This window comes from Elephas maximus, chromosome 1 (assembly GCF_024166365.1).
Source record: "Elephas maximus indicus isolate mEleMax1 chromosome 1, mEleMax1 primary haplotype, whole genome shotgun sequence".
NCBI classification, from domain to species: domain Eukaryota; kingdom Metazoa; phylum Chordata; class Mammalia; order Proboscidea; family Elephantidae; genus Elephas; species Elephas maximus.
The window spans coordinates 101,343,873-101,465,768 of NC_064819.1; the positions used below are offsets into that span (position 1 = coordinate 101,343,873).

A 121,896-nucleotide genomic window follows, 5' to 3' on the forward strand; every position below is an offset into this window, starting at 1 on the left:
ACCTGTGTTTTATTGACTATGCAAAGGCAATTGACTGTGTGAATCATAACAAATTATGGATAACATTGCAAAGAATGGGAATTCCAGAGCACTTAATTGTGCTCTTGAGGAACCTGTACATAGACCAAAGGGACAGTCATTCACACAGAACAGGGGGATAACACGTGGTTCAAAACCAGGAAAGATGTGCATCAGGGTTGTATCCTTTTGCCATACTTATTCAATCTGTATCCTGAGCAAATAATCTGAGAAAGTGGACTATATGAAGAAGAACTGGGAATCAGGATTAGAGGAAGACTCATTAACAACCTGCATTATGCAGATGACAAAACCTTCCTTGCTGAAAGTGAAGAGGACTTGAGGCACTTATTGATGAAGATCTACAGCCTTCAGTATGGATTATGCCTCAACATAAAAAAACAAAAATCCTCACAACTGGATCAATAAGCAAAAATCATGATAAATAGAGAATATATTGAAGTTGTCAAGGACGTCATTTTACTTGGATTCACGAACAACACCCACAGAAGCAGCAGTCAAGTAATCCAAAGATGCATTGCATTGGGCAAATCTACTGCAAAATGCCTCTTCGAAGTGTAAAAAAAAAAAAAAAAGATGTCACTCTAAGGACTAAGGTGCGCCTGACCCAAGCCATGGTATTTTCAATCACCTCATATGCATGCGAAAGCTAGACAAAGAATGAGGAAGACCAAAGAAGAATTGATGCCTTTGAATTATGGTGTTGGTGAACAATATAGAATATATCATGCGCTGCCAGAAGAACAAACAACCTGCCTCGGAAAAAGTACAGCCAGAATGTTCCTTAGAAGCAAGGTTGGTGAAACTTCATTTCACATATTTTAGACATGTTCTCAGGAGGGACCAGTCTCTGCAGAAGGGCATCATCCTTTGTAAAGTAGAGGGTCATTGAAAAAGAGGAAGACCCTCAATGAGATGGGTTTATTCAATGGCTGCAACAACAGGCTCAAACATAGCAACGACTGTGAGGATGGGGCAGGACCAGGGCAGTGTTTCGTTCTGTTGCGCATGGGGTCGGAAATGATTTGGTGGCACCTAACAACAAAACAACAGCAACATCTTTTCAAATATTCCCTCTTCTCCATCCTCTCTTCTTCTGAGATTCCAATTAGTCTCCTACATCTCTTCAACCCCTCTTTCATATTGCGTTTCTTTGATTTGTGTGGGCTCTTCAGCTCTAGTTCTGATGCACTAATTCTTCCTTCAGACATGTCTAATCTCTTTGACCCATCCACTGAATTTGTTTTTATTATAAGGGCTATTCAGTCCCTTAAAAAAATCTGCCTTGTCATTCTTGGGAGTCTTTTGTTGCTTGATCGTCATTGCCATGCCATCTTTTGTTTCTTTAAATATGGTGTGCATAATTATTTTATAATCAGTGTCCTATAATCTTAGCACCTGAATTCCTAGAGAATCCATATCTGTTTTTTATGGTTTCTGGTGGCTGTTACTCATGGTGGCTCATTTTCTTAAGTGTTGGGTGAACTTTGAGAGTAAATTTGTTTTTGCTCAACCCTAATCTGTAAAAAAAAAAAAAAATTTTTTTTTTTTCTTTAATCTGTGGGAATCCTGGGAAACTAAGTCAAAATGTTTTCTTTGGAAAGGATTCACAATAGCTCTTTTTGGAAGCCAGGGGACATTAGCCACTTGGGTCTCTGGCTTAAGGCAGGAGTTTCAGGTAGGTTTCCCTACCTTCCCTAGAGATATTCCTATTGTATAGCTGATAATTAGCATTTTCCTCCCGGGCAGGCTTGAAGATTTTCCTGACTTCTCTCAAGCCCCACAAAGCACTGTTGTTTTGGGCTGTCACAGTCTTACGACTCGTAGCAATCCTATAGAACAGAGTAGAACTGCTCCCTAGAGTTTCCTAGGCTATAATCTTTCTGGGAGCAGAACTCCAGGTCTTTTCTCCTGCGGAGTCACTGGTAGATTCGAACCACCAACCTTTTGGTTAGCAGCCAAGTGCTTAATCATTGTGCTACCAGGGCTCCTTCACAAGACATTAAATATGGTTTATTAAGGATCTGAGTATTTTATAGAGAGAAGGCCCTTCAGGTGCCCAGTCCATCCCATGCCCCCCAGCATGTAAGGAGTCCAGAGCAGAGGTCAGGTCCAAGTGCTACTGAGCTTCAGAGTAGGACAGTTAGTTACCAAGGACTGGGGCAGTGGCACAGGGGAGCATGATGGGGTGTTGGTGGTAGTGTTAAATAAGCACGTTTCTAGACCTACTTTCCCAGAGTCTGATCCAGTAGGTCTGGGGTGGGGGCCTTGAATCAGCATTTTAATCTTCCCACCCCCATACTTTTCACGTGATTTTGATGCCAATGGTGCAAATCTACTCTGAGAAACACTGGGCACCAGCAATCACAGAAGGCTTCATGGAGGAAGTTGGATTTGTTCAGAGTCTTAAAGGAGCTCCGTTGAAGGAGACAGAGACAGGACAGGGAATGGACTCTCTCCAGAGGGCAGAGCCCAGTCAGGGAGGTGAGGCAGGGTATAGGAGGACCCAAACGGCGGAGGTCCTGAAATCTCTGGCCTAGGATTTGGGACTTCATCCTCTGCCCTCTCGGGAACCATAGAGAACCCTTGGGGGAGGGAGGCAGTGACGAGTGCAAATCAGGATTTAGGAAACTCAATCAGGCAGCAGGGAGCTGGATGAACTGTATTCCTACAGTTACCCACTTACAAAGGAGAATAATTAACTAAATCACGCTGTTATTTTAAGAGAGTTGTATTTTTTTTAGAAAGAGAAAACAGTGACTAGCTAATGCTAAGTGTTCCTGGCCGTCAGCTCCTGGGGTCTCAGGGAGGGGGCTGAACAGGTGGATTGACATGGCATCCACAGGCCCTGAGATCCACCTGGTGAGGCTGCCAGGATTTTATGGGTTTGGGGCCCAGCAGGTCCTAACTGGCTTCCCAAAGATGAGCCTGGGTTATTAAGAGGAACCCATGCATTAAGGGCAGTGTTCCTGCCTTAGACTCTGCGAATCCAGGGGGCAGGCAGCTGTCCTTCATCCTGATCGAGGACCCAGGATGCTCCCGCCACAGTAAAGTGCATGATACAATTAAACTGTGGTAACAGCCTATCATACTTATGGAATGATTTATTGCCTACAAGCTGCTTTCACCCACAGTATTGCATTTTAACCCCACAACAATCCCAGGTGGTTCCCCCTCCCTCCTGTGACAGATGAGGTTCTTGAGACTCAGAGAGGTTCATTGGCTTGCCAGGAGTCAGACAGCAAACCAGAAGCTGCGCTAGGGCTTGAACCCAGGTCTCCTGTTGGCAGCCCAGAGCTCAGCCATTGTGTTGCTAGTGGTGGAGGAAACCGGGGGGAGGCTTCTCAATTAGGGTGCTGTTGATAAGAGCAGCAGTGTTCAAGGAGTGTGGAAAATTCCATTTTTCCTCAACACCTGGGCAGTGCTTGCTGGGTCCTGTCTGTCCATTTTCAAGGATAGAGCTTCTTTGGATTAAAGAAGCTTCTGAAAGTTGGCCTGGCCCACACCTGCCTACATGCTGGACAGCATCTGAGCCTCAAAGAATAAGCATCCAACTAGGGGAAGAAATGCCACCATGTGGCAGATCCTCCCTGCACCAGACCTCATCTGTCCTGGTGCCATAATTTTACATGGTTAGGAAGTCCTTCCTGCTGTCTGCCTCCAGTTCTCCTGCTATTTCAGTCCACTCCCAGCAAAAAAAAAAAAAAATTTTTTTTTTAATGGTTTCACACATCTCATAGTAATCTTTATAAACTCAGAGATCCTTGACATTCTAGCATCTTCATTTTCCACCTTGTGCAGAGTTGACAACCAGCCAAAGTGGGAGCTTCCCTCAGCCTAGAAGAGGCCTGCGGGCAGAGCTATGTCTCCCTTCAGACTGGGGTACCTGAGAGCATCTCTGTGTAACCCCCTCAGACTGGTGTCCCTAAGAGCAGGGCTATATCTCCCCCTCAGACTGGAGCTCCCTGAGAGCAGGTCTGTGTCTCCCCCTCAGACTGGGGTCCCTGAGAGCATCTCTGTGTAACCCCCTCAGACTGGGGTCCCTAAGAGCAGGGCTATATCTCCCCCTCAGACTGGAGCTCCCTGAGGGCAGGACTGTGTCTCCCCTCAGACTGGGGTCCCTGAGAGCAGATCTGTGTCTCCCCCTCAGACTGGGGTCCCTGAGAGCATCTCTGTGTAACCCCCTCAGACTGGGGTCCCTAAGAGCAGGGCCGTACTCCCCCTCAGACTGGGGCTCCCTGAGGGCAGGGCTGTGTCTCCCCTCAGACTGGGGCCCCTGAGAGCAGGTCTGTGTCTTCCCCTCAGACTGGGGTCTGTGAGAGCAGGTCTGTGTCTCCCCCTCAGACGGGGGCTCCTGAGGGCAGGGCTATGTCTCCTCCCCCACAACACTGGGGACTCCCTGCATTCTGTGTTCCATCCAAGCCACAAGAGCTGGGTAGATCCTGAATGCACTTGGAGCAGAAAACTGTCTCAGTGCTGTCCCCTGGCCCTCGGGCCTGGGCTTCTTGGTTTTCTTCCAGTCTAAAAATTTAGGTTGTCATGGGCCAACTGGGCTAAGAGTGAAAGGTTAGAGACTGCCTCACAACAACAATAGGCTGCAAAGTGGTAAGCGGTTTTAACTATGGAGGGGTGTGTGTGTGTGCATTTGAAGACCCTACCTCCTATCTGTAGCAGGTGGGCTGAGACAGGGATGGGGCAGGGGCTGGGGGGCTGAGGGGCCAGCATCACCTGGCTCGTTAGAAGTGCAGAATGTCAGGTCCCTCCCAGACCCATTGAACCAGAGCCTGCATTTTAACAAGACCCCCGGTAATTTATGTAAGCATTCAAGTAATCAAAGCCCCAGATTTCATAGTCTCCAGGTCCCTCCCAACTCTGCTGTTAGAAGGTTCCAGAAGCTGGCTTCAGGAATTATAATGAAGAAAGCTCTGGGATTTTCCCATCTTTGGTTTGGCCTCAGATGGCTCTGGTTCTTTGTGGTGAGGGTGCTCTGAACTGGGAAGGAGCAGGAGTCTGAGCCCAGGGGGAGAGCCTATTTCTGGAGGGGCAGGGAGATCTCCTTAATCTACAGAATTCCAGAGGCAGGTGGTCTTAGAGAGTGGCTGCAGTTTTAGGATCCTGCAGCTCTGTCCCTTTCAGCTGCTAATTTTCTGCCCCTCTCTGGTGCCAGCTTCCCACCCCCACCTCCACCCCACCAAGTCCTAGCCCAGCTCCTACTTCAGCGCCAGGCAGACAGCAGAGCAAGACCCCTGGCCTGGCCACGAGGAGACCCAGATGGCTGGAGACATTGCCCACCCCCTGAGGCCAGAGTGCCCCAGTCTCCAGCGGCAGCCTCCTGAAGTGTATGGGGGGATCCCCACCATCTAGGGGAGAGGCCGTGATCCCCACCCCCCAGCAGGGCTGTGGGCATCAGTGCCAGCAGCTGCAGCATCTCCCCAATGAATGAGATTGTTCTATGGCACCCGCCCCCAGCTCGCTCCAGGAGACCAGGCTCTAAGGGAAGTCTGTGGACTCACAGATTTGTCTCTGCTTTCCTAGGGGAAGTACACAGACCCGGGACATCTTCACCCATGCTCTCCATTGCCCCCTGAGGCCACCTATGTCTCCCCAGTTCTGTTTGCCTGCCCTTCCCATGCACCCAGGCCTGCCGTAACAGGAGGGAGACAGAAGCTATGTTCACAGGAGCACAGAGGTGGGAAGACAAGACCCCTCCCAGGTCCCTATGAGACTCTCCACCCGCCTCACTACCTCCTCCAATAAGCACGTACTGAGTTTCTACTGTGTGCATCCAACGCATACATGTAAGACAGGGCTTTGGCCGTCCAGGAGTCAGGACAGACTCAAGGAGAAAGCTAAATACCAATGCTAGAGTACTGGAAACCTTGTAAACACATGATTATATAGTTGTTAATAAATAGTGTGGTGGTTACATGAAGTATGCTATACCCATGTTCTAGTTATCTATTTCTGTGTAACAAACCACGCCAAAACTTCCTGGTTTAACACAACACCAGTCATTTACTTTGCCACATAGCTGCAATTTGGGCAGGGTTCGGCAAGGCAGCTTGTCTCTCCTCCGAGTGGCTTGATGCAGGCTGGGTGAGTCATTTGAGACGGCTCCCTCACATGGCTCACCAGTTGGTGCTGGCTGTCAGCTGGGAGCTCAGCTGGGGCTGTGGACTATGAACCTCTTCATGACTGTGTAAGCTTCCTCACAGCGTGCTGGATGGACTCCAAGAGTGGGCATTCCAAGAAGACAAGGTGGAATTTTTATGACCGGGCCTCAGAATCACACAGCATTTAGTAGTCAAGGCAATCACAAAATTTGGCCCAGGTTTAAGGAGAGGGGACACAGACTTCACTTACTGATGGGGGAGTGGCAAAGTTCTAGAAGAGCTTTGAGGTGGGAGCTATCATTGTAGCCATTTTTGGAGACTACAATCTGCCACAATCCATAATAATGGAATACCATGCAATTGTTAAGAGGTTTTAAATATATATTGTTAAATAAAAAAACAAGCTATGAAACATTTGTGAAAAAGAGAAATCTGTGTGCCTATTTATGAAAAAAAAACACTGAAAGGATATACACCCATATGCTAGCAGGAGTTTTCTGTGATTTGTACTTTTTTTTTTTTTTTTGGTACTCATGATTTTATCCAGCCTTTTCTTTTCTTTTTGCAATGGACATGCATTATATTCCTAATTAGAAAAACAATGCAAATTATTTCTATGTTGAAAAAATAAATAACACAAAGGGCGCAGTTAGGAACTAATGGTAAGAAACAAGCAAAGAGTCCTCACCTGAAGAAAATGGGTTTCTTTAATGCTGAATGTCTTGAAGTCTTTGATATTTTGATGTGCACTGGGAATGTAAGGTGGAGGATTAGGGCATAAAACATCTCTCAATCTTACTTGACCAAGAAGGAGTGTGAGCAGTGTGTATGTGTGTACACAAGGGGTATGTGTATGTACTGCATAGGTATCACTGTGTGTGTGTTTATGTGTGTGTGCGGTATGTGTATTGTTGTGTACGTATGTTTTTATGAATGTGTATATGTTTGTGGGTGTGGTGTGTGTATGTGTATTGGTGTGTGTATGTTTATATATGTGTGTCTGCATGTGTGTGTTGTCTCAGGGGACTGTGATGCTCACATATACTTTTTTTGAAACAAAAATCAAATTATTTTTATTATATTACATTTGTATTACATTAGCTTTGTGATATAAAGTATGCCTGTTATCATAACAAACAACTGGAATATATCCTGTAATCTATAATGACAGTGTTATCTTCCACTTTGGGTTTAAGGAGCTCTGAGGGAATATATTATTAGTATTAGTTTTTTTTTTTTATAACCATTTTTCACGTAATGGTATGTAATTTTTATTTTATTTTGCTTTAGATGAAAGTTAACAGCTCAAGTTAGTTTCTCATTCAAAAAATTTATACACATACTGCTTTGTGACATTGGTTGCAATCCCACAATGTGACAGCACTCTGACCCTTTCCACCCCGGGTTCCCTGTGTCCATTCGTCCTGTTCCTTCCTGGCTTCTCGTCTTGTTTTTGGGCAGGAGTTGCCATTTGGTCTCGTATGTTTGATTTAACTAGGGAGCACTTTGCTCACATGTGTTATTCTTTGTGTTATAGGCCTGTCTAATCTTCCCATATACTTTGGATAATGCCTATTCAGACAGAAGTGTTCTGAGCCCTGTGGAGGAAGAGGGCAATTCCCCCCACCTGAGCACCTCTTTCTCTTGCTTTCAGCCTCTTCTTTTCTCTCCCAGTGGCCTTATACCCTTTCTTCAGCTTGGCTCTTTTGCAACCCCCAGTCCCTCATTCATGGCAGGGAGTTGAGGGAGTTTCCTACCTCCTTTCCCCTCCTGCTCTCTAATGCGTTCCCTTGAGCCCTTGACCAAATTTGTAGGAATTGAGTCAGGAAAGTAAGAGAGAAGAAGGTATATGAGCAAGGCAGGAGTTAAAAGAGAGAGAGATTCCCAGGGTGGGTGGGAAGTTGGACAAACAGCTACTAAATCCCTTTTCAAAGGAGATGTTCTATGATAAGTACTTAAAGTGCTTAGTTCAGGTCACAGATTCAGTGACTTGTAGTCATCGTTGCTCGTTGTTATGTAGTGACTCTTCCTCCCCAACCCTCGTGAACACACATGCGCACATATATCGCACACAACTTCATGATGGACTCTGGGAGAAAATAAACCTTAACATCCAAAGGATTTGATGGAGCTTTTCTCCTCTCTAGAGCGATCCCCACACATTTAAACACAGAGACAATGTACTAGAAGCTTCCCAGCAACACTGTTTGTAAAGCAAAAAAAAAAAAATTGGAAACGAACAAAATATCCATCAATAAATGAAAGGATAAATAAACTGTAGCAGAATCCTATAGTGGAATATTACACAGCAATATAAACAAGAGCTACACACTTAACATGGGTCAATCTCACAAAATAATACAGTGAAACCTGCAAAACCAGAACCTGTATAAGGTAGAAACCTGTCAGAGACGGAAAACTTAAGTATTTTCCATTGATAGAGAATGAAAAAGTGGTAAGATCACACCCCATCAAAGGCAGAAAACTTGCAAGACCCAGAAAAACAAGGTGGTCCTGTTAGGTTCCAGCCCTCACAGTAATATGGATTGAATCGTGTCCCTCCAAAATATGTGTCAACTTGGCTAAGCTGTGATTTCCAGTATTGTTGGTTGTCCTTCATTTTGTGATTTGATGTAATTACCCTCCATTTTGTGATGTGTTGTAAATCCTAATCTCTGCCTGTGATTATAATCCTATTTGTGAATGGGTTATGCTTGTTATATTAATGAGGCAGAATTAGGTTATGTTAATAAGGATTAGGTCATGTTTGTTATGTTAATGAGGCAGGATTAGGGTGCATCTCGAGTCAATCTCTTTTGAGGTATAAAAAAGATTAAACAAGCAAGCCTAAGTAGTAGAAATGGGGGAAGAGAGGTGCTAAGTCACATGAAGATAACCCAGAAGCAGAAGCTCAGAAGAGACAAGGACTTTCCTCCAGAGCCGACAGAGAAAGCCTTCCCCTAGAGTTAGCACCGTAAATTCAGACTTCTAGCCTCCTAAACTGTGAGAGAATAAATTCCTGTTTGTTAAAGTCACCCATTTGTGGTATTTCTGTTATAGCAGCACTAGAAAGCTAAAACACACATTTCACTGTATTAAGAGAAAAACAAGTAGCAGAAGAACTTCATACAATGTGATAGCAGTTATATAAGCTTTTGAAACATGTAAACTAGATCATGTATGGTTTAGGGGTATTTGCACGTGAAGTAACAGGAAGAAGAAATGCATGGGAAAGATAAACAACACATTCAGGTTAGTGATACCTTGAGGATGTGAGGTGGGCGTGAGGGAAGGAATAGGGGAGGAATAAACCAGTTGCCCAGGAGTCGATTCAGGCTCATGGTGACCCCATGTGTACAGGGAAGAACTGAGCTCTATAGGATTTTTGATGGCTGATTTTTCAGAAGCAGATAGTCAGCCAACGCTTTCTTCTGAGGTGTCTCTGGGTAGACTCAAACCTCCAACCTTTCAGTTAGCAGCTGAGCACACTGACCGTTTGCACCACCCATAGATTCCGGGGGAGGCATAGAAAATCAGTCCAAATCCAATCCATCGAGTTAATTCCAACACATAGCGATCCTATAGGACAGAGTAGAACTGCCCCATAGGGTTTCAAAGGGTGTAAATCTTTAAGGAAGCAGACCGCCACATCTTTCTCCCATGGAGTGGCTGGTAGGTTTGAATTGCCAACCTTTCAGTTAGCAGCTGAGCACTTAACCACTGCGCCACCAGGGCTCCTTGGGAAGGCATAGAAAGGGCATTAACTGTGTTGTTGACAGTACTACTTATCTATTGCTGAGTATCAAATTATCCCAAAACTTAGCAGCTTAAAACAACACACATTTATTATCTCAGTTTGATATGATCATGTGGTTTTTTTTTTTTTTCTGTGACCTGTTAATATGATGGATTGCATTGGTTGACTTGAATATTGAACCAGCCTAGCATTTCTGGGATAAACTCCATTTAGTCATGGTGTAGTATTCTTTTTATATACTGCTGTTTTTGACTTCTGGTATTTTGTTTAAGATTTTTGCTTCCATGTTCATGAGCAATATTTGTCTGTAGCTTTCTTCTACTGTCTTCATCTGGTTTTTGTATTAGGATAAAGCTAGTCTCATAAAACAAATCAGGAAGTGTTCTTTTCTATGTTCTGGAGGAGTTTGACATTATTTCTTCTTTAAATATTTGGTAGTATTCACCAGTGAAACCATCTAGGTCAGGAGATTTCTTTTTTGAAGACTTTTAACTACAAGTTCAATTTCTTTGATAGATATAGGATGATTCTGGTTATCTGTTTCTTCTTGAGTGTATTTTTGGCAGTTTGTGGCTTTTAAGGACTCAATCTACGTCATTTAAATCAAAGGTCATGAAACTTTTTCTGTAAATGGACAGATAAAAAATATTGTAGGCTTTTAGGGTCATACAATCTCTGCTACAATTATTCAATGCCGCCATTGTAGTACAAAAGCAGCCATAGACAATACATAAATGAACAAATTACCACAAAGGGAGTAGCTTAAAACAACATAAATATATTCTCTCACAGTTCAAAAGGCTAGAAGTTTGAAATCAAGGTGTTGGCAGGACCATCTTCTTTCTCTGAATGCTCTAGGGAGGAATCCCTCCTTGCCTCTTCCAGCTTCTGGTGGCCCCAGGCATTCCTTGGTTTGCGGCTGCATAACTCCAATTTCTACCCCAGTCTTCACAAGGCCTCCTTCTCCCTCTGTCTCTCTGTGTTTCTGTCTCCAAGTCTCGGTCTCCTCTTCTTGTAAGGACACTAGTCGTATTAGATTTAGAACCTTCTTCAAAGGGGCCAGGGCCTTGTTTGCTGTGTGCCTCCAGAGTCCATCACTGTGCCTGGCATGTTAATAAAGGGATGATGAGTGAATGAATGAAGGAATGAATGAATGAATGACACTAGGATCTAATTCTTTCCTCTTGGTCCCTCTTTTCCTACTCCTTTCTTGACTCTAAGAGATTAAAAAGTTACTGAAGCCTCCGTGGAAACTTACCCCCATTCCACCGTGGTTCCCCCCTCCCCCTCGCAGCCTGCCATGCCACAGCCTCTAACTGCCATTTGGCCCAACCACACGGTGGCCATAACCACAGTTTGAATTTGGTGCCAGAATCCCTCGCATGAGCGAACCAAGATTTTGGCGCGTACACAGGACCTGAAGAGCCATGTCCTCAATCCGTCCTAGGACTTGAACATCACCAACATGATTCAACATCCAGACCTGAAATGTGGACATGGGAGGGCTGAGGGTGGAGAGTTTTGGGCACCAAACCCAACCCCAAGATACCATTGGAAATAAAGACTCCCCAACCCTCTCAGACAGAAAGCAAGTGACCTTATGGTTGCTAGACCCTGCATTGCTCCTTGTCTGCACAGACAATAAATTTCCAGTTTCTGTTTTCCTTGCAACTGGTGGTGTGGCATCTGTCTTATTTCGATTGGCTAATAGGACAGGACAAGAACCCTCGTTCAGTTACATTACCATTTATTAGGACTCTTCTATATGCCAGACACTTAACATGTGCCTGTCTCGTGTAATCCTCACAGTGACCTTATGAGGAAGGTAGTATTATTCTTCTTCAACTAATGAAAAAAAAAAAAAAACCTGAGGTTAAGGAATTGACCAGATCATATAGCTAGTAAATAGGGAAGTCAGGATTTGAATCCAGGACTGTCCCAGTTTTTCATTATTCTTGGATCTCTCTCTGCCTCTCCAATTTCAGTGCCTCCACTGAAGTCCAGGTCTCACCACCTCCACGGCAGAGGCTACTAATAACCTCCCGAAAATCCACTCTCCCATATTCCCAATTCTAGCAGTTGGGCATCTGAGGTCATCTGGAATAAAGACTAAAATTTCCAGCTTCCCTTGCGGCTACATGTGAGTAAGATGTAAAAAGAAGTGGTACCTGCAACTTCTGTGGGTTGTCTTCCAAGGAACAGGTTCTTCCTTGCTCCTTTCTTCTTCCTCCTGTCTGGAAAGCGGATATGACTCACTCACTGCAGGAGTTCAAGCAGCCATCTCGGACCATGACACAGAAGCCGTCTACTGAGGATGGCAGAGCAACAAGATGAAAGGAATCTGGGTATTAGCTCTGGACAGATAACCTCAGACTTCGTTTACATGAAAGAATTAAATGTTCATCTAGGTTAAGCCAGTTATTTTGGGTCAGTTGCATCTGAATTTAATCCTATTTAATATCACATACTGGATGATCACAAGAGTCGCTGAATGACCTCCCTGCTTCCAGTTTCATCGCCACCTAAGCTCTTCTAGAAAGGGCCTCCACTTTAAAAACAATACTTTTCATGTTCTCCCCAACTCATAAACCTTCAATGGCTTCCTATTTCTTACTGGAAATAATTTCAAATTCATTAGCCTCATATTCAAGACCCCACCATAAGGTGGATTTATCTTGTCTCATATTACCCCTTTCCACACAACTCTGTGCTGACCAGGCTGGTTTCCTTGATGTCTCCATTACTTACTCTATTAGTCAGAGTATGCTAGCCGCTGTAACAAATAACCCCAACATGTCAGGGTCTTATCACAATCAAGATAATTGCTCATTCACGTCACAGTCTGCTGTGGTTGGCAGTGGGGAAGGGCAGAGCTCTGACCCACACAGTCATTCAGGACCCACACTCTCTCCATATGGTGACACCACCTCTTAAACATGAGATCTCCAAGAGCGTGTAGAGGATCATGGAGGAGGATTTCTGGAAAGCCTAGATGCAGCATTTTTTACTTTCATCCGTATTATTTTGTCCATACCTCAATCATATGGTCCCAACTGAACTATAAGGGAGGCTGGGAAATGTAGTCTTTCTGTTGAATCACAATATTGTCTTGGTCACACAGGCCTTACTCTTCTCAGATGAGCCTCTGCATATACTCTTCCTCCAATCCTCTAATGCCTTCCCTTTACCTCTTGCCAAATCCTCCTCATTCTTGGAGGCCGCACACAATCTCGGTCTCTTCCTTGAAGCCCTCCATGATTGCCAGAGCCTACATGGCTCTCCCTCCTGAACAAATGAATAATGGAATTGCCCAAAACATGCAGTTTAGCCCAGAGCTGCCAGTGCCTTAGTTTGTTTTGTGCATGCCGGTCTAGACAGCAGCTGTGAGACACTCTAAAAGTCAAAGGCCATGTCTTATATCCACGTGCCTAAAAAATATTTATTATAAGTAAACATAATCAGAAATGGGCCAAATTGAAACCTAGTAGGGCGCAATAAAGGAGCCCTTGTAAAGCAATGGAAACCCTGGTGGCGTAGTGGTTAAGTGCTACAGCTGTTAACTAAAAAGTTGGCAGTTTGAATCCACCAGGTGCTCGCTGGAAACTCTGTGGGGCAGATTTACTCTGTTTATAGGGTGGCTATGAGTTGGAATCAAGTTGATGGCAATGGATTTGGCTTGGGTTTGGTAAAACAATGGTTAAGCACTCAGGTGCTAACCCAAAGGTTGGCAGTTTGAACCCACCCAGTGACTTCACAGGAGAAAGACTTTGCAATCTGCTCCTGTAAAGATTACAGCCTAGAAAACCCTATGGTGAAGTTCTAGTCTGTCACTTGGGGTCACTATGAGTTGAAAATCAACTTGAAGGCATCTAAAAACTACAGGATTCAGTAAGAAAACAGCAACACTTCTGTGATATTCTTGCTAAAGATACACAACTCAAATCAATCATGAGGAAACATTAGCCAAACTCAAATTGAGGGACATTCTACAAAATAACTGGCCTGAAATCTTCAGCCATGTCAATGTTATGAAAGCCAAGGAAAGATGACCAAACTGCTTCAGATTGAAGGATGATAAAGAGACATGACAGCTAAATGCAATGCATGGCTCTAGACTGAATCTTTTTGCTATAAAAGATGTTAGACGGACAATGGCCAAACCGTGAATGAGGTCTGAGGATCAGATAGTAGTAATATGTCAATTTTAACTTCTTGATTTTGATGGCTGTATTGTAAAATATTCAGAGGTGATAAGACATCAGGCCTGCAACTTATTCTCAAATAGTTCAGGGAAAAAAAAATTCTTTTATAATACTTCCAATGCTTCTGTGAGTTTGTGATCACCTCAAAATAAAAAAAATAAAACGCTTGTTGGAGAAAAATGTCAATAGATTTTAAAGTACAGGCAAAACGATGCGTGTTCCAGTGATTTGGGCAAAAATTAGTACTACTGAGGTGGTGGTGTTGATTGCCTGCCTTACAGTCGCTTCCCCTCCTCCTTCTGTCAGGGAACCCCGATTTTGTTGGGGGTCAGCAGTGTGCACAGCCTCGGGGGCTGAATCACTGCTGTAAACCAGCGTTGACATCCCACGCTTTGTCGCCAGATACTGGAGTTCTGGTTTGGAATAATGACGCACCGGGGCTTCCAGATCAGCCATCCTTCTGAAAACAACAAAAAGTATTGGATAAAAAAAAAAAAAAAAAAAAATTTAAATAGTTAAATTTAAAAGCTTCAAGAAGATGAAAAGACAGCAGGGAATACTATGCCAGAGGTAAGCACCAAAGCTGCTTATCCTGGGTTATCTCCTTTGGTTCAGAAGAGGCCTGAGATGAGAAGGACAGAAGTTCAGCTCCTCCAAGGCAGAGGTAGGAGTCTTCCAGGAGACCCTTCCACATTAAGCTGGGGCCCCAAGGGGTGCACCCTCTAGGCAACGGTGCCGGAGACTGATTTTCCCAAAATCTCTTGTAGCTGGAGGGTGACTGTATAACTTAGTTCTGGCCATAAGACATAGGGGAAGTCTGCTGGGAAGTTTCTGGAAAAGCCTTTTCCCTGATGAAAGCAGAGCGGGCATTGGAGAGAGTTCCCTTCTTCTGTTTCCTTCCTCGCAGCTTTGGATGCTCTCTTGTGAGGCTGTGATGTAGTGCTCTGGCAGCTATCTTGTGACCATGAGGTGGACATTGTGAACACACGGAAGGTGGCAGAGCAGAAGGGTCTGTGAAGAGCCTGGGTCATTGACCAACTTGGAACCACCCATCTCCAGATTTTTTGCTATGTGAGAGAAATCATTTAAAGCCACATTTGGTCTAATATTCTATTACTTCTTGTGGAAGGCCTCTATCTTGACTGAGAAAACCACACACACTCCACAACTGCATGGCAGAGGAGCCTGCCCACTCTTATCTCTATCACTCACCCATCCAGAGTCACAGGGGCAGCACCTCTGACTCCACTGGGCTCCCAACAGAGCAGGGTGGTAGGGGACGAGTGAACCCAGCCCCTCACCCCAGGGCCTCAGTGCACAGCTATCTGTACTTCTGCCCCCACCCCCCATCACAGGGTTGATGGTGTTCAGGGTTAAGAGGTAGATCCCAGTCCCATCTCTGCTCCCACCTCCCTGCAAAATTACAGCATATCTCTGGGGCTCAGTTGTTTGATCTGTGGAGAGATTGATCCCTGCCTGTGTCTCAGGTTCGATATCAGGGTTGGCTGGAAAAAAATAAAACTCTTACCCTGCTTAAAGCCCTCATTCCTTTCTTCATCTCTTTTAGTTTAATCCTCACAATGCTGAGCCCCAGCTATTAACACCCAGTTTACAGACAAGTCAAAGAAAGCTCACTGAGTTTAAGTGACTTGTCCAAATTCCAAAGCTTGCAGGTGACACAGAAATTTCGTTCAGATCTAATCAGCTTCCAAAACAAGTAACCAGTTGCCACTGAGTCCTCTCTGACTCGTGGCAATCCCATGTGTGTCAGAGTAGAACTGCGCCGATTTGGGAGTAGATCTCCAAGCCTTTCCTCCGAGGCTCCTCTGGGTAGACTCAAATCTCCAACCGTTTGGTTAACATCTGAGCACATTAACCATTTCCACCACCCAGAGACTCTAATCAACTCCAAAGCATTGCCTTTTCTGATCCCCTACCCTTTCCCTGGTTTCTAAACCCTGATTTCTTCCCTCCCCTCCTCCCCTCTGCCCACTCCCGGCCCAAAGGGAGCTAGTAACACGGGTGGTTAGATAGGCAGTTCAGGGCTGTGGAAGTACATGAAGGCAGGGGCAACCAGGAAAGACTTCCTGGAAGAGGTAGGGTAGGGCCAGGCCTTGAAGGCTGAGGAGAAATTGGAGATAGATGGAAAGTTGAACACCCTGGAGGGAACTGAGTCAGAGTTGGTGAGGGATGGAGTGTCAGGGAGATGGAGACTAGGACTTGGAGGGGGTCAGTGGGTATAATTGTTTGTGATGGAGAGAGAATGTTCCCTGGGGTTAAGCACCGAGACTCTGGAGCCAAAGAGCTGGATTGCCTCCCAGCTCTACTACCTATCAGCTGTAAGACTCAGGGCAAGTTCCTTAACTTCTCTGTGCCTCAGTTTTCCATCTGTAAAATGAGGATGGTACTGGTATGTACCTCAGAGGGTGGTGCTGAGGATTATGGGGGAGATGGCTACAACACCACCAGGTACTTGGGAAGTGTCATTGTCACAGCTGTCCTTTGTAGCTCTCTGTTTCCCTCTGCAGGTTTATTTGGCCTCTCTGGAGTGCCCCAGAGAGCTCCTGGATGGGCTCACATCCTCCAGGCCTCGCTCTTTCTGCTGAAAGTGCCCACTGCCCCTACAGCTCCACCAGCCAGCACTCCCTCTAACCCCAGCCCTCCTTCTCCCTCCCCCCTTCTATGTTGGAGAATGAGAAAGATAAGAACCAGCAGCTTCAATTAAAACCGAGTCGCTTGAACAATAATGGAAAAGTAATTGAGCTAAATTGAAATGTAATTGGAAAAAAAACCCAATCATGGCTTAACATGGATTTGGAAACCAGGCTGGGGGCAGGGGCCTCTCTCTCTCCAGTCTCAGATCTCCTTATCTCTTCTCTACCCTTCAGGTGGCCCGCTGACCTCTCAGCCCAGAGTTGCCACAAGCTGCCTCATCTTCCTGAGGCTCCTCCCTTCCTACCACCCTTCTCTCACCCCTCTGTTTCCCAAGACAGTATTTCTCAATTGGGGAAAATTTTGTCCCCCAGAGGACTCCTGGCAATGTTTGAGGACACTTGGTTGTCATGCCTGGGGCAGGGGTTGCTACTGGCATCTGTTAGGCAGAGGTCAGGGATGCTGCTAAGAATCCTACAATGCATAGGACCAAACCAAAACCAACCCCGGTGCTGTGGCGTCGATTCCAACTCATAGTGAGTCTATAGGACAGAGTAGAGCCGCCCCATAGGGTTTCCAATAGTGCCTGGTGGATTTGAACTGCTGACCTTTCTGTTAGCAGCCGTAGCTCTTAATCACCACGCCACCAGGGTTTCTATGCATAGCACAGCCCATAACAAAGAATTATGCCTGCCCAAAATGTCAGTAGTGTTGAGGTTGAGAAACATTCCCTACTCCAAGAACCTCACAAGAGGGGACAGCCAACTCTCAGATCCCCTTCTTTGGAGATACTTTCTTCCTCTTCTTGGAAGCATCTTGCTACAAGGAGGACTAAGATAGGGGGAGGGGATGAAGGAGAGCAGCCAGAGCCCTGCAAAGAGGAGGCCCCAGGCTGGTTCTTAGGGAACGAGCTTAACTTGGGGCCTGGAGAAGGGGTGTGGAGGAGAGGAGGTTAGGCCTGTAGGAAGGAGCAGCCTAGGGGTCTGAGGTGCTTGGGCCTCTCCCTTCCCCCACACTCTGCCCAGGCCCCCAGCCCTTAACAGAGGTGCCTCTAGTTGCCTCCCCCCCTCCAGGTTCAGGGAGACACTCCCCAGTATATGTGTCCTCTGTAAACCCCAAGACCTGGACCTCAGCAGAGAGAAGGGCCTCTGTCCTTTCTTGCTGGGGGTCACCCTGTTATCCCCAGGGGAACTCACCGTCCTCCCTCCCTCTTTTCTATTTCCCCCTTCTCCCCTCCTCCCCTTTTCCCTTCCTCTTCTCCTCTCCTGCCCCCCTACTCCCTTACAAAGGTAAGGCCAGAGATTAGAAATGAACGGATGACCTTTCAAAGCTCTCTGCCCACCCACAAAGGCCTCTGAGGCTGGGTCCTTAGAGAGATCTTACTGGGTCCAGAATTACCACACCTGAGGCTGTGGAGGCTGGAAGTGTCCTTAGAGATCATCTTGACAGGTGGAAACAGGCCCAGGGAGGCGAAGGCTTGCTCAGGGCTGGGTACCTGCCTGTGCTCTGGCCACAGCCCCCAGTGAGGATCAGACCCTCCTCCTTGCGTCCCCACTTGAGCTGGGCCCAGCCACCCACAGAAGTCAGGCCTGGGCCCCTCAAGCCAGGAGTTCCCAGCCTGGCCCTGCTAAGCTGCCCCATCTTGCTCCATCTCTTCCCGCCCCCTCACCCAGGCTCGGGTGTGTGGCTCTGATACGGGGGTGGGGATCTGGGGGGCTGGGAGGTGAGCAGGAGGTGCCTGTCCCAGCTCCCGATAATCTCAGGAGTCAGCCGGCGTGAAATGAAGAAATATGGCTCCTGGTAAATATTTATTTTCTATCAGAAATTAGCAAACCAAATGTAATTAAAAACAACCCTGTGTGTGCTTTCTCCTCTCCCACCCCCAACCCCAAGTCTAGAAAATGACATCTCGAGATAGTGAGTCATAAAGACTGTGTCCTAATTAGCAGGCCGCCCGCTGCCACCGAGGCTGCCTCCCTCAGACTCCGCGGGAAATGGTCGGTGCCGGGCGTGGGCCCAGGCCATCAAGGCAGCCTCTGCAGGAGCCACCTCTGTGAGGCGCTGATCCAGGACTGAAGGACTCACCCCCTGAGCAGGGCCGGACAAGGGTGGAGGAAGAATAAACACAGACTCCTCATCGGTGAGTCTGATGGAGAAGGCAGAATCCTCCCCACCCTCCAAAGAAAATGGCTTTGGGAAGAAATCAGTGGAACTTGATTCCCTCACTTTCTAGCCTTGGACAAGTTCCTTTAATTCTCTGAACCACAGTTTCCTCATCTTTAAAATGGGGATTATGAGGCCTACCTTGAAGATTTACCGCATTTGTAGAAAGCCCCTACTGCAGGCAAGGCACTGGCCTAGGCTGTGAGGACACAGTGCCAAAACAAACACAACCTCCTCTCACAAGCCACCTCCTGGAGGATGATGTGCTAGGGTGCTTGATGCACAGTAGGTGCTCAGTAGTAGAGCATGTCCTCTCCCACAGCCTCCACTGAACATCCCAGCCTACCCTCAGCAGTGTTACCATCCAACTAGACTAGCTTGGCTGCTAATGCAAAGCGTGGAGGTTCAAGTCCAAAGGTGCCTCAGAAGAAAGGCCTGGCAATTTACTGCCAAAAAATCAGCCATTGAGTTAGAAGCTGGCGAAATGGACAGGAAAAGAGAGAGTAGAGGGAGAGAGAGGACTGTCTCATTAGGGAGGAGAGTAATTGGAAGTATGTAGCAAGGTGTATATAAGTTTTTATGTGAGAGACTGACTTGATTTGTAAACTTTCACTTAAAGCACAATAAAAATTACAAAAAAAAAAAAAATCAGCCATTGAAAACCCCATGAGGCACAGTTCTACTCTGACACACAGAAGTTGGAATCAACTCCATGGCAACTGGTTAGTTTAGGCTGGGTAATAGTTACTACTCCTTATTAAGCACCTACTACGTGGCTGGTGCTGTGCTAGGTCTGCTCTTCCAAGGTGACTCCGTATTAGAGGGCTTGCTTCCAACTCTATAAGCCCTGCACTGCCTCGGGGTGGGGGTAGAGTGGACAAAAATCCTCTCCCTGCTTTGTCCCCTTCTCTTGGCCCAGGCTGTGGGCTACTGTGCCCAATAATTGGAGCTATTTCCCTCCTGTCAGTGGCTCTGTTTAAGAATTCACAATGCCTTAGTGCCTTCAGGGTGAAGTCCAGTCCTACCCACAAGGTCTCCGCAGCCTGCCTTTCTGATGTGGCCCACAATCCCGCTGACATGGCCACTGAAGCAGATGTTGCTGAGCCCACCCACGTCACCTCACCCTTACTCCCGCAGTGCACACAGGCCTAACTTCCAACTGTCACCACTTGCGTCTCTTTGACTGAGCTCTCTCTGGGGCAGCCCTAACGATCCCCACTATGCTCTCAAATGCTACCTCCTCCAGGAAGCCTACTCTGATTGCTGGAGTCGGCTTGACTTTGCATTCTAGATCGGGCTTCTGTCAACCCCGTGTGAGCTCTGCTTTGACACTCAGCATAGATTGTCTGGCATTAGGAGTCCGTTTTCATATGTCCAATCTTTATCTCATCATATGGATTATATCTCCTTCCCTCCCCTGTCCTGCCACAAAAAGTTTTGGATTCAAGTCCTGGCTGTCCCACTTAACAGCTGTGTAACCTGAGAAAAGTGACTGAACTTCTCTGAGCCTCAGTTTCCTCAACTGTAATCTGGGGATGATAATAATAGAACCTCCCTCATGGTTGTTAGGGAAATAAAGAAGATGAGATTGACAAAATATTTGACAGTGTAACAGGCACACAGAGAGGGAGGGAGGCAGCTTTGCCTCCATGTTTGATAACTATCATACAGTCTCCCCAGCCCTGCCCCCTTTAGGGATTGATAGTCGCCTTCTTTTGGGGGAACTGTCCCCACCAGTCCAGCTCTGTGATTCTAGTAGGCAGTGTTTATCATGGGTCCTGACCTATTGGCCATAGATGATTAGTTGAGTAGCGAGCACATGATCAAAGCTGGGCCAATCAGAATTCTTCCCTGGGATTTTTAAAACTGGAGATGAGAGAAAGGGTAGCTCATTTCTGACGGAGATGCTATGAGATATGAGGATGGAGGGGTTGCTTCCAGCAGCCATATTGCCTATCAGGTGGAGGAAGGAGGCCTGAAAGACTCTGGCCAATAGGCAGAGAGAGAAGCAGAGATCAGATGGGGAGAGGGAGAGACATGGCAGTGCTTGAGTCCTGGGGTCCAGTTGTCTCCACAGCTTTTCTGCCTGCTTGTCCCTCTCTTCCTTTGATTATGAGGGATATTCTGGAATCCTTACCATAAACTCCCTTTTGGCCTTAGTTCAGTCGTGGAAGCTGGGTTTCTTTCATTTGGATTCCTGGTCAATGCAGAACTCCCAGCAAACCGTTTTTCCTCCGCCTGCCTATGATAGAAGCCCAGGACTTTCTGGTTGGAGAAGACAAGGTGAAGAGGCCCTTGAGCCTTTCTTGAGGGTGTTTCCTGTTTCCTTTTCTCGAAAAGGACAAAATAAGAAGAAACTATAGCCCCAAAGAGGGTAATTAGGGATAAAAAAGAACATCCCAACAGCATGAGGCTCTTAGAAGCTGGGAGTGTTTGTATGGAGAGCTAAGTTAGTGCAGTGCTGCGTGGGAGCAGGGGGCTGGTCGCCAAGACCTCTGGGGCCCTGAGGCCTCAAGTGGGGCTCAGTTGCCCTCTCTACTTACTGGCCCACTTCCAGGTGGCTGGAGGGATTCCCAGGAGGGAAAGGGGAGGGCAGGGGCCTCCGTGGGGCCAGCTGAGATGGGGGCGGCTGCTGGCCTCCTGTCTAACTGGGTACCATTTTGCTCCATTCTTCAGACTGCTCAAGGAAAATTGCTTCCCTAATTGGATCTTCTCACAAACAAGCTGTAATGAGGCTAAGCTTCATTCCAAGGGTGCTTAGCCACCCTCTAGCATCAATGAATGCCATCTGCAGCCCTGCCACAGTCACTGACCATGTCACAGGGGACCCCTGGCTGGGGAACAAGAGAGGGAGACCCAAGAGTCTTGGCCTGCATTGGCCTCAACTGTAGAAAGATGCTACTCTAGACCTGAGAAAGTAGTGGGAGGAAGAAACACAGCTCTGCCCTCAGGGAGCCCCAGTCTGAGGGGAGATACAGTCTTGCCCTCAGGGAGCCCCAATCTGAGGGGGAGACACAGGCCTGCCCTCAGGGAGCCCCAGTCTGAGGGGAGATACAGTCTTGCCCTCAAGGAGCCCCAGTCTGAGGGGAGACACAGCCCTGCCCTCAGGGAGCCCCAGTCTGAGGGGAGACACAGCCCTGCCCTCAGGGAGCCCCAGTCTGAGGGGAGATACAGTCTTGCCCTCAGGGAGCCCAGACAAGGCCTTGACATTAGAAAACCTCCAGAATTATGACGAAATGCTGCTTCTGCCCTGGTTCACTCACCATTCAACAAATATTTACTGAGCATCTACTATCAGCCATGTTCTATCTCCAGCGTTGAATTGAAGACATAGCTATGAACAAAAAGGATGAAAGTCCCTGCTCTCGTGGAGGAACCTCCCTCCCCACATACACACTCCTCCTCCATCCCCCATCTCCCCATCCCCAAGCTTCTAGTCTGGGGACTAGAATGGGCTACTGCAGGCTGCCTTGCAGGAAAGGTGGGCTTTTTGTTGTCGTTGTTTATTTTGTTGTTTTTGAGAATATACACAGCAAAACATACAATTCAACAGTTTCTGCATGTACCATTTAGTGACATAGATTACATTCTTTGAGTTGTGCAACCATTCTCACCCGCCTTTTCTGAGTTGTTCTTCCCCCATTAACATAAACTCACTGGCCGGCTGTATTATTAAATAGGGTAAAGCTAAACTCCTATAACAGGGAGAATCCAAAATGCAAACAAGAGGTGTATAGCTTCCTCAGCAGCAGCGAGACTTCCAGGGTGGCAGCAGCTCTCCTCCAAAGTGGTGGTGATGCAGATGTCCCTCCCATCTGGTTTCTCCACCCCAGATGTGGTTCAGTGATGCTGGCAGGAAGGGGAAACACAGCCCCTCCTCCTACAGGCTCAAGAGTGGCTTGCATCTCTTCCTCCCTCTTTCCACTAGAGAGAGCTTAGTCACCCCTCGAGGTGAGGAGGCTGGAGAACAAGGTATGGCTGTGCAGCCAAGTGCTGGGCTACCATTCCATCACCATGAAGAATGGAGAAAGGATTGGGGTTGTCAGCTAGCAGCCTCTGCTCCAGTTTGAGGCTCAATTTTTCCCTATGATTTAACTAGGCAAGGTAATCAGCTCCTGGAGGGTCAGAGTCTCATCTTTTCCTATACCCATCCTGGCACCTGACACTGCACCGGGCACTCAATAATACCTCTGGGTTCATATGTTGATTCGGAAATAGGAAGTTGATATTATCAATTAGCTTTTGATGTGTAGGTGTCCCTGGGTTGTGGAAACAGTTTAGCACTCGGCTGCTAGCCTACAAGGTTGACAATTCATGTCTACTCAGAGGCATCTCAGAAGAAAAGTCCTAGCAATCTACTTCCAAAAAATTAGCCACTGAAACCCTTTCCAGCACAGTTCTACTCTGACACATGTGAGTTTGCCATGAGTTGGAATCAACTCCACAGCAATTAGTTTTGTTTTTGTTTTTTTTAAATCAATGTATAACAAACTTAGTGGCTTAAACAAATACTTTATTGCAATTCTATGGGTCAGCTCTTTGGGCTGGGTTCTCGCCTAGCATCATTCATACAGCTGCAATCAGCTGGTGGTTTGACTGGGGCAGGATTGTTTATGATGAACTCACTCGTATGTCTGGAGGTTGGTGCTGGCTGTCCGCTGGACTTTATGTCTCCAGCACCCAGCAGGATAGTTGGGGTTTCTTCACATGGCAGTCTCAGGGCGGCAAGGCAGTGAGGACAGAAGCTGCAAGACCCTGAGGCCTAGTCTTGGAAGCTGTACGATATTACTTACGCTGTTGTCTACTGGACAACGCCAGCTCAGATTCAAGGGGTGGAAAAAATAGACTCCATCTCTTGATGAGAGGAGCCTCAAAGAATTTGTGGCCATTTAAAATCTATCCCAATGTCTGGTTATCGATGTATAACAAACCACTCCAAAACTTAGTGGCTTAATAAAACACTGACAACATTTATTTTGCTCACAAATGTGCCATTTGGGCAGGGTTCAACAGGGACAGCTCATCTTTACTCCATATGGCATCAGCTAGAGTAGCTTGAAGGCTGGGGGCTGGAATTATCTCAAGTTCACTCACGCACATGCCTGGTGGCTGATGCTGGTTGTTGGCTGGGACCTCATCTGAGGCTGTGACCTGGAACACTTACAGGTGGTCTCTCCATGTGGCCTGTGCTTTCTCCTGGTGTGGTGACTGGGTTTCAAGGGTGAGAATTCCAGGACAGAGAGACCAAGACACAGAGGTAGACCTAGCCTCTGAAGTCAGGCAGCGTCATTTCTGCAACATTCTTCTACTGGTGGAGGCAGTCACGAAATCCCACCCAGTTTTTAAGGGAAGAGGAAATAGATCCATCTCTCCCTAAGAAGCAGTAAGGTCCTGGAAGTGCTAATAATGTAGAACCAGAAATATTACGGAGGCCAAATCTGGAAAATGCCAAATAATGTAGAACCAGAAATATTACGGAGGCCAAATCTGGAAAATGCCATCTGTCACATGGTCCTTGATTCATCATTCAACTGTTTGTCAGGCTTCTATGGCACACTCGCTATGTGCACAAAGCTTCTCTGCTTCTCAAAGGAACCGAGCCACCTCACTACTCCAAACGTGGGTGTCATGGATTGAATCATGTCTCCCAAAAATACGTGTATCAATTTGAGAAGGCCATGATTCCTAGTATTGTGTGATTGATTGTCCACCATTTTGTCATCTGATGTGATTCTCCTACGCATTGTAGACCCTATCTCTGTGACGTTGATGAGATGAGATTAGTGGCAGTTATGTTAACGAGGCAAGACTCAATCTACAAGATTAGATTATGTCTTAAACCATGTCTTTTTTGAGATCTAAAATAGAGAAGCAAGCAGAAAGACAAGGGGACCTCATACTATCAAGAAAGTAGTGCCTGGAGAAGAGTGTGTCCTTTGGACCCTGGGTCCCTGCACTGAGAAGCTCCTAGTCCAGGGGAAGATTGATGACAAGGACCTTCCTACAGAGCTGACAGAGAGAGAAAGCCTTTCCCTGGAGCTGGTGCCCTGAATTTGGACTTCTAGCCTACTGGACTGTAAGAGAATAAACTTCTGTTTGTTAAAACCACCCACTGGTGATATTTCTGTTAGGGCAGCGCGCTAGATGACTAAGACAGTGAGGGACTGACAGCGACTCTCCAGAGGGGGGGATCACACCTAGCAGGTCTGTGTCTTCTGCCCTGCTCCCTCACTGCTGGCATCTGAAAGGGGCCAGCAGTAGTGCCTGCCACATCTGAGATCAGAAAGAGAGTTCATATTTCAGCAGACCTAAGAAGATTCTTTCTAAGCAAAGATTTGTTCTGAAGGGCACACTCTCACTTGCTGTTGCCAAAGTCTGGGCTCAGTTGGGAGAGCATGAGAGGACAGGTGAGTGAAGGGGACAATGGCTGACCCAAAATGTAATGCCACTGGCGCTCTTTGCTTTTTGGTTTGGACATATGGCTGGGCACAGCACGTACTCACAAAGGTTTGTTGAATGTGAATGTCTAGTGGGAGGATAAGACTTGCTTTATCCTCCCACCAGACCATGAGCAGCCTGAAATCTGAGCCCTGGCACCTAGCACAGTGGTTTCCACAATATGTATTTAGCACGTGTTTTTGAATGAATGAATAGATGAGTGAATGAAAAAAAAGTAAGACTGCCAATTGCTCCCGTCATATCCGTTTTCCCCTCCTTTTACAGTAAAACAAAAATTATAATTTATAGTTGAACAGTTGGCAGCCTAGAAGAAGGCATGCATTTCCCAGCCTCCTTTGCAGCTGGCCAATAACTAAGTTCTGGCCAATGAGATGTGAACAATAGCATGGGTGTGCAGCTTCCAGCTTACATCTTTAAGAGAGAGAGCCAGGCCCTCCCTTTGCCTTTCCCCCATCCGTCCAGCTGAAACACGAATGTGGTGGTGAAACATCTTGGACCATGTGGACAAGGAAACTCCCCAAGGATGGTGGAGCAACAAGCTAGAAGGAGCCTGGGTGTCTAACATCTTGGAGCTGCCATCCTTGCCCTTAACTGCTTACACCCAGATTGCTGTATGAGAGAGAAATACATTTCTATTTTATTTAAGGCACTGTTGTTTGGGTCCCTGTTAGGGCAGTTGAACCTATATCCTAACGGATAGAGCAGGAAAGTGAATACAGCGTAAGTCAATTCATGAGTAAGTGAATGACTGAATGACTGAATTTCTAAATTGTAGCTGTTAAGCTGACAGAAAAAAAAAAAAAAAAAAAAAACCGGTAATGCCTCATTCCCGCCGCACCCTATTCTATCTTTTTCTCTGGACCAGGAGTAAGGTAAAGGTGGTGAAAAGACATCTCTGAGACCCAGTATAGATAGGCCCCACCTCCCTCCAACCTTCCCTCTCACTCTGAGAAAGGGTATCCAGGGCAAGGGATGACCCTAATGACCTCCAGAGAAACTTCTGGATTTACTGGGCCACACCCACGTCAGGGTGGAGGCTGGACTGAGTTTTTCTGATGCCTCTGGGGCGCATGGAGGGCTCGACTTTGGCTCACCTCTCCCAGAGCCACTCCCAGTAGGAGACCCTTCCCCAGGTCCACCTGCAGCCTCCCCCCACACTGCCGCCCGGTCCCATCTGTGAACTGTCAGTCTTTTCTCCTCTGTCTTTGGCTCAGCCCTCCAGTGTTCCCGACACTCTCCCCGCTGCCCCCCCACCCCACCCCCCCCCCACACACAAAGAGCCCCTGCCTCCGGACTCAGCCAGAACCCTGCTGGCGACACTGGCGCTCACTTCCCGTCCGGTCGCCGCTGGAGCGGAGCAGGCTGCCCGCCCCTGGGCACGTAGCCCAGAGCTTGCAGCCGCCGCCCCGCTCCGCCGGCCCCGGGTCCCCGCTCTGCGCCCACGCCTCGCCGTGCGCCCGCCAAGCCGTCCTTGTCGCCGCTCCCGCCACCTGCTCACCTCTTGGCGGAGGTGGCGCCGGGTTCAGGGATGGGGCGGGTGGGGAGCACGCATGTTGACTAGCTCCCACCTACGCCTGGGTAGTGTGAGTGCTAGTGGGAGGGCGGGCAGAGACAGACCCGTGCTCAGTCTCACAAACAGAAACGGAGCTGTGTTTTTGGGGTTTCCATTTACCCTTTTGTGGGGGCCTCTTTCTCTGAATTGCTCAGGAATACCTCACCCCAGAGCTGGGAGTCCCTTCCAGTTCAAGTCTCCCCACCTCCTCTCCCAGTTTACTGAGGCTCAGAGAGGAGGGCTGGCTTATTCAACAGAATTGGGCCAGGCACCTGGACGTGCTGTCCTGTGCTCTTTCCTCTCTGGGCTCAGTCTCTGTTTCTCTCCATCTGTTCTCTGCCCCTCTCTCTCCCTCTCTTCATGGAAGCAGGAGCCCTTGTTCTCTGAGCCTAGTCTTGAGGCAGAGAGTAGGGAGCTCTGGGTAGGGGGAGGAGGAGGCAATGCCCATGACAAGCATTAAATCCATACCTGCTATGTGCATGGCCCAAAGCTGGTCCCTGCAGGGGCCACAGAGGACTCACACACTGGCCAAGAAGCCAGCAACCCTCTCCTTCAGCAGGGTGGGGGCTATTGTCAGTTGTGGGGGATGCCTGGAGGGGTGAAGGAGCTCATTGTAATATCTCATCAGGCTTCAGCAGGAAAAGTGTAGGTTAGATCAAAATCAACTTCCTAGCTGGAGTGAAGCGGTAAGACAAAGGAGTGTGGGACCTCTGAAGGTTCTGGAAATATCTCCATTTCTTCTTGAGAACTTTTAACATCAAGAGTTCTGGTGGGAATGCAAAATGGTACAACCACTTTGGAAATCAATTTGGTGCTTCCTTAAAAAGCTAGAAATAGAACTACCATATGATCCAGCAATCCCACTCCTTGGAATATATCCTAGAGAAATAAGAGCCTTTACACCAACAGATATATGCACACCCATGTTCATTGCAGCACTGTTTACAATAGCAAAAAGATGGAAGTAACCAAGACGCCCATCAATGGATGAATGGGTAAATAAATTATAGCATATTCACACAATGGAATACTATGCATTGATAAAGAACAACGATAAATCTGTGAAATATTTCATAACATGGGGGAATCTGGAAGGCATTATGCTGAGTGAAATTAGTTGCAAAAGGACAAACTTTGTATGAGACCACTATTTTAAGAACTCAAGAAATAGTTTAAACAGAGAAGAAAATATTCTTTGATGGTAATGAGAATGCGGAGGGCGGGAGGGAGGGAGGGGGATTCACTAATTAGGTAGTAGAAAAGAACAAATTTAGGTGAAAGGAAAGACAACACACAATATAGGAGAGGTCAGCACAACTGGACTAAACCAAAAGCAAAGAGGTTTCCTGGATAAACCTAACCCTTTGAAGGTCAGTGTCACAGAGGCGGGGGTTTGGGGACCATGGTTTCAGGGGACATCTAGGTCAACTGGCATAATATTAAGAAAACATTCTGCATCCCACTTTGGAGAGTGGCGTCTGGGATCTTAAATGCTAGCAAGTGGCTGATGCATCAATTGCTCTCAGCCCACCTGGAGCAAAGGAGAATGAGGAACACCAAAGACACAAGGTAATTGTGAGCCCAAGAGACAGAAGGGGCCACATAAATCAGAGACTACATCAGCCTGAGACCAGAAGAACTAGATGGTGCCTGGCTACAACCGATGACTACCATGACAGGGAACACAACAGAGAATCCCTGATGGACCAGGAGAACAGTGGGATGCAGACCTCAAATTCTCCTAAAAAGACCAGACTTAATGATCTGACTGAGACTAGAAAGACCCCAGAGGTCATGATCCCCAGACCCTCTGTTAGTCCGAGTCAGGAACCGTTCCCAAAGCCAACTCTTCAGACAGGGATTGGACTGGACTATAAGATAGAAAACGATACTGGTGAGGAGAGAGCCTCTTCGATCAAGTAGACACGTGAGACTATGTAGGCAGCTCCTGTCTGAGGGGAGATGTGAAGGCTGAGGGGGACAGAAGCTGGCTAAATGGATGTAGAAATACAGGGTGGAGAGAAGGAGTGTGTTGTCTTGTTAGGGGGAGAGCAACTAGGAGTATATGGCAAGGTGTGTTTAAGTTTTTGTATGAGAGACTGACTTGATTTGTAAACTTTCACTTAGCACAATAAAAATTTAAAAAAAAAAAAAGAGTTCTGGTGGCTTGTAGTCAAAGGGTCTGAGAGTTTCCATGGAAGCTTTCTGCCTGCTGGGTGGAAGAGGAGTCTGGGGGACCAAAGTTCTTGCCCCATCTTCTCCCTCCCTCCAGGCCTCCTCAGGCCGTATAGGCCAGCCCTCCCCGCTGTCTTTGCTGTGGGGTGTGTTTGTCCTTATTAAATGGCCTGTATTTTTTTTTATGCATAAGAAGGAAGGAGACGCCAGCAGTGAACAGGATCAGCCAGTGCTGTAGAGTCCCAAAGAGAAAGGGGGAGAGGAATCCTTATCTGTTACCTCCAAGACCTCTGGTCCCCCTCAAAAATGAGCAGCTGCCTCCCTGCGTCTGTACTCCTGGTCTCTTTACTGGCTCCTGCCCCTTCCCTGTAGCTAAACCTTGAAAGGTTCTTTCTTTGGGAAGACTTCAGGGACTGGCCCAGTAGGCTGGGGAGATGAGTATCCTCCTGCTCTCAGCCCATACATATCCTGCTTTTCACATCTACAAACATGCTGCAGTGGGTTCTTAGGTGCTTTACATGTTGTCCCTCTAACATACTGATGATGGTGGTGATGTTACATTTGCTGACCACCTACTCTGCACAAGCTCTTGTGCCAAATCTTTTACATAGGTTATGGTGTTTCGCTATCACTTACTCTTATCCTCCTCATATTACAGATGGAAAAAACAAACAAACACCCAGCCTCAGAGAGGCTAAGTAACTTGCCATGTCCATGGTCACACAATAAGCAACAGTAAAGGAGGGAAGGGCCTTGATTCAAATCTATATCTGTCTGGCTCTGAGACCTGTACTCTTAACCAGGTTCCCCCCGCCAACCCTTCATACTTTCATGGCCCCTTCAGAATCCACCTGCTATCCTCCCCAAGGGCACCCTGAGTGATTTTAATTTTTCTTCCATCAGGGTGTTTTCCCAATGAATGTGTGGTGCTTGGGTAATGTTATTTTGAAAACATGCTTTTTAAGGCATAAAGGTAGCTGTGGAAGGCTCCCTGGCCCGGAGGACAAGAGCCCGGCCTCCTAGTCTCAGCTCCAACCCTGAAGCTGTGACCCTTCTTCTCTCTAAGCCTGTCACCCACCTATAAAATGAACATATATAGTATCCTCCTAGGGTTAACTTGATGATGAAAGGAGAAACCAACGTAAACAAGAGCTATGTACACGGAGGGATTATTCTTTTATTTTTAAATGGATATTTGAATTTATTAACTGTTGTTGTGCTTTAGGTGCCATCAAGTCAATTCTGACTCATAGTGACCCCATGTACAATAGAACGAAACACAGCCTGTCCTGTGCCATCCTCACAATCGTTGCTATGTTTGAGCCCATTGTCATAGCCACTGTATCAGTCCACCTCACTGAGGGTCTTCCTCTTTTTCGATGACCTTCTACTTTACCAAGCATGATGTCCTTCTCTGGGGACTGGTTCCTCCTGATAATATGTCCAAAGCATGTGAAAAGAAGTCTTGTAAGCTTCTAAGGAGCATTCTGGCTGTGCTTTTTCCAAGACAGATTGTTTGTTCTTCTGGCTGACCATGGTATATTCAATATTCTTCGCCAGCACTATAATTCAAATGAATCAACTCTTCTTCAGCCTTCCTTATTCACTGTCCACCTTTTACATGCATATGAGGCAATTGAAAATGCCATGACTTGATGCAGGTGCACCTTAGTCCTCAAAGTGACATCTTTGCTTTTTTAACACTTTAAAGAGGTCTTTTGCAGCAAATTTGCCCAATGAAATATGTCATTTGATTTCTTGGCTGCTACTTCCATAGGTGTTGATCATGAATCCAAGTAAAATGAAATCCTTGACAACTTCAATCTTTTCTCCGTTTATCATGATGTTCCTTACTGGTCCAGTTGTGAGGATTTTTGTTTTCCTTATGTTGAGGTGTAATCCATACGGAAGGCTGTGGTCCTTGATCTTCATCAGTTAGCGCTTCAAATCATCCTTGCTTTCAGCAAGCAAGTTTGTGTCATTTACATATTGTAGATTGTTAATGAGTCTTCTTCCAATCCTGATGCCTCGTTCTTCTTCATATAGTCCAGCTTCTCAGATTACTTTGCTCAGCATACAGATTGAATAAGTATGGTGAAAGGATACAAGCCCGACAAACACCTTTCCTGACTTTAAACCACACAGTATCCCCTTGTTCTGTTCAAACGACTACTTCCTGGTCTATGTACAGGTTCCTCATGAGCACACTTAAGTGTTCTGGAATTCCCATTGAAGGATTCTATGGGCAAATATTGAGTGAAGCAGGAAGTATCAAAAGAAGATGGAAGGATGGTTTCAGGGGACATCTAGCTCAACTGGCATAACTAAATGTATTAAGAAAACATTCCGCATCTCACTTTGGAGAGTGGCATCTGGGGTCTTAAATACGAGCAAGCGGCCATCTAAGATGCATCAGTTGGTCTCAACCCACCTGGAGCAAAAAAGAATGAAGAACACCAAAGACACAGTGTAATTATGAGCCCAAGAGACAGAAAAGACCACATAAACCAGAGATTACATCAGCCTGAGACCAGAAGAACTAGTTGGTGCCCAGCTACTTCCAGTGACTGCCCTAACAGGGAACACAGCAGAGAATCCCTGATGGAGCAGGAGAATAGTGGGATGCAGATCTCAAATTCTTGTAAAAAGACCAGGCTTAATGATCTGACTGAGACTAAAAGCACCCCAGCATTCACGGTTCCCAGACCTTCTGTTAGCCCAAGACAGGAACCATTCTGAAAGTATGAGAAGACAGAGCGGGACAGAGGCTGGCTGAATGGACATGGGGAATACAGGGTGGAGAGAGAGTGTGCTGTCTCATTAGGAGGAAAGCAACTAGGATTATATAGCAAGGTGTATATAAATTTTTGTGTTAAAGACTGACTTGATTTGTAAACTTTCACTTCAAGCGCAATAAAAAAAAAAATGGAAGGAATACACAGTCACTATATCAAAAGGAATTGGTTGACATTCAACCATTTCAGGAGGTAGCATATGATCAAGAACCGATGGTACTGAAGGAAGAAATCCAAGCTGCACCGAAGGTACTGGCGAAAAATAAGGCTCCAGGGATTGATGGAACACCAATTGAAATGTTTCAACAAATGGATGCAGTGGTGGCAGTGCTCACTCGTCTATGCCAAGAAATTTGGAAAAGAGCTACATGGCTAACTAACTGGAAGAGATCCGTATGTGTGCCCATTTCAAAGTAAGGCGATCCAACAGAATGTAGAAATTATCGAACGGTATCATTAATATTATACGCACGTAAAATTTTGCTAAAGATAATTGAAAAACCGTTGCAGCAGTACATCAGCAGGGAACTGCCAGAAATTCAAGCCGGATTCAGAAGAGGGTGTGGACCAAGGGATATCATTGCCGATGTCAGGTGGATCTTGGCTGAAAGCAGAGAGTATCACAAAGGTGTTTGCCTGTGTTTTATTGACTATGCAGAGGCAGTTGACTGTGTGGATCTATTAACTAGTGGCCCAGAATTTTGATCCTCAACAGATTGTATTTTCTCTCTCTCCTTCCAGCTTTCTGGGGCTATAGGGACCTGGTAGCTTCCTGGGTCGTGCAAGAGGTTACATGCTCAACTACTAACCTAAAGGTTGGTGGTTTGAACCCACCCAACAACTGCAGAAGAAAGCCCTGATGACCTGCTTCTGAAAAGATTACAGCCAAGAAAACTCTATGGAGCAGTTCTACTCTGTAACACCTGGGGTCACCATGAATTGGAATCAACTCGAAGCACTGAGTTTTTCAGGGTTTGGGGGACCTGGCATTCTTGAGCCAAAAGAGAGAGTGCACAGATGAGGGAGCCGAGGGATAGTGACAGAATGCAGGAGTCCTGAGCCACCAGGTCCTCTTCCTCTCTTCTTTCCCTCCCCCCATGCCTCAGTTTCCACTCATGGGTCCTGACTCTGGGTAGGATCATCAGGAGAAGCTGAGGAGGAGGTCATGGAGTGGAGGAGACAGAGGAGCTGCAGCTCCTGTACCTTCTGGAACCCTTTCCCTTCTGCCTGCCTAACCACCGACCCAGGACATGTCAATTAGCTGCTTGCCTTATAAAAAAAAGAAATACTACAGTAAAACCTGCGAAAGTTGGAAACTGTGTAAGGCAGAAACCTGTCAGAGAAGGAAAATTCACTGGGTATTTGTGAGGTACCCCCCAAAAAAACCCAAAAACCTGCTGCTGTTGAGTCAATTCTGACTCATAGCAACCCTATGGAACTGCCCCATAGAGTTTCCAAGGAGCACCTGGTGGATTTCAACTGCTGACCTTTTGGTTAGCAGCCATAGCACCAAACAGCGACAGAAAAGTAGTAAGCACCCTGTCCGAGGTGGAAAACTTGTGAGACCTGGAAACATAAGGCAGTCCCGATGAGTTCTAGCTCTCGCAGGTTTCGCTATAATTACATAGTCAGGGCTGCCACAGGTTTACACCTGTGGGGATGCATATACTCTCACACATGTGCAAGCATACATGCACACAGACACATGCATGTACATGCACACTCACAGATGCACACACACATGCAGAGGTGTTGGCACACCTCAATGTTAGTGTTTGTGGCTGGGAGTCGTGTGATTCTCCTTGGGATTTCTCTTATTCAAAACTTGGCTTGACATGCCTACCTCCTCACCCCATCCCTGCAGGGGAAGCTTCCCTGGTCAACTCAATCCAATTCTTTTCCTCCTCTTGCAATTTTATGAGCGTTTTTATTTGAATAAATCAGCAGGAAAAGATTTTAAAGCCCGAGTTCAAAGCCCTTGCCCAAACTCTGTGATGTATAGTAAAAGTAATGCTAAGAACAGAAAGTGACCTTTATTTCTAATCCATAGTCCTTGATGACTTCTGGCTTTTCTTTTCATAAGAAAAAAGATTTTTCCCCCCCCTGGGTTATTAAAAATAATACCTGTTCATGTAAAAATATCCAAACAATACAGAACAGTCTAGAGGGGTGAGTCAGAAGCATCTGAAATTTCCCCACTGAGATAACCACTGTTCAATATTCTTCTCGTCTTAAAAAAAAAAAAGCCTATGCTCACATAAACACACAGATATTTATATATTAGAAATGAGATCATAATGTGCACGCTCTTTTCTAGTCTGCCTTTTTCTCTCAGCAATATATTATACGAAAAAAAACAAACCCATTGCCATTGAGTTGATTCCAACTCACAGCGACCCTATAGGACAGAGTAGAACTGCCCCATGTGGTTTCCAAGGAATGGCTGGTGGATTCGAACTGCTGACCTTTTGGTTAGCAGCCATAGCTCTTAACCAGATGACAACCAGGGTTGAGCTTTTTTAAAGGGCAGCGGAGACTCTGATTCATGCTTTACTTCTCACAGCCTCCCAGATGAGAGTGGATTGGTGGATGGTTCTGGGGGAAAGCACTGGGTGGTGCAGACAGTTAAGTGCTCAACCACTAGCCGAAAGGTTGGCGGTTCAAACCCACCCAGAGGCTCCTCGGAAGACAGGCCTGGCAGTCTGTTTCTGAAAGATCACAGCCATGAAAATTCTATGTAGTAGGTCTACACAGCACACATGGGATTGCAACTAACAAGAACAGCATGGGTGGGGCTCTGCTTAGGACAGCACGTGTAGACAGAATGAGGCCTCACAAAGTGCTAAGTCCACTCAGGTGAGCTCTGGAAGGCCTCACAGGACCTGAGAGAAATAGGAAACTCAGAACGTTTTTAGAGAAGGCCAAAACAGCTGAAGAGACAGGGTGGTGGATGCAGGAGTAGGGCTTGCATTTGGAGTCTTGCCAAATTGGCCTCAGAGCAGGAGCCATGTTGAGGGCTGACCCAGGACTGCCTGCTCAGGAAAGATGAATTTGGGAGCAGAGGGTTCAGGAAGCAATGTGGAGAGATGCCTCTGCCCAGGTCGGAGTGACTTAAAGGAGAAGAGTTTCAACTTTTTTCCTTGGATTTATTTACACCCAATCTCTTTCTGAAAAGGTGTTATAGTAGCTTTCAACAAAGGACATACACAAAAAGGTCAGGCAGCTGGAAATAGAACTTCAGGTCCAGTGACGATTTTCATCTGAACTGAAGGGCTGGAGCTTGAGCCCCACAGCAAAGGGCCCTGCTTCTCCAGCCCCTGGGGATGAGCTGGTGAGAAAAGCAGAGTGATCCCAAAAGGGGAGGAAGAAGAGGTATGGGTCTGGCTGATATGAAGGAACACTGGATCATAAGTCTAAAATCTAGGTTTACCTCCAGGCTCTTTCCCTTCCTAATTTTATCAGCTTGTGTAACCATAGCACTTTTCTGAGCCTCAGTTTCCTCATGTGTAAATGTGAAAATAAAAATACCTGAGTCATCCTAAATGAGCAACACGAGACACTGTAAGTTAACTGACCTACCTGCATAGTTTGGACTGGGACCCATCCATGGATGGGGTCACTTGGAAGACTTCCATGGTGCATACAACACACAACTAACTGTGCCCCTGGGAGCAGATGGGGACTAGAGGACGCGTAAAAGAGGAGGCAAGAAGTCATGTTTATGGTGGCTGCCAGCCCTCAGCCTCTCCCAGGTGGGCCCACCCATGGCCTCTCTAGAATGAGCAGCCCCCAGGCAGCCATATTTTATATCCATGACTCCTTCCTCAAACCCAGCTGTTTGGATCAGAGGTGGCACTTTACCCAGGGCAACCAATCAACAGGTTGCCCAATAATGCATGACTGGGCACAAAATGGTGGGCCAGGCCAATCAGTTTTTTCTCTAGAAAGGCTGAGCCAATGAATGCTGGAAGCTGCTGGAAGGTCTTGAGGGAGACTCAGAGCTAAAAAAGTTCATGATATTTTGAAAACTAAAGTTGTGAGGGAGCAGACATCATGAGTCAGTAAAGGAGCCCTGTGGGCAAGAAGAAGCAGACTTTGAGGAGTGGCTGAATCATGCCAGGATGGTTATCTATTACTGTTGTAACATACTACCCCCACCTCAGGGTTGTAAAAAACAATAATTATTTCATCATAGTTCTTGACTTTGTGGGTTAGGAATTTGGGCAGGGTGGTTCTTCTGTCCCCTGTGCATGGCCAGAGGTCTTTAGCTGGTGGGTGGGCCGGTCTGGAGGATCCAAGGCAGCTTCGCTCACTTGTCTGGTGCTTTGATGGGAATGGCTGGAAGGCTGGGCTCAGCTGGGACTGTCAACTGGAGCCCCTCACGTGGCTTCTCCAGCAGGGGAGTCTCAGGGGAGGTGGACTTCTTACATGGTGGCTCAGGTCTCCCAGAGAGAACATTCCAAGAGGCCTGAGCTGAAGCTATAAGTCATCTTCAACTCAGAATATCACATCTATCACATACCAATGATCAAACAAGTCACTAAGACCAACCCAGATTCAAGGGGATGGCAATTATATTCCACCCCCCAATGGAGGGATAGCAAAGGATTTGCAGCCATCTTGACTCTGCCACGGGTGAAGGGCCGTAAACTTCTATAGCCAAGGATCCTAGTGCAGCCTTGAATCCAGGATGTCCACCTGGTTCAAGAAACTCACCCATGTTATAGCTCCAAGGTTGGGATTTCTCAGACTGTCTGTCCCCTCGCTATGTGTATCCTCACAATAACACCCCTGTACTTGAGTGAGCTTCAGTGGGTTTCTCTTCCTTGTACCCAATGAGCCAACCTAATGTGGCGGTGAGTCCCAAGGCCTTAGAAGATAAATCCCAGGTTGTAGCAGCAAGAAGTTACCCAAGTTGTGAGTTAATAAAGCTGGGTAGGAAGCACCTGGTCTTGTCACTTTTCTGAGCCTCAGTTTCCCCATCTGGAATACAAAAGTAAAAATATCTGCTCTACCTACCTGATTCATCGTAATGGAGTAACAGGAAAGGCTTTCTTCCTGTCTTTTGCCTGATCTCCTTGTAGTTCATCTCGTGACACCCATGCCCTTGATCTGGGGTCACTTTGTGAACGCTCACAGGAGACTGAATTTTCCTCATCACTGCTTCCCCCACCGTGATCTTGGTGAATCTGTTTCCTAAGGAGAACACAGGAGTAGATAGTTGAAACAAATGACCTTTAAGGACCTCCAAGATCTGAAGTCCTAGGCTTCTGTGGGGTCTGGAATAAAGGGAAATGTTGACGTAAAAAGGTTTTTGAGTGAGTGGGCAGCTAGCTAGTTATGAATAAAGGAGGCAGCCTGAGAAGGGTGCAGAGTGGGGACTATGGGGCCAGGACAGGAACACAGAGGTGATGAGGGGAGCAACTCTGAGCATGTAGGGGTTGCGTGCCGAGAAGGAGGAAGGGCCTGTTCCCTGAAACCCTGGGATTCCATGAGGGAGCTTAGGGTGCCATGTGGGAAGGACAGAGGAAAAGTTTGAAAACCATCCCCTGAAACAGAACATTCATCTATGTTGTTCCTTGGCTCTGAACAGGGATATATAAACCAATAAGCAAGGTACAAAAAAAAAAAAAAAAAACCCAAACCCACTGCCATCACATTGATTCTGACTCATAGCGACCCTATAGGACAGAGTAGAACTGCTCCATAGGGTTTTCAAGGAGCACCTGGTAGATTCAAACTGCCGACCTTTTGGTTAGCAGCTGTAGTTCTTAACCCCTATACCACCAGGGTTTCCAGCACATGGGGCTTAATTGTGTTCATTTACTAATCTGTGTTGCTGTTGTTGTTAGGTGCCGTCAAGTCTGTGCTGACTCATGGCGACCCTACGCACAACAGAACGAAACACTGCCCAGTCCTGCGCCATCCCCACAATCGTTGTTATGTTTGAGCCCATTGTTGCAGCCACTGTGTCAGTCCATCTCGTTGAGGGTCTTCCCCTTTTACTGATCACCCTCTACTTTACCAAGCATGGTGGGGACTGATCCCTCCTGATAACATGTCCAAAGTATGTGAAACGAAGTCTCACCATCCTTGCTTCTAAGGAGTGCTCTGGCTGTACTTCTTCCAAGACAGATTTGTTCATTCTTCTGGCAGTCCATGGTATGTTCAATATTCTTTGCCAATGCCTTAATTCAAAGGCATCAATTCTTCTTCAGTCTTCCTTACTCATTGTCCCGCTTTCACATGCATGTAACTGAAAACATCATGGCTTGGTCAGGAGCACTAAGCTGTAGTGCACAATTTCATCTTCGTTTTAGGTGAATTTCACATCTTTGATGTGGTGAAACCCAGGTGAATATGGGCACTACAGATTGGTAAGTAAGCACAATTAGTCCTGTGTGTACCTTGCATACCATGCTTACTAGTAAATCAGCCCTTGCTCATAACCATTTCATTTATTCAAAAAATATTTACAAAACTCTGACTGTGAGCCAGCACAGCACTAGGCACTAGGGACAGAGAGAGGATATGATCAGGTCGAGTGGGAGATGCTGACAAGGAAACGCTTTTAGAGCTGGGTGGGTTATGCAGGAGGGATAAATATAAAGCACAGAAGAGGGAGAGAGACACCTGGGCTGGGCCCTGGGAAGCCTGTTCCCAGGGGAGGCACTGAAGGAAGAGTGTTGGGGGAGAAGTAGTGGTGAGCCGGGCAGAGAAGGCAGGTGAGGATGCCGAGAAAGAGCAGAGCTTATCCTGTCTGTATATGGTCAGTACCCATTGAGCTCTGACCTCCTGCCTCTTCCTCAGGAAATAGAGACCCTACAGGACAGAGTAGAACCGCCCCATATAGTTTCCAAGGAGCGCCTGGGGGATTCGAACTGCCGACCTTTTGGTTAGCAGCTGTGGCACTTAACCACTATGCCAGCAGGGTTTCCATGGGATCTGGAGGGCGGCAGAAAGAAGCTAACAGGGCTCTCTGCTTCCACCTCCATCCCTCTCCATCCTGAATGGTGCAAAGGGTTAAGCGCTTAGGTGCTAACTGAAAGGTTGGCAGTTTAAGCCCACTCAGATATGCCTCGGAAGAAAGGCCTGGTGATCTACTTCCAAAAAATCAGCCATTGGAAAAACCCTGTGGAGCACAGTTATACTCTAACACACGTGCGGTTATCATGATTTGGGGTCAACTCAGTGGCAACTGAGTTTGGTTTTGTTTGTTTGTTTTTATTTTTAATTCCCTCTCTGCTGCAGCCAGAATATCTGTTTCAAAGGGATGTTGAAAGGCCTGGTGGCAAGCACCGAGCCCGTAAAGGATGGGAGGAACTCAAGGGAAAATGTGCTCACAAAGTATTAAAAAAAAAAAGGCAACTAGCCAAAGCCAGGCGTAGGGGAAAGGGAGGTGGGAGGAAGATATGAACTCTTAACCTCATCTTGAAGAGCAGAAAGTCAATTGTTACGGCCTAAAACTGAAATGCAGAATTAAAAATTATGACTTGAATGGGATCCTAGAACAGAAAAAGGATATTGGGTAAAAACTAAGGCAACCTGAATAAAGTATGGACTTTAGTTAATAATAATGTATCAACATTGGCTCATTAATTGTAACAAACGTACCATATTAATGTAAAACGTTAACAGTAGGGGCAACTGGGAGTGGGATATGCGAGAACACTCGGTACTATTTTTGTAATTTTTCTGTAAATCTATTCTAAAATAAAAAACCCGTTGCCGTCAAGTCCATTCCATCTCATAGCAACCCTAAGAAAAAAAAATTTTTTTAAGTTTATTTAAAAAAATAAATAATGACTCCAACATTTAAATGTTTTCCCTAGTGTCTTTGTCATAAGCTTTCTTAAAGAGCTAACATCTCTTGAGGGTGAGAAAACATTTCTCAGAAATAGCAATGCCACCCTTTTTATTGCTTTTCACCTTCTTCTGTTGCAGTTGAGTAAAATTAAATTTGAAAACAATTTGGGATCATGTCACTCTTGTGCTTAAAAACCTTCAATGGCTTCCCCCACACTTAATTTAAAATCCAGAATTTTTGATATTCATTCATTCACTCACTCAGCTAACATTTGTTGAGTCTCTACTGTGTGCCAAGCACTACTCTAGCTGTTTGGGATACATCAGTTGGACAAAACAGATAAGAATCTCTGCCTTCACCAAACTTTGATTTTTGTGAACATGGATGGCCTAGACCAGTGGTTCTCAATCCCGGGCAATTCAGCCCCCAGGGGACATTTGGCAATGTCTGGAGACAATTTTGGTTGTTCAAACTGGGGTGGGAGTGGAATCTGAGGTAGAGGCCAGGAATGTTGTTAAATATCTTACAATGCACAGGACAGCCCCACAGCAAAGTATTACCCAGCCTAGAATGTCAATAGTGTTAAGGTTGAAGAACCCTGGTCTAGAAGATATGTGCCATCTCCCCTGCCCATATCACCAGCCACATCTCCCCAGCTTGCACCAACTTTACTCCTCCTTCCTTGCCCTTCTTCCTTCTAAGTTATTTCACTCCTCTAGCTCTTTGCATATTCTGTTCCCTCTGCTTGGAAGACATCCCCTACCCCAACAGGCTAACTCCTATCATTCTTTAAACCAAAACCAAACCCATTGCCAGCAAGTTGATTTCAACTCATGGTGACCCCATTTGTTACAGAGTAGAGCTGTGCTCCATAGAATTTTCTTGGCTGTACTCTTTTACAGGAGCAGATTGCCAGACCTTTCTTCTGCGGTGATACTGAGTGGGTTCAAAGCACTGATTTTTTGTTTAATAGTTGAGCACAAATCATTTGCACCAACTAGGAACCTCTTATCATTCTTTACGCCTCTCCTACATGTCTCTTCTTCAGAGAAGTCTTTCCTCAAGCCCCAACTCAAATAGGACCCTCCTCTCACCTTCTTTCACAGCACTAATTTTCCTTCACAACCCTAATTGTGTTCATAATTGTATATTACTTCGTATAATTATCAGCTTAATGTCCATCTCCCCCACTAAATAGGAGGTCCACAAAGGCAGCATTTGGCTAGTATTTGTTGAATGAATGACTGAATGCAGAAGCCCAAGTTTATTGGGGAGGAGGCCAGGACACAGGTCTCTACTGTCTAGGCCCCAGAGCAGGCCCCATGATGATGGGTGCAAAGAGCAGAAGGGCTGCCCCAGGGTGCTGAGAGGAATCTACTAGTGTCTCCACCCCCTCCAGGTGCCCGCTCCTCCCACCCACCCAAGCCAACACACACACCCGGACCCCGAGTGCTGGAACACCTCAGCTTTATTGATTGAAACAACCGCGTCCGCAACTAGAGGTTACATCTGGGGGAGTTGGGGGTCAAAGAGAGACACGGGGGGACAGAGGCTTGGGTGGAGACAAAGAGCAAGGCAAAGGGGTGAGGATGGGGTCGTGTGACTAAAAAAACAACCCCAATACATTTCACCCATTAATAAGGGGTCTCCTGTTGTGCTTTTACCTTGGTGGCGGGATGGGCCAGGGTGGTCAGACATGTGGGCCTGGTCATGGGGGGTTGGCTTTTCTCCCAAGTCTTTACGGCCTCAGGGCTGCAGCAGTCCCCTCCTTCCCCTGCCCCGTCTCCTCTCGGGTTGGAGATAAAGGCCTTGGTGAGCTGGCCACCCTGAGGCAGGAAGATGCTTGGAGACCACTGGGGCAAAGGGACCAGCACAGTCAGGCTGAGATGGGGATTGTGTGGCTAGCTGGTAGGAAGGAGGAGTCCAGGCATCACACACACACATACACACAGAGAGACACACACATATATACAGAGATACACACACATAGATATACACACGTGTACACACACACACAGCACTCACTCAACAGAGAGGAGGGTGCTACCCTGCCTCTGGAAGCAAGGAAGTCTCCCCTGAACCCAGAACCAAACCTCAACCAATGGCTCTCCAGGGACTCCCCAGAGCAGGCTCGCTCATCCCATTCCTGGGGACAGACTGTGGAAATAGCTCCCTTCCCCTTGAGCTTTCTCGGGGAGAGGACAACACAGTGATTTGTCCTGCATCGCCCCCCACCCAGGCCCTTCTGGTCCCTACAGGGAAGACAACAGGTTGAGGACAGCTGACTTTCATTCCCAGCCCAGGCTCTTGTGAAAGCAGCCGGGAGGGGAGAAAACACGAGTCCCTTCTATCTGGGAGCCTGGAGGAAGGGTGAGAGCTACGGCCTGTGGGACAGAGGGTGGCAGCCTCTGTGTGACACCTGCCTGCCCTAGGATGGGAGGGGCTGTGGTCTGGGATGAGAGGCCAGAATTCGAGGCAGAGAAACACTATGTCCCTGGGCTAGAGCCCAGTAATATCCCCAGTAGCACCCTAAGGCAGGGCACTTTGAACAAGTTCCCCTTGCTGCCTGGCAGGAGAGCCCAAGGGCAGTGGGCCAGTTGTGTGACACCCCCCAGGGCTGTAGTGCCTGGCTTCCAAGGCTTGCTCCACCCCAACTGCTCTGTGACCTCAGGCCAGTCCCTTTCCCCCTCTGGGCTTTAGCCTCCTCCTTTGCACCATGAAGGGTCTGGTCCTGTGAGGCCCATCCTGGCTCAGGCAGCCTAAGCCATGGGCTCTGACAGAGCACAGGGAGAAAGGAGAATGAATGGGAAAGAGGTGCCGGGCCAATTCCAGAAAGGGCAAGTTTGGGAGGGCGTCCCACGTGGAGCCGGCCGGATCTGTGATCTTGGGGGGAGCATGGCCAACCTGAGAAACTCTCTTCTGCCTACACAGCACTTGGCTTCAGGAGTCCCTTTCTCCCCCAGAAACCAGCCTAAGGGGAAAGTGGCAGAGGGACCCCAACACCTTGAGGACTGACCCTGGACTCCCCGTTTAAGGCCACAGAATACCTCGGCCACGCTGATCCGAGGGCAAGGCTGCCCCTGGGGAGAGGAACTGGATCCAGCCAGCCAGGTCTCCCCTGGGCTGGGGGCGTGGATGGGCCACCCACCAACATACAGACACAAAGACACATAGCACAGGTGACATTGCTACATGGATGTAACTCACAAGTACAGGCACACAAACCCTTACCCAGTCACCCAGTGACACACAAAGACACTCCTAACTTGCAGACCCACTGATGCACCACACATGAGCTGACATGCCCCTAGGCACTCACATCACCCACAGCACGTGCTGACACTCAGGTCCCCTGCGGGCCCACAGACACACACCATCCATCACCCATTCACCTATGGGGACACACAGGCACAAAGAGGCCCAGTGACTAAAGCCCAGATCAAGCCACCCTCAAGGCAGGGCTGACCTTGGCCCACTCTGACCTCCTGTAGAGTTCCCTGTGCCCCCCCACCCTCCGCATCCACGTGACCCTCATGGCTCCCCACACAGACCAGGAATTCGGGATCACGTGTGCTCAGTCCAGCCCAGCCAGCGTGCCAGGCTCTATGGTTACAGAGGGGAACAAGGGAGATGCTGTCCCCAACGTGGGGCACCCAGGGCAGGGGACAGATGTATCAGAGGGTCGTCCTTGCCACGGAAGCCCTGAGGAGAAGGCGCTTGGGGCTATTCACCTCTGGGTCTCTACTCCAGCCCTGCCCCAGGCAGGGCCCGGAGGAAGCACTGGGCAGGTGAGAGGCCAGTGGCTCCCACCCTCAGGCTCTCCTGAGGAGCTTTTAACATCTCTATGCCATGCTGCACTCAAGGGCAATTAAGTCAGAATCTGGGGAGTGGGGTCCAGGCATCAGTGCTTTTTAAAGACCCTCTGGTGGTTCTAGTCGGCAGCCAGGGCTGGGAACCACTAATTTATATGATCATTTACTGGGCAAGGTCCGCTGAGTGATTACCACAGCAGGCCAGGCCTGTGCTGGGCTTAAGCGGGAGGTAAGGTAGAGGAGTGGGAAAGCTCAGAGAAGGAGCTCACAGTCTACTTGGGGCCTCAGACCCTGCACAGATGGGACAGTTAAGGAACAACTCATTCTGGACAGAGGCCTCAGCCATGCTAGGAAGGCAGCCATGCTGGTTGGGACATCAGGAGGCCCAGCTCCAGCCTGACCCAGCCACCCACCAGCTCTTGGCGATGATGATCACACAGGCCTGACCGACAGTGAGATTGGCAGCGTCTGCCTTGGTCCCCCGTCCGCCTCCTGGCTCAGCACCGCTGCCCTCGTTCCAGGCCTCATCTCTGCAGCAATGCCCACTCAAATGCTCCAGGAGGAGCCCCATGACCCTCCACCTCCCCTGCAAAGGGGCTTGCATTTCAATAGGATTTTCTGTAAGCTCTTGATCATTCATAGGGGATGAAAGGTGGGATTCCAGGCCCTAGTAGGGCAGCTTGAGAGTACAGATGGGGTGGAAAGGGGTCTATTTGGCCAGCACCCCACAAACACACGTCATTCATGGAGATGGATGTGCACACTGACATTCTCAGGCACACAGATATGGGGACAGACACAGCTTCACAGGCAGATATGTCTCAGTGCACACACAGACCCATATTTATATACTCCTGCCCAGAGATATAGCCACAGTGGTACAGAGACACAAATGCCCATGCACACATGCGCGCACACGCGCACACACACACACACACACACACACACGGCCACATGCACGCAGACATACAGACAGCCTGAAAGGGGCTGGGCCTCTCCTCTCTCCCATGGACAGCTGGTGGAGGGTTTAGGGCTGATGTTGAGAAGGGTCTAGATCTGGTCGTGCCCATCTCAGACCCTGATCCTAGGACCCGAGAGCATGAGGCTCAGCTCCCAGGGAATGAGGTGACCAGCAACTCCCCCATCCACCAACCCCAGCACTACAAACCCCTCCTCCTTCACTGGCCCTGGGTGGGGAGGGGGACAACCAACCAGGCAGTGCTTTGCAGTAGAGAGAGGGCAGGGGCAGGCCCCTACACACACACGCTCCTATCCAGGGTACCCTTTCATGCCAAGTATATAAGAAATGGAGTCTCCACTCCACTCTCAAATTCAGTGTCCCATACAGGAGCACAAAATTACAGAAGCAGAACTTCTCCTCGCCCCGCCTCAAGTCATGTCTAACCCTGAAAATCTGGCCACCATCCTCCCAGCTCCTCTGAGACCCAGCTGGGGCTAAGGTTAGGCCAGCGGACCCAGGTGAACAGTGTGCTCGCAGGAATCCAGCTGCTTGCAGAGATGGGGTGGTGGGGGGGTGTCATTCTTCAGATTGCCCAGGTCTGAGACCTTGTGCTGGGCCCCTTCCAAGGGGACACAGTGAGAAAGGGAAGCATAATGTCCCAGGAACAGGTTGGGGGGCCTGGGGTGACCTGGCATCTCCACCGTCCAGCCCACTCTCTGGAAACAGTTCTGTGCAGCAGGTGGCCCATCTTCTTTGTTATCCCCTGGATGGGGACACTCGCAGAGTTCACCAAGTCCCGCCTGGCCCTCCACGACCCCTGCCCCCCCCCCCACCCCAAGGAGTCTGGAAGTCTGGCCAAGGGAGGGGTTCAGCATCTGCCTCACTTCCGGCTTCCTTCTGGCAAAGCTCTGGGCTGGAGTTCAGCTTGAGTTAGGGGACGGGGGAAGGTCAGAAGCCACAAATGCAGCCCGGACGAGGCCTATGTCACGCCGAGGTCCCTGGGGTGGCGAACGCCTTTCAGGCAGGTCCCGGTCTCCACAATAAAGAAGGTGCTGGCAGGTTGGATAGAAACTTGTGCTTTGATATGTGTGTGTGTGTGTGTGTGAGTGTGAGTGTCTGAGCGTGTTTCTGTGTCAAACGACCGTCTCCAGGCCTCAGCGCCGGGCCTCTGTCCTTGTTCTCTGCTCATCCTCGCAGCCAATGCAGGCCCCCTCCCTGGAGGGCCGGCCCTGCCCCTGGGCACCCCAGCTGGTGGGGGTCAGTCTTTGGTACGATGTGGACACTTTGGTGTGCCGGGGGCGGGGTGGGGGGGCCAAGCAGCTCTCATCATCTCTGTAACGCCATGAGGAAGATGGCCACGGGCCCCCAGAGCTGTGGGCAGGGCTGGCGGGAGGCTCCACTGCCTGGCATCACCACCACTGCGACAGGAGAGAGAGAGGAAACAGCCAGGGTTCTGGTCAGCTCCCATAGGGGCAGGGGGCAGGTAGGCTGGCCATGGAAAGGGCCCCATTACTTGGCTCCCTCCCTTTGGGGGCCTGAATGTGGGCACTGCCCACTGCCCGCCCTCAATACATGCAGACACATTCATTAGCACAGAAGTAAGGTGGTGTGGGGGTTAAGTCAGCCTGCCAGGGTTCAAATCCTTGCCTTGCTGCTCATTAAGGCAATTTATTCAACTTCAGTGAGCCTCAGTTTCCTCATCTGTAAAATGGGTCTGATAGTGAGAGCTACCCCTAAGGGCTGGTGTGAAGATTAAATGAAATCATGCATACCCAGGTTTTTGTACTTTGCTTGGTACATAGTAATCACTCCATAAACGTGAACTATGATTATTAGAAAAACCTGCCCAAAGGAGGGCACATGTTCACACCTGGACCCACACACACCCAGAGGTGTACTCAGACACACATACAGGAGGCACTCTGGTACTGCAAATAATTTAGTAAACTCACACAAGGACAGGGCCTGGGTCTCCTAATAGTCCTGCAGCTGCCCCACAGCCTGAGTCAGGTGGGGCCCAAGGTGGGCACCAAATACACACGCCTTGTCACACAGTCACATGTACACACATCCAGTCACTCAGACACCCTGAACTCCATTCAGACACTAACACTCCCCCTGACACAATGCCCACCCATGCAGCCCACCCCCCCCCACCACCACCCACAGGCTCCGCTCCCCACCCCCTTCCCGTCTTGCACCTTTATTGGGATCCATCTGCTTCCTTGGACATTCTCCCTTCTTCAGTGTGACATCATCTATGGCGATATCCCCTAGGTAGCCTGACCCTCGAACCCCCTCAAAAATAATCTGGGGTGGGGTCAGAGAGCAGGGAGCAGGGGTTGGGAAGGCTCTGTCAGACATCAGAGACCCCCCCGTTCCACCCCTCCCTCCCAATCCATCTGGCAGCCCCCAACACAGACCCTGCCTGGCTCCCAGAACAAGCACTAAGCCTGGCCAAAGCTTTCTAGCCAGGCCAACTGTCCAAGGCCTCAGAGGGCCTGCGAGAAGCCCCTGAGCCCAGCACACTCACCTGGAAGGGCCCACTGGGGTTGATGGGCACATGGGCCTGCTGCCACACGTTGCCCTTATTGCCACTGAGGGACCAGGCATGCGTGTCCAGGGACCCTTTGTTCCGAGACCGCACCAGGAGGTTGAGGGAGCCTGTGGTGGGCGTGCAGAGAGTGATACCATGAGGCCTGGGCAAGGGCACCTTCCACATTCACCAAGCCCTCCACTCCCACTGCTGCTCACAGCACTGTCCCTGTTGGAGGGGGTGGAGTCCAGAGTGTGTGGGCACTGAAACAACTTCCCCCCAGACGGGATCGTCTCCCCACCCCTAGACTGGTCCAATGTCCCATTAGCCCAGGGGGAACCTCGACATGGGCAGGGAAAGGACAGCGACAGGACTTTAGTTCATCAGGACAACTTGCTGATTTTTCTTCATTTCTTCCCTTCTTTGCTAATCAGTTAATCTCTCCACCCCTAAACACACACACACACTCTTTCCTCGATAGACAGGGGTGTTGTCCCAGACCAGCGGGGTCTATGTGGAGCACAGCGCAGGATGACAGAAGAGCACAACGCATACCCCTGGTGGACCATGATATATGACTTGATTTCTGGAGGTACAGGAACAGACTTTACAATTTTTATACATGTGTTTTAAGAGGGAAATAAAGCTAGCCCTTCCATGATTTCTCTACTGTTGATGCTTAAGACAAAGCTAAAGAAAAGAGTGAGTTGATTTAAAGAATGATGTTAGTACATGTGCTACATAAAAAACAAAACCAAACCCAAGCCTGTTGTCCTCGAGTCGATGCTGACTTATAGCGACCCTAAAGGACAGAGTAGGACCGCCCCATAGGATTTCCAAAGCTGTAATTTGGTGGATTTGAATTGCTGAACTTTCAGTTAGCAGCCGGGTGCTTAACCGCTGTGCCACCAGAGCTCCTAAGCTGTGATAAAAATAGTGAAAGTAAAATGTTGGAAGCATCAGCCTGAGGGTGCTGCGCTCATGTGCCCACAGCCACAGGGGCCTGGAATTCTGTGGGTGCCAGGGAGCACTGGAAGAGAAGGAGGGAATTGTGGTTTGGCTAAGAGCACTCAGGCAATGTCAACAGCCTCTTCATGGCTCTGCCAGGCCACCTTGAGCCCCAGTAACATGAAAGACCTGGCTCAGAGGAAAGGGGAATCAATCTTAGTGCCTGGTGGCTGGCATTTCCATGGCACTGTCCACAGACAAAGCCGCACCATCTGTGATGCCCCATCAACAGACACCCCAGTGAGGAAAAGCCACCAAATGTTACCTGCTTGTGGTGAAAGGAATTGGCTTGCACCAAGGAAAGCCGGTAAGACACAAGGTCTGGGGACAGCTGGTGTCCAGAGCTGCCAGGTGGGCTGGGAGGGGAGGAAAGAGGATGCAAGAAACACCCTCCTCCCCAGCAGCAGACCCAGGCCTGGGGCAAGGAGTACACCAAAGATTCAAGGCATGGGGGCACCCTCACCAGCAGGAGATGGGTCCTCTGGAGGACTGCACAGCACCCAGTGGACCAGGAAGGGCCCAATGCCTTTCCGGGACCCTGCTAGCCCCAAAAAGACGTCTTTCTCTTCTTTCTTTCTTAAACTGAAGCTCCCCATGTCCAAACTACTCTCTGCTATGGTGTGGCGGTTAGTGGGCTTCACATCTTCTCTTCCCTAAAAGGTCTGTGTCAAATTTCTATTGGTTCTCAATCATTAAATGCTGATTGAGTGAAGAACCTTCCATAATTGTCATCAAGGATTTTTGTAGAATCTCAGGGTTAGAAGCTACCTCAGCGTTCATCAAGGCCAGACCTCCTTACCATTCTTCCTTCTTCCTTCTTTTTTCCTTCCTTCCTCCCTCCTCCTTCCTTCCCTCCTCCCTCCCTTCCTTCCTCCCTCCTTCGTTCCATTCTTCCTTGTTTCTTTCATTCAACTAATAGAGCACTGGTATGTGCTAGACAAGAAGCCCTGGATGTACAGTGAGTAAGCACTCAGCTGCTAACCAAAAGGTCGGCAGTTCGAACCCACCAGCCGCTCAGCAGGAAAAAGTCTGCTTTCCTAAAGATTTACAGCCTTGGAAACCCTATAGGGCAGTTCTACTCTCCCTTATAGAATCACTATGAGTTGGAATCAACTCAATGGCAATGGGATATATATACACAGACACACAAGTTCCAGTTGCTATTGATTCCAACTCATGGTGACCGCATGTGTGTCAGAGAAGAACTGTACTTCATAAGGTTTTCAATGGCTAATTTTTTTAGAAGTAGATCACCAGGCATTTCTTCCAAGGAGCCTCTGGGTGGACTCAGTCCTCCAACCTTTCAGGTAGTAGCCAAGTACTTAACTGTTGACACCACTCAGGGTCTCTCTATCTATGTGTGTGTGTGCAGGCATGCGTGCATGCGTGCATATATACCAGCTTGTATATGCGTGAAGTATCTCTGGAAAGTTACCCAAAAGTCAAGCACATTGATTGCCTCTGGAGAGGGGCTGTAGGTGGCAGGAGGACTGAGACAGAAGGATCATTATGGACTTCTGTATCTTTTGATCCATGCGAAATACACTATCTTTTCCATGAATGAATAAATGAATATTTTTTAAATTGTCACTTCCTCAGTGGAACCTTCCATGACCAGTCCCCAGACTCAGTAAGATCTCCCTGTTTTGAGCTGTCTTGGCCCCTGTCCTGCTGCAGACACTTGTCACGGTGATCACGTAAATTCTACCTGGTGCAATTAGTTGTTTAAGGTCTGTCTCTCCCACTTGACTGTAGGTTCCAAGAGGATGGAGAACTCATCCACCCTGTTCACTGCAGCGCCCGATGTCTGCATGGAGCAGGAGCTCCGGAAGTGATGGTGCACTGATCAGTTCTTTGATTAATCTGACATGCCTACCTGTACCACCTCTTCTGATCGGGCATTCCTTAGGTTCATGGCAACAGTTTGGAAGCAGGACTTCCTCTCACTGCTCACAAAGCAACACCCTTCAAATCCCATGTTTAGGGTTTGGGGGAGTCAGACAGACCTGGGTTGCTGTGTGATCTTGGGCAAATTCTTCACCTCTCTGAGTTGTACGGAAACACCTCCCTTACGTGGTGGTTATGAGGGCTGATGAGCCCACACATGCAGAGTACTCAGGATGTCACCCAGCACATGGCAACCACTCAGTACATGCCATCTCCTGTTTTTCTCATCCCCTTCACTACATCCATCTCATTCAAGTACAGAACCTTTTCTTTGAAGACTCAGGAAGCCTTGATAATCTCGAGACCTTAGACAAGCTGGCTGTGGACTTCTCCCCTGCCAGCATTCTGCCCACACCCCCACCAAGGACCTGCGCTTTAGCCAAGTTGGGAAGCCTAGGCCTCACATGTACCGGCCCCCAGCTGTGGACCCCTCCTGTCCTCCATTCCCCCAGCACACACCCAGGCAGACTACATGGTCCCCAGACTCACCGATGTGCTTCCCATACATGTGGTAGAAGAAGGAGACGCAGTAGAACTTGGCACTGGCATTGTAGAGGGGACTCACCAGTCGTGCACGATCCCCCAGCTCCCGGGGCCTTGAGGTCTCAATGAACATGTAGTAGCCTGTGGGAGAGGAGGAGATGCACCAACAACCTCCTCCTCACTCCTCCCTGGCCTCTTCCCACCCACTTCCTTCTCTGCCTAAACCTCAGTTGTCTGAATCTGAGGTGCCTCACCCCATACCACTTCATCCTCCCCTCTTCACATCACAGCACAGGAGTCTGGGTCTCTGCTCATGAGTTCTCAGCTCTACTGCAATTTTTCCGCTTCCTGATCCTCTAACTGGTCAGAGCTGTGTCTTCTCCTCAGACTGGGGCTCCCTCAGGTCAGGGCCATGTCTTTCAGACTGGGGCTTCCCTGAGCTCAGGGGCTATTTCCCATTATCTTCCTAGCCCCCCATATTGGGACTCCCTACAGCTAAACCCCTCCCTGCAGCAGCTCTCCATTCCTGGCAGCAGGCCATGCTCCTCACCCTCAGGGGTGCCACTGATGTCAGTGGGGGGACCGGTATTGGGTGAGCGCTTGGGATTCTGGGTAAGGGCATTCTGCCGTGTCCAGTCAAAGTTGTCTGTCAGGTCCTGGGTGTAGCCACAGATCTTCTCATCCTCAAAGTGGCAGGTGTTGTCTACATTGTAGGGATTGTTGAGATAAAGAGAGTCAGCCTCCTTAGCCCCTCCAGTCCAGCTTCACCATGCCCTGTCACCCCTGAGGGACTCCCGAGCATCCGAACAATGGACCCAGGATTCCAGGGCTTGAGGAACCAGGCAATAGTGCCCATGACGAATATGTTCCAGGAATAGGACTTCTTAACCTTTTCTGTGCCACACTCTTCTGGTCTCCAGTGAAGCCTAAAGACCCCATCCCAGAATAATGATTTGAGATACATAAAATGAAATATACAGAATTACAAAGGAAATCAATTATCTTGAAATACAGTTGTCAAAATGTTTTTTTTAAAAAAACACAGATTTGTGATATAGTAATAAATGGGCTTTATTAACTAAGGAGCCCTGGCGGTGCAGTGGTTAAAAGCTCGGCTGCTAACCAAAAGGTTGGTAGTTCGAATCTACCAGTCGCTCCTTGGAAACCCTATAGGACAGTTCTCTTGTCCTATAGGGTCACTACGAGTTGGAATCGACTTGACAACAATGGGTTATTAACTAAATCACAAGATCTAGTGCTGGATCTAATAACTACCGCCGTAATTTTGAAATATTAATGAAGGTAAGTGATACTGTGAGATATCTGCAGCAACTGTGAGGTGGTGTGAAAACACCTGATTCCTCCTGATGACAAAGTCACAGGGACTGCTTACACTACTGAGGTGTGTTTCCTGCATTCTTACCGAGAAGGGGCGCTAAATGTCTGCTAGAAGCTAGAGAAAATAAAGAAGGAACTGCATACCCTTCCAAGTTTCAGGTTCATGGACACGTGAATTGTATACACAGGCCCCTTGGTGGGTCCATGGACCACAGATTAAGGACCACAGCCCCAGTGAAAAGGGCATGTGGATTAGCCTGGCCTCTCCTTTTTTTCTTTTGGGGACAGTAGGGTATTTGCTGAGGGAGTCACAGAGGCCGAGAATGGTGCTGAGTATGGGCAAAAGGCCCTCAGTTAGAGATGCCCCCACTCCACTCCTGCCCCCTACCAACTTCAAGTCCCAGAATAAATCCCAGATAAGGTATCCCCAAGCCCAGACCTTCCTCTTCCAGCACCACCCCCCCCCCGCCCCACCACACGCCCGTAAAGACACAAGAGGAAAGTCATCTTCTCTCTGGGTGTCTCTGGGGGTCCCTTCCACCCACCAGGAGAGCCTTTGTGTCAGTAAATGGATGGGGAAGTGGGGAGCAGGGAGCTCTCACCTGACAGGTTCGGAGAGTTGATGGCTGAGAAAGCAAGTAGGGAAAACCAAGTCAGAACAGAGATGTGAGCTGTACAGAGAGCACCCAGATTTGGGACCTGGACACAGGATCCTCAGAGCCAAGAGTGGGGCCAGACAGGCTGTGCCTAGAATAAGGGGGGTGGGAGCTACGCAGTAGGGAGCCCCAAGTCCAGGAACCATATGAGGGGTACAAGGGTCTCTGGGATGAGAAGGGCCCAACTCTTCCCACCACCAGCACCACCTACGCTCCATGTAGTGGACGATGCGGGAGGCCATGTCACCAGCCCCGAAGGTAGTGTAGGGCGTGAGGCGGACCTCGTAGCTGTGAGGCATGCGGAGGTCAGTCAGGATGTACTCCAGCAGCTGCCCCTTCTCCACACGCCGCACCGGGATGGCCTTCACCAGGGCGTTGTGTTGGTTCAACTGTAGACACAGAGTTACCAGATGCCCGGCAGGCCATGCCCTCCACCAGAGCGCCAGTCCAGGCCCCTGGTGTGACTTGAGGGACAGTATGAGGGAGCAGAAAGAGCAAAGGACTAGGAGGTCAGGCCCTCGGTTTTCTCATCTGTGGAATGGGGCAATCACACCTTCCATGCCCACCTCTCAAGGCTGTCTTAATAACAATAGTGAGGTAGGATATTATAATAACCCCCATTTTACAGATAAGGAAACTGAGGCCAAAGAGACTTGTAGCTCACTTAAGCTCACATAGAGCTGGGATTCTACCCTAGGCAGTCTGCCCTAGAACCACATTCTTAGCCTTCATACCAACTGTCCTTTGCCCTTGGCAGATCCACATGGAATCAGACTGGGTACAAGACTAGCAGAGTGACTCTGGCCTTGGATTCTAGAAAGCCCATAGATGAAAGACTGACACATACCTCCCACCTCTAGCTCCTGACACCAGAATAGACTCCGATCTATGAACAGTGGTGACTCCAGCCCTACAGTCCCAGCAGACCTCTGACAATTCTCTGTGCTCGGAGCATGGCTCCAGGTGGGACAGGTTCCCAGAGCCTCCCAGCTCCTGCTGTTGCATCCAGAACACTTTCTCTCTTCCCATGAAGAGTTCAGTCTATAAGAGGGTCAGTGTGTCCAAGCCCCTCTCTCCAACCCCTGCTCCTGGCCTTTATGAGTACTTCTACTCCCTGCCTGCACCCAGGCCCCAGCTCCCACTTGGCCCACCTGTCGGACACTGAGTCTGTAGTTGAGCACAGGGTCCACAGCATCGGGCTCCCTCTGGGTCCACTGCAGCACATAGGAGTAGTTCTTGGACAGCTTGTGGCTGCGGGTGGGGTTGGGGGTGTCGAAGTAAAACTCCGGGCTGTAGGCTTTGGCTGAGAGGGCGGGGAGGGGGGCATGGGGCCGTGGAAGATGGGAGGATGGGGAGACACAGAGAGAGGAGGCAAGGGAGAGGAAGACAGAAAAGGGTGGGGTGGGGCAGATAGGGTATGGGGAGATGAAGAAAAAGGGAATATTGTGAGGAAAGCGATGTTGGAAGAAGAGGGGATTGGGGAGAATGAGGGAGCGGAAGGAGGCAAGATGGGAGATGTGAAGAAAGGAGATACGGAGTTCCCAGAGGCCACATTGGTGAGAAAGGAGAGGAAAGGTCAAGGAAGATATAGAGAAAAGAGAAATTTGGGGAGACACAGAGAGGGAATATTAGGGAAGACACAGGGAAAAAGGATTTGGGGAAAGACAAAGAGGGTTGGGGATATTGAGAGAGAAGGAAGAGAGGAGATAGAGAAGGAAAAAAGTGGGGAGACAAGGAAAGTGTGGGAGAACAGGGGAGAGGGGAAGGAGGTGGGAAATGTCACAGGGGCCTCTGGCTGGCAGGGCTGGGTGGGGAGGGGCTGGGGAGGTGATCAGTGACCTGCCATCCCATCCCCCTGTTGTTGAGTGGGGGGATCCTCACAAGGGCTGAAGGGACACCCAGGCAGTCTGGGGCTGTTGGGAAAGCTGGGGGTGCGGTGGAATGGGGACAAACATGCCTAAGGCTCTCCAGAGGCGCTGCCACCAGATCAGGCAGGGAGGAGGCACTCCCCAAATGGAGGAAGAGGGTGGCAACCCAGACAGTCCCTCTCCATTCCCCTAAGCCCTCACCACAATCCTCCATCTCTGTCTAAGTCACTTGCAGCCCCTACCCAGGAATGGCTTGGTGAGGAGTTGGGGATTTCTGGGAGCCAAGGGGCCTGTACCGTATGTGTTGGCTGGCCCAGAGTCAACAGTCAAGAAAAGTCGTTGAGGGGCGTCTTCCCTCATTTAAGCTACGATTCAGGCCCCTCAACTAGGGCCTGTGGTGGTGGTGTTGTGGAGGGGCGGGGGGGGGGCCGTGGGGGGGAGTAGAGTTTCCCAGATGATGCCTCTGGGGACCAGGGACGAGGGAGGGATAGAAACCTGAGATGGGGCAGTGACCAGGGCTTGAGTGGGCGGGCCTAAACCTGGTGTGGGCGTGGCTGAAGGGGCGAGGCTGAAGCCTGCTATGGAACTGCTGGAAGCAAAGAGCTGGATTAGACTGGAAGGGGTACAACCTGGGCCTGGTGTGAACGGGGGCCTAGACGCGGTGATCATGGGTCCTTAAAGGGCCTAGACCTGGTGCGGGCGCGGTTAAAAGGTTGAAGCCTAGGCCTGGTGAAGGCTGGGTTTGAAAGGCCGAAGAAAGGGGCTGAGCTGTAATGGACGGGGCCTAGGACAGGAACAGGTGAGCTTCGAAGAGAAGGCTTAAACTAGTCTGTCTGCAGAGGGGCGGGACCCACGTCAGGAGGGGCGGGGCTGGGGCTGCAAGAGGAAGTCAGGGATTGGATGGGGTGAACGGGGCGGGGTCTAGACCTGGCATGGGCGGGCCTTGGAAAGGCACGACTCGAGGGCAACCGGTTAGGCGGGCTTCAAAGGGCGGAGCCCGGGCCAGGCGTGGGCAGGGCTGGGCTTGGGGTGGAGGCTGACCCGAGGCGGGCGTGGTTGGGTAGACTGGACCGAAGGGACGCTCACCCGAGACCTGGAAGAGGCAGGCTGCTGAGCCCACGTCGTTGGAGACGCTGCACTCGTAGCTGCCGCTGCTGTCACGAGTGACGGCGTCGAGGCGCAGCTCGGCGTGGTCGGGGGCCTCGGCGGCGGCGGGGACGACGGGCGGCGGTGCCAGCAGCTGCCCTTTGAAGCGCCACACTGCCGAGGCGATGCGCTGGGGGCTGCCGTGCAGCAGCGAACAGCGCAGGAGCACCGGCCGACCCAGCGCTTGGCGCACATCCTGGGAGCTGGGCTCCACCTCCGGTGGGACTGGGGGCGGGAGCGGCGGTCAGGGGGGCTCTCCCCACAGTCGGGCGGCGACGCATTTCGCCCCTACTTCCGTGCCCCTCAGCCTGGAAGGGTCTCAGGGCGAATACGCTCTGGCAACACACTCATACAACAGCCACCCTAACAGCTCCCGACTTGCCTATACCACTCTTGTGGCCATTCCCTCTAGCCTTGCTTCCCCAGACTGATCCCGTAAAAGCTTAAATGGGTCCTTCAATCCCCATGTGATGATAAGAAGCATAACATCGTGGTTTACAGCACAGTCTCTGGAGCTAAATGACTTAGGTTCAAATCCCAGCCCTACCACTTACTAGCTGTGAGACCTTAGGCAAGTTGGTTAACCTCTCTGTGCCTCTGTTTCCCCATTTGTAAAAATGGGGGACTAATATAATCTATTACTAGAGGGCTAAATGAAGTAATACATTAAAATGCACTTAGAACAGTGTTTGGCAGGAGGTGATGTAACTCTCAACATAATGCTATTTGATACAGTGTGCTTTCCTTGGCTGTCCTTCCTCCTTACACCCTCCCACCCGGGTCTCCGCCTGTCAAAATTACGTTATTTGTTTGCTCATTGGGTCCCTGCGAAAGAAGATGGGGGGACACTCTACCGTGAAAGTGGGGCAAGGGCCGCAGACTTCTGTGTCCCTAGAGGATGGTGGTGTCAAGGAAGGTTGAAGGGCTTTCAGGATGGGTGGAGGGATTGAGTTGGACTGGGGTGAGGGGTGAAGAGGGATCAGACTGGGCTGGGAACCAAGAGGGACAGCTGGGAAGGTAATCTGGATGGGGCGGTGGAACTCACACTGCACGTTCAGCTGCACCTGGGCCTCGCGGGGGCGCACGTTGAAGCCATTATAGCGAGCTGTCTGACAGCGGTAGGTTCCGCTCATGTCGCGGCTCACGCGCTCCAGCCGCAGCTTCCCGTCTGGAGTCTCCTCCAGGGGCAGCCCTGAGGGCAGCAGCGCAGCCTCCTTGTCCACGCGCGACCAGAGCACAGGCGGCCGCGGCTTGCCCCGCACCTCGCACTGCAGTTCTGCGGGCGAGCCCTCGCGCACAGTCACCACGGCCCTGCCCTTGGGCACGCTGATCGTGGGTGGTACTGCGGAACGGGAGGGGGGAGGGGCAGAGTTAGAACCCCAGTGGGCTCTGCCTTGGGCTCCTGCTTCCCTCAACCCCTCACTAGTCTCCCTCCTCCGTTCCAGATGTCCCACATGCCCTTCAGTGTCTCCAAAGTAGAACTCACCTTTGCAAATCCTCTCTACCTCCCGGGTTCTCTATCTCAGGGCCTTCCAACTCAGAAAGAGACCTACAGTGAGCCTGACCTATTCCCTCTCCCCCCAGCCCCTTACTCCAACTTTATTAAGAAGCTATTAAACATTTTGACCTATTCCCCTCTCTCCTTCCCAGTAGGGCAGGGCCAGTTAAAGCCTCCATCTACTCTTGCCTGGAGTGTTATCAGAGATTGCTAGTCTGTCCTCCAACATCTTTCCCCTTCTTCCAAAGTAATAAGAGTATCAGGGCACAAAGCCACCCAGAATAAAGACTACATCTCCCAGCCTGCCTTGTGGCCTGCTGTGACCATGTGACTAAATTCTGCCAATAGGATATGAGGATGGGGAGGCGGTATCTTTAAAGGGAGAGGCTGTGCCCATGTTTCCTTCCTCTTTCCTGCAGGCTGGAAGGTAGATTGATCCCTGCCCCTGGAACTGCCGTCTTGGACTGAGGTGGCATGTGCTGATGGTAGAACAAGACATATGAGTCTGGAGTTCTCAGGACTTGGTGGAACAGAGTCACCATGCAAGCCTGGCTGGCTCACCTCCAGACTTTTATGTGAAGAGCAGTCTAGTTTACAGAACCAAACCAAACCCATTGCCATCCAGTCGATTCTGACTCTCAGGGACCCTATAGGACAGAGTGGAACTGCCCCACAGGGTTTCCCAAGGCTATAAATCTTTACGGAAGCAGACTGCCACATCTTTCTCCCGCAGAGAGGCTGGCAGGGTCTAACCACCCACTTTTCAGTTAGCATCTGAGCACTTAACAACTGCACCACCAGGGCTCCTTCTAGCTTGTGTAAACCCGGAAAAAAGAAGAAGAAGAAAAAAAACGTTGCGTCGAGTCGATGCCGACTCATAGCGACCCTATAGGACAGAGTAGAACTGCCCCCTAGAGCTTCCAGGAAGCACCTGGTGGATTCAAACTGCCAGCCTTTTGGTTAGCTGCTGTAGCAGTTAACCACTACGCCACCAGGATTTCCCTAGCTTGTTTAAGCCACTATTATTTAAAGTTTTTCTGTTAGTCACTGATGAACCTAATTCAGCCAAACCTAATCCAGTCGAACATATAGCCCAAATGGGAGGGCCTTCGAAAGACCTCCATGGGTCCCATTCTACAACACAAGAAACAAATTAAAATGCACCCATGTCCTATATTAAATGTAATTTGTAAATAACTCTACAAGGCAAGCTGAGATCCAGTTATCTAATTAGCATAATCTAGGCTCTGTATACATTTATACGTTTATGGCTTTAATTTTGCGGTTTAGTCTTTGTATCTTGGAGCCAATTAATTTGTTTTTTTCTGGTCTAAATTGTTTCCACAAGGCGTTAAAAAGCTTCCATGCCCCAGGCATCAGACCTGTGAGCCAAATGGAGGAATCAGCCCTGGGCCCGGTGAATTTCCCTGTCTCTAAAACATCCCAGCTCACAGGCTAAAGGGCTGTTTCTCCTTTTGAGGCCACACTGACCTCAGCTTAAAGCTCGAACTCCTTGGCTTTGCAAACAAGGCCCTCATGCTCCAGACTCAGCCACCTCCCAGCTTCATCTTCCCTCTCCCATCCTGGGTCCCAGGTGTAGGATCCATTTGTAAGGAACACATTCCCTGGACACACCAAGTCTCACATACCTTGGGAACTCCTCATTCTTTATGCCTGCTATCCACCCACCTGGGCTTGCCCACCCACTTGCAAAATGGCCAATACATCTTTCAAGGCTCACATGGAGTACACCTCCTCTGAGAAGCCTTCCATGACTTCCCCAGACAACCTCCTGCATACTCCTCCTTTACTTCCTGTGTCCTATATCCAGGGTTTGTCCTTCCATTTCCTGCCTGTCCCACCTCCCTCCCCCAACACACTCCTCTGGCTAGGCGATAAGCTCTGAGGTTGGGGCTCCTCACCAAGGACCTGACACACAGCAGTTTGCAAAATCCATTTGTGGAATATGGGGAAACTTGTTTCACTCCCAAAGCTCAGCTCAAGTCCGCCTCGTTCCAGAAGACTTCCTTGACTCCTCCAGCTTCACTGGACCTCTCCTTGTGCACACTGCCATATCACACACTACCTCACAGCTAATAGTCACAGATGTCAGGATGGAAAGGGCCTTTGAGGCCACCTGGTCTCTCACAGAGGAGAAACTGAGGCCCAGGGAGTTGAAGAGGCTCTTCGGTACAGGATGCTGGAAGCTGGACACCAGATTCTGGAGACCCTCTCGAAAGTCATCCTCTCTATTCTCCTGTCATTCTCAAAGTATGAACCCTTTAACAGTGGCTAAGACAGCAGGCTCAGAAGTCAGATTGCCTGGATTCGAATCCCAGCTCCACCACTTATTGTTGTATTACCTTAGAAAAATTTCCTTAATTAAACTCTATAAGTTTTTTTCATCTGTATAATGGGAAGACAAACTATGTACACCATAAGATAAATAATGAAGGCAAATGAGATAATACAAACTCATGAAAGCACATAGTAAATACTCAATAAATGTTAGCCATTATTATTTCATTATCATTATTTACTATTATTGGAATAAAGACCCAAATCCTTACCATGGCCTATAAGGACCTGCGTAATCTGGCCCCTGTCAACCTGCCTCAGTGCATTTGCACATGCTATGGCTTGGCCTGCCTCGCTCTTCCCCCAACCCTCCCTTCCTCCCCTTTGCCCAGTAAAATCCTGCCCCTTCCTCAGATTTCAGATTAAACATTCTAACTCAAAGAACTCTTTCTTGACTTTCATGTATCACAGTTTGAAACGATATATTTATTTGTGAAACTATCTGAAAAATGTTTCTCTCCCTACTAACTCCAATGAAGGCAGAGGCTTGTTTTGCCCATCACTGTACCCCAGCACCTAGTACAGTGCCTGGCATATAACAACAGCTGCTCAATAAATGTGTTGGGCATGAACAAATGGTATCCTTCTCAGTCTGGCCTCCCTTTCCCAAGCTGCTGCCTTCCCACCCCCTGTGGGCCTGTCCAGCTCGTTCGCACCTCCCCAAAATCCCTCCAGCTGCCCACCTGTCTCAGAGGAGATGTTGACCTCGATGCTGAGGTCAGGCACAGGTGCCCCGGGGAAGGACGCCACGCACAGGTAAGTGCCGTAGTCGCTGAAGTGCAAGTCAATGAGCTCCAGGCTGCTGGTGACTGCAGGCAACTCGGGGTCATTGCGGGTCACCAGCAGCCGCTTGGACATGCGTGCCGGCTTGCCATTCTTGAACCACTGGTAGGTCACCTTCTCCTGGGGCACTGCATCCACGTGGCACGACAGCTTCAGGTCTTGGCCCAGCTGTATGTTCTCGCTCTCTTTGATCACATCGGGGGTGATCTGGAACGTGGCATTCTTCATGGCTGTGGGTGGGTGGGAGGCTGGGGTGGCTGGGGCTGGCCCAAAGCCAGAGGTTCCTGTCCCACCCCAACTCAGACCCAGCTCCTCCCCTCAGACTGGCCCTCCTGGAGGTTGGGGGCTATAAGGCCCCGGGAGAAACCATCACTTTTCTCTGCTTGGAAATCGTTCTGCTTGCTCAGATGTGTCCTTAAAAGTTCCAAATAAGCTCACTGCAGAAAAGTCAGTTCAGTAATAATAATAGCTACTATTTACTGAGGAACACTAATAGCACAGTGGTTAAGCGCTCAGCTGTTAACCAGAATGTTGGCAGTTCAAATCCACCAGCCGCTCCTTGGAAACCCTATGGGACAGTTCTACTCTGTCCTGTAGGGTTGCTATGAGTTGGAACCAACTCGATGGCACCTAACGACAACTATTTACTGAACATAAAGAGCCTTGGCAGCACAATGATTAAGAGCTCGGCTGCTACCCAAAAGGTCAGTGGTTCAAACCCACCAGTATCTCCATGGGAGAAAAAACCTGGTGATCTCCTCTTGTAAAAGATTACAGCCTGGGAAACCCTATGGGTGCAGTTCTACTCTGTCCTGTAGGGTCGCTATGAGTCAGAATCGACTGGACTACACAAAACAACAACAATTTATTGAACATACACTATGTGAGAGGTACTGTCCTAAGCACTTTATATGGATTTATTCATTTAACCCATCCTGAAATCTTTACGGAGGGGTTCTATTATTGTCCCCATTTTACAAAGGAAGGAACGATAGCTCAGAGAGGGCAATTTGCTCAAGAAAGTAGCAACCCTTGAATTCAAACACAGAGCCTGCGATTTTAACCACTACACTGCTTTATTTTTTACTGTTGTTACCTTGAATACGCAAAATAAAAATTTTAGAAGGGTGTGCCAGAAGGTAATAATGGTTATATCTACAGAGTGAGACTGAGGGGAACTGAAAGGCAATTTTAATTTCCACATTTTATCCTTTTGTGCTGTGTGGCTCTTTGCAACAGGTTTGTGTGATTTTTAAATAAAAGACCAATATGGTCATTTTACATGCAGTTAAATTAAAAATGTAGAGTTTAGAAAGAAAAGGGAGTTGGCCTCTTTAAAAATCTGAATCTTGTTTGAAGTAAGCCAAGAGTTAGGTAGATCTCTTAGTAGGCTGGGCACTAATTGGACAGGGCATTGTACAACAGGCATAAGCCAAGACTGTCCTGGCAAAAGCAGTTTGTATCGTCACCCTAAGAGGTGACTATGTACATTTGATGTAAATTTAGATCTTTCACCGACCTAGGCTTTAAAGATCAAACGGAATCAGGTGAAGAAAAATAATCTTCTGGTAAGGCAAGCAGTGTCAAAGGAAAAGTAGTCATCAGATAGCCACAACCTTGCTACTTTCTTTCTTACTCTGATTAAGTAAAAAGACATAGGGAGCTAGCTTCTTTCTGTGAGGAGGGTCAAAGAGAGACTGACTGGCCAGTGAGAGATGAACAAAGAAGATAGTGTAAGTCATTACAGGACTCTCAAATGGATTTGGCAGATGTAGTTCATACTTTAAGTGCTAAGAGCTGGAAACAAGCCTGGATCATTAATAATAATAATAATAGTAATTAAAGCTACCCAAGCAGAAGAATTTAAAGTTTTCTCTTTAAAGCAGAGTAGCAAAATCAAGATCATATTAAGCAGCTAATGATAACTACTGAGGCTGAGGTTTAGTAAGAAAAGTGGATTTCTTTAGATCATGCTCCAAATTTTCAGTGAAATGCTTTGCTAGTAAATTTTTACAGATAAGGCGTGGAAATGTGTGTCATTTCCACTGTAATTCAGTTAATTTATTATAAGGATACCATGGTATATTAAAAAAAAAAAAAAAAGAAGAAGAAGAAGAAGGAGAGAAAGCCAGGAAATTTGGCTTGAAAACTGAAATGTCCACATTTAGCTTTTGACAGCCTCAGTTTCCCTAACTAAAAAAGAAAAAAAAAATGTGGGTAATCAAAACCAGCCCTTCTACTTCTTGGACTGTTGAGGTTGCATTTGGAGATGTAGATTATAAACTGTAAATAAAGTTTAAGCAGATTTTAGTCCTTGTGCCACCTGATGGCAGGCATCTGAATTATACGGAAATCAAAGTGTCTGGAACAAGCCTCCTCAGCATTCCTCACGTAAGCGGAAGCAGACAGGCCCCTTTCCCATTTTGTTGGGGTTCCTGGAGGACGCAGGACCCTGTCTGCCTTCCGAGCTCCCTCCCACCCCTCCAGAGGCCACGTACATCGCACCAGCAGGTTGACTGTCTTCTTAGCAGGGTTGCCCACATTGTTGGTGGCTGTGCAGTTGTAGTAGCCAGAGTCCCGGGCATGCACTGAAGGGATGCTGAGGGTGCCACCCTGGGCCAAAGCACCCAGAGGCAGTGGGCCAGGGCCATGGGACCACTGCAGCTGGGGTGGAGGGTCACCCCCTGTCAGCAGACACTGCACCGTTACGTTCTCTCCAGGGTTCACCACCAGAGTTTCATTCACAGACAGCTTCAGGGCTGGCGGTGCTAGGAGGAAAGAAGGTGGGGTCTTAGGCGACCCTGAGGCAAGGCTGGGTGTAGGAGGGATGAAGATGATAGGGAAACCATGGGGACTGGGGAAGCCCTGGGGGGAAGAAAGAGGGGAGAAGAAGGCGAGGAACAGACACTGGGGAGAAGGGAGAGACCAGAAGCACTAGCAGTGATGTGCCTAGAGTCCTGTGTGGGGTGGACTTGTCTCCTGATTGGGTAAGGTGGGCAAAGGGTCTGGGTTGGGAAGAGCCTGTACCCGTGGTATTGGTGAGCCGGAAGGTGATGGCCTTGTCCGGGATGCCGCACACATTGCGTACAGACACCTGGCAGGTGTAGCTGGCATAATCCTGGGGCCGCAGGTTCTTCAGCTTCAGGACCTTAGTCTCCCCCTGGATGGTAGTGGACCACTGGAGTGAGGGGTCTGCTTGGGTCTCCTGGGGCCCCACCCACCCATTCATCTAGCACTGGAAGCTAAAGCAGGTCTGTATTCTAATTCCTGCCTTCTCTACCTCCACTCACACCATTCACTCCAGGACACCTGAGCCTGGGGCAGATGCTGCACTCTCCATACCCTTAGTCCCTTGTCATGGGGCTCCCTGGGTGTGAGGCTGCCCTAGTGCATGCTGGCCAGGATCTGGCCTCAGTTTCCCCACTGTGGGTAGTGGAGGGGGTAGGGAGGGAATCCTGTTCTTACAACCCACACAAACACGAAGTTGCCCACAGGGCTCTGGCCACACGTGGGGCTCTGACAGCCACCTAGGAAAGTCATCTCCAAACCCATCCCCTGCAGGATGGTTTCGTCAGCATCTCCTAGGACAGTGGGGAACTCAGAGGAAGAGGAGTCATCTCCCTGCCCCCCAGCTCCTGCTGGGGCTGTCTATGGGTTGCCAACACTCTGTCAGCCTGCCATAGACAAAAACGACCTGCCTGAACTAGGGGGGCGCCTTTTCCTAACCAGCAACCTCCCTGGAGAGCAGATTGCCTTGGGGCCACTCCTCTCTTCACCACCACTCCTGACCTTTCTGCCCAGATTTTTCTGCCCCAGGTTTTCTGAACCCCAATCAGACTGCATGCTTCTGACATCAAAACAGAAGTGCTGAATCAGGGTGGTCCCATGAACTGCAGGTCACAAGGCCTCAGCCCCCAGGCCCCTCTCCCTCAGCGGGGCCAGGAGAAAGAGTGAGGAGTGAACCACGAGGAGACTAGGTCAGCTGCCCATCCTGACCTGGGTGTAGAGGGGCTCATAGATGTCAACTCCATTGTCCTGGCTGTGGGACAGAGTGTCGGAGCCGCGCTTCCAGATGAATCGGGCAGGCGGGTTGGAGTTGACAGTGCAGCGCAGGAACACTGTCTTCTCCTGGTAGAAGTTGCCTCGGACGTCACTCACCGTCTGGTGCACGGTCAGCACTGGCTCGTCCAGGTCTGCAAAGGCATGGCCCCCGGAGAGTCAGGGCTGGGTGACCCCAAGGTGGGGTGGGGGAGGGCTTAGGGAAACCTGAGCCACTCGTGAAGGACACTTCCGGAGAGCCAGATACTCTTCTAGTCCTGCAAGCTTGATCAACCTGTTAGAGCAGGGGGGACTGGACTTGACGGCTTCTCAGACTCCCTCCCAGCTGTCCCTCCCCAGGGACCAACATGGAAGTGTCTATCTTTATATCCTCCCATCATAGGATGTAGGAAGCAGCTGTGGACTGGAAATCAGGAGACCCTGGTTTGAATCCCAGCTTAGCTGTTAATTTGTCATGTGACCTCCCTAAGTCCCTTCTGTTTCTGAGCCTCGGTGTCCGCATTGGTAAACTGGACTAGATGGGTGGTCTTCACCTCTGATTGTACAATAGAATCACATGGGGATTTTCTTGTCAATATTTTTTGATACTGATGCCTGCAGAGCTCCTTGATGGTGACAGAAGTTAGCACAGTGGCTACCTCTAGGGGAATTACTGACTGAAGAGGGCATGAGGAACTTTCTAGGGTGCTGGAAATGTTCTATATCTTGAACTAAATGGTGTTTACACACACACATACACGTGTAAGAATTCGCTGAACTGTACACTTAAGATTAGTCCACTTTATTGGATGTTAAGTTAATCCTCAATTAAAAAAAAAAAGTTTAAGAAAAAAATTCCAATGTTGGGGCCCCATCCCAGGTCAATTACATCAGAACCTCTGAGAGTTGGGCCCAGACATCAGTATATTTTTTTAAAGATTACCTAGAGATTTGAATGTGCAGCCAGGATTGTGCAAACCACAGGCTCCAGCACTCCCCATTCCAACATTCTACCACAGACATTGTAACAGCCCGTCATCCTGTCCTCCTTCCACAGCCCATAGCCAAGGCTGGCGGGTGGGGAGTGCCTTGGTGAGGCCCTGGCCTTGCCTGCCAGCCCCTTCCAGTACCAACAAGGCAAGGAAGGACCCTCAAGCCCAGAGGTTTGGCAGGAAGCTAGATGGCTGATGGAGAGGGCAGAAGAGAAGAGTCTGGAGCTCCACTTCTCACCACCCTTGTAGGTCCCACTTGGGGAGGGCCATGGTTAATGGGAAGGTTCATTCTGGGCATTAAGATGGTGCCCTTGTGCCTGGCTTCATAGCTCTGGGTACCTGGGTGAGTGGCAAAAAGGGAGGGAGGCTCCCGGGGGGTAAGGGGATATCCATGGAGGCCAGGTAGGGACTGAACCAACAACCAGGACTGGGGTGGGGGTCGGGGACTTGATCTTGCAGGTGATTGGGGAGGGCAATCTCAGAGCAGCCCCTGGGACAAAAGCAGAGACATGAGGTATTGTGGGAACGGCACTGAGCCAGAGGAAAGAGACCTGTCCCCTCTCGGATGCAGTACTACCCTGTTCTATGCCCTGAGCAAGTCACACGGCTTCGTACTGCAGTTTCCTCGTGTGTGGAATGGGTATAATCCAACCTGTCCTGCCCACCTCACAGGGCCGTTGTAAGGTTCATAAGATTACAGACGGGCATATATAAACTGATAGTGCGGCACACATCGCAGGGGCAACAGAGTTGCCTCCGTAGCCCCAAAGAGAGAAAGTCTCTACTGCCCGCCTCCATGCAGCTGCCGCCTCTCCCTCCCCCTTCCCTCCCTCCTTCTACTTCCCACCCTGACCCCCAAGGCTCTGCGAAGGATGCTCCCTGGCCCAGGGCGGGGCTGCCAGGGCCGGGGTGGCGAAGGGTGCAGACTCACACTGCACATCCACGCGGATGGACTTGATGGCGGGCACGCCCACGCCGTTCTCCGCCTTGCAGTAGTAGCGGCCGCCCTGCGTGCGCGCGATGCGTTCGATGCGCAGCGTCTCGTTGAACACCGACGTCTCCTGAAACTTGTCCGACGCGCTACCCGCGGTCTTAGTCCACCGCACCTGAGCCGGCAGAGAGCGGGAGCGGGTGTGCGCCTGGGCTAGGGCAGAAGGCCCTACAGCGGCGCGCCCTGCCCGCATATGCTTTCCACAAGCGCACTGGGGTATATCCAGGCCTAGGAAACTAACCCAACAGACTCGGGGGACGCCGCAGCAAGGTAGAGTCTGGGGAATCTGGGATCAGAGAGAGGATGCTTTAAATCTAGGCAGTATAGTGTAGCACTTAAGAGCATGGGTTTGTGAGCAAGTTACCTAACCTTGCCTGCCTCCATTTCTTCATTTGTAAAAATGGAAACTCTTAACCCTCTCAGAAACCCTGGTGGCGTAGTGGTTAAGTGCTAAGGCTGCTAACCAAAAGGTAGGCAGTTCGAATCCACCAGGTTCTCCTTGGAAACTCTATGGGGCAGTTCTACTCTGTCCTATAGGGTCGCTGTGAGTCGGAATCGACTCGATGGCAACGGGTTTGGTTTTTTTTTTTTTTGGTTTATTAACCTCCTGTGAGTTGAAATCGACTTGATGGCAGAGGGTTTTTGTTTTGTTTTGGGGGAGGGGGTTGTTTGTCAGTTTTGTAGGGTTACTGGGGAGTCCTGGAGCCCTGGTGGCGCAGCGGTTAAGAGCTCGGCGCTAACCAAAGGTCGGCAGTTCCATTCCACCAGCCGTTCCTTCGAAACCCTATGGGGGCAGTTCTACTGTATCCTACAGGATCGCTATGAGTCGGAATCAACTAGACGGCAATGGGTTTGGGTTGGTTTTGGTTTGGGGAAGGAGTCCCTAAGTGGCAGTAGCTACTAATCTGAAAAGTTGGCAGTTCACATCCACTGAGGGGTGCCTCAGAAGAAAGTCATGCCTATCTGCTTCCAAAAGATCACAGCTATTGAAAATCCTATGGGACACAGTTTCCTGACACACATGAGTCAGAATCGACACCACGGCAACTGGTTAGGGTTACTGGGAGGATTAAATGAGTATGTACTTAGTGCCTGCAAGTCCCCGTGGATGGACTTGATGGCAGGCACACCCACACCATTCTCGGCCTTGCAGTCCACTGTCCTGGGTGAGTGCGATCCTGATGAATGGGTCAGTCCATAGCCCATAAACTGAGAGAAGGGGGTGAAAGGGCAACCTTTCTCATGCAGCAGAGGGGTCACTACAGGCCATAATATGTCTACCCTACTCCCCTCTCCACCCCCTGCTCTATCCCCATGGCTCTAGAGGCCACAAAAACTTGAGGAAGGTTAGAGGTAGTGTCAGGCAACTCACGCTTAGATCAGAAGATGTTTTAGAGAGAGAATGGGACTATGAAGATGTCTTTTTCTTTCTATACTTGATATTTTGTGGTTTTATGATTTGCCTGGATGGGGTTTGTTTACATATTGCTTGAGACTTGATTTGCTTTATTCATCTGAGGGCTCACACCTTTCTTCCATTCCGCGAAATTCTCAGCCTTTATCTCTTTAAATATTGCCTCTTTGTTTTCTCTCTAGTCTTTCCTTCTAGAATGCCTAAGCATGTGTTTGTAGCTCCTTATTCTATTCTCCATGTGTATCATCTCCCTTTTTCACATTTTCTACCTCTTAGTCTTCTCCATGCTGCAGTTATGGCTGATTTCCTCAGATCTGTCATCATATTCACTAATTTTCTGTTTTGCTATGTCTAGAATATTGTGGCCAATTTTTTTAAGACTTTTTTTTAATTTCTAGGATTTCTATTTCCTTTTTCTAATATCTGACTGATTAGGCTTTATAATCTCCTATTTTATAGGTTCTATTCCTTCTGTTATCTCTTCGAATGTTAGAAACAGTTCATTTCAATATCCTTTTAGATTGCTCAGTTATCTCTGGCTTCTGAGATGTGAATTGTTCAACTTATTGGGTTAGTGAACTGGTTCTCCTGTAACTGTGTTTTTAAATGTAGTTTAAAATTTTACTCTGCAGACTTATATTTAGTGGAGTTTTCTTCCACAGGCATCCTACTTGGGCCCTAGGAGGCCTGTCTGTGGTGTGATTTTATGGTTGCTCAGAAGCAAACAAAAAACCATTGCCATTGAGTCGATTCCAACTCATAGTGACCCTATAGGACAGAGTAGAACTGCCCCATAGGGTTTCCAAGGCTGTAAAGCTTCATGGAAGCAGACTGTCACATCTTTGTCCATTGGAACAGCCAACGGGTTCAAACTGCTAATCTTTCAGTTAGTACCTGAGCACTTAACCACTGTGCCACCAGGGCTCCTATGATTGCTTATAGCCAAGATAAAATGGGTTCATAGGTTTTTATGTTAGTTTCTTAGCTTAGGGTTTCCTCACCATTTTGATAGTGTAAGACACAGACAGGCTTAAGGTAGAGATCTCTCATAGGTGACTATTTATACCCACACCCTAAGCAGGGAGTCCACTCCCTGCTGTGACTCTGGGCTGTGGGACAGAGATCTTCTCGTCCCCACTGATAGCTGGTGCCACTCTTGTTGAGCTTCCAGCTTTAGGTAGAGGGTCCAATTCCAGTTCCTAGCCATGGATAGACCTGTGGCCTCAATTCATATCCGTATGTGTGTACTTGTACTATTATCCCTAAGGTTTGTCTGCAGGCCAAGTCCCCCCATGGACCAGGTTCTTCAACCCCTGCTCACTGCCATCACTATACAGTCCCTCTTCATTCTGTGGCCCTTAGAGATTCCTCACTCTTCCTTTTTGTTTGGAGTGGGGAATTCCATGCCAACTCAATTTCCCATCCTGTTCACAAAGTGGGCCATGAGATGATACTTCCCCTCTGCCATATTAGACTGGATGCTCCGTGAGAATAGAATCATAGCTGTATTCTCAGGACCCGTCACAGTGCTTGGCACATAGCATGTGCTCAGTAAATACTTGTTGTCATAAAGTGAGCAAAAAAGAAGCTAGAAGGCATCTGGTAAGCAGCAGTGGCCAAAGCATGAAAGCAGGAATGAACAGGGTGTATTTGGGGAATGGTGAGGAGACACGTTTGTCTGTAGTGAAGGGTGTTAGAACAGCAGAAGATCAGACAGGAAAGGTAGGTGGGGACCGTACCGTGGCAGGTCTTCAGTTCCACCTCTAGGAGCTTAAACTGGGTCTGGTAAGTAATGGGGAGCCATGGAAGGTTTATGAACAGGGGAGTGATATAATAAGCTTGGAGATGAGCATTCTGGTGCAGGTGCAGGATGGGTTGAGGAGGGAGAGGCAGACCAAGAGATCAATGTAGAGACTACTGCTGTGGTACATGGGACAGGACTGAAGGTATGACCTAGGGAGGTGATGGGGAATGGACAGGAGAAGACTCATGCAAGAAACACGAAAAGAAAGGCCTCAGAAGCTGGCTAAATGTGGAGAATGGGATGAGGGAGAATCAAATATAAGCCCAAGGTTTTGAGCCTAGATAGCAGGAAGAAAAACAAAACCACTTATGGAAGTAGAAAAGATGGTGCATGTACACACAGACATAGAAGTGGAATGACTCAGATGTGGAATGCACAGGGGACACACACAGATGGCCAGTGCAGCCTCAGGGAAAGATGGCCCAGCAGCCTCATTGGCTTTAGGGAGGATCATCCCCACTGTAACAGTCACACCTGACACAAACACAACCCTGAAGACCAGCAGCATTGTTTTCACATCTAAATAAACCTTGGAGAAGGAGCAAGCCGTGATAACAATTTCAGGTTGAAAGAGTCTTTAGGGGGTTCCTTGTCCATCTGCTTGTCTCAACGCCAAGTCTACTAAAGCCATCCCTATTCCCAAAATTACCCAGAAAAGAGGATTTTGTATTTCACTGTCCTTCCAAGGATCCAGTTGCAATCTTTTCTGTTGGTATTAAAGGTCACAGCATCTCACCAGCAAATCCCACCATGCCTCCAGCCTACCTCCTCCTTCCTGTCTCCTCCCACCAGCCCTTGGTGATAACCAGCCACACTTCCTGCCTGAACCAGACAGTTGGCCTGTGACAAAATTCGTCATGTTTGCAGATACTTATCTTCTGTTGCTTTCTAATTGCTTTGGGTCTTCTAACTTTTAGAATGTGGAGCTTGCCTGCCGAAAGCCTACTAAAGTAGAGGCTATTCTACATTTTGCTTGTAACTTCTGAGCCCCCAACCCAAAGAGGAATACAATGGGAAGAAGTGTGCTAAGCTACAGAGTACGCTGGTTTTGGATTCAAATTCCGCTTCCACTATCATAAAAGCTGTGTGACCTTGGGTGCTTACCCAACCTCTCTGAGCCTCAGGGTTCTCACCTGTAAAAGGAGGCACTATTGTGAGGATTCAAAGAGAAAACAATGGAGAAAGTACCTAGGATAGTGCGTGGCACATGGTCCTCCCTCCAACATTGGTTGAGAGTGCATCTAAGTAGATGTCTGCTCAGCAGAAACATAGAATGGAGTGGAATTGAGTAACTGACATTCAATTTTTCCCCTCAGCCATTCCATTTTTTTCAGGTGAATAAGCCCAGAGCCTCCAGCCTTTCTCCACAGAGTTAATTTTCCAGCTATTTCCCCAGCCCCAGTCTCCTGTCTCCTGTTCACTGGCCACCATGTGTCTTTACTGCGTAGCTCCTGCTTCCTCTTCTCAAACTCTGGTCCCAGAGAGGGGGTGAGGAGTGAGGAGGTGGGGGCAAGAGGGGCCTGAGCAATGTCAGGGTGGGGCTTACCTGGGGCCGAGGGTGCCCAGTGATGAGGCACTGCAGCACAAGGGTATCCCCCTCCCGGATGGTGTAGACACGCTCACTGATGTTGTCTTCTTTCACCACACACGCCTGGCCAGCATGCACGATCTGGGCCTGGGCTGGAGCTGGTGGGACAGAAGCAAGGAGGTTTAGACCAGAGGCACCAGGGCCAGAGGGGTTTGAGGTTCTCTCCTGAATGCATCAGGGGGAATGGTCAACGCAGACCTCCCAGACCATTCCTCAGAGATCTGACCCCACTGATCTCAGGAAAGACTCCTCCCAGGGCCCACACGCTAGAACCAGAAGGGCCAAGATCCTTGGCCCAAGGACTCAAGAAGGGGCAATTTCCCCTTGCAAGAGATCCATGCTCTTAAATGAGCTAACATGTGCGAGGGAACTTTGTCTCCTGTACAGACTGGTTATCGGTCAACTTAGTATCACTGTCTTAATCAGCAGCACCCTGGTAGTGGATACTGTTGGTGCTCCACCCAGATTCCCATATCTGGCAGATGCACCCATCTCCAGCTGCTATGGTAGCTGCTAACAACCCCCTTTAGCCAATAAGAGCTGCCTTGGCCAGAAATGGGATTCCCTGGATAGGGCAACAGTTAATGCACTCAGTTGCTAACTGAAAAGATTACCCAGAGGCACCTTGGAAGATAGGCCTGGCAATCTACCTCTGAAAAATCAGCCATGGAAAACGCTATGGAGCTCAGTTCTACTCTGACACATTTGGGGTCTCCATGATTCGGAATCAACTTGATGGGAACTGGTTTTTTGGCCAGAAATGCCTCAGAGGTTACCTTCACCTCCCCCCCCACCCCACACATACACACCAATGACTGACTGATACCGTACAAAAGGCCAGCCACCTGACCTCAAGGTGAGATGACTCTGTGGTGTTATTCACACTCCAGAGCTTCCCACGGGAACAGGCTGAGGTTAAACTTCAAATGAGCCACATCTTTGTTTGGCTGCTTCCCTCATTCCCTTACAGTTTCTCCTGAAAGCATTTTCTCAGCAAATCACTTGCCTAAACCATGTCTCTCCCCACCGCTGCCCCAACCATCTCAGGTTCTGCTTTCAGAGAATGTAATCTAAGATGCCCCCTTAAGCCCAGAGGCTCACATTCCTCCCACCAAAGGCCTATTCATTTTTCCTCGTGGCTCCCCAAGCCTGCAACCAGCTTCTTCCCCAAGGGACAGAAGTTCTCACAGGTGGCTTGGGGGCTCTCAGAAGACTATGCCCCCTCCCTGACCTCTCTCAAAGTACCCAGGACTGGGCTCTGGCAGAGCTGGGTGACCAAAGCTAAGAAATAATTGAACTTGCAGAGTTCCCAGCCCCACCTTCAGTGTCTAGGCTAGCCCCATTGTTCTAAAGGCAAACCAGCCCTCAGCGCACCAATCTTGGGGTCTGGGAAGGAGAGAAGGACTCCAACTTCAGACCTGTCTGCTTACAGCTGAGGGGAGCTGGGGTCTGAAGAGCTTGGAGATGGGAAGAGCTGGCACAGGGCATGAGGGGACAGGAGGAGGTAAAAACAAAGTCTCTGCCCTCAAGGGGCTTGCATAGGTGGGATAAAGCCTGTACATAAAATGTGTAACTTCCTCCAGGAAGCATTCCATGACTGACCACCCTCCCTCCTTCTGTATCCCATCAGAGTGTGCATCACATCCCCAGTGCGACAACTGAGCTTTGGACCTGTGTGTCTGTCAAATTCAGATTCCTGCCTTTCTGCCTACCAGACTGTGATCTCCGTCTTGGTGTCTCTAGCACAAGGCCTCAAACATAGGTAGCGCTCCCACCGCCACCCCCAAGCTGGCTTCAGTGACTGAATTCCCTGGGCCTGAGATAGGTACTATTGAGCACCTAGAGCCATCCTCCTGGCCTTGGAGAAGGGAAAAAATTGGCATTTGGGGGAAAAGATAATTTGCCAGCTCCACTAACCAGGGGAGCACAGGACAGAAGCAGCTCCTGTCCAGGCATAAACGGTCTGTGGACTTTGAGCACCTTTCCCATGTGCATGGACCTGTGTGGGCCTCTTACAGGAGAACAGGCCCTTGTTGGCAGACTCCAACCATTTCAGCTGTGCGGTGGAGAGGTGGGTGTTTGATGTTTGACATTCCTTTGCCTATTAAACAGAGTCCTCACCTACCCACATCAGGACCTAAGGACTGGTAGCTCCACTCAGGTCACCCAGCCACCTGTGACAGGCATCCAAAGATAACTGGCACCTCCCAGTCCTTACAACCAAAAACTTTGGGTGCCCATGGTCCATCTGCAAAACCCACCCACCTGCACACTCTAGGGAACAAGGACACGCTTTCCTCAGAGACACTCGGGGCTCGGTTCTCAGCCCCCTGCCTTGTTCAGAGCGTGACCCCCTGCAGCAGTCAGATACCGGTATATACTATGCCAATCACCCCTGCCCCATTAAGACTGTAGGACAGAGCCTGTACCACACACTTGATATCAGCTACCTGGAAACCTGAGCTGAATTCGTACAAGAAAAGTGAATGGACTCCTAGACTGATATACCTGATAACAGCTCTAGCCATCTGGGGACAGAACATCAGAACTCCAAAGGCGAAAATAATCAAGCTAGCTCACTCAAGCAACCCATAGGAGTATATCAAAACAAAACAAACCAAGAAGCTACGACACAGTAAACAAACATAAACTAATACAATAACTTATAGATGGCTCAGAGACAACAGTCAATATCAAGTCACATAAAGAAACAGACCATGATCACCTCAACAAGCTCTCAAAACAAAGAATCCAGGGATCTTCTAGATGAAAATGCCTTCCTGGAATTACCAGAGGCAGAATACAAAAGATTAATATATAGAACCCTTCAAGACATCAGGAAGGAAATCAGGCAATACTCAGAACAAGCCAAGGAACACACAGATAAAGCAATTGAAGAAATTAGAAAGATTATTCAGGAACATAATGGAAAGTTGAATAAGCTGGAAAAATCCATAGACAGCAATCAGAAATTCAGAAGATTAACAATAAAATTACAGAAGTAGACAACTCAACAGAAAGTCAGAGGAGCAGAATTGAGCAAGTAGAAGCCAGAATTTCTGAACTTGAAGATAAATCACTTGGCACTAATACATTTGAAGAAAAATCAGATAAAAGAATTTAAAAAAATGAAGAAAACTTCAGAATCATGTGGGACTCTATCAAGATAAATAATCTATGAGTGACTGGAGTACCAGAACAAGGAGGGATAACAGAAAATAAAGAGAGAATTGTTGAGGATTTGTTGGCAGAAAACTTTCTTGATATTGTGAAAGATGAGAAGATATCTATACAAGATGCTCATCAAACTCCACATAAGGTAGATCTTAAAAGAAAGTCACCAAGACATATTATAATCAAGCTTGCCAAAACCAAAGATAAAGAGAGAATTATAAAAGCAGCGAGGGATAAACGAAAAGTCACCTATAAAGGAGAGCCAATAAGAATAAGCTCGGACTACTTGGCAGAAACCATGCAGGCAAGAATGCAATGGAATGACATATTTAAAAAATTGAAGGAGAAAAATTGCCTGCCAAGAATCATATACCCAGCAAAACTGTCTCTTAAATATGAAGGTGAAATTAGGACATTTCCAGATAAATAGAAGTTTAGGGAATTCATAAAAACCAAACCAAAACTAGAAGAAATACTAAAGGGAGTTCTTTGGTTAGAAAATCAATAATATCAGGTATCAATCCAAGACTAGAACACCGGGCAGAGCAAATCAGAAGTCAACCCAGACAGGGAAGTCAAAACTAGAAAGCAAGATTAAAAAAAAAAAAAAAGCTCAAAACAGGGTAACAGTGATGTTACTATATAAAAGAAGACAACATTAAAACAATAAAGAGGGACTAAAAAATGTAATCATAGATCTTCCATATGGAAAGGAAGATACGACGATACAGAGAAATAAAAATTAATTTTAAATTTAGAAAAATAGGGGTAAATAATAAGGTAACCACAAAGGAGACAAACTATCCTACTCATCAAAATAAAATACAAGAAAAAAATAGAGACTCACCAGAAACAAAATCAACAAGGATGAATATGAGGAAAGGACAATATATAAAGATAACCTACTCAGCACATAAAATTAAGTAGGAAAAAGAAACTCTCAACAACGCACAAAAAAAGACATCAAAATGATAGCACTAAATTCACACCTATCCATAATTACACTGAATGTAAATGGACTAAATGCACCAATAAAGAGACAGAGAGTGGCAGAATGGATTAAAACACACGATCCGCCTATATGCTGCCTCCAAGAGACACACCTTAGACTTAGAGACACAAACGAAAACTCAAAGGATGGAAAAAAATATATCAAGCAAACGACAATCAAAAAAGAGCAGGAGTGGCAATATTCATTTCTGACAAAACATAGGGAGCGCTCAGTGAAGGCAGAATGAATGAAAGAAGTTACAAGAATACTCCAAGGTGAAGTGGCTAAGCCTATAAGAGAGGTACAGAAAGCTCCAAGAGGCTAGAGAAGGGAGATATCACCACCTGCTGGAGGAAGAATCATGGAAGGCTCCATGGAAGAGGCAGCTTTTAAGCCAGGTCTTAAAGAACAGGGAGGCTTCATGCTAGTTAATAGGCAGGGTCTCAACATTATATATGACCTTGGGGAAACCACTAGTGATCTCCAGGCCTTAGTTTTCTCATCTCTAAAATGGAGAGAATACTACAAACCCTAGGAATCCACAGGGTGGATGTGACGATAACATAGAATATAAATGAAAAGTCTTAGAATTGTAATGAGCTCTACAGATGCCACAGTCTCTTCAGCCAACACTGATGGGACAGACATGAACTAATTACAGAGGTGGGTCCACTGAGGCAGCCCAGCAGCAGGTCAAGAAGTTTGTGGGGCAGCAATTGGGAGTTACTCAGGCCATGTTTAACCCTGAGGGTCTGCAAACAGCAGCTGGTTCTACAAAAAGTGGCCACTGCCCCCCACCAAGTTTCAGTGTCCTGGTGACCACCCCACCTGTCTAGATGCTACAGAGGAATGAGCCTGGGCTGGTTGTCAGGAAACAAACTGTGTGGCCTTGGGCAAGTTAGTTCACCTCTCTGGGCCTGTCTCCCCCACCCATATGCAGGAAATAGATAACCTCTAAGGTTTTTTTTCAGCTCAACCATCTATGAATGTTACAATCAGCACATAAGCCCTATATAAGATGCACCTTAGAGTCTGGAGACAGGACCTGAAACTGTCACCCGTTGCAATGAAAATCACCATAACATGAAGAAGATAGCCATCTGTGGCCAAGGTCCCCAGGAAATCTCATCAGGAAACAACCTACCAAGAGATGGTATGTATGCCGGTTGCTGATAAGACCAGGAGGCTGCCTGGATGTCTACAAGAGGCCGGGGGTGCTCTCAACAAGGAAGACATGATTTAACAGGCTCTAAACCGTAATCTTGGACACTGTGGCCTGCCCGAAGCAAGGCAGTGTTGTAATGACAGAACTTTGGTGGCTGATAAGGAATATTGAAAAAGAGCTGGAAAACTAGAGTTTCTCAGGGCATGGCCAGCACAGGCCAGGGAAGATGGGCCATGCCGGCAGACACAAGGCCTCTCTCCACGGGACAGGTATAATTCCTCCCTGGAGATGGGGCTATGAGTGGACCTCATGGATGATGACATTGCTAAGATTATCCACTTCCTTTTGACGAAGTTAACTATTAAGATTATCCAACTCTAAAATGGTAAGAACCACTTTGGAAAAAATGGCAGTAGTACCCGCTAAAGCTAAACAAGTGCCCCACAACATAGCAGTTCCGCTTCTGGGTCTGTACGAATAGAAATGAGTGCTTATGACAACCAAGCAGTAGGTACAAGAAAATGCACAGCAGCTTTCCTTCATAATAGCTGAAAACAAGAAATAATTCAAATGTCCATCAAGAGTAGCAAAGCTAAATAAATTATGGTATATTCGTATAGTGGGATGTTACACAGCACTGAAAAAGAATGAACTCCTAATAGATGCAAGGCGCCTGGTGGTGCCATGATTAAGTACTCAGCTGCTAACCAAAAGGTTGGTGGTTTGAACCCACTCAGGGCCTCAAAAGGAGAAAGGCCTGGCAATCTGCTTCCATAAAGATTACAGGTAAGAAAACCCTATGGGGCAGTTCTACTCTGTCACATGGGGTCTCTCTGAGTTGAAAACCAACTCGATAGCACCCAACAACAGCAACACTAACAGATGCGAGATGCGGTGACGCTGTTGAATCTCACAGGCGTAATTTGAGTGAAATAAATCAGACCCGAAGTATATAGTGTATGATTTCATCTTTTTGAAATTCAAACATGGGAAAAACCAATGTATGGTAACGGAGGTCTAAACAGTGGTTGCCCTCGGCTGGGGCAGAGGGTTGTTGACTGGAGTGGCCACAGGAGAACTTTCTGGGGAGTTGGTGGGATCCCATGTGGTAGGATGGAAATGGTTCTACCTCTTGGTGTGAGTGGTGGCTACACACATGGATACACATGTAAAAACACACTGAGGTATTTGCTTAAGATTTTATTGTATCTAAGTTAACCAAACTAACCAGCTGCCATCGAGTAAATTCTAGCTCATGGCGGCCCCATGTGTGTCAGAGTAGAATTGTGCTCCATACGGTTTTCGATGACTGATTTTTCAGAAGTAGAGCACCAAGCCTTTCTTTGAGACGCCTCTTGGTGGACTTGAACCTCCAACCTGTGAGTTAGCAGCTGAGTGCTTAACCGTTGTCGCCACTCAGGAACTCAGTATCTGAACCACCCAGTATCTAAATTACACCCCAATAAAAAAGAAAAAAGAGAGTAACCACCTCCCTTTGATGACATAAAACACTGTGATTATCCACTTTCCTTTGATGACACTAACCATTACAATTGCCTCTCTTTACACTGACTTCTACTTGATAAGCCATTTCCTGTCACTGACTTGGTTCCATGTGTAGCTTTTCCTTCTGGAATGAGCACTTGCTAGGAGCAAAGTATCTAGGCAGCCTTGGTCTTGGCATTTCCATTTGCCCATCAGCCCCCACTGAATTTAGCTAAATGAGTCAGCCTCCCCTGACCCTGGACCTGCAGAGGCCCCATCAAGTCACAGACTCTCAAAGGGGCCCTGTCCCTCCTAACCCCAACCTCCAGCTCTGCACACCCCAAAAAGGCACCACCAGCAGCAGAATCTTCTGATTCGAAAGGGCCTGTGTGGAGAGGCACCAAGGCATAATCCCTTCATTCAATTGGTCAAACAACAAATGCTTTTGAGCCAGGCGCTGTGCTGGATGCCGGAGATACCCTCAAGAAAAGCAAACAAGGATGGGCTCTCAAGGAATATTGTTGGGGAGATGGATAACAAACAAGGAAACAGAACTCACCAGGATGGTTTGGAAGTGTGGGGAGTACTATTACAACCCTAAAACTGAAGGGATGTGACAGAGAGCAGTGAGGAGGGGAGACATCTGCCTTAGAGAAATGGAAAGAGCAGGGCTGTGGAGTCAGACAACCTGGGGCCAATTCTTGGCTGTCTTACCCACTGTGGAGCCCTCACGGCACAGTGGTTAAGAACTTGGCTGCTAACCAAAAGGCTGACAGCTCAAATCTACCAGCCCCTCCTTGGAAACCCTATGGGGTGGTTCTACTCTGTAAAGGGCCAACTCAACTGCAGTGGGTTTGGTTTGGGGTTTTGGTTATTCGCTAGCTAGCTGAGTGACCTTGGGTAAGTTACTTAACCTCAGCACCTTTGTTTATAAAATGGGAGCAATGATTCCTTCTCCTAGGAAGGAATTTATATTTAATAATGTAAAACATCTGGCCAAAGAGTACGTACTCCAGAGATGATTAAATCGGAGGAAGAGATGGGGATACAAGCTAGTCTCAGTGGCCCCCTTATATTCCAGGGTGGAAACACTCAGGCATTCAACCCACAGGGATGTTCTAAGAGTATGTCAAAATTCATGCTGAGGGTTGTGCAGGGCTTGAGAGGAGCTGGAAAATGGGGGAAGAATGGAGCCATTTTCCGGAGTATCTCTCTTACAATATTATCACACGTAGTTGTGACTTTCAGCAAGTTACTTAAGTGTTTGTTTTTTCATTTGTAAAATAGGGTTGTTCAAGGAATAAATAAGTAAACTCATGGAAAGTGTTTAAAACACTGCTTAGTACACAGCCGCCAATCCAAAAATACTAGCCAGCATTAAAAAACTCAGTTGCCATCAAGTCAAGTCCATCTCATGGTGACCCCATGTATTTCCAGGTAGAACTGTGCCCCACAGGGTTTTCAATGGCTGATTTTTTTGGAAGTAGATCACCAGGCCTTACTTCCAAGGTACTTCTGGGTGAGCTTGAACTTCCAACCTTTGAGTATGCAGCTGAGTACATTAACTGTTTGCGCCGCTTATTGTTCTTTAAATGATCTTGCTCTCTAAGCAACGCACCTCCCCTGGAGCCTGCAAGCCCTTTAAGGAAAAGGATTCTGCCTTATCTGCTGAATAGCTCAAGTCCACAGATGATGAGGGCTGGTACATTCCTGGGGGCCATCGTATATTTCCATGCTCTTGCCTCAGCTGAAAGGCAGAGAAGGCAAGTCATATTTAGACCTCTTTGGCAGAGAAGGGAGGAGCCCTAGTGGCACAGTGTTTAAGTGCGTGGCTGCTAACCGAAAGATCCTGGTTCAAACCCACCAGCTGCTCTGTGGAAGAAAGATATGGCAGTCTGCTTCTGTAAAGATTACAACCTAGAAAACCCTGTGGGGCAGTTCTACTCTGTCCTGTAGAGTTGCTATAAGTCGGAACTGACCTGATGGCAACGGGTTTTTAACAGGTGCAGAGAAGGGAACTGAGGCATGGAGAAGGAAATGCCTCACCCAAGTCACTCAGTAGCAGAGCTAGGACTTGAATCCAGGTCTTTGGACTCCTGGCTTGGGACTCTCTCTGTTCACTATCCCAGTAATTCATGGACCGCCCCCCCACCCCCACCGCCACTTTGTATCACCAGGGAGGATGTTAAAACGCAGATCCCAAAGCTGACATTTCAGGGGCGGGGCCTCAGAGTTTGTATTTGTAGCAAGCTCCCCAGGAATTTCAAAGGCACAGGTGGATTTGATAATCTCTGCCTGACACCACATTGATGGACAGGACATTGAACATGGCTGCAGAACCAAGTATGTTACCCCACCTCTGGTCTATGAGACTTTTCCTATTTCACTCCCCCAAGCTGTATCAACAAATTCCAGCGGAAAATGAAAACAGTGTCTCCAAACCTGTGTGCCACGGAGTGCTCATTGATAGTCCGTGGCAGAAGACTTTCACTGTCCAATAAGGCTGCTGCATGTTCTCCCTCCCTCTTGGAGTACACAAGAGTATATTACAGGCTCTGAAAAGTCCTGCAGTAAACATACCCATGCAATTCAGTTTAATCCAGTGTTTTCCAAACTCATTTGACCCTAAAACCCTTTCTTCACAGGATACTTTTAACACTGGATAGACAGCACTTGAATAACAAGTGGAGAGAAGTCGATCTAAAGCTTAATACAAAACTGACAGCTGGCGGGTTGTGTAACATGCCCCCTGCCCAGCCCCTCGGTTGAGAAGAAGAGCCAAGTGGCGTGAGTGATGTCATTCTAGGGGCAGCCTTGTAACAAGAATGCTTAAGACAGAAATAGTGAGTTACTGGCAGAATGCTTCTGGCTTATCAGCTCACTCCTTTCTTCAGCAAAAAGTGTACACCGAATTGTAGGTGGAGGTGGGGCTGCCAGCACCCAACGGTCCCAGCGAAGACGGCACAAACCATCAGGGGACTCACGCCAAGGTGAATTCTAATCTGACCACTGTGGTTCCGAAAAGAATTCTCACTGGAACTTGTAGAGGGGATTTCATCAAGGGTCCCCACCCCATGAGAGAATTTCCTCCAAGGCTGCCAGTGGGGGGTGAGGGGAGTGCTGTCAAATGCACACAGATTGGCGGGGGCGGGGGGGGGGCGCGGGTAGGCAGACAGTTAAATAAATGGAAAGTCTTAAAGCCACTTCTCAGCTTCCGTTCAGGTTTCCACCCCACCATCCATTTAAAAAGGGTGCTCATGGCTTAGCCCCGGGAGGGCTGGAACCTTGCCTCCTGCCCCCTACTCTCCAGAAGTTTCTGCAGGCTAGGAAACGTCCAAACAGGGTAGGGTGGAGGAGAGCAAAGAGAAAAGGGGAAGGGAGGCTGCAGGCTTCCCCACCTGCAGTTGGTTCCAGCGCAGTTACCAGAGGCAGGGCAGGTGCCACCACCCTGCCTCCCTTAAGCAGCACTGGGTGTTCTGGGCCAGGTAATATGGAATCAGGATCCGGGCTCTGGTCCTGAGTTCCATCAGGCAGCCATTCAACAAACCATTATTCAGTGCGAGGTACTGCACTTGAAGCTGGGGGTTTGTAGAGCTAGACACTGCGCTAGGGAAGCATGTAGTCTAGAAGAGCTGAGCTAAGAACCATGCATATAAAGGCCTGCTGAAAGGTAGAACAGGAGCAGGGAGCAATTGCTGTGAGCTAGAGACTGTTCTGTCTCAGGTCTCCCCACCCCACCTGCCTCATCATATAACAATAATCATAATAAAAAAAATTTTTTTTTAAATCATAATAGCTACCATTTATTGATCGTTGGCTCTGTGCCAACACTGTATTGCATGCTTTATATCTATTATTTATGGCTCATAACAAGCCTATTATTATTCCCGTTTTTCAGCTGAGGAAGCTGAGGCTCAGCAAGATTAAGTAAGTTGCTCAGGGATACCCCCCGGCTGGTCTGGAGTCTGATTCCCTGACTTTTGTGCTAACCCACATGCATTACGACTTCCTGAGCACCTGGAGCGAAGTGCTGAGGACACAGCAGAGCTCAGGACATAGTCACTGAGTCTCTGGTTAGGCCAGTCCTGGGCAGCAGCATCCTAAGAAACCACCCCTCCCTCGCTCTGAGACCCCGGTACGCACGTGTTTATTGATCCCTTTATGCACATACTAATGCAAATGGACACTTAATAATTTATCGGAGTTAACAGTGCTGAAATATTAACAGGCTTTTCTCTTTTAATTAGCTGCTCAGAGAATGGCGGCCCGGGGGGGCTGGGAGGAGGCTCTTTGGGGGGCAGGTGCCTGGCTGGCTCTGCCTGGGCCTCCTTCTGCCAGGGATGATGCTCTGAGCCTCTCCTGTGGGCCGTAGAGCATGGACCTCTCAGGAAAATCAACCCTGCTCTCTGTGCCCTTCCCTCACCCCAGCCTCAGCTGCCTGCAGAGCTGTCTCAAGTCTGTTGTGTGTTCACTGCCAGCCGGCAGTGGCCCGGTGACTTCCTGGGAGTGCTCCAAGCCTGGGGGAGGCTCCAATTCTGGGCTGGGAAAACCAGTTTGAAACAGTCACACCTGCCACATACCATCTCCTCTGGCCTCACCTTAATGCAAGTCATGTTAGGTGGAAGCACCAGCACACTTGTGCCCCATCTGCCTCTGGCCATTCTCTTTTAGAGCACTAGACCTAGAGCCAAGTGGATTCCCTATCATCTTCCCTTTTGCTCCCTATCCTCTCAAGCCTCCACAGGGCACACACAATGGCCTTTTCATTTGCCACTGACTCTTTGATTCATTCTCTAACATTGCCTGAGCTCCTACTATGTGAACATCCTGCCCTCGGCTCTAGGATACAGAGCCAAAAGGCCCAGCCGTCTCAGTGCAGAGCCTCTGCCCTGCCCTGCTGCAGACCGTATTAAAGCCCACTCCCCTAGGAGGCCTTTCTTGCTTATCAAAACCAAACTCATGTTCAGTCGACCTCCCCTCTAACCACAGAAATCTCTGCCTAACCTGCATGTGTGTCTCTGTCCTTTGGGTACAAAGGCACTGTCACAGAATAAGAGGTGCCAACCAAGGTAAGCCACCAAAGCTGAAAGGAGCAGTACACAGGCTGCCATCCTATCACTATGACTGAATATAAAAGCAAGCAGCTTTTCTCTTTTTTACTGCTTACATAGTCAGACTCAGGGCCTGTTTGCAGAGCCTGGCATTGCTTACAGAGCCTGTTACCATTTGCAGGGACTGATATGTTTGCAGAGCCTGCCATTGCTTGCAGGGCCTGAAGCTTGTGGCAGAGCCTGGCACTCTTAGCAACCCTCCTCTGCTGAAAGTAGTGGCCAGCCCTGTGGTGTCTCAGTCCCAGGAAATGTTCAGCATCACTGCACCCACATCCTGGCCTCACTGGAAGGCACACACATTTTGAGAGAGCCAGGTTATGCTCACAGAATCTCCATTGTCGTGTGTATCAATGGAAATCTAATCTGCACTACTGCTTCTAGGACTTCAGGATATCAGGACAGGCCACCGAGAAAGCCTCCTAAACGAGGACTTTCAGGTCCCCTGAAGGAACTTTCTCCCTGGTGGGCCCCAGGACACTAGGATCAAGACTTGCAACAATGAGGGGACCTGAGGCAGCTCTGAGCTGTGCAGGCAGAGTACACAGGGGAGAGAGAGAGCAAAAAGGCACATGCTTCAAGTTGGGCACTGCTTGATTCGAAGCTGTAAATGCAAGTCTGAGGGGTAAGCTGTTTAATCTCGTTAAGCCTCAGTTTCTTCATCTGCAAAATGGGGATAATAATAAATATCAAACTATGGTGGAAGTAACTTCTGGGTTGTTGTGAGGATTAAATGAGATAAGGCACACAGGGTACATTGCACAATGACTAGTACCTAGTAGGTGCTCATAAATGTTGGTTCCGTTTTGGCAGTATAGCCCAGGACCTCTGGGAACCTGTCCCAAAGTCCTGCAAGAGGAAAATGTAAAACTGAGTGAGGAGGTCTACTTTGGGGGGATGCTAAGAGCAGTAATCCCGAGAGACCAGAATGTCAAGGTGGGCTTAAAGTAGTCATCACTGGGAGGAAATACCTCCCCAAGAGAACTCCCAGGGTGATGACAGGAGAGAAAGGCTAGTACCTATCAGGGCAGAAAATGGCTCCTGGGATCCCAGGACCTTAGCCCACCTGGCCTGAGCTGTGGGGCCCACAGACACAGAGTTACTCCTATGAGAATTTTCCTGCCTTTGTCCCAGCCACCCAGCCCCACTAAGCTCTGCCAGTCCTGGGGTTCATTGCTACAGTTCACTTGGCCCTAGTCCCCAGCTAGGACCAAACCCCCACCCACCAAAGCATACCTATGGAACCAAGTCCGTGGGAGGAGCAGGGCTGGTCTGGGGGTCTGGTCCAGGTTGTAGCACTTACAGCTGTGTGACCCGGGGCAAATCACGTACCACTCTAGTCTAGAGTCTCAGTTTCCTTACGAAAATGGCTATAATAGTGCTCCCTATTATAAGCATTAAATAAAATAAGACAGAATGCTACTGAGCACAGTGCCTGCTGCCTAGTATACGCTCTAAAAGTATAGTCAGGAGGGAGGGGAAGAAAACCAAATTCATCCCTGGAGGTGTGTCTGCCCAGAAAAGGTCCTCCTAGTCTCAGAACTGTGGCTCCCAGTGTGGAGTCTGACAGCCCCAGAGTGACCCTGTCCCCAGGAGCCTGAGGCCTAGTCACTGATGACTACACACTGCCAGGTCTAGGCCCCCAGCACAAAATGCAGAGCCTGGGCTGTCCTGGGTTAGGGAATGAAAGGAGCAGCGGCTGACCCCAAAGTCCAGTGGGACAAAGAGATAGAACATGGCTTCCTCCAGGCGCCATGATGCCAAGACCCAACCCCAAAGGGAGGGTTGGGGTGCTGGTTCAGCCGGAATGGGGGAAACAATGGGGCTAAAGCATCAGATTTGGGCTACAACTGGGTATCTGGAGATGCAGAGTCCCCAGATAAGAAAGGGATGGAGTGGGTGGGTGGATAGTAGAAAAGCAACCAAACCTGCAAGACCTGGCTGGAGGCTTTGCTCTAGCACTTAACTTGACTAACCCCCCATTTCCCCATATAAAACAGAGGCCAATAATGTCACACTCATAGTATCCCATTAAGTGAGACGACATAAAGCACTATGTAAACTGTAAAGTTCCAACTAGATACAGGATCTTACTACTATTAGGCGCTGAAAGGCTCAAATATGGCTGCAGGAAGTGGAAATTGAATGTTAAAACGCAGGCTGTAATATACCTATTAAGCCCATGAAAATAAATTAAAATGATAAAATCTATTGTTGGCTGGGCCGGGCCTAATGCCGCCTCGAACTTTCTGAAGCACAACCCGGCAGTGCAAAATGAGAACCATAAAACTGTTCCTATCCTATGACCTATTAGGCACTCTCACTTTGGGGAATTGGCCCCAAGGAAATCATTTAAAAGGAAAAAGTAATTCCCATAAGGATATTCATGGCAGAGCTATTCAGAAGAAGGGAAAGTTGGTGCCTTCCCAGACTCCCAGCAATGGAGAAATGGTGACCCAAACTCCTCACATCAATGCGGAGGTGTGCCCTGTGGCCATTAAAGTGACAGGTCTGAGGGCCCAGTCAATACCAGGAGACATGTGTTGGAGATAAAGTCAGCCAGGAAAACAGAATGGACCACTGTTTACTGCTATGTAAAAATATATTGACAGGTAGGGGCAGGAAATTTAGAGCCAACAGTTAATGTTTGACGGCCACTGGGTTCCTTTTCTTTCCTATGAAATTGTTTAAGTGGATAATAATAACACTAACAACCCTGACAGCAAAATCAATCTTGCAGCTTGAGGGTGGGTGGGGACTTAGTAGCCAGGACGGAATGGGAAAGGAGGGGAGGGAAAGACAGTGTTTCTGAGAGGGCCTCCCACCCCATGCCACTGTGGGTCCTGGGCAGAGATCCAGCTCCTGGAAAGCCACCCCGCCCAGCTCAGGGATGGGAATTGGGGTGCCTGGACCTGACTGTTTGAAACCTCATAACGTTGCCTCTGCATAGGGAGCTAAGGCTCCTTTAGGCCAGGCCTCCTCTGGAGGCAGGAGGAGGATTAGCTCTGAGGTTTAAAACCAAGAAGCAGAGGTGCGAGGGCCCTCTCTATCCATTGGTGGGTCAGTAGTGGAATTCTCGCCTTCCATGGGGGAGACCCAGGCTTGATTCCTGCCCAGTGCACCTCATGTGCAGCCACCACCTGTCAGTGGAGGCATGTGTGCTGCTGTGATGTTGATCAGGTTTTAGCAGAGCTTCCAGACTAAGAAGGACTAGGAAGAAGGGCCTGGTGATCTACTTCCAAAAATCAGCCAGTGGAAATTCTGTGGATCACAATGGTTGAATCTACTACTAATCACAGGGATGGGCGGGGTGGCTTTCCAGGGGCTGGAGCTCTGTCCAGGACCCACAGTGGCATGGGGTGGGGAGTTCAGGTACTACCTGGGGTGGGAGGCCCTCTCAGAAACACTGTCTTTCCCTCCCCTCCCTTCCCTCAAAACCCTGCCAGGGCTCCCATCTCACTTGGAGGAAAAGCCAATGCTTTTTCAATAGCCTACCATGCTTCCAAGGAGCCCTGGTGGTGCAATGGTTAAGTGCTCAGCTGTGAACTGAAAGGTCAACAGTTCGAACCCACCCAGCAGCTCTTCAAGAAAAAAGACCTGGACCTGCTCCTGTAAAGATTACAGCCTAGGAAACCCTATGGGGCAGTTCTACTGCGTCATATAGGGTTGCTATGAGTCAGAGTCAATTCGATGGGCACACAACAACAACAACAATCAGGCTTCCACCTCCACCTGCCCCCACCCCCACCTCCTGTTCTACTGCCCTCCTCCTCACTGCAGCCACAGTGGTCCCTGCTGCTCTTCAAGCAGGCCACACCCAGGCCTACCTCAGGGCCTTTGCACTTGCAGCTCCCTCTGCCTGGACTGCTCTTCCCCAGGTTTTCACAGAGCTGGCTCCGTCACTTCCATCAGTGCTCTTCTGAGAGAGGCCTTCCCTGAGAGCCTATTTGAGACTGCACCTCTCTTCACCCCCTCATCACTCTCCATCCCCTTTCCCTACTTGGCATGTCCTCCACAGCACTCAGCACCACACTCCGCACCAGCATGTTAAATAGTCACTCGTTCATTCTCTTTCTGTATCCTTTTCAAAAGGCAAACACCCTGGGAGGGAAAACACGGTTAAATCCCTGAAAGGGATGAACAATCTGTTTTTCAAGAGTCAATTCAGGAAGAATAGAGTTTGGGAACCTATTTTCTTTAGCATCAGATATGTTTATAAATCAGGAAATGCAATGCCTGCCCTCTTGCTTAAGTATTCTCTTACTATTTTTTTTTTTTTTTTTCCTATCACTGAAGGATTTCTCTCCTTTTCTGGCAAAAAATTTAGAAACCGCATTAAGTGGCATGCACCATAGGATCTGATTACAATGCTGAGCCTCTGTGGTGGTAGTGCCTCTGAGCAACCTGTAAATGACTTCAAACCCAGTAGGTTGGGGGAGAAAAGTGAAGGATTTGGGGATGAGGGAGGCCAATTGTACCAGAGTTCAGCCACAGCCAGGGACATAAAAGTCATTGTCATTAGAAGGCTTCTGGGGGCTGAGAATGCAGGAGGAGGGGGGAACACAGGAGGAGGGAGTCAAGTGAGGTCTGGAAGAAGCATCCAGGTGGCGGTAGGTAAAGAGCTGGATGCAAAACACACTTGTCTCCCGACGTATAGAGTAGCTAAAGGGAACATGCTTGCTACAAGCTTCCCAAGAAGGACCTGGAAGGAGGGCTGAAATTCTTCCACCCTTTCTTCCAGAACAGGGTCTCGGCCTCACTCCCTCTTTCCCCCAATATTTCCTCACACGCCACCGCCCTGGTGGCAGAAAAGTGATTCAGCAATGAAGGCAACAGCTTCCTGAGCCAAGCATAGTGCTGGGATTCTGGGACTGCTCACTTAGCAGGGCCTCCCACTAAGAGTACACAGCTGAGCCGTTTACTCCCTGTGTGCCAGGCACTGGGCTGAGAACAACTTTCCACACCTTCCTCCTTTCATCTTCACTGCAGCCCTCTGGGGACGGTGCTGTTATTACCCTGTCTTGTGCATGGGGAAACTGAGGCACAGAGCCTACCCTGCCCAGGATCTCACAGCCAGAGAATGGCTAAGGTAGGACTCAAACCCCGGATCGGTTTTGGATGTCTCCACGCCTATCCTTCAGGCCACTCTGCCTCCCTACACTCTAACCTGAGTGAAAAAAAAAAATTTTTTTTTTGTGAAGGAGATGATTATTCATCAACTTTAATATATTTAGTTACTCGCTTCTGAAATTAGACCTTGGTGATATCAGGGAGCCTGGTTAGTCATGTGCCGACACCTGACCTTAGAACTGCTAGTCGCTGACACCTGGGTGTGAACTTCTCAAGTTACTCCCCTTCTTGAGGGGGCTGACGAATGAGGGTAGGAAACAGTCGAGACCAGGAGGTAGGGGATACACAGGGCCACTTGGCTGACCCTTCCCAGAATCCTCCGCTCCGGTTGCCATGGCGTCACCTCTGAGGAGGCCTGGGCTCTGGAGGGGAGGGGAGGACAATGTGAGGACAAAGGAAGGGACTTAGAAGAAAGGAAGCTACTAGCCTCTTCTTGGAGTCCCTCAAGAAAAGAGGAGCTGTTGAGGATCAGTCCTGAGATCTCAGTCACCAGGGCCACCCTCAATCCAGAGTGAGAGAAAGATGAGGGCAAGGAGAAAGCGAGAAGGACTCAGCAGTGATAGGTGAGGGAAGGGCCAGAAGTGCTCCAGTGAGGAAACTGAGACTCATGAGGAAGACTGGCATCTGGCAAGGACCGGGAACCTTGCAGCACTGTTATTTTGTGCCGTCAAGTCGATTCTGACTTATAATGACTCTATATAACTGAGAAGAACTGCCCCATAGGGTTCCCTAGGCTGTAATCTTTATGGGGAGAGGGTCAGCGAAAAAAAGAAAGACCCTGAACAAGATGAGTTGAAACAATGGCTGCAACAATGGGCTCAAACAGTAACAACTGTGAGGATGACACAGGACCCGGCAGTGTTTCACTCTGTTGTACATAGGGTCGCTATGAGTCGGAACCGACTCAATTGCAGCTAACAACAACAAACTTCATGGGGAGGAGCCGTGATAGCACAATGGTTAGGCGCTAGGCACTAACTGAAAGTTCAGTGGTTTAAACGACCAGCTGCTCCGTGGGAGAAAGATGTGGCAATCTGCTTCTGTAAAGATTAAAAATGAGAAAACCAAACCCATTGCTGTCGAGTTAATTCCGACTCACAGCGACCCTACAAGACAGAGTAAAACTGCCCCATAGGGTTTCCAAGGCTGTAATCTTTACCTGCAGAGCAGCTGGTGGGTTCGAACTGAGGCCTTTCAGTTAGCTTACCATTGTGCCACCAGGGCTCCTTCTGTAAAGATTACAGCGTTGAAAACTCTGTGGGGCAGTTCTGTTCCATCCTATACGGTTGCTATAAGTTGGAATCAACTTGACAGCACACAACAATGACAACCTTTACGAGAGCAGATCACCAGGTCTTTTCTCCTGAGGTGCCACTGGATAGGTTCCAACCTCCGACCTTTCAGTTAGCAGCCAAGCTCTTAACCACTGTGACACCTGGCAAATAGTAGGTGCTTAATAAATGTCAACCAGAGCTGCCATTAGTGTAGGGGCTCAACACAGACTTCTTCATTAGAACACTGTGAGCCTCAGTTTGCTCAGACCAGGAAGGAATCAGGAGCACTGATTGTAACACAGCAGCCCAGTCAGGGCTCCTGTGAGGGGCTCTGGGCTCCTCACAGGGGCTTTTCAAAGATGCTAGCTCCCCCCTGAGCCTGAGCAGCTCTGACTGGGCGAGGCCGGCCCAGGAGGGCATCTGGAGAAGAATAGGCCCCCCTGCCACTCAGCCCAGCTGGGGCCACTGTCTCCATGTGCCCAGCCCAACCCCCAACCTGGCAAGGGCACAGCGGGTGAGCACACGCCTGGCACAGACCCCAGTGCCTGGGAAAGAGGCTCCAAGTGGGCTGCTTTGTGTTTTGTGAAAACCAAATCCACAACTTAGCTCCCCAGCCAAGCAGGGCCTGCTGGGAAGGCTGGCAGGCCTCCTTCCCGTCCCCCTGCTGGAGCCCACCCTTCTTTCTCAGCCCCCTCCCTACCCCCCCAGGAACCATGGGGAGCACCAGCTGCCATCCTGGCTGGCATGGGGGGCTGAGGGGAGGGGCCTGGGCCCAGCTCAGGCCCTGTGCCAGGGTTCGCCCCCCACCCAACCCTGACCCCCTTCCTGCCTAGAATAAATTGGAATACAAATCAGAGGGAAACGCTTTCCTCTGTTTGAACAAATTGCTATGGATTCCTCCCTGTCTTAGGTCAGCGCTCACGATGGGGGATATTTTCACTCGCCGACTGCTAATAGACTCAAGAGAAGCTGCTGGATCGATGGAGGCTGGGAAAATTAGCCAGGAGCATCAGGCCAGCCTCGGCCTGCCCCTGCCCCCCACTTCAGGCCTTCTGGAAGGGCAGGGGCAGCCATAACCCCAGGCTGGGCAGAAGCACTGGGCTGACCAGGGTGCTAGATGTCTATGCCTGTCCCTGCCTGGGAGCCAAGGCAAGGGTGGCCAGGGGCTGCTTGGCAGTGGGATAAAGGTGGACCCAGAGAAACTCAGGAGGTCTGCAGTCCCCTCTGCCCCCATATACACACATGGTCCCCTGCACACACATACATGTTCTTGTGTGCAACATCGTCATGCATATACACACTTACTGCACACACAAGCCCATGTATATTCACATGAACAAAAAATACAGATGAAGTGCATGTGTACGGGGTACAGAGAACACAGGAAGTGTATTTCAGCTCCTACGGCAGTACCTAGTGAGAGTAGTTTATCTCATGCAAATGGTCCTCCATACATACTCGTGCACACACACACACACACCGATCTCCACCAGCAGCCAGGGCACCCACCCACTCACCTCTTTATCCCCTCAGCCTGGCTCTGTAATTCTGCAGGGGAGCCTGAAGAAGTCATCTGCTATACCTGCTCCACCTCCAACAGAATGAAGGGCAGGGGGCTGTGGAGCCGTGCAGCCCACCCCCACCCCCACCCCAGCCAGCCTCACAGCCCTGCTCCTTCAGCTCCAGAAAGCGAGGAAATGAGCCACACAAGGGTCTAAGGGCTTCAGGCACATCATCACTCAGTAGGAAGCTCCTCTTGGCATTGCCTGAGACCACTGTGCCAGTGGGCAATGCCAGGGGCCACGACTATATGGGAGGCCTGAGGGGCAGTAGCTGCAGCCTCTGAATGCCCTGGGAAGGAAGTGGGATAGCTTCACCAGGAGAAAGCCACTCCTGTGGCCTGTCTGCAGCCCAACCTGCCCTGAGCCAGCCCCTCACATACACACATACGCCCTTCAGTAACTTAGAGCCCTGATTTGGCTTGGGAGGTAGGTGTGGGAGAGGGAATGTGTTCACCAGCAGGCCGAGCCCAGCGGCACCAGCTTCGCATGATCCCTCCCTTTGGCCACTGGTTTCTGCAAGTAAGTGACTAGCTCACAGATCAGGTGACCACAGGGGAGTTTTCAGCCTAGAATTGGAGGTTATATATGCAACCAGAAGAAAAGGCTGAAGAACAATGAGTTCACAGCAAAACAGGCTGAATGGGAAGAAGCAAGACCTGTGGGTTAGGTGGGGTGTAGTCAAGGCTGATGATGCCCCACCCACGTGCCCCCCCCTCACCACTTCAGTGCACTGTGGCCCAACTTACAACTGCCAGCACCTGCTCTCTTTTGCCTGAACGTTGTCTCTGGCTGCCAGAGCTCATTCTGTCTGTGCGTGCCTCGGGCTAGAAGTCCCAGGAAATTAACACCTCAGCCAATGACAGGTGGGAGTTAGTATAAAAATGCCCCAGCTCCCTCACCCCATGGTGGGATAACTCTGAAGCGTGTGTTCTATAAGGTGTCCTAGGGCTCCTCAATGGGATAGAGCTCCAGTTTCCCATCGTGGTAACTGCCTTGAAAAAGCACACTTTACTGCTTTCCTTTGCTTCTGTGTCTCAGTACCCCCTCCCCTGCCAAAGCTGCTGGGCTTCCCTCTGAAATAAACTATCTGCACTTGACTCCTTAACTCAGGTTCAGCTTCTTCAGGAACCCACACCTAAACTGTGAGCCCAAGTGAATTCTGCCTGTCCATGGTCCTCACATGGCTACAACAGGGACCCCATATTGCCCAACATATCCCCTCCAACACACACACACACACACACACACACACATCAAATCCTCTACCATGCTCCCCTGCCTTCATCTACCACTCCCCTGGAAACTTCCTTGCCTGAATCCCACACTTTAAGATCCAACTCATCTGATAAACCAACCTGGGCCACTGGAGAAGACTTGAGGGCTGCCAGTAGTCCCAGAGGAACATTCTAGAAACAGTGGCCTTGTTTCTGCTGGCTAACTTGTTAGGAAGTCTAATGGTGGAACTTGTAGGCAGTGTGATGGAGATTTTGGATCTGGTCAAGACTGGCAGCAACCTCCAGTTCATACCACCAAGCAGTCCTCCTCCTCCTTCCACAAGGGAGGCCTCCTGGGGCTTCATTGACATTTCCATTACGGGTTTCTAACATCTAACTAGGAGTCTGGACCCAGAGGGAGCCCTTATAGCCCAGGTGCAATGAGGCTTGGAAATAAGAAATGAGGATCCTGGAGGTGAGGGGAGGATGATAGAGATGTGGGCATAAAATGAGCTTATAAATACCTTGCAACATGATCTGGCTTCTTCTGAGCCTGGGAAGCAATATAAGAAAGTGGAGAAAGATGCAGCTTTAGAGTCTTGATACAGCTTCTAACTTCAGTTTGGCACTTACTTGTTGTGTTACCTTGACAAGCCCCTTCCCCTCTCTGTTCTCAGTCTTTTCCTACACTGAATCTCAAAGATCTGCCACTTAAGGCCACTGGCTAGCAGCTCACTCTTTGCCACACCTCATGTCCCTTCCCATGGCCTTTTCTGTGTCAACTAGAAAGACTGAGACCAGGCCCTGCCACACCACAGGTTCCTGGTCCCTTCAGCATGCCTTGTATGCTTATGTGTTTTGCCAAAAGGTAAAGTGACCTACCCAAGGTCCCCTACATTTTACTGGAACAATCGGAATCAAACCCAGGTAGATAAGGCCACTAGAATTTTGCTTCCTCCCCACTTCTGTTCTCACCACCGCCAGGACTCCTATTTTTGAAGTCATGGCCTCAGCCTCTGTCCTCTCAATGTCCCTCTCAGAGTAAGGAAAAAGCACCTCCATTAAGAATTTCTAAAGAATCACATGAGAATATTCTCAGGGTCAAGGAGATATCCGAGATCTGGCTCAGAGGCCTCAGCTCCTGAATCCTTCTAATAAGAGGTTACATTGCAGCAAGTTGAAATAAGGTCAGACAATGAGAAGAACTTCCCAACAATGAAGGACCAGAGACACTGAGCAAAGAGCAGTGGAGTCTCCTGGTCTCATGTGGGCGCTGGCCTGGCCTGCCAAGGATGAGCTAGCTGACCTCTATAGTACCTTCTCATCCAGGGCTTCTAACCCAGCCCCTCAGTTTCTGTTCCCAAAAATCAGGAGGCTGCTTGTTTCTGGGCCTACAGGGCTCTTCTGCTGCTGGGACTGAAAGGAGACACTTGCTAGTGGAAAGAGGTACCAACCAGCTATGGGGGGGGCGGGAGTGGGAGCAGGGCAAGAGCACTAGCTGATGAGAAGCTGGGCTGGACTCTCCCATGAATGTCTGAGTGACCCCAAGCAAGTCACTCCCACACTCTGGGTTCATCTTCTCTAAGGCCCATTCTGGGAGCCCTCAAAGCAGCCAGAGCCCCCAGTTGGGTTAGGCTGGTAGGGTGAGGCTGCTGTGGGGAAGAGAAGGGTTGTTCACATCTATCTAAGTTCCCTCTCACTCAAGAAATGCCAAATGACCCTAAGGTGGGGATTTGTGGCAAGAACTGCTTAGTATCTACCCAATATCCATTCTCCCCTTCTTTCTAACCAAAAGAAAACAAACCAAAACCCATTGCCATTGAGTTGATTTTGACTCATAGTGACCGTATAGGACAGAGTAGAACTGCCATAGGGTTTCCAAGGAGCAGCTGGTGGATTGGAACCGCAGACCTTTTGGCTAGCAGCTGAACGCTTAACCACGGCACCACCAGGTTTCCTTCTTTCTAACAGATCCCTGATATTTTCTTAGATGAGGATGCGCCCATCTAACAGACATATTTCTCAGCTTCTTTGCAGCTAAGTCATTGAGAGGGAGCTTCTGGGAAAGCTCTTTAAAAGAGGCTGACTCAGCTGGTACCAGTAGTGGTTACCATTGAATCAGTTTCAACTCATGGCAACCTCATGTGTGTCAGATTAGAGCTGGGCTCCATAGGGTTTTCTATGGCTGATTTTTCAGAAGTAAATTGCCAGGCCTTTCTCCCAAGGTGCCTTTGAACCTCCAACCTTTCAGTTAGCAGCAGAGTGTGTTAACCATTAGCACCACCCAGGGACTCTCTTTTAAATGTTCCTCTCTTCTCTCTGCCTGGAATGTGCTGTGATGGCTGAGCTCCAGCAGCCCTTTGGTGACCTTGAGGCAAAATGTCCTAAGGCAATGGTTTCCAAACTTTGCTGCACTTTGGAATCACCTGGAGATCTCTTTAAAAAATGCTGATACCTGACTCCTACCCGCAGGTATGGGATGTGACCTGGATATCTGGATTTTTAAATCATCCCAGGTAATTCTAATGTGCAGCAAAGTTTGAAAACCATTGCTGTAAGGAAAGGAGAGCAACACGATGAAAGGAGCCTGAGTCTCTAATGACCAAGAAGCCACCGTACTAGCCATGGATAGCCTACCTCTAGGCTTCTTTTACATAAGAAAAAAAGCCACCTTTAATTTGTTTCTAGGGGCAGAATGTGATTGGGGTCCTCATGATGCTCCCATTAGATAACCCTCTCAGCAGAACAAGAAAACAGCCAGATATCACTCCCAGGAACCTCATACCTGGGGCAGGAGGCAGACACTAGGCTTGGCATTGGGCAGGCTTGAGTTCAAATCCTAACTCCACCACCTACTAACTGTAAAAAAAAAAAAAAAAAGAACTGTAGGACCTTAGAAAGTCACCCAACCTGAGCGTTAGCTTCTTCATATGGAAAATGAGGGAGATGGAATAGGCTGCTTTCTCCCAATGAACTGGGAGCTCCTTAGGGGCAAGTGCCATGAACTTCTGCAGCCCCAGGGCCCATAGCCATTCCTGACACTGAGTTGTTGTTCGTGTTAGGTGTCGAGTCAGCTCTGACTCATGGCAACATTACGTATAACAGAAGGAAATATTGCCTGGTCCTGTGCCATCCTCATGATCATTGGTATGTTTGAGCCTATTGTTGTGAATAGTGTGTCGATCCATCTTACTGAGAGCTTCCCCCGTTTTAACTGATTCTCTACCACGGAAACCTAGTAGGTACTCAATGAATATTTGCTTGATTTACACTGAATTGCTACAGTGCAGTCCAGCCTTGAAAAAGTCCATTTTATTCTAAGCCAAACAGGGAAAAGAATAAATAAAAAAATTAAGGTGCCACATTTCAAAAAGGTACTAGAATATATCTATTGAAAATCAGTGAGAATAGCATTTCTGGGGCAGTATCTCTCAGTCTCTCTAGTTGGGGACTAGAAATCCCTTGGTTAGAGGCAGGGAGAGAGGCCAGTCTCCTGAGCTCCTGACGTGGCCCTTCCATTCCAACAAACCAAACCAAACCAAACCCACTGCTCTCAAGTCAATTCTGACTCATAGCGACCCTATAGGACAGAGTAGAACTGCCCCATAGAGTTTCCAAGGAGCGCCTGGCAGATTTGAACTCCTGACCCTTTGGTCAGCAGCTGTAGCACTTAGCCACTACGCCACCAGGGTTTCTCAAAAGGACCTTCCATTAGCACCATTAAAATAGAATTCTCCCCACTCATATTTTTTAATGAGTCATTTTTTTTAATGACCCTGGGGTCTAGATGAGCTTGGCTGAATGAAACAAAGGTTGGGCAGTGACTGGGAAAACCCAGAAATGCCCTCAGAAAGCCCAAGGGAAGAAGACATGTGTTTTGGCCTGACTCATTCGGTTGCACTGTCTACATCAGCTGTACCTGAAAATCAACTGGAGAGCTCTTAAGACCACAGCTGCCTGGATGCCACCTGCAGGGTTTCCAATTCAGGAGGCCTGGGGCGGAGCCAGGCATCTGTTGTTGAAAACACTCTCCTCTCTAGGTGGTTCTGAGGCTCTGCCAGGGCTGAGAACCACTTCTCTACACAGCTTCCAACCCTCCAGATAGTCAAGGTCTATCTCGGCTGAGTTTCTGGGCCTGCAAAGAACCATGAAGAGCCTGGGGTGGAATCGCCAAAGTTGGCCAGACAGCGCCCTCATGCCTGCCCAAGCCGCTGCCAGCCCACTGAGGTCGCCCACCCCTGCAGCCCCAGCCTCCCACAGGCTTGGGTAGGAGAACAGCTGTTGCAGCTTGCCCTGCCCTGCCGCCTTTCTCAAAAGCACAGCCTGCACCTCCTGCTTCCACATGCCACCCATACCCGGGGCTCCCCGCCATCTGCCTGCCACGCCCTCTGCTCCCGTGATACGGAGTCCCCAAAGTTCACCTTAGGGTTTACAAAGTGCTATCACTCTCAAGTTTCTCTATAACCCCAAGAGGCGGGCATGCCTGAACCAACCTTCCAGATGGGGAAACTGAGACTCAGAGAGATGAGGCTACTGGCCAAGGTACCTCAGAGACAACCCCCTGGCTGCCTGGCCCTCTAACCCACATCTGTCCACAGGAGTCCAATCTTCCTTCTTTTATGCCTTCGCTACTCAAAGTGTGGTCCATGGACCAGCAGCATCAGCATTTTCCAGGAGATTGTTAGAAACGTGGAAACTCAGCCCAGCCCCAGACCCACTGAATCGGAATCTGCATTTTCACAAGATCTCCAGGAGATTCCTGAGCACAGGGAAGTCTGAGGAATAACCCTCTGTGTGCTGTTCTGGGGTGGCCCTTCCTGACTCCATCTCCTCCTCTACCTCAGACAGCCGTTCCTCCCCTGCCTCCACCCCCTGCCCCCTCCTGCTTTCAAGACCCAGTCCCCTCCTGGGCCTCCCCTTACCTCCCTTACACCACCCAATATGTCTCCCGTTTCTCCTCCCACCCCCCAAATGCTGGTGCACCCCAGGGCTCTGGCCTCGGCCCAGTCCCTTCTCTCCCTCTATCCTTTCCTCCTTGGTGGTTATTCTGCCTCATGTCTTCACCCTCACTGGCCTGTGGATAGAAATCCACAACTGCAAACCTACCTTTTCAGACTTGATCTCTCTCCCGCGTGTCAACACTCATGTCCTCCTGCCTTTTCAACACCTCCCCGAGCTGTCCCAGCATGAAGTTCAAAATTGAACTCACATTGTCATTAACATAAAGTTTTTTATTGAGGGCTCCCTGAGTGCCGGGCAGTATGCTCAGTGCTTGCCAGCCACAGGCTCATTGCTCGCTTACCACAAACCCAGGCAGTAGGTGCCTTATCCCCATCTTGCTACTGAGAAGCCACAGCTCAAAAAGCAAATATAACTTCTCAGAGTCTTACAGCTGGCATGGGGCAGAGCTGGGACACAGACCCCAGTTTCTTACTCAAAAGTCCAGGCTCTTAACCTCTTCACTGCCCCAAACCTGTCTGGCTTCCTGTGGCCTTGGTTCTGTCTCACTGCCACTGTGTGCAGTCTCCCAACCCCAAATCTCAGAGCTGTTTTGAGGTTCTAGCCCTTGCCTGAGTTCTTTCCAATGCGCTGTGAGCGCCTAATGATCTTACAATCTAGACTCTTGCCTTTTGCAACAGCTTCTAACTCCCTCACCCTGCCCCCACCCTCCTACAGTCTATTTTCCACATGGCAGCCAGGGAGATTCTAAACCCTCCTCTGGCTTCCCATCTTGCTCGGAATAAAATCCAAAGTCCTTACATAGCTTTTAAGGCCCCAAACAATCTGGTCCCTCTGACCCCACCTCCTACTACCCTCCCCCTTGCTCACTCTGCTTCAGTCACACTGGACTCCTCAGTTTAGTTCAACGTATCAGACATGATCCTACCACAGGGCATTTGCACTGGCTATTCCCCTGCCTGGAATACACTTTCTGCAGATACCCATGGGGCTTCCTCCGTCAGCATCTTCAGGTCTCTGTTCTGAGAGACACCCCCCCACCACCACCACCACCGTGTACGAATGAACTTGCACCATGATCTACTACTCCTGCTCCTCTTAGGTGCTCTACCCTTCTTCATAGTACTCGTCCACCTCTGACACATTATATACTCATTTGTTGACTTGTTCACTGCCTGTCTCCCCACAACTTGAATGTCAACTCCAAAGGAGTAAAAGCTTGTTTCCCCTACTACATATCTCAAGTGTCTCAAACACAGCCTGCACTCCTGTGTTTGTTGAATGACTGCAGTTCTTGTACCCACTCCCTTCCGTCCATTCACATAGCCACTACCCTGGGTCAAGCTCTCACGACACCTCCCCTGGACAACTTCAGGGCCTCCCGACCCAACTCTTTGGGCAGCCCCCTCTAACACAGAGGTGCACAGCTACCCAGCCCAAAATACGGGCTCACATTTACCCATTTCCATGCTTAAAACCCTCCTGATATCTTCCCCCAAACCCAGGATTCCAGCCCCTCTTCCCCCAAGTACAGGCTTTGCAATCAGTAGATCTGAGTTCATGTTTGACTGTGCCACTTGGACAAGTGAGGCTCTCTTTGAGTCCTCAGTTTATGCATCAGTGAAATGGGCTGATAAATGACCATCTCAAGGGGTTGTAGCAAGGACTAAAGAAGATAACGCATATTCATACTAGCCCAAGCAGTAAACATTAGTGATTTTTATTATTATTCCTTTACTACTCCAGCCCTAACTGCCTTGATTCTCTTCGACCTATGCTGCAGCCCAGTTGAGCCACTTACTACTCCCCCCCCCACCGCCACACACACGCACACACACACTCAGTTTCTGTAGCCTTCACAGCTTTGTCCTCCACCTGAGATGCCCTTCTCGGCATCTCCTTAGTCCTTACCTCTATTTATCAAGGCCAGTTCACATCGCCCCCACCCCAGCCCAGCCCCCCATAAGGCCTTGCAAGTAATTTCTTCCTCCCCCGAATCCCCACAGCCCTTTATCTGCCCTTGCCACGTGGCATTTATCAAGATCTCCCAGGAACCACCATCTTGTATGTAAGTCCCCTCCCTTTCTCCTTGAGGGCACAGCTTCCATCTTATTCATCTCAGTAGCCCTGTCAATGCCCAGAACAGGGCCTTGCTCAAGGGAGGTGCTCAGTAAATATTTAATGATGGTGACTTAGAGGACACCTCACACTGCTTTCCTGCTCTCATATCAGACGACCCGCTAGGATGCAGTCATGAGCCGCTCCTTACCAGCTGTGTGACCTCAAGCAGATCGTTTAAACCTCTGGAATCTCGGTTTCCCTACCCATTAAAAGAGGACAATAGGACCCTCTGTGCTGACCTCTTGGGTTGTTATGGGAACCAAATGAGGTAGAGGGATGAAAATGCTTGGTAAGGTATGTGGTATTTACACACCCATAAGGGATTACAAGGAGCCCTGGTGGTGCAGTGGTTACGAGCGCGGCTGCTAACCAAAAGGTCAAAACCACCAGCTGACTCTTGGAAACCCTATGGGGCAGTTCTACTCTGTCCTATAGGGTTGCTAGGAGTCGGAATTGACTTGACGGCAACACATCAAGGGATTACAAAGAAGCCCTGGCGGTTAAACGCTTGGCTGCTAGCTGAAAGGTCTATAGTTCGAACCCAAGCAGCAGCTCCGCAGAAGACTTGATGATCTGCTCCCATAAAGATGACAGCCTAAAAAAATCTTGGGGGCAGCTCTACTCTGTCGCATGGAGTCACTTTGAGTCCAAATCTGCTGCACAGCACCTAACAACAAAAAGGGATTACCATATTGTTGTAAGTAATGATTCTCCGTACAAGGTTCATTCTCTTTGCACAAAAAGATGCCTGAAAGAACCATCACCAAATGCATGGTGGGACGCGGCGTGACTTTTACTTCCTTCCTTATACTTTTACGTAATGTTGGATTGTTTCACAAGCAGTATGTGTTACTCAGAGACTTGGGGGAAGGGAGATTGCTTTTTTAAAAAAAAAAAAAAAAAGATCCATTCCTTTGAGGGAAGCATTCTTTTGCCTCCCATGTCAGCATTTAAATGCAATACCAAAAACCCACTGCCATTAGTTGATTCCGACTCACAGTGGCCGTATAGGGCAGAGTGGAACTGCCCCATAGGGTTTCCAAAGCTGTAGATCTTTACAGAAGCAGACTGCCACATCTTTCTCCTGCGACGGGGCCCGTGGGTTCAAACCAGCAACCTTTTGGTTAGCAGCTGAGTGCTTCAACCAGGGCTCCTTTTAAATGCAATAGGGGTTCCTTAGTGCCTAGTGCCTGTGATCAGCAGATGCATGCCTGGAAAGGAGGGTCTTCTGACGATGGAGAGGAAGATGCAGAAGAGGGGCCCTGCCCCAGATTTACAAAGAGGCAGCTCTGCAAGGGCACAAGTCCCTACCCTGCTGGTGGGCACATAGCCTCACCTGGGCAGGAGCTCACAAGCTAAGCCCACCAAAGAATCCTGCTCTGGCCAAGGGGAAACTTGGGCCACACTGAGGGTGCAGAAAATGTGACTTTGGCCACAGGTGGGTGTCCTGGGACACTGGAGTAGGTATGTGGGAGCTGGAGGGAAGCCAGGAGCTTTAGAAGGCTCTGAGGAACCCCAGGCCTCTGCAGGCTGAGAAATTAGAATAACTCTCATCCCACAGGGAGGAAGGAGGCCAGGGGATTCCAGGAAAGGCAAGAAGCAATGTGGTGGCCAAGCCCTCCCCCTGCCGGCCACATCTGGAGCAGCAGCGCCAGCCTGCCACACAGGGCAGGCCCCCCAAGCAGTTACACACAACCCTGCACCTGGGACCTAGTCAGGCTTGGGTGTCCAAAGGCAGGTAGGGGGCAGGGTGAGTTTTCCAGGACTGAGGCCCAAGGTTCCACCTTCCCGGTCACCCGTCTTTGCCGGGTGGAACATGTCTTGACCCAATCTTCCTGAGCCCAGCCACAAGAGAATGAAAGTGAGTGGGGGCAGGGATGGAGGGGTTGTCTTCTGCGCTCCTCCCAGGCAGGCCTGTGCCTCCTGGGCAGCAGAGAGAAGCCGGGGCTGCTACCACTGCCCGGATTTCCACTCCCGCCCCCAGGTATTGATTTCCTGCATCATTCATTTGCCGGGCCTTGCCGGCTGTGATTAGCTCCCTCCATTCTCCCTACGGAGCTCCCCACCCGCCTCTCCATGTTCCAGCAAAGCAGAGCTAATACCAGGCTCTAAATGAGGCTTTGCCACCCCAGCCCTGCAGCTCGCAGCTAGGCCTGGCCAATTACACATAGGCCATTGGCATGTCCCCAGTCCACCCCCTCCAGGGTGCTTTCCTGGTGAATCAAATCCCCTCTAACCGCCCCCACAACCTACGGCCTTCCCACCCAGGCTGCCAGATAGGGATGCCATAAGAATCTTAGACCTGACTGGGATGCTGCAGCCCAACACCAGGGGCCTGGGGAACCCACAGGCTGGCTCAGGGGCCCCATCAGACGGGGTGGGGGGGGGGAGCAGACGAACCTGGCAAAGCAAACAACCTGGATTTGCGCACACAAAGCCTTCTCTCTCCCTCCTACAATTTCTAGAACTGAGAAGGAAGAAGGGACAGAGGTGTAGGCCTTCTCAAGGACATTTAGAAATCCCAAAGCCTTCTGCTAGTCCTAGGGAACTGGGGTTTTCTGCTGCCATGCCTCCCAGCCTTCTTCAGGAGGAGGCCAGGTATGGACAGCCAGGCTCCAGGCATGGGGTAGAAACAATGAAAAATCCCAAGAGCGCTCACACCCAGATCAACGCAGGGGAGACGGGGCTGGGAGACACGCTTCCTGAAATTCCTTCTTCCACACCCCCCAGAGGAGGGAAAAAAGCCTGACTTGGTGATAATTCTGTAAGCTATGTTGCTCTTGTCAAATTATTCAACATCTGTCTTCATGTTCCCACAAAAATTAGCATAGGATAGTAGTTTCTGATGACACCTTTGGTGAAATATTTTGACTTCCACCAGTAAGTTGCAAACAACCTGTCTTAAGGATAATGTCAATTCCCACTCCTGCATATTAAATAATCCAGGGATTTGTTGTGTTTTTTGTACAGGAGAGGAGTCCCACCGTCCTGTTCCTGGCTGGAAGTTCAGCTGCTATGGGAGTGGGTGAGGAAGCCAGGGGGGAGGAGAGTGTTCTCTGACCATATCCACCCACAGAACACTCCTTCTCCATCACCTGGCTACTGCCGTGGCCCCAGAACTAGCCCCCCGCCCCCCGCCCCTGGGCCAGCTCACCCTCCTGGCCTGCCAGAAAGCAGATTTCAGAACCCATCCTCTGAGGACAATAAACTGGGCCAGGAGATTAGGAAGCTGAGGCAAGGGGGACTGGCTCCAAATGGACCATCTTGTCCAGCACTTGGCTGCTGTAGCATCTGTGCCCCAAAGAAGAGGGAAGCCACCTGGTGAGGCTGTGAATGCCTCCCCAGCCCTACTGTGGACAGCAGACCTCAGAGAGGGTGGGAGGAGCCTCAGAGGAGGCAGAGCATAGGGCTCTGGGCACCTGTCTCCTACCAGCCTCCATAGAGACCCCAAGCCCAGGCCAGATCCTGAGCATTTTGCCCCCCACACCTGCTCTTCTTCCCTTTTCTCTACTCAGCCTCCATGGTCATCTGCCACTCCTTCGGCCTCTCAGGCTTCAGGGCAGGAGTGGGGGATCCCACCCCAGGGCACACTTTTCTCCTGTGCCTTGATTAAAACCTGCTGCCTCCCTCCCCACTGCTGGGGTAGCACGGGGCTTCCAGCCTTCTCCTTCTTCTCCTCCCTGAGGTCTTCGATGGCTGCCAACCTAAGACTCTGTGACTCTCCCTAAGCAGAGACACTCAAAGAGTGTCCGTTGCCCTGCTGCCAACTGCCCTAGACAGACTTCTTAGGGAGAAAGAATTTCAAGAAGCATGGCCCATCATTGATTCAATAAATATTTGCCAAGCCCTTCTGTGTGCCAGGCACCATGATGGGTGCGGTGATACAGTGATGGCCATGAGTGGCCATTGCTTGTCCCTACCCACTACCCTCACTCTTTCTCAGGCTGCTTCATCTGCTTTGTGGGCAAAGAAATGGGGCAGTGGGGGGGGGGGCAGGAGAACTAATACCAGCATTCACACCTACTTGCCATGGAGTCAATTCTGATTCATGGCAACCCCACGTGTGTCAGATTAGAATTGTGCTCCATAGCGTTTTCAACGGCTGAACTTTTGGAATTAGACCACCAGGCCTATTTTCTGAGCACCACCGAGTAGACTTGAACTGCTAACCTTCCAGTTAGCAGCCAAGTGCTTAAACATTTGTGCCACCCACGTACTATCTCCCAGCTCTCATACTACTTCTGAAATGGGTCCCAGTCCTACAAAGATGCACCCTTTTGTTGTATCTGGCCAAAGCTTCTAGCATCACAAGGAACTCAGCAGCCTCTTGCCCTCCTCCTCCCATTTCATACTAGATGATCACCTTTCTCCACTTATCTCTCCGCTCAGCCATCCCACCCTGCAGCTCCCCTGAGGTCCCAGCCTTCCATGGAGCCAAGCTCTCAGAGAGAAGGTGCAAAGAACATGGCCCAAGAGCCAGGGGTTGGCCTCAATGCACCCAGCCCTCCTTGATCTGCTGAGGGAGAGCAGCTGGGACATGAGGAAAATAAGAAAATACAGAGCAAAAAGGGGGCAATAAGCCTATGGCTGAATCCTGGCCCCTAAACACTCGGAAATAAGAGTCTATAGAGACCGCCGCTCCCTGTCCTCCACCCCCTGCCCTCATTGCCAGGGTTTCCAGGCTAGGCTCAGAAGAGCCTCCTCAAGATGGGACTGCACAGCCCTGGAGAAGGTTGGAGAAGCTGGAGAGGATGGAGGAGAGGCCAGGTCAGGGGATGGACTGGCCAGATCTGCCCAAGAGCACACAGAGGGAGGGCAGAGTGGAGGACAACAGCAGACAAGGAGGGTTTTCATCTCTTTGGAGCCTCTGGGGTGTGATGAGCAAGAAGCAAAGGCCTCAGCGGCATCCTTTTCAGGCCACCTTTGTGGAGGCAAGGAAGCTGTAGGGAAACCTTGGGGAGAAAGAAGAGGAACTCACAGACCCGTGGTGTCTTCCTCTACCCAAGGGAGGCCAAGGACTCTGAGACCCGCTCAGTGGCCTCCTCCCAACAACCCAGTCTCTCCCAGTGCCTGCTGCATTCTTCCTCCTTCCTGCCTTTTCTGGCCTATGCAAGGGGCCAGGCAGAAAGAGACACACAAACTAATTAAGAAGCAGAGTTTGGCCAGATGCCTGGCCAGCCTCACCAGAGAATTAAGCCCAAGCCAGCTATCTGTGTAGGGCCAGGAACATGTCACCTCCCAGACACCCCTCAGGACACCTGTCCCTCCTGCCAAGCACAGGCAGAGACAGGCCAGGCACCTTCCAGAAGGAAGCATTTAGCATCTGGACTTGAGGCTGGCAGCCTAGGGGATAAGGCCTCTGCCACTCCTGCACAGAACAGATCATACTCCCCCTGACCCAAAGGCAAAAAATGAGGCCCTCCACCCAGAGAGAGGAGAAGGGAGAATCCTCCCCACCCCAGCTACACATCATTAAAAAGTGACCTACAAAGAGCACCTAGGAGTCAGGAGAAGGCAAAGTAAGTGCCGCTCCACCCTGAGACTGACTTTTTAAGCTGTTGGGGCCAGGAGAACTCGGAGAGAGGGTCCCCAAGGAGTGTGCCCAGGTGACCCTGAACAGACAATGTTCTTCAGGCCTTTCCCTGACTGAGGAAACCCACGGGAGGGGAGCGAGGAGTAACCACAGTCCCTGTCCGCACCGGGAGCGAGGAGTGTGGGCGTGGGAGCAAAGCTTTGTGGCGAAAGGCAGAGTTTGAACACGTAGCCAGGTGGGTGCGTGCCATGTGTGCGTTTCCTGGGGACCATGGCTGAATGTGTCCGTGTGCGTGCGAGCAGGGAGAAGGAAGGTGAGACTGGGTTTTTGTAGCTGGGAACCAAGGGCAGGAAGAACTGGCTCAGGAGAGGTCCGTAAAGGGGTGCAGGATCACAGAAGCAAAAGCCAGAGGATGCTGGCATCCCCTCAGGCTGTGGAGAAGCGAATAAAAGAAGCAAAGCCGCTGCGATAACGGTGAAGGCAAACCCGCCACCCGGGCGCGGTGCTTGCAGCCCGCTCGCCCGCAAGCCGCGCTCAACTCCGGATCAGGCATCGCTCGGCTTCCACTCCAGAGACCACCCAGAGAAGGACCAGGTTTCAGTGCAAGTCGCTGCCCCAACCCCGGGCTAGGGGTCTTCGGGGTCTCCCGAGCCGAGTGGGTACTCTCAAGGGTTCCGAGTCGCTCCCACCCCTGGCAGGGTTTGGGAAGGTGGGTAACACCCTCTGGTAACCCCGGCTTCACGCCAGACCCTACGACCCATGCCCGTACTCCGAGACAGCTAGCTCGGTCTACTAGTGCCCAGGAGAGGGCGGGGACGCGAACATCTACTCCAGAGTCCAAGCCGGGGCCTCCACCAAGCCCCTGCAGAGCGCACTTTGCGCCTCTTGCAAAGTTTCCGCGCGCGGCGAGCGCGGGTGGTGCGCCCTGGGCCAAGCCGGCTGGAGCCGAACGCGGGCTCTTACCATAGACTCCTTGTCCCCGGCAGTGAACCGGGATCAGAGCCAGAAGTAGAAGGCAGGTCACCTCCATCTTCACGGTCCGTGCTTCATCCCCGCGAGGCGGCGTAGCCCGAGAGGCGGCGGGGGGCGCATCCGCCGGGGCCCCGCGACACCCCCTGCGTCCCCTCCTTCCTCCAGCGGCGACAGAGAGGGCGACAGCGACTGAGACCAGGAGACTGAGGAGGCGGCGGCGGCGGCGACCCGGGTTTCTCCTCCGGCGGGGTCGTTGCCCGCGTGGGTATGCAGGGGGCGCTGGCCCGGTCCCGGGTGCCTCGGTGCGCCCGGCCCAGCAGCCAGCGCCCCAGCCCGAGGAGCCCAGCTGCCGAGCCGCCCCGGATCCCCGGAACTGTCCGCGCGAGGTGCTGGGCTCCAGGGACCCCTCTGCAGCGGCGGCGACGCTTCGATCCAACAGGCCACCGACGACTGACAAACTTGTCGTTTCCCCGCCCAGGGGACGCCCCTCCGCGGAGCTGGGGGGCGGGGAGGTCGGAGCTCCGCTCGGGTTAATCCGCTGTCTCCAGTCCTGCGCCGGCGGCCGGCGCCGTGGGCTCCGCGGCCCGACCCAAGGGGGTCGCACTGAGCACCCTCCCCGCAGCTAGGGAACCCGGGTCCCCGCCCTCCTGAGTCGGGAGCAGCGCGGGCTGGGTTCGGCCGAAAGGCGACCACCGCGGGTCCCCGGGTCCGCGAAGTTAGCCAAGGCGCCAAGGCACCCCAGCAAAGAACCGCGTCCCGACGCCCCGCGGGAACCAGGAGACCAATTCCAGCCAAGAGGGACCGCAGAAAGCCGGGAAAGGAGGAAAGTTTGAGTCGTTTGAAAAAGATTCGCGCTCTAGCCGAGGCCGGGGCTGCGGCACAGCCGCAGCTCTTCGCCTCCGCTCGCCGGGCTCCGCTCCTGCCGTCTGGCCGCGGCCGTGGCGCTCCCGGGCTCCGTGCTCTCTCGAGAGCCGGTGTGCGCCGCGCCCCAACTTGGTCGCCCGCGCCCCCGCCCCGCGGCCTGGGCCGGCTGGGGCCCCGAGCGGGCGGGGCCGGGCCGGGCTCCCGGGCGCCGCGGCCGCTCCGCTCCCGGCCGCGGGAGCGCTAGGCTCGCTCGGCAACTTGGGCTTCGCTGTGCTGCTTTCTCCCCCCTCGGAGCTTTTCATTCCGCGCTCCCCCCGCCTCCTGCCTCCCGCCTCCCTTCCTCCTCCCTCCTCCACTCGTCTCCTCGTTCGGTCTCTCGCTCTCCCACCCTTTGTCGCTCGCTCTCCTGTTTGATTCCCCTCCAGTTAAAAAAAGGAGCCAATTAAAGGCAGCCCAGCTCGCCCGGCCCAGCCTCTGTCCAATTTCCTCGCCTCCCCCAGGACCAATTAGAGAAAACAAAACAGGGCTGGGGGAAGCAGACTGCCTGCTTTCTTTTCTTTCTCCCTCTGTCTCTCTTCTCTCGGCCCCCCCTCCTATCCCCGGCCGGAAAATGTCAGAAAGCAGAAATGGATCCATCTATCCCGAGGACAGTGGCGGAGGGACGTGGGTTTCGGCGCGGTCTCTGCAGCCGCACGCTCGCACACTTGCTCTTCGCCCGCCCTTGCACGCCTAATCTGGCTGCCCGAGCCGGATGCACCGATTCCAGCACGCTCGAGGGGCACGCACAGCCGCTCAGCCCGGGAACCCGAACCCGTGGGCCATTGCACACTTTTAAATGTTTTGCACTTTTGGGGGCTGGGACTAAAGAGGGGGTCCAAGGAAAAGACCCGGGAGCTTGCGGCTCCTCTGGCCTTGCAGGCGCGCGAGCTGGCCGCCTGCAGTCGGTCTGCAAGGTTGTCTGCGCCCCCCCTACACCGGAGTCCCCCCCTCGGAGCCCCCGCCCCTTTCCAGGCCGCCTCGGCCTCTCCCGGCGCCGGGGCTACCGCCAGGGCAGCTGACGCAGCTGGGGGCGGAGAGAGAGCGCTCCGAGAGCCTGCCGGTGCCGCGGCCCCCATGATGCCAACAGGTTAGCCCACAGACCCCCTTCCGCCGAACTCGCCCCACTTTCTCCCCAGCTCTGCCCCTCGCCCCATCATGCCTCCCCATCCGGACCTCAGGCCCCCCCAAGCGCCGCAGGGGCGCCCGCACTTCCCGCAGCCAAGCCCCGGCCGGCTCCAACCCGGAGAGTCTAGGCTCCGGGCCTCCGGTACCTCAACCCGGTCCTCCACGAACAGAGGCGGGGAGGGCAACCTTCCCAAAGGCCCGCGGGGAGGGGCGTAGCCTGGGAAGCGAGGCGGGCCACCTCCCCCGCGCCTCCGATGGTGCCTCCCCCTACCCAGGTCCTGCTAATCTCACCTGCTCCACCTGTCGCCGTTATTTATCTCGGCGTGTGCGCGGGGATTGTATTAGGGAGGCTCGTGGGAGCGCGGACAACCGCAGCAACTAACAATCCGGGAAATTATAAACCTTCCTCCTCCCACCTGCGAAACTGTTCCATATCTTGCCTGTGATAGTGGTTACACGACTGTATGCATTTGCCAACACTCATAGAACTACACACGCACACGCCAGAGTCAATTTTGCTGTATATAAATTAAAACATAAATTTTTAAAATAGTAATAATATACTACCCTTTCCCTGGGCACATTTCCTGCTGAGTCCCTCTTCCCTTGACCTTCTGGGGCAGACCCCCACAGGAGCACCCGGGGTAGGGGTGTGTGAGGGGAGGTGTTGGGAAGTGCTCAGAGGCTTGAGGGGGGGTGCCTTCAGCTGGGTTCTTCTCATATCCTTTCCTGTCCATGTCTGGGAGTTCAGAGTGTTTGAGGATTTCCCATGCCCACCCTCACTATCACCATTGCACTCCCTTCCTCCCCTCTCCTTCCTTCCCTCCCTCCTTTCTTCCCCTGTGTGTCCAAGGCTGAATAAGAGAATCAGACCCAGGTTTGTAGTGGGCACACAGCAGGTCCTGCTAAAGATCTGTCAGATGAATGACTGATGCCCATCACAGGACAGACACCACAGACAGACCTAGAATACCTCCAACGAAGCCATCCTGTCTGCTCCCCCCAAACCATTACCCCCAACAGAAAAATCCGTTTTCTGCCTCCACAGGGATACAGAGCTATCCTGCCTCTTCCTACACTCAACCTGAAAAGGAAGTGGCACTGAGGGTGTGGTGATGCATAACTTCTTTTATTGTCATCTTCTTCCCATTATTCAAAGATTGCTGGAAATCCTCACCTCCTCCAGGAAGCTCTCAGGGAGCAATCACAGTGATTCCAGCTTTCCCTGGCTTTGCCGATTCTGAACCAAGTGAGCACTTACCCATGTAACAGGAAACTGACTTTCTATTCCCAGCACCAAACAGCAGTTAATTGTTCCTCTTTGGTTTTGAGGTGTGCTCATGGGTGACAGGGAACCCCACTGACCCAGCTACCATTCTCTTGAGTTTGCCCTCTTAAAACACTTACACTGGGCTGGAGGAAAGAGAAGACTTATGGCAAGGGAGGGGCAGGAAGAAGGGGGCGAGGTGCAGAGGACCCAGTTCAAACCAGGCTGGGATCGAACATTTGCTGTAGCAAATCCGCTTGTGAATATGTACTCTGCAGCTAATTGTATACAGCGTAAACACCTTGACAGCCTGTTTATGTGTGCCTGTAAATTCCGTCATCTCCTCCCCCAAGTGTGCCGACCTGCTGCCTCTGACAGCATCTTGTGTCTGACAATGGGAGAAGGGAAAGAACACTATAGACTTTGGAGTCATCAGTCATCTAGGCCTCAGTTTCCCCACCTGTAAAATGGGTAGGATCATGGGTCACCTCACTGGGTGTTTGAGAGAAGTGAGTAATCACAATAGCTAACACCACATGCCAGACACTGTCCTTCACATGTAAAAAAAAAAAAAAAAATTAACTGTTTATTAACCTTCATAGCAACTATATGAGATAAGGCTGTTATTCTCATAGAATAGCGTAGAAAGGTTTAGTGACTCAACAGCTGCTAAGTGGCCGAACTGGGCTTTGAGCCAAGTAACTTGGCTCAGTGGCCTTACTCTTCTCCACTGTTCTAGGCTGAAGAGATGTAAGGGCCTAGGTGTTTCCTATTCTCGTCACACAGAGAGAATAATTCTCCAAGCCCCAGTTGGGCTGCGGGGGGGCATGAGAGCTGGTTCTGAGGTGTCTGTGAGGTGGGTCATCAGACACTGGATGAGAATGAGGCCAGGCTGCCTGGAGGTTCAGTGGTCAGCGCCTGGGCTACCAAGTCTTGGGTTCCACCCAAGGTGGTCCAGGAGTCACTTCCCATTGAAGGAAAACCCTGTTCTTTTGCCCCAGAGAAAACGCAGCACTTGGGACCCAGGAAGGACTCAGGAGCTACCTGCTGACTGAGAGGTTGTGTGACAGGCCAGGGAACTAGGAGCCCCAGGCCTTGACCAAAGTGGGCAGGTACGGGCTTTTGTTGTGAAGATGTTACTAGAAAGTTCTCCCATCTCCTGAGCTCACTTGCCTCCCTTGAGTCAGGGCTTTGAAGAGGAGAGAGGGAGAGAAAGAGAGGAAGAGACTTTGCAGAGAAGGTGTCGTCGCCTTGTGAGGGAAATTGTCTCTGAAAATCATACAGTGGCAGATATCGATTCAATCTTAGAGCAACACTTTTTCTGGTCAGGTGGGGAAGGACTGGCTGGGAGGGGGTGAGGAACCCGGAGAGTTATGACCCCGCTGAAAGACCAGTTTATTAATTCGGGCTCTAACAAACAGCCAATTAATGGCTCCAGCTGCTAATTAGTAAGCAGTTAACTCCTGTTATAAATTGTGCTGCTCAAAACTAGTGATAATGCAATTCCACGGTGGTACCCTCGGAGAGGAGGGGTCCCAGAGACTTCTGTTGCCCAGCCTTCATCACTCCTTCCCGCCTCGTACCCCCCTCCCACAGGCCCTCTGCTGGTGGAATGCAGCCTCCATGAGAGCGGGAACCTTGTCTGTACGTTCATCACTCATACTGAATGAGCGCTTACTATGTGCCGGACACGGCTCTAGGCACTGCAAGTGCAGTGTGAACAAAACAGACAAAAATCTCTGCCCTCACGGAGGTTATATTCTAGTGAGGAGACAGACAATAGGCCACATAAATAAGAAAAATCAATAGTATTTAAATAGCAATGAATGTAAAGGAGGAATCATTCAGTGATGCAAACGGTTAACAGGGCTCAGCTGCTAACTAAAAGGTTGTCAGTTTCCGTCCACCCTTGTGTACCTCAGAAAAAAGTCCTGGTGATCTACTTCTGAAAAATCAGCAACTGAAAACTCTGTGGAGCACAGTTCTATTATGACACACGTGGGGTCGCCATGAGTCAGGACCGAGTCAAAGGCAACTGTTTTTTTTTTTTTTTTTTTTGAATGTTAAGGAGAATATTATAGCTCAAAAGAGAAGTAGGAAATGTGAGGGGCTAAAATGTTAGAGAGGGTGTCCAGAGAAGGTCCCACTGACACTGAAGTCATGACCTGAAAGAGGTAGGGGAAGAGCATGGCAGGGAGAGGAGACGGCAAGTGCAAAGGCCCTGTGGTAGTGAGGAGGCGGGTATGGCCGCAGCTGAGTAGGTGAGAGAAGAATAGGAAGATAAGATCAGAGAAGTTAAGGGGGCAGGTAATTTGGGTCTTGGGACCATTGCAGGGCATTTTTTTTTTTTTTTTTTGCTGTGAGTGAGAGACATGGCAGAGTTTTGAGCAGAGGAAGGATGAAATCTGACTTAAATTCAACAGGCTCATTCTGGCTACTGCATGAGGAATAGAATGAAGGGGCACCGTAGTAGTATCCCCAGCACCTGGCACTGTGCCTGACACTTAGTGGGTGCTCAATACATGCTTATATGAACTCATGAATGAATATCGACAGGGCTGGATTGTAAGACTGGGAACCATGCCCACGCTGGAAAGGCCGACCCATTTGGATTCTCTTGTAAATGCTTTTACAACCATCGCCATGGGTGCCCTCACATTTGAACTTTCCAGGGACTTTCCACACCTACCTGGTCTTTAAAATGTCCCTGAGAGGTAAGTAAGCTATGTGGCTACTTCCATTTTACAGATTCAAAAACTGAGGCAAAGAGACATTCATGGACCGACTTCTGGTCACACAGCGAGTTATTGAAATACCAGTTCTAGAATGATAGCAGGGGTAGGGGGAGGACACAAAAGAGACCAGAGTTCGACTCCCCTTCCTCACCATTTTGCCCTGTCTCCCTTTGTAACCTTGTGAAAGCCCCTTCCCCTCTCTGGGCTCTAGATTTTCATTTCCACAACAAGCCAATGGGCCTAGGCTGGCTCTGAGATTGCTCCCAGCCCAGACTCCAAAGCCTGTGAGCTGTGCCTGAGGCCCGACATCTAGATGACACCATGTCCCAAGTGGGGGATCACCTGGGGTGTCCCAAATTCCCTTTATTCACACTGATGCAGGAACAGGGGAGGTTTTAACTTTTTTGAGCTGACCATTCAGTGGGTCAAAACTAATTGGTTTTAAAGCCAGCTTGGAAAATATATGGTCTTCCCGCTCTTAGTAGGTCTAAGGAATGCTAATTTACCCAGCTTGGCTTCCCCACTGGGCGGGTCTGGGAAGGGGGGTGAATGAGCTGGAAAAGTTGGGTTCTCCTGTTTCTTTATTCATTAGTTCAACAAATACTTATCGTGCCTATATCATAATGGGTACCTTATTGTGCTAGAGGTTTACAAGTAAAAATAAGCCCCAGTCTGAGGTGAAAACACAGCCCTGCCCTCAGGGAGCCCCAGTCTGAGGGGGAGACACAGCCTTGCCTCAGGGAGCCCCAGTCTGGGAGGGGAGTTTACTACTATAGGGTTATAGCTCCTGGTATAAAAATGGAGCTGAGCAGATACAGGAATATCTACAGTAACAGTAATATGTAGCAGTAATAAAGTGCTCACTGCATGGATAAGGGCTAAGAGGACAGAGAACAAGAAAGGCATCAGACTGGTTACGCTGACTTTGGCTTTTATTGCAAGATTATTTCCTACCCTTTAAGCCTGGTTGCCTGCAGCCTTCCAACTTTCCACCAAGCCCAAGGGAAGCAGCCTGGTGTTCTATTTGGGTATTTTCTCCTAATGCAAATGTCTTTCTGGGCTCTTGGGAACCAACCCTGTTTGAAGGCAAGACTGGGAAGCCAGCAAGTAGCAGTCAGCACTCAGGGAGGAGAACTCACTGTCTCTGGGAGAGAGGCCCCATCCCAGAAAGAAGCCCCACTCCACCTCACAACACCAGCCTCCCTTAGGGAGACACATCTGGCTAAGAAGACTGCAGAACCGCTGGAAATCAGCCTCGGCTGTGAAGGCCCTGTCTGTTACTCTAGCCCTCCCTCATGTCACCCCTTCCCAGCCCTCCCTATTTCCACGTTGGGATGGGCATCCTTGCATTGTGCTTCATTTCCGTGGGTACTATGGGCTCCTCAAGGGCAGGGTGCATATCTTACTCATATCTGGATCATTCACAGGGCCGTGCATCTAGTAGCCAAGCGACGTCTACTGCTTAACATGAATTACGTTGGACTACCCTAATTCAAACAAAAGCGGGGTTTGGACAAGGTCTGAATTATCAGGATAACAGAGGCCCAAATCATCCAGACAGTATGTAGATTAGGAACAAATATAAATAATGAATATATAAAAAGAATTGTTTGCGATTTATGCAAGCTGAGGGGAAGTGAATTCCTGGGGAGGAGAAGGAGGCTGCAAGGAGCAGAACATTCTGGGAGATTCCTATGTAAACAAGAGGCAGGGGAAAGGGACCCCCACTCCTGCCTCACCCTAGGATGCTGTCTGGGAGGAGTGTTTCCTGAAGGGGTGGGGGCTCTGGCAGGCTGAGGGTGTCTCTGTCCTCTGACATCTGTCCCCAGGGCCCCAGGAGCCCCAAATGGAAGGCATCAAGTTTCGCTGAGCTGGTCTTTCTCATCTTCTCCTGGGTGACTCTGAGGGAAGCAGGATCAAATGCTCTCAAGCTTGAAAAGACAGACTGGTGGCGGGGGAGTAGAAAGAGGATGAGCAAGCAGACAGGTGAAGCCGAGGTCATGGAAGGGGAAGGGACCACGGCTGAGCCCCAGGGACAGTGCCTGTGATTCTCCATGCTCCCTTTCTGCATACTTTCCCCAGAAAATTCTTTTTCCTTAAACCACCATCCCCTTTTTGATCCATGTCAAGGGGGAGGACAGGGAATTTAGGGTAGACATTGAGGCTGGAGAGTTGGGGCACACACACACACACACACACACACACACACACACACACACACACACACACACACACACACACACACACACACACACACACACACACACACACACACACACACACACACACACACACACACACACACACACACACACACACACACACACACACACGGCTGCTATGTGGCATAAACTCCAGGGGGCGCCATCACATAGAATACGATGGGACGGCGCCCACCTCCCACCCCTAGCTGTGCATTGTGGTGGCCCTGCTGCAGCTCCGTCTGCTCTGTCCTGACCCAGGACAAGATGGTGTCATGCCACCCTGTATCCTATTTCCCGGCTCCTCTCCTCAACCCACTCCCATCCATCTCTGCGTGGCCTGGCCACTCCTCCCCAAACCCCCGCAGGAGGCGCTCTTGACTGCTCAATGTGGGGCTGGGGGGAAGGGAGGGGTCGCGGGCCCGCCCATGCCTGGCTTGCTTGCGGTTTTGGTTCCTGACACGCCTGGAGCCCTGGGGACTTGCTGTCCTTTTGATTAACTTGCCTCATTATCTGGCTCTCCTGGCCCTCCTCAGGGGCCTTCTACGCCCACTGTTCTGGGTCTACGCCCACTGTTCCGGGTGCCTTCTGGAACGTGGTAATGGGGAACCCCAAGGGCCTGGCCCACTCAGCTCCAGGAGATGGTCCAGCCCCATTCTCATGCCCTATTTCATTCCCTAAGCCTGGGTTTCTCTGAGACATACGTGTTTCAATTGCATAACCATAAAATGCCCAGCCCGAAGGCCATTTGCCCTCACAACCACTGTGCGAAGTAGTAGCCATTACTGTCTTGATTTTAGAGATGGTGGAACTGTGGAACAGGAAGGTTCATTCACTTACCCAAAATCACACAGGTAGTGAGTGGCAAAGCTGGCGTTCAAACCAGGGAACCTGGCTCCAGAGACTGGAGTCTGCACTCTTTACCAGTACTTGATGCTGCCTCTCACCTAGGAAAGAGGCCAAAAGCTGTACTGTCCAACACTTAGCCACCATCCACAAGTAGCTATTTACATTTCAGTTTAAAAAAATAATATTTAAAATTCAGTCCCTTGGTCACATTGTCCACGTTTCAAATGCTCAAGAGTCAACGTGGCTAGTGACTACCATATTGAGCAGCAAAGATATAGAACATTTCCATCACCATAGAAAGTTCTGTTGGACAGGGCTCCTTAATTTTCATCCTGGCTCTACTGTTTACACGCTGAATAACCCTGGGTAAGTTACTTAACCTCTCTGTGTCTCAGTTTCTCATATGTGAAATGATGATAAGAATAGTGCCAACTTTACTGGGCTGTTAGGGGGATTAAATGGGAAAATACATACAAAGTGCTAGGCACAGTGTCTGGCACATAATAAACATTCTAACAATGATTCATTTTATTATTAGGAATCATAGTCTAGTCCTTCCTTTAATAAAATGTGTAACTAAGAACCAGAGAAACTGAAGAAATGGCTCAAAGCGACAGTGCAAATTCAATGTCAAAGCTGGGGTTCCTAATTCCTTCACTCCACCACACAGCATAATAATATCACTAGTGTTAGTAAAGCACTTTCACATTTGACCCCCCCAAAAATGCTGTGAGATGGACGAGACTTTATCAACCCCATTTTACAGATTAAGAAACTGAGGCACAGAGAGGGTGAAGTAATGATTCAGGGTCACCATGCTGTTTAGTAGTAGGCTTGGGACTCATTACTGTTCACTGTTCTTTCCTCTGCTGCATTCTTCACTGTGCAAACGAACATGTGAGTGTGTGTGTTTGTGTGGGAGCATTTGAGTGCGTATATTTCTCATTTGTTTACCATGCAGAGCTCAGGGACCTGTTGTCCTCTATACATAGAATATAAATTACATAAATAATATTAATATGATCTCAGTTGTGTAAAAAGCTGTGTGTAGAATAAAGATGAGAAGGACAGGTAATACCATTTTAATGATTACCGTGGGTGATGGGATTATGGCGATTTGCATTTCTGTCCTTACATGTTTCTGATTCTTCCCAATTCTACAAGCAGCATGTATTATTTTTACAATCAGGAATAAATTAATGTTATTTTCAAATACATTTTAAAAAATTCAGTTCCTCCAGTGTTTCCCCTGTGGCCTTCTCAACCCAGGCAGTCTGCTTTCCCAGGAGACCTGTGTGTGCCCCTTCATCTGGAGGCCCTCAGGTCCCTCCACACTGAAGTGGGTTTGAATTTACTCCGCAATATCCACATGCAATAAATGTCATACTGTTTTATTTTTTCAAGTCAAATAAATTCTGGTCCCAATCCTCTGCTTTCTAGAGAGCTGAGAAATCAGCCTTAGTTATGTTCGGGCAGTCTTTTCAGAGTCATAGAAGAATCTGGGGCCCAGGAAAAGAGGCCTCAGGCCTTGTGGTTGTCATGGAAATTGATTCCAGTTGTTGGGACCTCTGAACCCTGGGTCAGGCCTCAGTCTGGCCCTGCTGCCCTGGGCAGGTTCTGTGAGGTCTCCACAGAAACCCTCTTGCGGACCCTCAAGGCCTCAGCACTTAGCGTCCAATCTCCACAAACAGACCCATCTGGCACTTCAGGCCAGAAGGACACAAGGCCCCCAGAAAAGGCCTCAAATCTGTCTCTTCCCAGGCTAGGGATGCCCCCACTTCCTTCACCCTCCTGGTCAGACCAGTTTCTCCTCATCCTTTTTCTAGGTCACCCTTTTTTCCCTCCTCCTTAAGGGATCTCCACCTCCCAAACGAAATGGGGAGGGGTGTGTCCCTGCTGCTGTGACAACAAACCCAAAGATTCTTGAGGCAAGAAAGCCCAAACTCAGAACACTGACCTTGGTTCCTTTCTTGGGATGGAGGAAGGGAAAATGTCTGCTGTTATTCCAAGTGAAAGGGGAAAACATCACAGCGTAGATCCTGACTGCACAATTCATGCCTGAACTTCAATTTAAGGCTTCTCAGGCCCATCCTTGTGAGGTTAGACATGCCAAGAGGGCAGAGCAGCACTTCTGTGTCAGGGGTTATGGAATGGAGTCACCACCAATGGAGCCCCTCACCCTAGACCCATCAGGCAGGGGTAGGGGATACCTGGGGTGAAGCCCAAGAATTGAAGTCACAGAGAGACTGGGTTCTGGTCCTGTTTGCCTGCGTACAGAAATGCTGGACCCAAAGTAGATGCTCAATAAATATTTTTGTGTGTGAATAAATAATCCTGAGCATAACCCTTCACCTCTCTGGGCCTCACCATCTTCATCTGTAAAATGGGCATTCACTCACTCAACGGCTATTTCTTAATTGCCAGGCACTGTTCCAGGCACTGGGGATATAACAGTGAATGTCAAAAAGTCCCCTTCCTCGTGGAGCTTCCATTTTAGTGGGTAAGAACACACAACAGAATTGTTATGTCATACAGGTCTAGAAGATGCTGTGAGGCATGTGTCAGGCAGCCCATATCCCCTCACCCTAACTTCAGTGCCTTCGGTCTGTCTTCTAATTGCCAGCACCCTCATACCTTTGCACAAAGCCTTGTTTGGCCACCAGGGCCCACTTTGTCTGCCCATGTAGTAGCCAGAGGGCCAGGTACTCTCAGCTTCCTGGGAGCAGTCCTCAATCAATGACTCACAGAAGCTGGTACATAAATACCCCAGCTCCCTCACTTGTCAGGCAGGATATCTCTGAGGCTCCCAGAGTTCCCCAGTGGGATTGGGCTCCAGTGCCCACAGTGGTAACTGGATAAATAGTAACAGATCCTTTATTGGCTGCCTTTCCTTCCCTGTAACACTTCCCATTCTCTTATTGGTATAGCTGCTTTCGAATCCTTGTCTTGGGGTCTGCTTCGGGGAAAATCCAACCAAAACCCGTCAGGTCATGACTGATGCTATGAAAACAAAGTTAAAATAGGGCAAGGGATGAAGAGTGATGGGTGGTATTAATCTAGTTCGGGTAGTCAAGGAAGGTTTCCCTGAGGAGGTGACATTCAAGCAAGGACCTGAGGGAGTGAGCCAAGTGGGGGCTAGGGTGTTCCATGCAGAGGGAGCAGTGAGTACAAAGGCTCTGAGGCAGGAACACACTTGGAGAGGTGGGATATTGATGACACTACTTAGCCTGGTTGTAGAGAGGAATTCCTTGAGATAGTCTATGTGAACCATAAAGCCCTGGACACAAGTGAGCTGTTGTTACTAGTTGTCTTCGAGGCAGCTCTGGCTCTTGACGACTTTATGTGTAACAGAATGAAATGTTGCCCGGTCCTGCACCATCTTCATGATCTTTCATATGTTTGAGCCCATTGTTGCAACTATTGTGCCAGTCCATCTCATTGAGGGGTTCCGTTGTTTTCCCTGACCCTCTGCTTTACCCATTCACAACGTGAGCTATTAAGACTTTCTAAATTCCCTCTCTCAAGCCAGAGCTCCCTTTGGAATTACTCAGCCGCCTCCCCTGCCTCCCCACCAGCTTGGCACCTCCCCCTCTGCTCTCATCCAGCCTCTCTGGCCTGGAGCGGGGCTTGGTTTTTCCAATAACTCATTAGTGCGGTTTTTGTCATGATTGAAGAAACAAAAGCCCCAACAGGAAAACCCGCATTCAGCGGCATTACGGGTTATTTATGAGAGAATGCAAAGCAGCCTCAGCCTTGGGGGAAGCCTAGGGGAGCAAAGGAGGTCCATGGGGCAGGGGCTGTGACACTACGGACCTGCCTCGTGCTGGCTACCAATACCCCTGCCCAACACAGATGCAACCCCTCTCTCCTGCTGCCCCCCAGACCAGCCACAGGCCATCGCTGCTCTAGCCCCTTGATTTAATTCCACTTACCCATCCATCTCTTCAGTCATTTATTTATTTCGGTATTCATTTATTCATTCATTCAAACGTTTATTGAGGGTCCACTATGTGCCAGATGCTAGCTGATGTCAACATTTCCGGTGCGTAGATATGACCAGCTGCTGGGACCAGTTCACAAAAGCCATTGTGTGCACCTCTTCTCAAGTCCACGTTCAGTGCCCTCACATTGGAAGCTCTAAATCAGCCACAGTGGGAGTATTTATACTATGGAAATTGGCAAGTGCTACAAATCAGGGCTTTTTTTCCCGGAGAGCTGGTTAAGTATTTACCAGCACACTACTGTTCCAGGCCCTGATGTCTCGGTCCACACAAAGCTGAACCCCAAGAACTTATAGTCTGAAACCAGGAGAGACCCAATTTACAGTGTAACATTGGCCCATCCAGGCTTGTTGGCCACAGAGCCACACCGAACTACTATGCAGTTCACTTTGCCTCCTAGGAGCATCACGAATGGAGAATTTAATTCTAGCACATGAGGCCTAGGAAGGCTGGATAAAGGAGATGCATTTGAGCTGAAGCTTTCAAGACAGGTGAGACATCAACCTGAATGGAGGGCATTCCAGGTGGTGGGGACAGTTTGAACAAAAGCCTAGAGGAAGGACCAGGCAGAGTATGTTCAGTCCGTCTAGGTAAAGGTGCTATACCAGCAGGCTTCTTTCACCTATTACCTCCCCAATCATACCTTTCTGGAGAAAAAAATGAATATTGGGAGAGCTGGATTGTCAGGGAGGGGTCTCTGGTTGAACACTGACTAGGTACTGAGAGATGAAGATGTCTCTTCTCCTCCTGCTCCCTCCTCCCAGCCTTCTCATTATCATCATTTCTTCTCAGGGAAAGACCTGACCTACAGGGAAAAAGTCTACAATGTGTGAAAGAGGACAGCCAAGTGGCCACTGTCAGTCCACCCTCAATACCACCACCACCACCGTTACCACAAGTGTACCCCATGATGTATAACCATGGTGATATGGCTATCCTCACCACCCTCACCACTGACCCTGTTCCCTGTGTGACTCATTGGCACTGTTAGGCAGCCCATATAGACACACATGAAACTGCTTGGCTTCAAGATATCAAGATAGACATCCAAACAAACCCAAATGCTTCAAGTTCACCAATGATCTATACTACACTTAAGAGGGGGTCAGGATAGAATTAATCCGAGAAGCTGACTTCCCAAAGACTTCATACCTGCCACCTCCTTACTCCGGGGAGTAACTGAGCCTCCCCCAAGTGCACATGTCCACACACATATACACACATCTGTACAGAGACAAGTGTATATCCAGGATGTAACACCATTGGTTGCCAAACCATTAGACATGAGCTAGGACAGGTGGGAGGAAGGTTACAGTCCATTAGCTTTAGTAGTCCCTCCTGGACCTGGCAAGCCTGGGTCACATCCTCCCAGCCACCCCACTCTACCTCGCCCCCTCCCCCCTTGTCTGACAAGGAACTGAGCTTCCCACCAGGTCAAGACAGCCTCCTACTCTCTTCCCCAGCATATTGCCAACCGTCTCCAGGGAGGACAGACAGGCAGCAGTGACCATACACTGTATTTGTAGAACACTACACAGTTCTCCAAATACTGTCACACATTCACTCATTTTATCCTGGGAACCTTGTAAGGTGGTGATTAGTGTCTCCAGCCTACTGATGAGGAAACTGAGGCTCTGAGTCACTTGCCCAAGGCCACACAGCCAGTGAACAGGGAAGCCAGAACCAGAACCAAGGTGTTCTGTCTGATTCAGACAGTTATCACACAGGTGTTTGTTAAGTCCTAGGCACCATGCTAACCCCTGGAAATTCAAACACAAGCCTCAGTAATAATAACAGCTAACCTTTATGGAGTTCATGTACACCATTCTCACTTAATCCTCCCCAAAACCTTTAAGAGATACTACGCTTATCCCCAAGGAGCCCTGGTGGTGCAGTGGTTAAAGCACTAATGAAAAGTTCAATGGTTCGAACCCACAAACCGTTCCACAGAAGAACAATGTGGCAGTCAGCTTCCATAAAAACTTACAGCCTTGGAAGCTGTATGGGCCAGGGTACTTCTACTCTGTCCTACAGGGTCGCTATGAGTTGGAATCAACTCAACGGCAGTGAGTTTGGTTTGGCTTTGGTATACGTATCCCCACTTTTCAGGGGAGGACACTCAGCATCCTCCCTGTACTGGAAGAGTTTGCTGTGAAGTCCAGGGTCACTCAAGGTCAGCCCAAAGCTGACCCTTCCAAAATGACTGAAGCAGAGGATCTAGGGTGGGATGCAGATATATTGGGAATATGCTGTTAAAAAAAAAATGCTCCAGGGGAGAACTGCACGTGCCTTAGAGCTTGGGGAGGGGGTTGGGAAGGGTGGAAGGTGCACAGTTTGGCTGAGGGCCTTTGTGGGCAGCATTACTAGTGTTCCTTGGGCCTTGGCTCTTGGCCCCAGCTCTTCTCCCTTTCACTCCCCACCTGCTCCCCGCCCATGTGAACTCACGCACCTTTGAGCTCAGATCACCACCCACACTCTGGGACCCACAGACAGCGTGATGTGGGGTAGGGGTTACAGGCACTGCCAGGGCCAGATAACCCAATAAGCAAGATACACATGGGCTTCCTTGTACATACTTACTCATCTGTAGTGAACAATTGCACCTGTTTTTCACCACATCTTTGTGAAATTGTTCACTATATATTAGTAAGTAAACACAAGTAAGCCGATGGGTACCTTGCTTAATGTGAACTGGTGAACACCTTGCTTACTGCTTGACCTGTCCCTGGGCACTGCCCTGGAGTCAAACTGGCAGCTTCTTGGCTGTGTGACCGCCAACAAACTCCATCACCACTTTGTGTTTCCTGTTCCCCTGTCTGTTAAAGAAGGCTCTTGCTGTCTCTTTAGTTGTCATTGAGTCAGCTCTAATTCTTGGTGACCCCATGAGTGTAAGAATAGAACCGTGCTCCACAGGGTTTTCAATGGCTGATTTTTCACAAGTAGATTGCCAGGCGCCTTTGGATGGACTTGAACCTCCAACCTTCTGGTTAGCAGCCAAGCACATTAACGTTTGAACCACCAAGGCTAATAATCGTAGTAATAATAACAGCAAATTCCTCCAGAGCACTTACTTTGTGTTAGGCACTATTCTAAGCCCTTTACGTGTATTAACTTATTTAATCTTTGGCACAGCCCTGTGAGGTAGGCCCTTAGCATGCAGCCTAGAGCATTAACTGTTTTTTTTAACCATTA

The 121,896-nt window shown here is 49.5% G+C and overlaps 1 protein-coding gene across 2 annotated transcripts; it reads right to left on the minus strand.

Annotated features, from left to right (window-relative positions):
• Positions 1-45,316: 45,316 nt before the first annotated feature.
• MDGA1 (MAM domain containing glycosylphosphatidylinositol anchor 1) lies at positions 45,317-105,698 on the minus strand. 2 transcript variants are annotated; one of them, XM_049891213.1, is made up of 17 exons: positions 105,615-105,698; positions 70,894-71,033; positions 66,070-66,244; positions 64,105-64,301; positions 63,136-63,268; positions 62,607-62,876; positions 60,009-60,338; positions 56,515-56,811; positions 55,410-55,694; positions 53,607-53,758; positions 52,667-52,844; positions 52,402-52,425; positions 51,012-51,164; positions 50,468-50,602; positions 47,021-47,151; positions 46,689-46,797; positions 45,317-45,905 (listed from the first exon to the last, which is right to left on the minus strand). In XM_049891213.1, the coding sequence occupies exons 1-17, from the start codon at positions 105,679-105,681 to the stop codon at positions 45,814-45,816; spliced, it is 2,868 nt and encodes a 955-aa protein (XP_049747170.1). In that variant the 5' UTR covers positions 105,682-105,698; the 3' UTR covers positions 45,317-45,813. The 2 variants fall into 2 exon arrangements, with proteins under 2 accessions (XP_049747170.1, XP_049747176.1); XM_049891219.1 differs by lacking the exon at positions 45,317-45,905 and having other exon boundaries at positions 46,708-46,745.
• Between the last annotated feature and the right edge of the window lie 16,198 nt (positions 105,699-121,896).

Bases quoted from the DNA above. Each gene is read 5' to 3' on its own strand.
- MDGA1 (XM_049891213.1), bottom strand. From the start codon at position 105,681: ATGGAGGTGACCTGCCTTCTACTTCTGGCTCTGATCCCGGTTCACTGC. The intron at 66,245-70,893 runs GTAAGCCCCACC...CTGCCGGCTCAG, and splicing joins CTGGGCACCCTCGGCCCCAG to GTGCGGTGGACTAAGACCGC. The intron at 60,339-62,606 runs GTACGTGGCCTC...ACCCACCCACAG, and splicing joins AGTCAACCTGCTGGTGCGAT to CCATGAAGAATGCCACGTTC.